This window comes from Salvia hispanica, chromosome 6 (genome assembly GCF_029641045.1).
Source record: "Salvia hispanica isolate PSC_SH4W2 chromosome 6, Shi_PSC_v1, whole genome shotgun sequence".
Classification (NCBI taxonomy): Eukaryota; Viridiplantae; Streptophyta; class Magnoliopsida; order Lamiales; family Lamiaceae; genus Salvia; species Salvia hispanica.
Genome location: NC_142697.1, coordinates 30,571,282 through 30,715,460, shown reverse-complemented (window position 1 = coordinate 30,715,460; position 144,179 = coordinate 30,571,282). Strand labels below are relative to the sequence as shown.

The window sequence follows — 144,179 nt, the reverse complement described above, 5'->3', positions numbered from 1 at the left end:
ACACAATAATAAAGGAACAAAACATCAATACAAAATAGAGGAAATCAATGGAGTGATTAAGTCCTCAAAATCTTACAGTTCTTTGTCCAGGGATAATTCTTGAAACTGTAGCTAACTTCAAACTCCTATCACCACTACTAGAAATCCAATTTAAAGTTGTTTCGTCCTGCAAAAAATTTAACAACCATTAGAATGGAAGTAAATAGCACAAGGATAATCGACCTTGTAAAAGGTAGTAATGTTGAAAAGCATTGATGATATCGACAACTAATACAACAGTTAAATATGAAGTCTTCTCTACTATACGACTGATAATTTGAAATATTATGAATCCTGATGGGCTTCAACAGTTAAACAACCACACTACTTACACTGGATGAACTTTGCACAAATATTCTATAAGAAAGAGGATGACAGTAATGTGGAGACTCCATACTTGAGATTTTGTTTCATATTACAGGCCACGACAGAGTCCATTAGGAGTTCAACCAACCATCGATGATATAAGCAAACTTAACAGAAAGTTCTTTCACTCTCTGAGGGAAACAATTTTTAACTCGCTTGATACATTTCTGATAATTTTTTTATAGAAGGTCTCACTTAAAGTAGAGTTTTAATAGCTGCAACTATTATATGATGTCTCAGTTTAGACCCTTTCCTTTTAGTTTTATTATCAGTTTGTTTTAAATTGTGAATTCCCTTTAATATTTATAATCTGATAGTAGTTACTAACTTACTATCTCACTAACTAGTAGTAACTAATAGTCAATCCATAAAAACATGTCACTAAGGAGTGTTCGCTTTGTAAAGTGTTTTTATCATATGGTATCTGAAACATAAATAGTTTGGTAATGTGATTGTGGACATTCTTAGAAAATGGGGATTATCCTAAAATCGTGACCATTTGTCTAAATTTACTTGTAGGGAAGGAATCAGGGCTCTAAAACAACAGCAAGGTTTCTGGCCCTCTACTAATGCATTCCTGAATTTCAATATGGTCTATTTGAATTGCCTCGTGACAGAAGTATATGATGTTAAGATAATTTTACAAGTTGGACTCGTTAGTTGTTATTAATAAACTCAATCAACCTGAGCTAGATACACACAAGTCACAAAAAGTATATTATAATTCTCATATATGGTTGATTGCATACCACTTTGATTTAGTACCTAAGGGGCAAATAATTTATTATTGTACAACACCATCATTCAAATATACAACTATACAACTAGCTCTTGAATCCAGGATGTTGCATCTAATATCTATCCACACCAATTGCTTTCTAACCCATGTAACGATACTAGGTCAATTTTACCAGACTACACTGTTGCCATATGTTTGAGAGAATTTTAACAGATCATTGTGGTATTTGATTCCTATTTCAATATGAGTTATTCACAGTTATTGTATTTCCTCGCTACAGATAAGCTCGCCTCCAATATCTTTTTCTTTATATGCCTCTACCAAACTCCTCTTGAATCTAGGAGCTAAAGTGTGTATTCAAGTGAACAAGATAGGCCCACACTCCATTCCAAGCATTAAGGCGGTTCTACTTCTTTAGATGTGCAAGAAGGTAAAGCTAGATCCAAAGGTGTAGATTAGATCAACATATTGCGCTAAGCTTCCAACTTATATCCAATTTGCTCAATGTAATTTTGTAATGTTCCAGAGAAATGTTATTTTGGAAAATTAAGCTTGAAAACTATACAAAGAATGGAGAAGAGTTCAAGAATTTTCAATGTCCCTAAAAAAAATAGGATAGCACTATAGCAGCAAACCTCAAACAACAAGTCAAAAATAAAACAAAAAATAATAGTCAAACATGCGCGTACAATGTCGATCTTCAAAAATATTACTTGAACAAAATGATAATTGTATCGATATGTGATAACAAATGCTACGGTTTACATACCTAAACATATCAGTCCTGAATATCAGAACTGCAAACTATTAAAAGGAAGATTGGAAGAGGCAAGACATATGTGAGCTTAGAATAATTAATAGAGGAAATTACACAAGAGCTAGTTCTTTGCACTCAAATCCATATTAAAGAGCAAATAAGAGCAATAGCAGTAAGAATAATACATCACTTGCAACTGCAGAATGAAATAAGTAAAGCATAACTAGCAATATGATAGTAAAAAGTAGCATAAGGTATGTTAGTCTTACACTAGAGAGTCTAAACGGATAACATTTAGGCTTTCCCTTACGACCATATTTAAGTAGTTGAGCTCCCTTCTTTAGAGCAACCAACGCCTACAAAAGTGAAAATAATTGTCAAAAGAAATATTGGCATTTAAACATGTTATAGTACTTGACTATACAAATACTCTAAATTAAAATCAACCAGTCAAAGTAAGTGTGAATTGAGAAGTGTGGATGTTAAGAAATTGACGGTGAAGTTTTGAGTGAGGAAATACTGTGATGAGCCTACCGCAGATTTCCCTAACTCCCCAACCAGGCAACCACTATGTCTAGCATTTCCAAGTTTATATCCAGAGACTGATCACATTTTTCTCCAACATGAATCAAATAATAATAGAGGAAAGAGTGACAGGAAATGAGAGATAATATGAAAAGCAAATACGCATTCAAGTTATGCTCAGTTAGCCACACAGTAAATGGTTTGTTAGATTTTCATGATTTGAGAATGGCCAGACATTCAGCAACCACAGAACCAAACACAAGAATATAGATAAGACTCAAAATCCCTACTGGAATATGAGATCGACTGCAAATAAAAGCAAGATTAAACCTCCAAATGCTCTGAGTTAAACATATCCATGTATCTTGTTAAGAGACACAATCATGAAGAAAAGCCATGCTCAGAACTACACACTCGCATAAGGACAAATCATAGTTACAACTTTGGGGCCACGTGCTTTTAAATGATCAACAATGCTAAAGACAGGATGTACGCAAGCACAATTGGAAGCAAGAAGAAGATGCATCTCTTCTAAATTCCACAACAACAGTACGAACTCGTGAAAAATTACACTCATACATATGCACGTGAATTATCAATCAGCTGGCAATCAAACAGCATTTTCCTCAAACGAATTAACGAAAATTCCAACTCCGATCACCAAAATACAAAGTAAAACATGAATTAGAATCACACCTCCTAAAACAAAAGCATAAATACAGAGATAGATAGACAAATCAAAGAGCAAGTATACCTGCTCGATGTCACGGTCGGCATTACTGTAGCTAACAAGATCTGCCATTCCATGTGAAGCACTCACCTCCACACCAGCACCACCGCCACCACCATCCGACTCCACTCATTATCATGCCACCACTCCGCCACCTCTTCCTCCGCCGCGCACTACCATCCACACCGCCAACTGACTCCCCTACCTTCCCCTTCGAATTAACAAACAAAGATCCAACCACGAAACCCTCGCCTTCTCTCTCCTGCAGATCTGGAGGACTTTTCCCCTAAAAAAACGCTCCTCGGTTTTTCCGCTCTTCTCCTCAGCGCCGAAGCTCTGAAGTCAAAATAAGTCTTCTCTCCAATTGACTAATTCCGGCACTCGGAAAACTAACTCCGCCGAGCGGTGGCGCCGGCGACGTGGATGTGCGGAGGCGAGAAAACAATCAACGGAAATGAGAAATAAATGTTGAGGTGGAGAGAGTCAGAGAGAGAATGCAATGGCGGAAAGAGAAGGTGGTGTGAGCGTAGAAGAGAGAGAGAGAGAAGCGAGTCAAAGAAGAGGAAAAAGGAGAAGGAGAAGATGCAGCAATTCCGAAACTTTGCCTGAGAAGTGAGAACCGAGAAATATTGAGCTGCGCTAATATGTGGGGAGTTGTACCTCTGCTTCCCTGCAACTCGCTAAATCCATTTTTCTCTTTTATTCCATACTTTTATTTCATTAGATAATAACCACTATTTTTATGAAATTATTGAGATTTTTGGGAATGAGTGTGATCCAGATTCAATCCACATCTTATATTATAAGGGAAACATATTCGTAAATGTAAATCATAATTCATAAACATATTGGTAAATGGAATTCATGAAAATTACTATATTCTCTACTATTCGAAACAATATTTTAAACTTTATTAATTTTTATTTTTTTCTTTTTCATCCGACTCATCTCACTTGTTGTTTGTATCCTACGATGTTGGAAATCGACAAAGTTCATTATATTTTTAAGTTTTAACCATAGTTTAAATTTGGAAAAAAAATAAAAATTCGCTTATAATTTGTGGTTTTATCTTTCAATGTCCTAAAAATTAATTAAACTTATTCTTGGTAAAGGACTTATTCATTTATTTAGATTAATAACGCACCGCAAATTTTTCTAAGAACGGATATCTTCTTGACTGAGATGTTATATCTTGATCAGTCTCCATAATCTATCAATATAACATGTAAACACTCATATTTAATTTACTCATTTTCTAGACAATGTGATGATGATTGTAGATAATGTTACATTGAAAATAATTATCAAACTTAATAGATGAACGTTCCCTCTTAATTTGGTACTCCTCTTTTAAAAATAAACCGCATTTGCTATTTCTAAATGTCACTTAAAATAGACCAATTAAGGTAGGTCTTATACAATACTTCAATCACTTTTTCTATTAATATCTCTCGTGAAGTAGTACTAAATTTTTTCAAAATTCTATATGCATTTTCTTTAATAGATACTCATCAGCTTTAAATTTATTAAAAGTAAAATTCACGTGCTAATCGTATTGAAATCCGTAAGCTATTTAATTATTAAACCAACAATTTAAAGATTGATTCAAAAATGTATTACTGTAATATATTGATGGATCAATCAATTCACAAGGCTGAAGATCAGTTTCGCCTAATCGCATTAGCTTATATTTTCAAAGTAAGATTAGTCAGAAATTTGACATTAATAATCAAGCTTTGTCGTAATTAAAAAATGATCTAGAAGGGTGCATCTATATTCGTAAAAAATTAAAATAAATGGATATACATAGTCCGATTCAAATAAATTGACTAGACCGTGCAATATGCATTCTTGGCTCAAAGTGGACCAAATGCTGGCTGAAATTCCAAAACGCCCTCGCTTTTTTTTTCCATTGAGTGAGACAATACCGTAACTTTGTCGTGAGTTGGTTTAGTGGTAGAGTTATTAATATCTAATAGCAAAAATTTCATGTTTGAGTTCACTGTGGGTACATGGCTTTTAAATTTATATTCCTTTGCTTATAAAATTTTTTTAAGTCATCAAATTTATTTGGTTCCATGAAAAAGGTCATTATTGGAATCAGAAGACAGCATGGTGTGATAGCTATCGTTCACAATAAATGACAAACAAAGAACAATAGTGAATCCCGTCTACGAAGGTTGGGCGAAGCTATCGATCGCATCAAGGGAATTGCATTGTTTCAAATGCCAAATTTACTAATGCTTTTCGACCATCATTGGCCGCTGATAGGGTCGGTAGATCCCGACCCCACGTATATCCGCCGATAACGATGGAATTACAGAAGAAATAAATTTTGGTATTCGAACTGATTGAGTTGGATTTGACGGCAATTTTTGTGTCCATGCTAAATCTTACATTGAACATAAAATGTAGAAGACAGAGAAAAATTAATTAAAAACATTATTTGACGTAACATATTCGAGTGAAATTCAAAACTACTACAGTCGTATATAAAACTATTTAATGGTCTAAGAAAAAAAATTAATTGGAAAATTCAAGAAAAAGTTAATCCATTAATAAGCATGACTGCATAAGAGTAAAAGCAGACAAGTGATTAAGTCATCGGTAGGAAATTAAAGTCTAAATTATTTCTTAGCACAATATTAGTAGGGATTGTATATTCAGAGTAATTTGTTTATTTAAAACTGAATTGACATTCTTAATAGTAGTGATAGTAAAAATTCGATCAAGCACATCCTATATATGGTAGTTCTAGCTTGTTAACATAGACATAGAATGGAACCTTTGAAACAAAAATGTGGCAAAATTCGATATTTTCTAGTATATCATAATTAAGGAATATCCTTTTATTTCTTGTGTCTATGAAAGCAACATGATTATAGTATTGTCATAGGCAAATTCTAAGTGTGAGTTTCATTCTTATATATGTCTATAAGTATCTATTCGGTCCTTCAACTCAATCAAGTTTTTGTTTTTGTTTTGAGTGATTCTTGGTGGTCTTAATTGATCTAATTTTCAAATCTGTGTGCTTTCATTTACTTTCTTGGAATACTCGTTCGATATGGATATGAAATGCTTTGGTATGATAGGCTCCTACTAATATGTAGAAACTTTTAAAAAAATAAGCATCCTTAGAATAATGGACTAAGCAGGTCTCTAGTATGCACTCCCTCCGTTCTAATAAAAATGAAATATTTGATTTTCAGCATGAGATTTTATATAGTGTTATCTTGTGAGTTAATGAAAAAGAGTAAAGTAAAATAGATGAAAAAGTAGATAGAGTGTTGTTTTCATTTTAGAAAACATTTTATTTTTAATGGGACAATCCAAAAAAAAAAATATTTTTATTCTTAATGGAACAAAGAGAGTATATCAAGAATTTAGTATGTAGAACAAGCCCAAAAGTGACTTTTCGTCAAAGTTTCAAAAACTAATCTAGAACTAAAAATGTTTAGACCCGTAATACGAAACATGCCATGACGTTTATAATTAAGGATAAAAACTAAAAATGTAAGCGAGGACGGACATATTGTGGACCAGGGACCACCTTCGTATCTACCAAACAGAAGAAAAAAAAAAAAAAAAAAAAAAAAAAAGGGAGGACAGGCTTATTGTGTGCCTCCCTCGGACCTAAGCAAACATATACATGGATGATACAAAAGTGATCAGGCTTAAGGAAGAAAAGAAACAGCAAGAATTAAATTTGAGATGACAAAACAAATCGGAAAAGGTAGCGATGACCAATCCCTACTCTCAATCACCAAATCTAAAGTTGGGAATTTAGATAGCCCAACTCGTCCATCCTAGTTCGGAAAGAGATGGACCGTATGTAAATCACTAGAATTTTGCTAAAGAACTTTGACAAGCCGTAGTAGTCCCGTTTTGCCATTTTAGTCCGTCTGTGAATAAAAATTTCGGTTCACTTTTCACATGAATGGTAATAGGGCCTCACTTTCCACTAACTCATTCTACTCACACTTCATTTAAAAGTTAAAACTAATATATACAAATGAGACTCTTATTCCACTAACTTTTTTCCACCCACTTTTCTTAACATTTCTTAAAACCCGTGACACCAAGAAATGAGACTTCTAATGGCGGACGGAGGGAGGGAGTACATGATTATTTTATGTATGACCAGAATTTAAAATATGTCCATTTTTTTAGATCTAGTTTGCGAAAGTTCTTTCAAACTAATCGTTTTTGTCGGTATCTTAATCCTGTCTTATAAATTTATTGGCCTCTCTTACGTTCTAGCTTCACTTTTATTAAACTCAGAATTAATTATTATTACCTCGGTCTCACAATAAGAATCCACTTTTGTTATTTTAGTCAATTTATTTTTACTTTTACTATAAATGATAAGTAGGTCTCACATTCTACTAACTCATTCCACTCACATTTATTATAAAAATAATAGTAAATAAAAGTGAGACTCTTAATTCCTTAATTTTTTCAACTCACTTTTCTTTACATTTTTTAAAATCCATGTCAAATCAAATATGGACTCCTATTGTGGAACGGAGTATTTTGAAGAGTATAATTAATTGTAGGATCAAGTAGTTGAACCTTTTCCAAGAAGTACAAAATTATTTTAATAATTTGTACTTTTAAAATATAAATTATTTTTCTGTCGAGTTTCGCCTCAACTATAAGGGGACGGAGGGATTACGACCATGGTTCTTAACTTATGTACTATTATTACTAATATTATACTCTATCTGTCCCATAGTAGAGTTTACACTTTCCTTTTTAGTTTTTCGCACAAAAGATGTCACATTTCTTTTTCTTTTTTTTAAAGTTTCCTCTCACATTAATATGAGTATATTATTTTCTCTTTCCACTTAACACACAAAACAACACCTCCTAAAATCTCGTGTCAATCCCCAAGCGTGACATCTACTTTGGGACGGAGGGAGTAATTTCAAATCTAGTATTCCCTCCGTCCCTTAAAATTTGGCACCATTTGACCCGACATGAATTTTAAGAAATGTAATAGAAAGTGAGTTGAAAAAGTTAGTGACATGTGGATCCTACTTTTATATATTAATTTTAAAATAAAATGTGAGTGGGAATGAGTTAGTGGAATGTAGGGCCCACTACCAAAAATTGTAAAAATGAAATGTGACAATTTTTTAGGTACGGGATGAAAAATGAAATAGGTGATAAATTTTCCGGGACGGACGGAGTACTGTTAATATTAATATCTTCATAATTGAGCACAATCAGCAATTTAACATATTTTATTGTTTTTCCTTATTTCTCGACACTCCAAAAAACTCATCTATCAAATTGGAATAGTAAATTATTAGCAGTGTGGCAAATTGAGATTTTAAACTTGTCCCAAGATATAGGAAAATGGAAGAATTAAGGGTCCGAAACCCAAGTGATTTCACAAAAACGAAAGAATTTTTAAATAGAATCCACAAAACAAAATGGAGTATAATAAAAACTCCTGGTTCCAAGGCATTTGGATTTGGTAGGTGAGCGAACAGCGTAAGCAAGGAAGCACCCACCACTGAGGTGGGGCCCACTGTGAAGAAAGGAAGATCACCAACCTTCTTTGAATGGAATGATATCTCAGCCGTACGTTTGGTTGACTATTGTTAAATCGAATTTTGCCACCTAGATTGATTTTTTATTTTTATTTTGGAAAAACTTTGGCCAAAATTTAGTATATTTTCACCAATTTTAAATTTGGTATGAAAATTATGAATTTAGTTTTTGTAGTGGGTTTCTTATATAAGCAGTATTTTCCTCAATTAATGGGAAATTCATTGCAAGAGAAGTTAATAATTTTTGCAACCAAATTTAAAGTTTGAGGGAAAATATCAAATTAGGCCAAATTAGTTTATGATTTTCCATACAATTAATTTATCGAGACTCCTATTTAAAATATTTACTACACACATTTTATAGTATCTATTTTTTGAAATAAAAAAATAATTTTATCTCTTCAATTAATACACACAACTACATTTTTTTTTAATTCAAATTTTCAACTTTTTTTCTATCATCATTTAATACGTACATTCATCTCTTCGTTTTCTCAATTAAAAACATTAATCAACCATTCCTAAAATTTTGTTCCAATTAGTATACTCCTAAAAATATGTTTCCTCTCAGCTGAAATGGGATGGAGAGATTAATACTAATCTCAACAAACTTAAGTACCACTAACTTAGGTTTAATTATCCAACCATATCCTCACATCGTCGATATTGTGCATACACTAAATACTAGTACTACTATAATTTACTAATTTGTTTAAAATGACGTGGACTATATTGTTTGAGTACTGAGTAGCTAAGAGTAGTAAAAAAGAATAGAGCAGTATAACTAGATGATCAAATATAATCACACCATCTATCCCACTAATAATCACTCAAAATTAGTGGGATGTGTGGAATATTTATTTATGTTGATATTAGTGATCGATCTGTGTATGAAGTACAACTATTAACAAAAATTAATTAGTGGAATATACTTAAAAAATTAACACAGTTGAGGCATTGTTTTAATTAATCAATTCAATGTACTTTGATGTTCCTTAAAAAACATCTCAAGTATTGCACCAGATAAAGCAACTTAGTAACTTTTTACGGAAATTATAAAATATAACTAGTACACAAAGTATAGTCATAAACAAAATGTTTAAGAAAAAGAATCATTAGCTTTAACATTTTTTTAAATAAAAATTGGTAGTAGTACTTTTTTTTTTTATAATGCGTGCCTTTGATACATGAAAATCCTACGTTAATTCTGGCATGTCTCTTGGTTTATGCTTTCAGCCACCAAAATATATTCACTACGAATTAAATTTTTTTTATTGCAAATATAAAGTGGAAATGAATTCTTCTAGTGTCGCAAAGAAAGAAAACATAATATTTTACCAACCATAATATTTTTTTTATAGAGAGAAAAGACTTAAACCGCTCTAGGATCGATGAGCAAAGGAACCAAAGTTCAGAACATATAAATTAGTTCAATAAAACAAGAAAACAAAACACTTCAAACCAAAACAAGCAAGTTAAACAAGGGGTAATCAAGAAAGGACTGAGAAGTGCATCCTCCAAGCAAAACAAGAAAAAAAACAAAACAAAACAAACATCAACCAAAGCCACCAAGCAAAAACTGACCAGGAAGTAGGGCGAACTACATTGCACCTTTATGTTCACCAGAGTTGCTTCTGCAATTATGCTTTGTCCATCTTCTAGCTTTAAGTAAGTCCTCACACATTTGATCTGGTGAAAAAGGAAATTTTGGGCACCATTAGGGGTGGCAAAATGGGTAGCGGGTAATGGGTAATTTCCATTTCGACCCGCTACCCGCCGGGTATCGGGTACCCGATACCCGACGATAACGGGAAATGGGGCGGGATCGGGTAGTGTGTTTTAGAGTTTTGCGGGTAGCGGGTATACCCACTATCCGTACGGGTATACCCGTTAGTCCCGTTATTATTAGTATTAGAGCCATATATCATTTTTAATACTCCCTTCATTCCATATTAATAGAGGCGTTTCAAATAGTTAAATTAGAGAAAAAAATAAATAGTTAAATAATAATAGCCATATACACATTCATTTTGAAAAATTAAAAATAAATAGTTAGAATGGAGAAAAAATAAAGTAAGAGAGATAATAATGTAGAGAAGAGTATTTATATTGCTATTTTTCCAAAATGAGTGAAGAAAATGAAATGTTTCTAAGAGTTCTTTTGAAACATTTTTATATTCCGACGAACATACAATTGAAAACTCATCGGAACTAGCTATAGAGTCCCCTCACTTTTATTCTTAATCTATTCAAAGTTTACCATCAATATTAATTAAGTAAATTAGGGAACATTGACGATTATTATGGTTTTCAAATTTTTTATTCGAATTTCGGGTCGGGTACGGTACCCGCAATGCCGGGTACGGGATACCCGACACGGGTATCGGGTAATCCCGGTATATCACGGGGCGGGTATTGGGACAACCAATTTAGCTAAAATCGGGTACGGGTACCCGACTTGTCGGGTGCGTGTACTCGTGGGTAACCCGTTTCGCCACCCCTAGGCACCATCCTTTATAATTAGTCCATGCTCCAAGACTCCAAAGAATGAGTTTCTTTTTAGTTTCCCAGTTCGAATCCATTTTTCGAAAGATTACTTTATTTCTGAGTCACCAAATAGACCATGATATCACATAAATTAAGGAACTCCAAATTTTCAAGTCAAATCTCGTGAATAGTGCATTCATCCAGTAAGGAAGCAATACATCAAATCTTTATGGAGACAAAAAACAAGGTTCCAGCAGTTGAATCCGAAATACCTTGCTACTCAGGGGCGTAACCACCTTACGGGGATATGGGCATTTGCCCCTCCTCATCCACTCATTTCTTTATATATTTATACATGAATTTTAGATTATATATTTCAACCACACTAAATGCCCCTTCTCAAATCCATAAATTTTTCCAATGTATTATATTTTTGCCCCTTCTCCAATAAAATCCTAGCTCCGCCCCTGATGATACTAGAAACCAAAGATCATGTGATACACTGTTTCAGATTTCTCCCCACATAATGCACAAAGCTCATCCTCAACTCCGAGGAATCGGAATATGAAAAGTCTCTCCTTTGTATTTAGTCTGCCATGTAGGACAAACCAAACGAGGAGTTGTGCACGTGGTGGAGCCACATTCTTCCATGCGAGCTTCCCATGTCAAAGTGGTTGCTTCCCGTCACACCATGCGAAAGACCTCCTGGTAAACATTAAAAACAGAGAAAAAACTAGAATTGTTAAAAGCCCATAGTTTCATATCCCTTGTAATCCCACTCATGAAGTCAATATCCATGGCTAGGTAAAGATCTTTCACCAAATCCTCCTCCCAACCTTGATGTTAGTTTGGTAGTTATATAAAAGTAAGTCGACTTAACATTATTAATTTCAACTTTTCAAGTGAATGTGTAATGCATGAAAATTAGAATTAATTAATATGAGATATCCAACACAAAAGATACTATTAGTTACAACTGCGTAATTAAACCTAAACTTTGACCCGATTTTACACATCCCAAGTGACTATGATAGAAATGAGTTACACATTCGACTATGTATATGATTATATAGAAAATAATGAAAAGTGACATTTCTAATAATGTAAAAGGGATTTAGTTGTAATGATAGCATAAGGCAATCATAGTTGTCATTATATAATTATCCATCGTTTGAAAGCCGCCTTATATTTCTGTAATCATTGTGAGGAATGAAAGAAAGCTAAATAAACAGTGAAAAAAATTATCGAAATGATTAAAAAACAGAAAGCCAGACAAAATAATATATGATGAAAAAGGAAAAATAATAGGAGTAATTTAGAAGACAAAGAAGACCCCAATACATAACTATAGAGAAATTGTACAAGAACTAACTTTGTAGGAGAAGAAGCCAAATTTTAAAGTTCGAAGGGAATTTTGAAATGACACTTCCATCTAACTATATTAGTCTGACCCCATGCAGTTTGATATTTTGCATAATTGTTTTAATGTTAAAATTGTTATTTTATTTATATTGTGGCTATTTTCCTAAATTTTTAATACGTAGTTTAAATGTCACTACGTATCAACGAGACTTAAAAGGTTCACTTTGATTAAACTGAGTGATTCATATATCCTTGAATTGCAGCTTTAATGTCTTAATTATTGACTCCATTAAACACATTTTTTAAGGATGGCTAGTAAAAAAAAAGCAACAACAAAAGAACGCTTGAGAAATTGGTTTATTCTAGAATAATGGGAGATGAAGGTTAAATGAGTTAGTTGTTAGGTGTAATTAATTAACTCAAACAGTCCCTTTGAGTGCAAGAGAATCAAAATATATTAGGTTCTGGCCGAAAAGCAAGACAAAGTTAGGGAAATCTACCTCAAAAACTGGTTCGTGTTAAACTTTTGCTCCCAAAAGTTCATGTTAAATCATGATTAGTGTTTCTTGCTTTTCAGAGTTTTTATACATTCATAAAATAAATAATTACCAATTCATTGATAAAAAAAATGTACATGTGTAATTCAAAGAGTGTGGTTAAGTGGCATAGGACTCGTTCATGACCATGTCTATAAATCAGTATTTGGAATAGCTAATGGATACCCGTTGGTCTAATAACCAAAGAAAATACGGCCCAATTGCAATTAAAATGATGTCATTTGAGTGAGATAGTAAAACATATTTTAACTATTAATGTTCTATCATAATTCTTAAATCAGATACTATCTTTTAGTACTACGACTCAATTAAAATTAAAACTTCGAAAAATAAAAATTTCAAGATTTAAATTTTAATCGAGCATCAAGGTCTCAAATGTTTCGGCCCAAGATTCATTTTGTTCGCACAGATTGGGCTATGTATTAACAATAAAAAGTAGGGAAAGCCATTTAACATACAAATCCAAATAAATTGAGCTAAAAGTACTTGATTAATCAACATTCATAATTAACCTTGTTTTTTGTTTTACAGACAAGACATTTTAGAAAAATAATGATTGATATGCTCTTGTCAATCAATCCTATACAAAACTATTACTCCGCCCCCCCTTTATAGTAGATGCGTTTCTTTTCGGCACAAGATTTAAGAATAATTTTTTTGAGTGAGTTAAGTACAAGGAGAATAAAATAGAAAGGAAAAAAGGTAAAGAGATGAAAAGAGAATAAAGTAATAAAGAAGAAATGAATTGTTTCTTGGCAAAAAATAAAATGACTCGGCTACAGTGGAAGAATAAAAGAAATACGACTTAACTGCAAAGAGACCGAGGGAGTATTATGATGTAATCAAGAATACCAAATCTACAACTATGTCTAAGATATATTTTGGGCAAAATTCAATTTAAAGACCATTATCACCCAAATCCAAATTTATTGGGCTAAGAGAAAGGGTTAGTCCTATAAAGCACTTAATTACCTCAAATCGATAATACTAGTAAGTATTAAATCTAATTCCAACATCTTTTGAGAACAACTCATAATAATGAATTTCCCAAATGGGCTTCGGTTTGCACTGTTCTTTTCGGAGAAAAGGCAATTTGTTTTTTTAAAAAAAGAACATAGATGTGAGTTGTGACATTTTATGTACTAGAGACTATTGATTACACTTTCGGTAGAATGGATCCGATATGGCCGTCAAACTTAGTCATTTTATTGCGATAAATTTAGTCGAGACAATGTCGTTTTATTAGCCCCAAGTTGACGTTTTAAATTATACTAAAATTTATAGGTTAAAATAGGCACGAAATATACATATAAATTTTGAACGTGGCTAGAAGAAGTCTCCTCTCAATTGTGACACGTATTTGAAGAATTTGACTAAAGTCTCACACAAACACAACTGGAGCCCATTTAAAAACCACACCTTACGTGATTGTCACATTCTAGATTCGAAATTCTCCTTTTATTTGAACAAAAATATTGCCGTAAGAAATAAGTACACACAAAATTAAAATTTCCACTTCGTTCCTAAAAATAAATAATTTCAGAGTTTGTAGTTCAATAGTGACTCATTCCATTAACTCTTATCAGACATACTACTGTTACTAACCACATCACAATACTCAAAATAAAATACTATATATAACTGATATAATTATTAGCATTAAATTGATGAGAAGCTAAATTAACTTGATAAGATGTTTTCGTACAAATTAATAAGTTGGAGGGTTAAATGACATAAAAGAATTGGTATAATATAATGTGTGTTTTTAGGAAAAGTCATAAAAGAATTGGTATAATATAATGTGTGTTTTTAGGAAAAGTGAACAATGATTAATGACCCAAGCTCGAGCATAATTTTCAAATCTCAATAATAGTTGAGTCTGCAATATTTAATAAGGAGTATAATTCAAGGGTGTGGTCGAGTGATATGAGACTCGTCCATCCTTAACTAAATGGTCAGGAGATCGATCCCTGCCTTTGGGTATGGAGCAGCTTTAAATCATTGGGCCAGCTGTCTCACCCATTGAAGTGCCTACAAATCAGCACGGAGAATAGTCACTGGGCCGCCGGTGGATACCCTTGGTAATTGCCAAATTTTTTAATATAATATAGTACTTCGATAATTATATAATCCACAAAAAGAAAAATATAAGTTACTACTATATATATATTTTATAAGAGTGAACTAAAAAAATGGTCCCTGGACTATGGAGTTATCTCATAAGAGCATCCACAATGGAGGCTAGCGGATAGGCTAGCCGACCGCTGGCCGATTCGCTAGCCTCCATTGCGGCAATTTAGGCTAGCCGATCGGCGAGCTCTAGCCGATTTGCGGGTGCTAGCCGACCGCTGGCCGATCCCACTAGCCGCCATTAGGCTCAATTTTGTCTAGCCGGTTGCATTTTTTTAATGTATTTATTTATGCATTTTTATTTATTTATTGCATTTTTTAATGTATTTTTTATGCATTTTTTTATTGCATTTTTAATGTAATTTTTTTATGATTTTTTTTTAATTATGTAATTTTTTTTAGGAGGTACCTTTTTTTAACTTATATAAAATTATTGCATTTTTATTGCATTTTTAATGTATTTTTTAAAAAAATTAGTGAGGAGTAGAGTGTGGCGGGGGCTCGTGTGTGGAAGCTCGATTTTTTTTAATTATGTAATTTTTTTAAATTAATGTACTTTAAAAAAAAATGAAATTAATGAATTTTCCGTATATGTGTCGTAAATTTAATTCCGTATTTTGTGTTTAATTCCGTAAATTTAGTTATTTCAACGGTAGTCAATGATTGATGTTGTGTTGATATTGTATTGATACTGTGTTGACATTAAAATCCTGAAATATTACATTGTGTCGATATTTTATTAAAACTGTGTTGAAGCTATGTTGAGGAGTTTTAAATTTGTGCAATATATAAGTTTACATTTTATCTCTATCCTAATTAGTAACTGTGTGTCCTAAAATACAAAGACAAAGTGTCATAAAAATGTGTATCACCAACCACGTCGTCTGATATTTCTTGGTCGTGGGCCTCGTTGCTTCTCACATGAAATATTCGTGTGATTAATCATTTACTTTGAAAGGAATCAAATGAGACTAAATTAATTTAATTAGGGGATGAATATCTATTTTGTAATATTATTTTAGCTTTTTCACAAAAATATTTTAACTTTATTGCAATAATTACAGACCACATTTTGGTCCACAATTTATTTTGGCGACATATTTTTGAGTCAAAATTATAACGTTGAGTGTTCTTTTGCAAAATATTGGACAAATTAGAATATTTTCCCAAAATTAATAGTATACGTACGGTTGTATGAAAAATGAGAATTTAGACTGGATCAATCAAATATAATAGTAGTTGTACTAAACTTTGGATCCTAATCGATTTATAAACCAGTTAATTTGTAGATCATGTTTGCAATTGCCGACTAAAAGTTAGGACTTTTGGGTGAAACAATAATTTAGTAGTTGTATTATTAGCTACTACTCCATAAGTTTATGCATAAATAGAAAAAACGCGGCTTTGTAAGGAGATTTATTGACTTTAGAAGATATTTTTTATTATTATAATTAATAGTTTTGTTTGATTCCAAAACAGATAATTTTTTAATAATTAAGAAGATATTTCCAGATTTTAATTAATAAAGATGAAATCGAATATATATTTGTGATGTTTTTTCTTATATCAACAAGATTAGACTTTTCTGATCCGTTTTTCCTAGTATTGTGCAAACATATATATTTTTTAAGAAATTTAAACTAGTAGCTTTCTTAGGAGTATTAAATTAGTGGATATTTAGCTTAGTTCACATAAAATTTCACTTTTATTCAAGTAGTTACATATTTTATCTATGATTTTTTTTTTAAGAGTTAGATGGTGAGACGATATTAGTGCTCGTAAAACTGTGAAAGTAAATTATAATTAAAATAAAAATGTGATTAATTGAAAAGACATAATTAGATACCGAGGGTGTAGCAACTCAATCAATTAAAGAAATTTGAAAGTTCAGGGAGATTTCTTTCTTTTTTTCTTTTTCCTTCAAAAATCATTAAGATAGGTAAATATTATTATGTTCTACTTGGGTTTTAAAAATGGGGGATAAGTAAATCAAATAAGAAATAATATATACATTCTATTTTGTTCGTCCAATTGAGGTAGACAACTTTGTACATAGGATTTTGTACATAGGAGTAGGGGAGCGATCGATTGCTAACTCATCATTTAATTGCTAACTACAATTAATTTAAGGTCATAGGATTTTAGAAAACGTGTGGTCTATAATTTGCCACGTGTAATTTTCGTTTTTATTAATAAAATAAAAAAGATAAAAAAAAACGCCAAATTAAGGTTTTAGATGAAAATGTCAATATAGTGTTTCGGAAATATCAACACAATGCTTTGAGAATGTCAACACGATGCTTTAAGAATGTTAACCCATTGCTTATATTGACATTCTACATGTATTATATTGACATATTTTATATAGTATGTTGACATTTCTGCTTTACGAAAAAATTGAAAAATTTTCGATTTTTTTTTTCAAATTTTGACGTCGGAACATATGCATATATGATATCGTTGGAATCCTTATAAAATTATCTTTAATTTGATATATGTTATATGAATTTAAAGTTTTGGGATTTCTTTTAAAAGTTAGTTATAACTAAACATGTAGTTAATTGACATTAATACCCCTATTGATATTTTATGGAATTAATCCTATGGCTTTATTGACGTTTTTTGTTGATCGTATTGACATTTATTGGTTGATCCTTAATTTGAATATCTAATGACTATTATTTAGTTGTAGTTAGCAATTAGGTATTGAGTTAACAATATAACACTCCCCGCTATAGGAGTAAATTATAATTATAATTATAATTCTTAATTCTCTATATGCTAACATGCATAGGTGACATGATTGAAAATGTTTGTAAATCATAATCTTTGTATTTTCATAATATTTGATATGTAGATAATTAAAGTAGCTAACCTTTGAATATTACATAATCAAAATGAGTGAAATGTTGAAAATTATCATATGTAGTTAGTAATCAATCAGAAATAGTTTAAGTAGTGGTGATCAACATCAAGTTGATAGTGTATAAATAATTTTTCTAATCTGCATGCAGAAAAGTAAAAGTGTGCTTTATATATAAAAGTAAAATTACAGAAAATATTAATATTTTAAAAAAAATTACTGGAGTTCGATGAACCCAAGCTGTCGCTATTTTTTAAATCAGTAAATAGGAAAAATTAAAATTACGAGTAGCTAGTTTAGATGAAACCACTGCCATAAAGTTTCTCGCAAAATCTAGAGATTTCTTCTTCCATTGTTTTGACCATCAAAAGGTTAATTGTATATATGCATATAACTAATCATTATAATTTTTTTTGGATCATTGAATGGATGCTTCTGAAATTTCAATAAATCTCAAATGAAAAATATGAAATTATTTGTGTATTGGATATTTTTTATCCCGAAGTATAAGTATGTTATTTATAATGCTACAAATATAGTACTACTACTACTACTAATTTCCCACAACAAAATTATATGTAAAATAGGGAGTAATTATATGTTTAGTACTCTACAAAAGTCGAAGAAAAATAGTATGAAAAGAATAAAAATTGACGCGGTTGCTCGAATAATAAATGAAAAGTCTCGTCAATTAATAAGTCCCCACATGATATTAAATATTTATCAATCATATTCAAAAAAATTCATGGCATCTTATTAGACTTTGACGCATATGCCAACAATAATTACACCTTATCGTTCTTTAAATTCAGTATACCACTTTCTCTGACACAAAATTTCAATCTGTCTATTTCTCTCTGATAAGTATATTAAATAAAAAAGAATATATATTTACCTCTACTTTATTTTTTTGTTTCACCGAAACAAAGAAATGTGACAAAATTGGTTAAACCTTAAGGTCAATGAATTTTGGGAGGCTGCAAAACGAGACGAAATTACTTAATACTACGAGATTGAAAATGATGGTACATACGTACATTAATTTAAAACTCAAATAAGTTATTAGTTTGTTTGAATTAGGGATTGGTTCTTTTATTATGTAAAAGATATTAGTTGAAAAGAAGTGTAGTTGAACCCAAGTCCTAGTTTTAATATGCTAAGGCTCGTTTGATATGAAATTACAGATGAGATATAAGAAGATTTGAAAAGTAAGATAAGAAATGCGAGTTTCATGTCAATATAAGTTCTGATGAGGGTTCTTTCGCTATTGTTTGGTAGACAAGAAATGAGGCAGAAATACTATCCGGCCAAATTTGTGTGGTACATATCCTTGTATTTTGTGGAAAAAACTACAGGCTTGGATGGCCATAGAGAATAACGCATGCTTACATGATAGGTTAACTATGATACCTAACATTTGGAAATAGTTATATAAGTATCTATATCTAGGCATTACCAACTTACGAAACAGAAACAGGTTAGTTGAAGTAATAGTATTTTGGTGTAACACTTATATTTGGAAAAATAGTTTCACGGCAAACATATATCTATCATTGATGATAGCTCTTTATTAGCACCTAACAAACCTTGACTTTGGTCACTATCAATATCGACCAATTTTCCGTAAATTTATATTTTAAATTATCCTTGAACATTAGTTTCTTTATTTTTAATTAGGTCTTCGACGATATAAGTTTATCATTCACCAATTGTGCCTAAACAACTCGATCATGTGCAATTATTTATTAATGATCGGCTACTATGGTTGTCAGAGCCTGATTAATTTTTTAACTTGTTAAATTTTGAGAACTTAATTGATTAATTAGCGGTGGATTAATAACTAATTTAAACTTTATTTAAGAAGAACTGTTGACTAAGATAGAAGATACGTACACACATAAATTTGAAAAAAGATGGGAACAACTAGCTAGGATAATAATCTTTATATTTTATATATACTAAATTTTATGTTAATAAAAAAGATTAACATCTAAATTGATATGTAGTTCCTAAGGGGGAAATCTCTGTATGATATTTAATGCTACATATACACAAAACTATGATCGTCGACTGCATATTAGTTTGAGTCACTTTTAAAAGGACTAAAATTAATTAGGATTGGACAACAACTTTCAACTTTCTTCGCTTATCCCATATGAGATGGTTTGTAATCCAACACAACGCATGCAATATAAGCTAAAAAGATAATAGTATAGTTAAAAATCAATAGTGTATCTCTATTTATTATGGGAGGAAATTTCTAAGTAATTCTTCTAAGTTCACTTGGTCTGTAATTACTGTTTGAAACTTTTCGCCTTGAAGTAGCTACGAGACCAATTATCTATGGTGGATGAGGTTGACGAATAACGTCATGGCCACACCTTTGCTCCTGTTTTGTCGTGCTCGATCGTCTGCTTTTTTTGTTTTGTAGTAGTAATTTCAGATAGATTATTTGTCGCGATTATGATTAGAGAAAAATTGACAAAAGGAAGTAATTTATCTACCTAACTCAAGGTAGATGCTAGAAGCAGTATGTGTATATTACTTGGATGAGATGTTGTTTACCGTTGAGCTTCATGCTCAACGACTTATAATTGCTCATCAGTCTTCATAATAAAAATTGAGCAAAAACATTGGTTTGAGAGATCTAATATAGCTTGGTTTATTTTATTATCAAAGAAGTTAAGCGGTTTTGTAAAACTGATCAGGGAGAATATAAACGAGAAATTACAGATTTTTGATTTCAACAAAATAACTTTGTACTAAAAAAAGGTGCATCAAAAGTTCAAAACCTTTCATTTGATGGACCGAAAAGCAATTATAAAATTATAATATCTAAATTAAAGTAATAGCCTAACTGACCAAGGTGTGAAAAATAATTAACACATAAGTAGGTATGTTAGTATTTCTTCTGCGTATTTATTATGACAAAAGCAAGTTGTCCTAAGCAAAGGATAGAAAAATCAAAGACAGCTACTGATTTATTAACTATAGAAAGAGATTAATTACAAGTTGAAAGTTAGAAATTCAATTTTCTTTTTTATTACTCCCTCCGTCCCTAAAAATTTGTCACATCTTTCCATTTCCTGTTCCACAAATTTTGTCGCATTTCACTTTTTACTATTTTTGATAATGTACTCCGCATTCCACTAACTCATTTCCACTCATATTTTATTATAAAATTAATATTACATAAATAGGATCCACTACCTATTAACTATTTCAACCCACCTTTCTTTATACTATATCTTAAAACTCATGTCCGATCAAATTGGGACAAAGTTTAAAAAACGGAGGAAGTGCTAAGCTACAAAGTAGATAAGCCGCCATATGTTTATGTTGAACATAAATTTTAATAGTGAACTAATTTTTTAATTGAAATTAAACTGTATCTTTATTTTATCTTTTTCTTAAAACGGAAAAAATCCATGACATTTCACCATATCATCTCATACTGATGTAACTACCGACCATGTCAATATCATGTTTATGGGAGTAATTAAAGGGATTATTTAATTATTTATTATAATTATTAAGAAAAATAAACTTTACCCTCCTACTCTCTTATTTTGGTGAGCGTTTCAAACTTTCAATATAAGACTTAAAGGCGTCTAGGTTCATCTGAAACCAGTTAACAGCTAGGTTCGATCATACAATAAAATTAATACTGCTAGTATGCAAGAAAATAGATAGATATTTTCAAGTAACTAGATATCAAAAAATCAATTTGTAAAGTTGTGTGAACTTAAGTAAAAATCAATAACTCAACTTTTTTGAGGAGTAAATAATAACCAATTTATAAAAAGAATTAATTGTTTTGATTAAATACATATAATTATATATACAACCGATCGAGTTTAAATGAGAATTATTTTTATCATGAAAAATGTGAGAATCATTTTTAGTCATTGAATTGCAAAAATGTACTCCAAAAATGTTCTGGATTCAAATAATTGAGGTAGCCAAAATTTTATAATATTTTTTAAACACAATCAAATTAATGACGAATTTAGTAACTTTATAAGTTTAGTATCCTCAAATTCGTACAATAGTGTTTTATTTTAAATTAAAATTTTAACCTATTCCCATGTGACAAAATATTACCCCAATAATGGAAGGAAACTTGACTTGAATTATGGAGTAATTATTAATGACAAAGTTAGTCTAACATCCGGCAAACATGCATGACATATTTTCGCAAGACAACCTATATTAAATAAACGAAATCATATATGCGAGATCTCATATATATGTAAAATAATTACTACTAATTAGAGCTGACAATATGCAATAAACTTTTGAAATCATCTATCTCAGTTTTTAGTAGGTTGATCATATAATTCCAATAATGCTCAACACCTGCTCCTTCAATCAACCGCCTAATTTTGGGGGTAATAGTTTTATTTTAATTAATGAAAGTGTCACATTCCCAACTGGTTGTTTATCAAAATTCCACGTCTTTGCAAATTTCATTTAAACAGCCAAATATGTATTATAGCCAATTGCTCATATACAAATTTATTATTAGTCACACACTTGTACAATAGCTTCTACAGCAAACTAAAATTAGGTGAGATAAGTCAAAATAAAGATTATCTAAGAATTAAATTAATATCATGAGATACATTATAATTTTTGTAATGTGAAGACGGGCCAAGAGAACCATCTTATCATTCATATTATAAGTATTAGGTTGATATAGGAGTAGTAAATAAATAATATATTTGGACAAATTTTAATTAAATGACACTCCATATGTATCAAACAAAAAATGACTATATTTGATCAAGATCTTTTAAATACATTGTTCATATTACAATAAACTTATCTTATAAAGATATAAAATCAAAGATGTTATTACTTGCGTTGAATAATCTTTTAAATGTCCATTGAGAGCGCAAAGAAGAATGTCTTTAAGTTGAGGAGACAATTATTCATTACATCTTAATCTTTTATTTTTTTTATAATACTTTTATTTACATAATTTAATTTTAATTAAAATATCAATATTGAAGAATAAATGTTATATTTAGAAACAACAGCTAACATCCTTAATTAACTAAAACAAAAAGTGTGATTAGACAAGCCTTTAGAGCATCTCCAGTGGCGGCTAGTCCACCGGTTAGCCGATTCGCGTCGCTAGCCGGTCGGCTAGCCGAACTATTGTAATCGGCCAACGCTAAATCGGCGAGAAAATAAGCGAGCGCTAGCCGCCATTTTGGCGTGCCGATCGGCGAGCGATCGGCCAACACTATTTTTTAATTTTTTTTAATAATTTTTGAAAAACTATATAAACGCGATTCTAGACGACGGGCTAGGCCCAATACAAAATTAAGACCTAAAACAGAAACATGTCATAGCGTCGGGCCGGGGGCGCGGAGAGGCCCCGGACCCCCATGGCAAGGGGACGTCGCCCCCCTTGACCCCCTGACTCGCTGACCGGGCAGCGAGACCCCCGTTCGGCTAGCGGCAACCTATAACGGATTCAAGACATACTAACATTTTTTAATGTATTTTTTTAATAAATTAGTGAGTAGAGTGGGGCGGTGGCTCGTGTGTGGAAGCCCAGATTTTTTTTTATTATGTATTTTTTTTTATTTTTAGTTATTGTATTTTTTTTATTTAAATAAAATTAACAAATTTTTTCCTTATATGTGTCGTAAATTTAATTTCGCATTTTGTATTTAATTATGTAAATGTAGTTGTTTTTTAATTATTTTTATTGCAGCTAGTCTATTTGAGTAAAATGGTGATGTGGCAGGTGGAATTTTAATGCTGAAGACGTGACAGAGAAAGAGAATGACTAACCTGGAGCTGGCTAATGGCTGGCCCATTGCCAATGCCCTTATATTGCAAGAACCTAAAGTTATACCGTAAAAGCAATCATTTTTCATCCGACATGAAATCATTACTCGATAGAGTACATCATCATCTTCCATATTTTTTTTCATTATTTTTTAAATTACTTAAAGATTCCCACGTGTGAGGCACCCTTTAAACCGTTTCACATTAGAAATAGACAATACTCCCTCCGTTCCGGATAATTCGGGTTATTTTGATCGGGCACGGATTTTAAGAATTGTAATGAAAAGTGGGTTCAAAAAGTTAGTGGAATGTGGGTCCTACCTTTATATACTCCCTCCGTTTCACCATAGTTGAGGCAAAACTTTTTGGCACGGAGTTTAAGAAATAGATGTTGAGTGCGTTGAATAAATATGTAAAATAAGTAAGAGAGAGAAAAAGTTGGAGAGAATAAAGTAGAAAGTGAATAAAGTAGAGAGAAAAAAGTAAGAGAGAGTAAAGTAAGAAAGAGAAAATAATTACTATATTTGGAAACGATTCAACTATGAAGAAACTTCCCGAAATGGTAAAATGACTCAACTATGGCGAAACGGAGGGAGTATTAGTAATAAAATGTGAGTATGAATGAGTTAGTGGAATATGGGGTCCACTACCAAAAATGGTAAAAGTGAAATGAGACAAATTATGTGGGACGACTCGAAATGAAAAACTGAGACGAATTATCTGGGACGGATGGAGTATTATGCGAACAATTTATAAGCGCTTTGGATCACTTACACTAAATCCTACAACATTTTCTACTCCACGCTCAGAAACATGATATATATGATAGGATCCATTACTCATGTTTCATGTTTGTGAGTGTGGAGTAGGAAATGTTATAGTGTAGGTGATCCTTACTGATTTATAAGGGCAATCTCTGCTCTATTATTATGCGACTTTTTAAAGTGTGATGAATATAAAATCGTGATAGAACTTTATCCAAAATGAATAATATTATATACTAATACAGGTTCAAGTGTATACCATCGAACCCTCTCATTTATTAATATCTGAACATGGGTATGCTCATAACTTCTACGAAATATTTGGCATTAACATGAGATTTTTTAATATATTATTAATATCTGAACATATATAGTCACTTGTACCATATTATGGCATTATTAAAATATACCTAAGACATTAAAGAGAGATCTATCAAATTTTAATAAAATTTAATTTCAAAACTAATTATTAATAGAAAGAAGGAGAGAGTACCTATTCAAATTAATTTACTTTTACTTCACAAATTCAACATTTCATAAATCACATATGCATATGAAACTAAAGGGGACCAATTATTTACGTGGTTAGCATGTGGCACTACGTGTAATATCAATTACTAAATTCGTGAAAAAAGTTGATTGGGTGGAGGATCCATCATTTTCTTTCTCTTTCAACTTTTGGGATATCAATTTAATGCATCACACAAAGATATGATTTCTTTAACTAAACATTTGCCTAACTTACCCTAAATAGTCAATTACGGTTTTTGGGCTTCCATATTTTTCTATTTGCTTCTAGAAAATCAAATGATGCACTACTACTACTATTCAAGACAATTCAATTGATTTTAAATATTTCGTTTACGTTGATTTCGGATTCGATCCAAAATTCGATATTAATTTAGTAGTAGATATATTAGATAAAGTTTCAAGTGGATTGAAAATACAAACACAATAAGTCAAGATCAAATTAAAATATTTACATTATATGACATCCTCTTTGAATTAATTTCTAGAAAATTCTAATGACAATATTTTAGAAATTTTATAAATTGCAATGCATATTTCCTTTCTGAATTTTCTGAGGTGCTGTCGGTAGTTGTTGCTTTATTTTACTAACACAAGAATCAATGTTTTGATTATTTAATTTGTTGGATTGTTGATTTGGTCAAACTGATCAAAGTAATGATTTTCGTGTTATTCGGAAAGTGAACATGTTTGGTGTTTAGACTTAAATTTTGTATTAATAACAGCTATAGATGCACATAAATGGCTATAAAACCGACATTTGGATCTTTCACTTTCCTATAATTTACTAATCAATTACTACTACAATCTTGAGCCGTACTCGGCTAATTACATTTTATTAAATAATAATTGGCAATAATTAATTGCATGATTAGCTCTCACTTGATTTGTTTTATTACATCATACAGCATGATTAATGCTCTAATGGAGCATGCCACTTTTTTGTGTTGTTATATATGTATTTAGAAACAATTACCATGGACTTATATTTGAATCGTTTTGCTAAAGATGATAGTATTGCACTTTGTCGTTAGCTAGTGAATCTCATTTTAGTTTCCCTTTTTAGAATAATAATCTAGAGTCTAGCTAGTGAATTTAGTTTCCATTTTTAGAATAATAATCTAGACTCTAGCATATAAATCTACTAGTCAAGTAGCACATATGTAGATATAGACGTAGCTAATAGCTATCTCATATACTCCCTCCATCTCAAGGTAGTATAATTGTATTTTTTTTTAGATTGTTTCAAGATAGTTGAGTCATTTCTTTTTTTTTTTTGCCAAAAACTTTATCTTCTCTCTTATTTTACTCTCTCCACTTTAACTTTTAACACATCAATTTCTTAAATCTCGTGCCCAAAAGAAATGCCTCAACTATATTGAAACAGAAGGAGTACAAGATAATGCGATTGCTTGCCCGTGATGCAAGGGTGAATCCACGGGGTGGGGCAGGGCATGGGAGGATGCTCTCAGTAGGGTTAGCAAAAAACACCATGATCGTCCTCGCTTTGTAAAAATATAATTTTACCTCTTATTAAAATAAAAAACTTCTCTTGACATTTTTTCACTTCATGCAGCAAACATAATACTCTCTTTCTTTCTAAAATTATGTTCTAGATCCGCTACTGGAATAATATAAAGACGCGCTACATTGATAGTGCACTAATTAAAAAAGAATATAAGTTAATAAAATTTAACAATTTATTCACCTTAATATTAAAAATAGATACTACTACTAGCTTACGATTGGTAAAAACGATAGATGGCCCGATTGATGTGTATGTGTATACACATACTGAAGCTTAAATCATGTATATACACACTCAAGTATAAATCATACCCCCATAAAATTTTATATTAAACGTGCATACATGATCTACTAGCGTTGACTATTGATGTATCCATCTAAAAATAATAATGAACGAACGTGAAATTGTTCCAATGTGAAAAACAACAGTTGCACATTTTCTTTCGTTAATTAGAACCAAACACATGATCATGTATAGTGTTCCTTTGTCCTTTCCTTTTTAGCTATTCACTCATATAAATTTCTTACTGTTAAATAAATGACTTATAGTCTTAATCTCTCCATTTTTTATTCCTAATTAATAAGATATTTTAGTGACTCCTCTTAACAAGCAATCTTGGATCGATTAACATATAATAGAAGTTTCCTCGTCATTACATTTACATCACCTTGTTTATTAATTATTATATCCACAATTAATTAGGTAGCCAATTACGTCCACATATACAATTAGTTTTGTCATCCGTGAAAATTTTAGTACATAAAATTCCAAATTTGCGTCGCAGTCAAAATCCTTTCATATTGGAATATATTTGTTGGAAAATGGTAGTTTAAAATTTTAAGATTTATTACATAAAGAAAGATAGTAATCCATAGGGACAAAATGGTAATGTATAAGTGATTTTTGAATTTTTTTTAATTTGCTATTAGGTACAAGGTATTTGTATATTATGATTAGTCAAGCATAGTATGTACGGTGATTATTATAAGCATTATTAAATTAATTAAGCTTAATATTATTGCTATTGTGGAAGTGAGAAGCTCTGATTTGGTCTACACCTAATCTGCGTAGTTGGGAATCTTGAATTACATTAATGAGATGAGATTTAAATATGTAGTTGTTATCTTAGTTAAATCGAATGCCACGTGAAAATGTCATAATAGAATATTAACCGTCATTTCAAGAGTCTTAGCAGCCAATTGATCCATTGGAACTAAATTATTAGCTAACTAATTAGTGATTACTATTAAATTTACTACATCTCAAGAAATGAGAGATGGACACATTCAACTTTATGACGATTATTTTGACTGTAAAGTTTTTAATTATATACTATTTGATTATGTTCCTTTAGTGATTTAGTAGTTTTACCGACTAGATTGTTGGATTCATCCATACTTAAATTGCCTAAAACCCATTTATAAATGTAATAAAAACTGAATCATTTAAAAAATCTAGTTGCTAAATTCACCTATTTTGAGAATTTTGATCAATCGTAATATGCACAAAACTAAAATGAAAGGGTAAAACTCATGTCATATAATCATGGACGAATCTACATGCATCAAAAGAGGGACAATTGCTCCACCTCATAATTTCATATTCATGTATATATTGTATATTTTGCAATTTATTTCTTTCAATTTCTCACTAAATGTCCCTCCTCAAATTCTTAAAATTTCCACGTATGTAAATTTGCCCCTCTTCCTACAAATTCCTGGCTTCGGCCCTGCATATAATCTAACTTCATTAGTGATTTCTATGTCCAAATTCATAAAAGACGGCTAGGAATATAGATGTAATTTACATATAGACTCTTTAATGCTATAATTTAATTAATAACCTCAAGTTAATTATTACTTTATTTTCCTGAGAATATTATTTATAAAATTATTACTCTTCATATATATGATCTTGAGCTCAAACTTTCACTTACGATTGTAGTTTGTACACCATCTGAATCACTAGCTATTTAATCGGACACTATACAAATTTTCTTCTTAATATCAGCCTCATAGTTAAAAATGAGACCATTCAACTAAATACACAAAAGTTGACAAATTTTGATTTTGTGCATGAGCTAAAAAATCCAACTTCAAATACACAATCTTTCAATTGGTTAAAGCTCGTGTATTTAGACATAGTCAATCATTTAAAATTCACCGCAACATATATTATATAATAATGCATAATTCACTAAACATACTTTTTTTTAAAACAAAAAATTCGTACATACACTTTCTCAATTTCAACTCAGAAAGAAACAAGATTGCAAGAAATATTAATAAAAGAAAGAACATACAATATAAACTAAAATTTAGAGAGTAAAATGTCCCACAAAATTACCCAATAAAATTACAAAAATATGGAATCAAAGGATACATGAAAAGAATAAAGCAAACAAGCAATAACTAAAGGAAAACGAGCAAAGGAGATGGTGATACACCTACAAAATGTTTTTCTATCAAAAGAAAAACACTCTACTTTCACTTTTTCTAATATTAATGAAGTATAAATTAGTGCCATATAAAGAAGCTAAAAGACATTATATAATTAATCATAGAAAAAAGCCACCAGTAAAAGAATTTTTCTAGAAAAAAACCAGTTTTGCTGACTTTGCATTACTTCCAATCTTGGTTAATTCATTATACATATAGAATGTCTTAATTGTTTTATATGCAACACAATACTACCATTATATGTATAAATTGCAATAAACATCTCAATGATGATTCGATTTCCCTGATGAAAGAATCTCATGTAGCCATTGAAATAGTTGGCAGAGTAATAAAGTGTGATATTTGATGCAACTTACTAATAAAACAAGAACAAAAGAACAAAGAATCATACGTATAAAAAGTTTACTTAATATCTACTATGATATCAACATTTTCACTCATTATTCCATGGAGAAAGCTCTTGCAAATATGAATAGAACATGGGACAAGCCGTTTGGTCCCCCTCCCAATATATTTACTTAAATACCACATGTAATTTTCAAAGTGTTTTCTTTTTCTTCTAATAATATATACTACTCAATCTGTCCCACAAAATAGAGACTTTAGAAATGGCAAGAATTTTAATACAAAATTAGTAAAATAAAACCACCTTATTAATACAGTAATATGTGGTGAAAGTATTTTCGAAAATAGAGTGTGGACTAATTTTGTTGGACTAACTATTTTATGGAGACGGAGAGAGTATTTCATTTAATGTTATATGTATATAAATAGATAACGAATAAGATATAATGTACTATATTTCATTGTTTTCTTCTACGTTGATCGTCAACCACATAAAGTGCTCATAGTACTTGAATGTAAAAGACGTTTGTGAATCCAACTCCAATACAAAACACAAAATAAGTTCCAAAATAGAAATGAAATGCAAATAGGATAAAATAGAATATTTAAAAAAGAATAGGAAGAGCAAGAATGGGAAGACTTTTCCGTGTGAATTATTGAGAAGGCCAAATCGATCGTTGGCAGTCACTAACAAACAATTGCCATAAAACTATTGCTAGTCAATTCATAAAATAATATACAGACAGCCAATCAACAAAGTTTAAAATATGGAGTACGTAACTTTCATGATTCACCTAATAAAAATAGAATTAACCGGGATTAATATGGGATTTGAAAATGGTAAAACCTAAGCTATAAAAAGAGGTGGGATTGGAGAAGTATTAACAACAACAAACTCCCAAAACCCAAAGATGGGAAGAAGAGCAAAAATGGCTTCTTCTCTCACCGCCGCTTTGGTGGTGGCAGTGCTTTCCATCTGCCTGCCGGCGATAGCCAATGCTGATAACTACTACTACTCTTCTCCTCCACCGCCATACCACTACTCGTCTCCACCACCGCCGGTGCACTCCCCACCACCTCCTTACCACTACTCTTCACCGCCTCCACCAGTGCACTCCCCACCTCCTCCTTACCACTACTCGTCTCCACCGCCACCAGTGCACTCTCCACCACCTCCCTACCACTACTCATCCCCACCTCCACCGGTGCACTCCCCACCACCCCCATACCACTACTCATCTCCACCTCCACCGGTGCACTCTCCACCACCTCCATACCATTACTCGTCTCCACCTCCTCCAGTGCACTCTCCACCACCTCCATACCACTATTCATCTCCGCCTCCACCACCACCAGTGTACAAATACAAATCCCCACCACCACCAAAGCACCCGTATGTTTACAAGTCCCCTCCTCCACCACCACCCGTGTACAAATACAAGTCACCACCCCCACCACCTAAGCACCCATATGTGTATAAGTCACCACCACCGCCAACTCCTGTGTACAAATACAAATCACCACCACCGCCAACACCAGTGTACAAGTACAAGTCCCCACCGCCACCAAAGCACCCATACGTATACAAGTCTCCTCCTCCACCAACTCCAGTCTACAAGTACAAGTCGCCACCACCACCAAAACACCCATACGTCTACAAGTCACCACCACCACCGGTTTACAAGTACAAGTCACCACCCCCACCACCTAAGCACCCATATGTCTACAAGTCACCACCACCACCACCACCAGTGTACAAGTACAAGTCACCACCGCCACCAAAGCACCCATACGTGTACAAGTCACCCCCACCCCCACCTCCGGTTTACAAGTACAAGTCCCCTCCCCCACCTCCTAAGCACCCATACGTCTACAAATCTCCTCCACCACCACCCAAGCATCACTACGTCTACAAGTCTCCACCACCACCCACTCCAGTGTACAAATACAAGTCTCCACCACCACCACCCAAGCACCACTACGTCTACAAGTCTCCTCCTCCCCCAACCCCAGTCTACAAATACAAATCTCCTCCACCACCACCTAAGCATCACTACGTCTACAAGTCTCCACCACCACCAACTCCAGTCTACAAATACAAGTCTCCACCACCACCACCCAAGCACCACTACGTCTACAAGTCTCCTCCTCCCCCAACCCCAGTCTACAAATACAAATCTCCTCCACCACCACCCAAGCATCACTACATATACAAATCACCACCACCACCCACTCCAGTCTACAAATACAAGTCTCCACCACCACCACCCAAGCACCACTACGTCTACAAGTCTCCCCCTCCCCCAACTCCAGTCTACAAGTACAAATCACCACCACCACCACCCAAGCACCACTACGTGTACAAGTCTCCTCCTCCCCCAACTCCAGTGTACAAGTACAAATCACCACCACCACCGCCTAAGCACCACTATGTGTACAAGTCTCCTCCTCCCCCAACCCCAGTGTACAAATACAAGTCTCCACCACCACCCACTCCAGTCTACAAATACAAGTCTCCACCTCCGCCACCGGTGCACAAGCCATACTACTACTCTTCCCCACCTCCCCCTCACCACTACTGATCAACGAATTTTCCACGTAAGCTTTTATCATCTTATTTAGTCTCAAATTATTATGTTAGGAATTATTTAACTTACATAAATGTGTTTATGGATGCAGTTAATGAGAATGTCTGAAATAAGAAAAACGTGGCTGTGGGCTGAAAGAGCTGGATCCATGCAAGAAGAGAGGAAAAATGAGGATTATATTATTAGAATAAGCCAAATCCAGACGCTCTTCTCATAATTTGTTTTAGTGTGTTTTGTTTAATATTCTGTTTACTTTTCCCATCTTTCTGTAATTTCAAATATTCTATATTATATTCTCCTGGCACAATGCAAAGCTTTGTTCAATCCAATAAAAAGTGTTCCTTTTCAACCTTTTCAGTTCTCTCTTTCTCTCTGTTGTAGTATCAGATGAAAACTATACTAATAAGTTAGTGGAAAATGAAAATATATAAATTATATTTAAGCACAAGCCATGGATTTATGAATTAAAATTATGATGATAATATTAGAAAATAGAATATCAATATTTTTAAAAGTAGGACCCACGTTGTACTAGCTTTTCTACCATTTTTTTTATTAAAGTCAAACAATTTTTCAAAATTCAAACCGATCAAAAATAGGATATTTATTTGCGAATGGATGGAATAATTAATATTTAAATGATTATGTTTAAAATTCTCAATCTGACCTTACTAAAATTATTGAGCTGACTGCCATCTGAAGGATAATTTCAGATTTATCGTGAAAATTGATTGTAAAGTTATTTCACAATGTTCTATAAATGTAATGCAGCTTTTTTCGTTTCATCTCAGCACTTTACAGTTTATATAGAGATAAAATTCTAAAAGTTATGGCTAATAATAGTCAAGATAAAAATTTCTATAGCTGCGTAAATATTAATTCCAGCCGAGATGAATTGATAGTTCAAAATTGTGTTTCCAATTCCAATTTAATTTATTAAAGAAATTAATTGAGTTTCAGTTTTACAGAATATTTTGAAATTTACAAAGTTATTTTTAATTGAATTTATTTTATCATTTTATTTAAAATGACATACTACTGTATAACATACTCCTATTTGTTAAAATTCTCAATTTATTATAATCCTAAAAAATACGTTGTGTCTCAATATGTTTTAAAACTAAATCAACTAAGTACCTTTATTAAAAAAAACGATTTATTAATTTTAGATTGAAATAAGTAATAAGCACTAATTAATTGGATTGATTTGAGCGCGGAGCTTGGCTGGTGAAGCCGGCTTGATAATATGGCTTCATGGCTCATAATAACCAATTATCCACGTGCTTTATCTATTTTTGTCCTTTTCCTGTTTTTCCAGCATTTATCCACCGTTCGATCATTGGTGGGCCCGCTGTTTGGTCTATATTTTAATTTACTGACACACATATAGTCCCCACTCATCATGTCCGAAATTTGTAAATCATTGAAAATAAAAAAGTAAATTTCCTCTAATTTGAGAACTTTCATTTTAAATATCTCTGAAATTTTATTTTTAAGGTTACACCCATTTCCTATTAACAACACTTCAATCAAATTTTTTTATTTTTTTTCAATCTATTTTACTATGTCAATTATGGTTAAATTTCGCATCCCTTCATAAATTCATATTTTTAAAGGACTATAGGAGTATTCCATTATTCCATAAATATAATATGTATATAGACGGTATAATCACACAAATTTTAATATAATATAGTAATTGATAAAATAAAAAAAATAAAATGAGAAAATGCGGATAATTAGGAAATAAAAAAGATAAAAAGTAGAAATAAAGTGATACAGTAGATTTTTGTTTGATGGATAAAAATGACCCTATTTTAATTAAAGAAAGAAGTAATGTTTATTAAACCGATTTTTCATTTTTTATGTGTTATATTCGATCGGCTCTTTTCATTTCTCGTGTGCATATTTTCTGCAATAAGGAAAGGAATTGATTTCTTGTACCGTTGTACGTATGTATGTATGTTGGTTAATTGCTCTGATTTCTAGAATTGGATATTGTAAACAAATTAAAATTTCCTTTTTTTCGCATCCATGGGACAAATTGAACAAAGTACATCCATTCAATCTCCAATTATTATATAAAAAATTCAAAATTAGAAGAGAATCTACCATAAATAGTGGCAATACAAATACTTGAAAAATAAATAAAACGTAAAAGTAATACTATCAAATCTTGCAATAATAAATATAGTGTTAATTGTCTTAATATCTCTGGCTCAACAAATTAGTACTCCGTACTATACTATTAGCTTGAAAAATTGATTAACAACTAAAGATTGTGAGTCAGCTAAGACTATTAATCTCAATTTTGGAATAAAGAAGAATATGCCCCAAAAATGCGACAATAATGAAGTATCAATTGGATAAGTAAAAAACAAAAGGAAATAATAAAATAAATGGGGGATTGATAAAGGGAAAATGGTGGGAAATTATTAAGTGACGAGACAAATTAAATAGCATAAAATTATGGCTAAAGACATGATTTTATGGTGGGGACGGAATGCGGAAGCCAGAAATTAAAAAAATATTGGAATTAAAGGAACATCCGAGACATAAAATTACATATCTTAGTATTATTAGAATTTCAAAATCTTTCTATAGGAGGGACAGGGAGCAGTTCACCTACCCAGTTTTGAAAATGAAAATGAAAATAAAAATAAATAAAATGATTTCTTCAAGATATACTCCACTTAACTTTACTTATTCATTGAAAACATAAAAGATTATTATTATTATTATTATTATTATTATTATCTGAAATATGATTAAATTTAGTACTAGCTTCATTTTTAGTTTTTACAACACACATAGTATTTATTTTATGTCACGATTGTATATAATAACATTTATAAATGTTATAATCCATCAAAAATTATGTTAGTGTTAGAAATATATTTTGATCGCAGTGATATGGAGGATAATTCTTACTACAGTTGTGACCGATAAAAACATTCAGAAAATTCAACGTGGGGTGTATCTAGATAGATGAGCAAAGAATTAAAGTGGCATATGAGATAATGAAAAAGTTAGACCAAAGTGAAATAGTAAAGCATTCAATTGCATGTCAGAAAATAAGGGTACGTGAATAGACTGCCAAAATTAAATTAATCTAATGGAAATAGGTGTACATAGTTGACTGCATAGGGAGTAAATGAACAAAGAGCTCCAAATTTCCTTAGTCAAATATCCTCAGCAACGTTTCCATCCATATAGTGAAACAAGATATTTGATCCCCGGACAAGTAAAAGGTGAGATTCCAACATTACATCCAAATAAAAGAAAAATCGCTTATATATCAACTTAGTCGTATTTCATCGTTATCTTAAGGACTTTACTTAATCCAAATTTTCTTTAGTGGGTTTATTTTTAACCCAAAAGTAGAACAGAGTTCAAGCAATCAACTTGAATAACCGCGCTACAACAAATAATCCCACCAATATGCTTCTAAAAGAAAGAGTAAAACAACAGCCCTTTTGTAGATTGAGATCATATATGGAGTGCAAGACTTTTCAACCATGATTTTGCTATAAAATATTGCAAAATAGTACTAGGATTAATTACCCACAAATTGTACTGATGTTATTATCCCTTCATCACAATAATTCATGTAATTTAATTTGTACTCTTATTAAACAAGTTTTTTTTAGGTGGCGAAGAATACCTTCACATTGTACTCTCATTGAGTCAATTCTCGAAAGCAGGGACAAGTTTTATCACACAATAAAAAAGAAGAAATATTCATTTAGCTATCAATAAATTCTTATCCACTCGACCACCGTTAAGGACCACCTAGATGGTAGAATTTTCAAAATTCAATATAATAAATTCGACTGATAATATATTTATTTTTTTTGGATCAGTTCTGTATCATGGTAACGTTATGAATCACGTCGCTAACTCGCAAGCTATTCGGAATACAAATCATATACTCCTCCGTCCGCCATTAGTTATCACACATTGACCTGACTCAGATTTTAAAAAATTGTAAATGAAAGTGAAAAGTAGGGAGTACTATAAACTAAATATAACAAGTATTGACGAAGCGACCGAATTAAAGGAACTAGTGATAAATAATAGCGGACAAATGGAGTATGTGATACTAGATATCTCCATATCTCTATTATTTATCCATCAATTATTTTCCATATCTTTCCATATATGCTTAGGATTATTTTCTTGATCACTAGGTTAGGGTATTAGTTTTATAAATATGAGTCTTTGTTATCTTTTGAATATTCAATCAAGAAATATCAATTATCCTTCTATTTTATGTTCACGCTTTTATTTCAATTCGGTATTGTTCTTGGTTTGATCGACAGGTAAAGCTCCCGCGACTACCTTTCATCTCTATGCCAATTGCAATCGCAACGCCGTAATCTTAGGGAATTTATCTCTTAACGATTGGTGCTTTCATTGAAACTCTCAATGAAAACACCAATTGTTAAGGGATAAATTCCCTTAACAAGATTCTGGCATGGCGATTGCGAGGATAAATTCCCTTAACAAGATTCTGGCGTGGCAATTGCGATCGACATAGGGGCGAGGATAAATTCCCTTAACAAGATTCTGGCGTGGCAATTGCGATCGACATAGGGATAAAAGGCAGTCGCAGGAGCTTTGTCCATCGACCAAACCAAGAACAATACAAAATTGCGTGAAAATAAAATAAGATAATTGTATTTCTTCAATGATTGATTCAAAAGATAACAAATACTTCTATTTATAATACTAATTCCCTAATACCCAAGAAAATAATAATAAGCATATATGGAAAGATATGGAAAATAATTGAGTCACAAATTAATAGAGATATGGATCAGTACGCCCGTATGATATATGGAAGTTTTGAAAACTATGCTTATACAAGATTTCCGGTAAGCGACGAGACATTAAAATGTAGGTAAAAAACTTGTTGTATCTAAAGGAAAAGAAGAGAACAATATGAGTCATCATCAATCATTTATTTGACGTTGAATAATTTGTTTGCTTAAACATTCGTTAGAGGATGCATGGACTTCACCTACTTAGACGTGGACCTATTGCATGACAAATATTCATGAAAAGAAGATTCAATAACATTTATTTATAAATATACATATAGCTTTGTGTTAAAATAACAATCTATTTTAAATTGACACCGTGGCACCACTTATACAACAATATTATAAACCTACACATCAATAATACAAACACTACACAGCAATCTATAGATTGATGTATAGTGTGTCGGATATTGCTGGACAAGAAATATTGTTGTATAAAGACCAGCAAATTGCTAACCGTCTTTTTCAGTTTTTATTTTTGCCACGTGGCAGTGTATTATTCGTCCACATGTACAAATGATTGACTAAGAATGGTGATATGGTCTTATTTTAAGGGGCGGTGGCACCCTAACAATTTACATAACTTTTGTATTGTCAATTTTATTGAATAACGGTTTCGAGACAAAGTCCGTGGTAATTTAGCACCGTGTGGCTTCATTTATATATTGTTAATACCTTTCATTTATATAAATTTTTACACTTTTTAGAATATAATATTCATCAATATTTCAGTAATAAAATGACATGCTTTAGGGTACGCACCTAACAAATTTATCTTTAAAAATTTCCAAAACATAAAAAAATGAAAAAAAATATTGTTTTCAACGAGTAGTTATTAAAGAATAAATGAAGTAGGAGAGATTAAAAATATTGATTTTAGATTAAAAAAAATTACTCCTTATCGTGGGACACTGGAAAAAGAATGCTCCACAATTTAATTACCGCAAAACGAAGAGTAACATCTATGGAATTTTTACCTTTAGGAAGTTTTTACTTTTGAACAATTACTCCCTTACCTTTTTTATTATCAGAAAGACTATTCTTTGTGTGGTTTGCTTGTAATCGCAAACAAACTTTTGGCCCACAATATTTCTAATTTCTACAATTTATAATTTAATGGAAACTATTTCTTTTTACATTATCAATTTAACTTTTTCCCCGAAATTATATTTTATGTTGTGTTTAATGTATCATTTTTCTATTTTAATATATTAACAAAAACAACCTTACATATTTTCTAGAAACAACTGTAGTGGAGTAATATTTTTCGTAGTTTCTATCTTCCCAAGAGGTTTATAATGCTTTTGAATGTCTCAAATCAGAAATTTTCTACTTTTGAAGAAGTACTCTTTAACTTTTCTATAATCACGCAATTCTAATAGAGACAATTATTTATATGTTATTGTTTATGTAATAAACCAGCGAAGACCCTTCAAATCAATCATAAGAAAGATTTTAATTTTCCTAACTACTTTAATTGTTTTGTTGTTAAGAAAAAGCCTCCATAGACATATGGTTAAATTGTTTCCATCTTAAGACAGCCCATAGATTTTGAAATTTCTATTTGACTCAAATTCATTGTGGGCCTTAATTATTTCTTTTTCCCATACAAGAACTATGAGGCGTTAATTTCGTGTTTTTTTTAAATATTTGTCATAAACCTTTTATTGCTGCCGAAGGAAAAGTAAGTAGGCAATAAAAATGATTAAAGGGAACATAGATCTTAAAATTGTGATCCCTAAAACTTTATTTTATTATGTTTGAAAAATAATCAAGATACTAATAAAATATAAATACTAAAATAATTAGTTCAGTATTGAATATAATCCATGATTCATAACTTTAAATTATAGTATTAAAATATAAATTCTTACTAATTTATAAAATAATAATAATAATAATAATAATAATAATAATAATAATAGTTGTCTAAAGTAATAAAAATTACTCCCTTCGTCTTGTCACAAGTGATGTATTTCTTTTAAATTTTTCACAAGATTTAAGAAAATGATATACTTCATCCATCGCAAAATAAATCATAATCCTTTTTGGGATGTGCCACTATAAGTGAGTTATTTCTCTTTTTAGCAAAACTTCTCTCTCTTACTTTACTATTCACCTACTTTATTCTCTCTTTACTTCTCTACTTTCTCTCTCTCTCTCATACTATACTCTCTACTTTAACTTTATAAACATCAATTTCTTAAATCTCGTGCCCAAAAGAAGTGATTCGCTTATCTTGGGACTAAGAGAGTATATTGAGTTTAGTGGAGATAATTTATGAGAAGGGAAAAAGTAAGAGAGATAAAGAGAATAAAGTAAGAGAAAGTTAAAGTTTTGTTTTTTATTGAAAAAGAAAATTGATCACTTGTAATGTACAATCTAAAATTACAAAAAGTTTGATATTTTTTTAGAATGGAAGGAGTATACTCCAATAAATCAGGGTCCTAGAATATTAATCAGAAATCGAAACAAACACTAATTTCTAAAAAGTTAAGAAATCAAATTAGTTTCTCCAATAAAATTCCGCCGAACAAACATAACCTTAAAATATAATTTTCAAAGTTGCGTAATGGAAAATAATCTAATGAATTTTTTCTAGAATTCGCTAATGATAAAATAGTGACATTATTGTAAGTTAGTAGTATTAAAGATTGGTAGCTTAGTAAACTATAATCTCACCACTAATTTACATCTTAGACGCTTTGGCCGAGTGGTTAAGGCGTGTGCCTGCTAAGTACATGGGGTTTCCCCGCGAGAGTTCGAATCTCTCAGGCGTCGTCTCTTTTTTTGTTTTTTGTTTAATTAAAAAAACAGATCAATTCATTTTTCAGTTGCTAAATAAAACTCTTATTTGCAGATCCATTTCTTAATCAAATGAACAAAGTTTTGGACATAAATTTTTGTGAAATCTCAATTTGGATATATTTGCATTCCTGAAACCGTGGAAACCACTCACTTTTGTTCATTCACAACTCAACAACGTTTACAGGTACAGAAATTGGTGTTAGCTGCTTCCTACAACAAAACTGCATCATACCAACTATGATCTATATTACAAATATACTTATGTTCCTCCATTTACCTCTATAATTGTATCATAAAAAGATGAGGAGAATTAACAAAGCACTCACTCGTTAGTATCGAATCACGTCGATTGCATGTTGATTGTTAGCAGCCATTAGGTGCATCCTGCAAAATTGGCAATATACTATCATTCATCAATGAGTTTGTGGTGTTCAAGAGTTTTAGCATGAATTTCTATGCACACACATTTACTTCCTGCTGGAGTGCCTCCAGCTCGATTCTGATGTCGCTGAATGAAGGCCGTTCGCTAGGAACGGCTTCCCAACATCTCTGCATCAGGCTTATTATTTTTGGATGTGCATCCATTGGGAGTTCCGGTCGAAGTCCCTAGTTCGTTCATGAAATAAGTCAAAACAGAAATGTGCAAATATTATAATCAAAGCCGAAGTAGTTGACGAACCTGTCTCACTCCTAAGGCAGCTTGTAGAGGAGTCATGTTATCATAAGGTATCTGTAATGGAAAAAAGGAGGCAAAGGTGAATAGAGCCTTTGGTTTTTCATATTTTAGCATTGTCATTCAACTTGATGAAAATTCTTCAAAATAGTAAGAAATTTTTGGGCCTTTTGCAACAAAACTATTTGTGTTAAGCCATGAAGATCACTAACTTAAATAAAAATTTATCACCTTGGCTGTCACAAGCTCCCAAAGAACAATGGCAAAACTGAAAACATCTGCTTTTTGGTCATACGGTTGATGGTTTATCACCTGTATAATGAAAAATGGGTAAGAAACCGCTCACCAGATAGGGCGAGCCTAGGTTGCAGAATTAAGACATAAAAGACACAATTTGTAGTATTATGATAAGCAATGGATTCACAAAATTAACCAACGAAAAATTTAGAAAACAAACCTCATGTCATATATCCGCTGCAGAATATGTAAATCGTCTCTAAGGAAAATAACTTATAGGAATTGGAAAGGGATCTACCTCAGGTGCCATCCATCGGTATGTTCCAGTTTCTGCAGTCATAACCCCACCATTGTTCTGGAACCGAGCAACTCCAAAATCTGCCACTTTAACAACCTTGAAACAAATTACCGCACAGATCAACAAATCATAACTTTCAATATAGCAAAAGGACTGCATAGTGTACCAAGGATGCCAAAATCTCATTATATCCAAGAAGAAGATAAAGGAGCATCAGACATGAACAGTAAGGTGCAGAAAATTTAAATTCTTATGAATAACTCACACTGGAAGAATCCATAAGCAAATTTGCAGTTTTCAGATCCCTGTGAATAACATCCTTCTGATGTAGGTACTCCATTCCTTTGCAGACATCAATTGCGAACTTCAACAACTGTGGGAGCTTCAACGAGGGATGATTCTTATGCAAATATTCATAGAGGCTTCCTCTGGGCATGTACTCTAGAAATGATATTAGCACAAATAAATCATCGGGAAATTACACACTACAGTAGTTGAAAAAGAAATCAGTAACTAATCATGTTTATTTTGATGCAACAAGCCATCAATACAAGAATGCCAACAAAGCGTGTACAATATTGGCATGGTATAGAAACGAAAATATCTAACGAAGCTAGCTAGTACTCTTCTTCAAAGCACATTACCTGTCACTATGCATAAATGTGGCAACTTTGTGCAAGCACCAACGAAACGTACAACATTGTTGTGCTGTACCTGTCTGCTCCAAATAAAAGGGATTTCAACATATTATTCTAATTTCAAGAGACCTTCTTGACTCTACTACATTTACCATACTATTCATGGTATGAATTGATTCTAGAATCTAGAATATATATTACACTAGTCTGCAATAATAATTACCTCAGAATAGCAACTTCCTGTGCAAACTCTGCCTCCAGAGAGTTATTCAAATGCTCGGATCTCAGTACCTTGACAGCAACATTTTCACAAAGATATACTCCCCGATACCTTCTCATTGAGAATATTAGAGATATAAGCACAAGCAAAAAATGGCTCAATCAGTCAACAAATTCGAATGAGTAGAGCATTGAACTAACAGATCTCCACATGATCCAGATGCAATTTTTTCCCCTATCTTCAACAATCGCCAATCAATTTCCCAATCTTCGGAATTTCTTTGTGCAGCAATAGCTTTCTCCAAAATTGATTGAGATCGTAAAGAACCAGACCATGATCCCTTGATAATTGAAGGCAGATTATTTGTGAGGTGACCATAAACATATAGATGCTAATAATAAGTTATTCTTGGAAGAAAAAATGGAGTTAATGGTGACGAATGCACACATAAGAAAACATGACAGGATGAATAAATGTAAAGCCAAACCTGCATCACAAAAGAATTGAACAAAAATGATATTCCCTCCTACAACTACAATAACTTTAGATGTATCCAGTTGATCTGAAAGAGTGAAGGACCTGTACAAACTATATCAATCCTCTTACTACACATCATTAAGAGTCCGAACATTTCGCACCAAGTTTACTTTCTTCTTGGAGACTTTAGATTGACTTATTCATCTACACCACACCTAATATCAACTTTATCTAAGTTACTTATTAAGCAACAATGGGCCAGACTCTCGATTACCACATCCTTCAACAAACAGATGCATACTTGATTACTCTCTCCATTAAACAAGATCCAAAAATATTCATCTACAATAGTAAATTAGCTATAGAAATGCACTACTTCCTTATAGCATTTACAGAATCTTCTACATTAATCCAATGACCATATGAAAGTAAGCAGTAAGAGGTAATGCATGATAATAGTCTCGATCATCTTAGGAAGAGGAAAAGAAAAGCTTTTATGCCAATTTTGGTGGCTCAAACTGAGAGCACAGAAGCAACTAGCGAGATATTGGGTTTAGAGAATGGAGGATGGCAGTGGAACTAAGCAATATTTAGAGTAACATAACATACAGAGAAGGACACTGGAACTGAACATATCAGATTTGAAAAGAAAAAACAAACATATTAAGGTGAATAAATGCATTGTTATGGGCAAACAATATGGAGTATTAATTACCTCACTCTCAGCAATTGCTTTCCTAATCACTTTGTATAATCCTTCTGTATCCTAATCATTGTATTGCAGAAGTCAGCAATTTCAACATAAGGAAGCTTGGCACTACTTAGCAGTAACAAGTACGGAATATTTGGGCAAAATCCTTGAAAAATGATAATGTAAAATTACATCTTCCAAGTGCACTTTTAAGCAAAAACATAGGAACATTATGCATATTGCCACTCAAGCCTGTGAACATCATACATTACTTCAATTGCATAATTTTGTGAACACACAATTATTATAATAGACTAGCACGAAGTTCATATTTATTAGGCTAAATTACACAACAACTGAAGTTTAACAAAAATATCAAACTGTTCCTAATTATAATTAAATGCACAAACTATCACAAAATTGAAAAAATGCGATGAATGTCAGTTACTGGCTTGCCTCCATTTGTCGTTGTGTGGATCAAAACAACACATTTATGCTTTCACCCCATTAGAATATAGGTATATAATTTGTGATAGGATAGTTTCTAGGCTTGCAGTTTTTTAAAGAAAAGGGGGCAGGGATACTGAATATTCTAAATATTTGTAGAGCTGTCTGAACTAAACTAAGTAAAAAATATGGGATCTGAAAACCACTTCCATCCTACATTATAAATGTGACATATCTCACACGCTTGATAGGCTTAAGAAGGATACCTCAGAATGCCATCCATCAACAACAAATACGTCCAGGGAGTAGCCATCTGTTGTGGAAAAAACATGAGCTTCACGGATATTTAGTCCAGCATCAGAGAGCAAAGCAGATAGCTGAGCACAAGATAATAGTTATTGGGGTAAAAAACAAATGCATTTTGCTGTTAAAATAACAAACAAACAGTAATGAATATGAGTGCCGATATGAAAAACAAAGAGAAAAGAGAAGGAAATAGAAGTACACAAATAAATTATACTCCCTCCGTCCCATAAAAATATGGGCACATGATATGGAACAGGAATCAAGACAAAATTGGTAAAGTAAGAGAGAGCAGAAGAAGGGTAGTTAAAGTAGTGTTAGTGAATAGTGAGACCCACATTATTATTAGTGTTTTAATGGTGGTATAAGTTGTAAATAACTTGATGTATAGGGGTACTAAAATTGGGATCTCTTTCCACAAAAGGAAATGCCCATATTTTTATGGGACGGACGAAAATGGAAAGTGAACATATTTTCATTTGCAAAACAGTTAAGACCACCATATCAGAAATTTAGCATGAAAATAAGTGAATATACCACTGACATAACATAAAAATATAAAGTGCTTCCCAAATCATTGAAAATAATCCGTCTTACCTCAACAGAGATAGCTAACACAACAAGTGGCACTAGTGCATATTATAAGGCCTAAAAACTAATAACTAAAGTAGCAATAACCCTCTTCTTTTACCTGACTGAGAAGTTTTGGTTTGTCAAGTGTTGAAAATATTATCTCATGAATTGGTAAGCATGATGCTTCCTCCCTGCAATACACATGGATTTTCTGTCATCCTATTATAGTTAGTAGACTAGTAGGGAATGTTCATCAAAGTGATCCAAAGAAAGAATCTATATTACACATCTTCCTGGTTTGTCAATGATAACAAGTAAATTGTGAATGCTTGGTCCTGAGCTATCACATACGGAGTATGTCATAAAATTCATCTTAACTTGGGATACATATCATGGTTTTAAAGCAAATTCCAGATTCAGCTAAACAAAAACTCGCCCATTTTATGTTTGACAACTCGTGATTCTTAAAATCCGGGATCCAAGCATTTGAATTAAGTTTCCAATCTATATCAATTTGTCCCTCTATTATCTACAGGTAAAGAGCTGAACAATGGGTGGAACTCTACCTACATTAGCTCCTATGATGTCCCAAATGCTAACGCAAGTTTCATCATTGAGAGTCTAAAAGTGAAAAATCATGAAAGAATGCAAAACTACCTTTGCACAAAACCTTCAGGATAAATTTCCTTGTTTACGTCATTAGAATCCTTCCTAACATCCAGATTAAGATCCTCAAGCTTAGAACAAGTCTCACAGTCACCCCCAGAATTCCTGTTCCCAAGCAAAGTAATAGTGCAAAGGCTTACAACGACATATAAATTCATGTGCAATTATACCAAAAGAACATGCCTTTATAGGAAAAAGAGGAATCTAGAATCTATTCATTACAATTAACCTAATATCTCAAGTACCTTCCATTTGACGAGTGGACACCATTATTCGTATAATGTGGAATTGAGGCAGGAAGAGCACTTGAAATTTGTTCCTCCTCAAAATCATCATCTCTAGTGCAGGCATGCTAAGCAGTACAAAAAAATTAAATAAAATGAGCATACATCGGAAACATATCAACGAAATGAGATGCTCACTGATAACTAAATTAATGCAGATAGGCGGCTCAAATTTGAGAGATCTGAACCAATGTCCTCATGAATGATGCAGATGTTGGCAATAAAGCAGTAGTCCAGCAGAAAAGCAGTTATCATCCTAGAATAGTACTTAGCTAATTGGTGAAGGATCAGGAAGTCTTTTCGTAAGAATTCTGAGGAACAACAGTTATGAAAATTTCTGGTGTGGTCTGACTACTAAGGCAACAAAAGCAAGTGACCTGAATGAGACCTCAATGTATCAACACATATTGATAATTGATAATATGTTTGCTACGGTTTTTTGTGACACTAGCACCGTGCAGTTACTATCTACTGTAATAATAACTTTGTCCCCATGAAATCTCTTCTATTCGTCCTTTTAACTAGAAAGAAATTGATCAACTTTTTGTTAGGAAAACTTTTCTCTCCATATTCATGTATCCTATACGGACCAATTTTGTGGCTCTTCACCAGATATAGAAAGCATATCTCCTTGCATGCCAAAGAAAGGTTGAGTCCTACTAATAGGCCACTCCTAGTATTTAAACACAAGCCGTTAGTTCTCAAGATGTGATTTATATAGGAGCGATCAAGACGTGTTTACTCCAGAACATTCTAAGGAATGACGGTGCTATTGTTTTTAGGCATCACTAGATTGAATTTTCATGTTTTCATGCTTAGTTCTTATACCAAACCAGGGACAGCAAGTTATCATTACTGTTTTTAATTTTAAACTCAATGAGTCAGTGGAAGAACATAAAATATCAAGAACGCAAAAGCTAAATTTGCTAATTCGTTCCCTGTCAATTTGTTCATAAAAATCACACAAGCATAAAGTTTTTGGCTTATGAGTTCTGACTGCATCCTAATAATACCAAACCATGAGCCACTAATGTTACACTCGTGAGGATGCAAAAACAGACAAAAATAATGCCACTTTCCATTCAATTTTCGATTCTTCTTTGTCAAGCTAACCCAATACGTAGGAAATGAAGATTGGAATTGAGTAACAAAGAACGCCAAATGTACCTCTAGTAAACGGATGTGGAAAACAGGTCGATTGATAGGATCCTTTGCACTAGCAAGAAGCTTTTGATGTAACAACACATCTTCCACTTTTTCCATATTGATATCCAGTCCATAACTGAAAAGCAAAAAAATACCATAAATCAATTAAGTCACAGCACCAGATTAACAATAACATAATCAAGTATCTAAAAACTGGAACAGAACATCAAACACCTCCTTATACAACTGAAATTCCTATCTCCCTTCCGAGCTCAATGTCAAAGCATGCGTTTAAATAATATTTTACAAGTATGCTTACATATTATACACACATACATATATTGAAAACATAAAGAGAAGATCATTTTCCAAAATCTCTGCATTGACAAAAATGCAAAGCAAGTAAATAACTATCACAAATAATCGAAACAAATAGTAGAACGATTGAGCTAAGAAACCTTGTAGGCAAACTATTAAAGTGAGCTACCAACTGCTCGAGGAAATGAGGATTACTAATCGCCTCCTCATTTCCATTCTCAATCAGGCGATTGTAAACATCATTCCTGATCACATCGTTGTTTCCTCCAAAGCTGCCGTAGCTCCGAGGCGGCGAGGAGCTCTCGCCTACTTCCTCAGCGAATTCCATGACCGTACAGAAATAGCTAGCACGTGCTTAAAAAAACGGAAAAAAAGGAGAGTTGAGTGAATTTCATGGCAACGGTTGATAGAATCTAGCGGATTCGGTGGCTTGGGGAGGAGGTAGGGGTAAATTGGTCCGCCATTACTGTAGAAAGCAGAGGATTTGTCGGAGGAGACTGTGGTGTGATAAGAGAGAGAAATTTTTCCAAAGTTTTGGGTTTGAAGAATGACAGTTTTGTTTTTTAGATAGTGGAGACTCACTAAATTATACATGCTCATTATTTTAATATATGTGTGTGTTTGAGAGAGAGATAGAGAGGAGTAGTGTGTGAGAGAGAGAGAGGTGGGGCTAGGAAGGAAAAGGTTGAATGCCAGTGGATAATGGATAGGGCTATGGATAGGTAATAAATACAAAGTTGAGGGGTTTATATGATAAAAACCCGGAATTATTAATTAACTTGTGGGAATTACAGGTAGGGGCAACGGATCTCTGATGAATTACGGGATACCGATGCCACGTGTGCAAGGTCGCGTTTGTTTGCGTTTTCATTAAATTTAGAATTTTTGCATTAAATACTTTTGCTTTTTTCTTTTGCAAAATTCATTTTTGTTACAAGAGTACAAATTCATCCTCTTAATTATCAAGGGTGCGAAGTCCTCGTAAAAAATTTGTATATATCATCTCATACCCGAAAGAGTGAGGCATAGATTTTATTGTTTCTTAAATCGGAACCAAATCTGTGTGTACTGGCATCATCGTGAGATTCCACTTATACATAAATAGTTCATTTGAAAGTTATTGTCAGCGTTTCATGGGTGAAGCTTTGGTTACAACTACAAAGAGAAAGAGAAATGCACATAGATATTTGATCATTAGCTCGTCAAAGAAGTATTTACGGTACAATAGAAAATACCACTCATATTCACTGAGTTCCACTTTTATTAAATAAAAAAGCAGCTACATTTAAGTTATTTTATATTCATAGCGTCATTTTGGTTTTTCATTTCTAAATAGACCAATCTAACAGTTTCGTCTCTTATTATATTCACAACTTCATAAAATTAAGGTTCTCATAGTTACCAACCGCGGAATATTCTAACTACGCATGACACAGTATATATGTCTGTGCATTAATTTGTTTAACAATCTTAGGTATAAGTCACATCACTATAATTGATTTACTTGCATGAATGTGACCAATAAACGATTTTCAAATCATCGAACATATAAAAAGAATACTAAAGTAGACAAATATTTTTTGTCTTTGTGGTTGTGGTAATAATCTGAATAATGAGAAACGCATTAGCTTTTCTTGTTGGGCTTACTATATTACTTAAAAAAATTTATTCTTATCCATTCGAAAGCAAGGATGCTCAGTCACGTATAACAAAATTCTACTCTACTTAATTATATTGAGTCTCATTTCAGCCCTTTGGTCCATAAATTTTTATGGACTAAATTAATTAATTATATAAGCTAATTAAAGCACAAGAAAATGGTTATAATTAATTCGATCTTTAAATGCCAAATGTCCATGTAATGGAGTGGCCGGCTCTTGCACTATAATTCTTCCAACTTTCTTTGATACTTATGAAATTACAGAAAAAACAGACAAGTACAAAATAGAATTTGATTTGAAGTAATAAAAGCTTAGATTCTTCCAACACTAATGCCAATTTCGAAGCATAAAACAAGCATATTTCCATTTAGGTAATGCTACTTTCAAACAGTAAATTAAATTCTTATCTCATATTAATAAAGTCAAGTATCGTAATACACTAATACTGATTCTGGACATAATCAAGATATTATTCTCATTAATCTTTTTTTCCTTTTAAAGATACCTCTTTTCAGTGCCAAACTAGTTATGCTTTTAGTTCGTTTGAGAGTAATTAAATATATTATGATTGGACACCAGGCCAATACCTTCCCCAATTATACTATTGTAATTTCATTGAAGAGACCATCTTCATGTTACAATAATGTACTAGTACTCCATAAAATACAAGTCTCGTGCATATAATAAATTTCCAGTTAGAAGTTAGAACACATGTTTGCATGCAATTAATTAAAAAACAAACCGTAAGTATGCTTAATAAAGGATAAAATAATAGTAGTACATTAATTATTTCATCGTTGGTGATGAAGGCTTGCAACTCCCACAATTTCTCCACATATTCCACCTCAAAATCTTAACATATGGCCAATTCAAGTTTGACCATTGATAAAATCTTCTAGCATATGGTTCAATTCGAATTTTAATATTGGTGTGACCAATATTCTATCAAACCTATAGAACTCGTATGTAGACTGGCTTGCCGATTTAAATAAATCGAACCCTATATGACTATATATCATAGGGGCATGTTAGGGTGCCACCACCCCTTAAAATAACACCATACCACCATTTCTAGCCAATCATTTGTACACGTGGACGAATAATAAGCTGCCACGTGGCAAAAAAAAAATTCTGGAAAAAGACGGGCAGCAATCTGCTGTTCTTTAAACAGCAATTTTTCTTGAACAGCAATATCCGACACACTATACAGCAATCTATAGATTGCTGTCTACCGTATTGAATATTGCTGTGTAGCGTTAATAATATTGTTGTATAAGCGTTGTCACGTTGTCATTTTAAGAGGAGTTGTCATTTTAACACAAACCATATATCATATATATATATATAGGGGAGTGTTATATTGCTAACTCAATACCTAATTGCTAACTACAACTAAATAATAGCCATTAGATATTCAAATTAAGGGCCTAGATCATCAACCAAGAAATATCAATACGATCAACAAAAAACGTCAATAAAGCCATAGGATTAATTCCATAAAATATCAATAGGGGCATTAATGTCAATTAACTACATGTTTAGTTATAACTAACTTTTAAAAGAAATCCCAAAACTTTAAATTCATATAACATATATCAAGTTAAAGATAATTTTATAAGGATTCCAACGATATCATATATGCATATGTTCCGACGTCAAAATTTGAAAAAAAATTCGAAAATTTTTCAATTTTTTCGTAAAGCAGAAATGTCAACATACTATATAAAATACGTCAATATAATACATGTAAAATGTCAATATAAGCAATGGGTTAACATTCTTAAAGCATCGTGTTGACATTCTCAAAACATTGTGTTGATATTTCCGAAACACTATATTGAAATTTTCATCTAAAACCCTAATTTTGCGTTTTTTTAATCTTTTTTTATTTTATTAATAAAAATGAAAATTACACGTGGCAAATTGTAGACCACACATTTTCTAAAATCCTATGGCCTTAAATTAGTTGTAGTTAGCAATTAAATGATGAGTTACAATTGATCACTCCCATATAGGGAGATGATCAAAATAAGTATGTGTTTAAATCCAAAATTGCAGCCCAAATCTTAGCCCTGGGATTAGATGATCTAATGGTCAATAATTAACCAAAAATACAGAAGGTCATAATTAAGCAGTTTTAGGTCATATTATAAGATTTGGGTTTATGTCATGTTAAGATCATTTTAGGTCATGCTTTGTTAGCATGACCTGAAAATAAACTAACTATGACCTAAAAATGTCCTACGTATGACCGCGTTCTGTGTTTCTGTATTTAAATCTGGTCTTCATAGATCAAAACCATATATATATATATATATATATATATATATATAGTTTGAAATGCTTAATCTAGTTTGAAACTTCATTTATTAATTTATGTTACAATAAATTCGATTTAGGTAGATTTCGTATAATAAACTGATATTCAAACACCTTTTGTACGTCATATTTCCAACTCGACTATCTTGCTATACTAGTTCTTCTCAATTATTAAATACTACTCCCTTCGTCCCACTTTAGGAGTTCCGGTTGAGTTCGGCACGAGTTTTAAGAAATACAAAGGAAAGTTGGTGAAAAAAGATAGTGGAATGTGGGTCCTACTTTTATATACTCCTGATTCACTTAGATTTTACATGGTTTTAGAGGGTAGTTTTACTTGGTTTTGATCATATATTGTGAACTTTGAGACATGGTTATAGCTACTTCTCTATTATGTTGGTATTTTGACCATTTTGTGAAGAATGTGTAGAAAAATGTACAAAATATGTGGATGTGCAGCTACTCAATGTTCGAGACAGCTTTTTCTGGAGATTTTGAAGTCCGATTCGCATGTAATGCATACCATTCTCTTCGTCTTCGAAAGAGCTTCGCGTGGATATCTTAAACGTCTCAATCGGAGTTCGGTAGAAGAAGTTATGACCGTTTTACCAAGACTGCGTAGAGCAGTGACATAGCTGGCGACCCGCCAGGTTCGCATGCAAACGAACCTGGCGACCCGCCAGCAAAACATGAAAAAAACGCCGTAAGCAGCTGGAGACTCCCCAGCTTCGACGCACACCCAACCTGGCGACCCGCCAGCTTCGTCGGACAGCTTATTTCGGGCCCAAAGTCAACCCTAGGTATATATATGCCTAGGAACGCCTCCAAACACAACTTACACGCCTTCAACTCCAAAAATACTACTTTTTCACCTAGGAAGAAGAGAAGAACGAGAGGACGAGTATTCATCACAAGATTGAAGACGAGACCTCCAATCCGCTCAATCCAATTCTAGGAGTTTCTACTTTTAGTTTTATTCTTGTTCAAACCATGTTTTTGAATATTTCTTTGAATATGTCTTTGACTTTTGCGATGAACATGAGTAGCTAAATCCTTCGTATAGTTCTACGGGGGAGATACAATGATTCTTATGTTTAATTGATTTCCTTTTTCTATGCCTTGGCTCATGTGGTTATTTTGATTTCTTCTGTGCTTATACATTTATTTGACTGATCACCTTATAAATGCATGTGTATTTTACTACAAGAACTGAGAAGTGAGTAGTTTAATTTGAAAGAGAAGAAATTGACGTCTTTGCCAATATAATCGAGAGATTTGAGCCTTTGAATGAAGCTAAGTATCTTAGGAGCTATTAGGAGTTGTTGCCTTAGTTCTAGGAAGGAGACTTCGGTTCTAGGTAGCAATCTACAAATTATATGCTTTGAGAAAAGATATAGTTTTACCTTAGTGATAGCTTAATTACCCTTGGGACCCTTTGTTGGCATAGTTAGGAAGTTAGTTGAGCATAGGATAATTGTTATCGATCCCGTAGGATTCTACCCTTCTCATCCTTGATCTACATCCGTTTTCATATTTGCTTTTAGTTCTCTAGTTGTTTTTAATTGTTTTTACCTTGCTTTTAAATAGATTTAGAAAAACCAAAATTCCGATTCATCTAGATAGTAGTTGAGGTTGGTTCGTGGTAATTAGGTTGACACTCATTGTCTCTGTGGATACGATACTCTTTGCTACATTAGCCCCGTACACTTGCGGGTATACTTGTGTTAAAAATAAGTTGAGTCAACTCCCTCCGTCCCATTAAAAATGCAACATTTGCTTTTCGGCACGAGATTTTATGTAGTGTTGTTTTGTGAGTTAATGGAGAAAGAGTAAAGTAAGATAGAAGAAAAAGTAGAGAGAGTATTGTTTCTATTTTCAGAAATGTTTCATTTTTAATGGGACAGACCAAAAAGGAAAATGTTTCATTTGTAATGGGACAGGAGGAGTATTAGTTTTATAATAAAATGTGGGTGGAAAAAGGTGAGTGGAATGTGAGGCCTATTACCAATTATGGAGTATATTCCAACCAGGACTCCTAAAGTGGGACACCCAAAAATAGTAAACCGGGACTCCTAGAGTGGGACGGAGAGAGTACTACCCAAATTTCAAGATATAGGGCTATATTAAACTTGCATCTTTTAATATATAAAAGTATTGCATAATTAATATAGTATGTTGAAGATTACTTCTATATATTAATAAAAAAAAATAAAGTTTGATTCCTCGTACATGTTTTAACAAACAAGGAAATATTTACCTCACTACGAATCTCATTTACTATTAAACCACACTAGTGTCATCAATGAGCTAATATTGTTCAAAGAAAATTCTATGCATTTAGTAATTATTTTCTCCCCATGGATAGGATACCATACAACTCTAGGTCGTCTACAATGGGCACTTACATTTAGAGAATCGTATCTTTCGTAAAAAGATATGCTTTAATTTAAAAATTCATTTATTATAGCTAAGTAATGACCACAAAGTCAATAAATATTAATTAACTCGCTTTCAGGAATCATAAATTTAATTAAAATATTGAATTACCAATGGGCCAGTGATATATCAGTCATTGCCCACACAACCGGCAGTCCAGGTATAAAATCGCCATTACATGGTATGGATTGTCAAAAATTAAACAGATTTTTGAAAGTTCAAGCTATTAAGATTTAAGAAGAATGGTAAATTACCCAAAAACCATGAAACTTTAGCAAACTATGGTATGTCCCGCAACTTTAAAAATTAAATTTGGATTTTTTCTCAATTATCTCGTAAAAAAAATGTGGTTGCCTACGTACAATGTATTGATTATGTTTTTCAACAAAACAACATCATTTTATTTATTAATAGACAACATCGTTATATTTTTCAACCAAGAAATTTATCAACTTCCATATCGAATACAATCTCATCTAAAATTTTCACCATAGGTTAATTTAAAATAAATACAAATTTTATAGTTTTTCATATTGGTTTTTAAAATTGCAAGAAGGAAAAGAATCTGATCAAATTTCATAGTTTTTTCAACAATTTATCCTAAAAAAATTAGACCAAATTAAGTTAGTATCATAAATGAAAACATCAAAGTTTAGATCATAAACTATAAAAAAAAAAATCCTTTAAGTTAGTACATAAAGACTAGTCTCCTGAATAAGAAAATGCTTCAACTAGCCACCAAAAGGAGAACCTAATAATTATTAGCAAGAGATGAGCTATGACATGGATCCAATTACATATAAAGATATAGTAACATGAAAATGTTCAGTGAAAAAACTGCAGCATCACCATTTTTGTCAAGGATTTGATACATTTGACAAGATTCATCTCACCAAATATTCATCTAAGCATCATGGCACCACTATGTTCAACAAATGCGTATTTTTATCATGATTCATAATATGAACTACTCCCTGCGTCCCATGAAAATAGATATTTTTTGGGATGACATGGATTTTAACACATGGGAATGAATGCTTCACAACGGTTGGGAAGATTTGGGAAAGCCGCCATGCTTTGATTCTAAACTATTAGACCGACACACAGACTCAAACTTAATTGAAATGGAAACTGAAGGATTAACCGATTTTTGCAGCTCAAATTGGCCAGATGGCCAAACTTGATACACTGACAGACTACGACACATTTAAAATTTGGAATGTTAAAGAACTTATGACTCAACAAAATATTTACGAAACAAACAAGTAAACTAACTCTAACTTCATTCGGCAATCAAACTTAAAGAGGGATGCAAAAGCAAAAACCAAACTTGGACCACTTTCCCTAGACTAACTAGACTCCTATTTTATCCCTTCTTCTTCTCCAAGTTAACGGGATTTAAAACGTTTCTCACTCAAATATGCAATAATCGAAATAGCAACCAAACACCAAAACTCAAAAACCCAAGATGATTATGAACTTTCAAAACATTGTAATTTTACATAATTTGTTATTTGAAAATTTGAATGTATAAACTCAAGTTGATTTTCCAACTGTAAAACCGTTGGCAAGTTAGTAAAATGTAATGGGCCAATGAGTTGGGCTGGGTTGATGGGCCCACTCTCACCATAAATGTGGTGTTTATTTAATTGAATAAATTGACATTGAGTCGTATCGGCTGGTGATTCTTGGGGCCCATTTGAAGCTTAAAGAATATGAGCCACGTGGACCTCCTTGAATATTCTAGCCCAACCACGTGATCCGCCCAATGATTGTCCCTTCAAATTTAAAAAATATCCACGTTAAATTGTTGTTGGAATCTCAAAACATAACCACACATATAAATCAAATAATAATCTCTTCCATCGTTGAATTTTAGGAGTATTTTGTTTTTAAGATATTCCAATTAAATTGAGTCATTTTCTTTAATAATTAAAAATAAAATATTCAATCACTTATTTTATTCAATCGTCTATTTTATATATTTTTTTATTATTTTCTTTTTTTAATATAATTTCTTAGCTTTCGTGCTTAAAAGTTTTGATTTAAAGGTATATCTTTTTGTTTTATTTCCAGCTCTCATAAATTTTGAACTCATTTGGTATAAAATATTTTCACGTTGTATGACAAGTTGCAATGGCCGTCCAAAGCCTCAAGGGTCAGTCAATAAAGCAGAGAATTATCTTTAGTAAAATGCAATCCATCGCCTATAAGTAAATGCCTATGCGTCCATGACTATCACGTTCGCCTTATAATTTATGTATTCATATGTATATTCCTCTCTCTACCCTCCCCGAAGAACCCGTGAATACTTAATTCGCCATGCATAACTAGAAGAAGTACTCCCTCCGTTCTATATAAAATATCACATTTTTCTTTTTAATTTATCCCACAAAAGATGCCACATTTTCTTTTTTGAAAAAAGTTCTCTCTCACATGAATATAAAAATTATATTTTCTCTTTCCATTTTACACACAAAACAAAACCTCCTAAAATCTCGTGTCATCCCACAAGTATGCATCTTTTATGGGATCCCACAAGTATGCCATTTTTTATGGGATGGAGGGAGTAAAAGTTAGGTAGAACAGAAAAAGTTTCAAAATATTATTAGAGAAAAATGGATCTTATCTCGAAAGAAAGAAGTGTTCGAAATTAGAATGTTCATATGGATCCCATTGCCATTAGGAATCTCATATGAATTCGGCATAAATTTTAAGAAATACTCCCTCCGTCCCCAAAGAATATACACTTTGGATTTAACACATGTTTTAATGCAAAATTGGTAAAATAAGAGAGAGGTAGAGAAAAAAAATACTGCTACTAATTAAAGTATTATTAGTGGTAGAGAATAATATCATGAACTTTACCCCGAGTTTGTTTTTTTCCACCAATGAAAAATTCCGGCAAATAATATCATTTTTTTCGTAATTTCTCGATAACAACTTCGATAGTTTTAAGATTTTCAATCTTTGAGAAATTTTTTTAAGCACACCCTCCAAATTTGTTCTTCAATCAATAATATAGCCAAAAAAATTTTATTAGTGGAAAATAAAAAAACTCGGGATTAAGTTCTAAATATTATTTGTCAATTTCAAATTTCACGTGAAAAATTCAACTTTTTGAATGTTACGTGATACTACGAATATCCCTAAAATTAATTATTGTGAGATCTATATTTCATTAATTTTTTCCGCACTTTTCTTCACAGTAAAATTGACAATATTTGATGAACGAGGGAGTAATCTGTTAACTGTATGTCTGTCTATATATACTACTCCTATTCTACGACTAGGCAGCGTAGTTGCTCTTCTTCACCTCTCATCTCTGCTATCCTACGCCGCCTCTTTTTCCCGCATTTCGCGTTTCTCCAAGTATTTCCTCGCGTTTTTTGGTATTCAATTGTTTCCGCATTTACTCTAATTTGAATTTTTTATTTTTACTATTTCTTCGGAGCATTTTACTAAGCATGAGCAGCTCAGGTGATGGTAGGGAGCAGCACTGGATTTGAGAACGGAAACGGAAAGGATTTGGATCGGACGATGGCGGCGGGAGCGCTGGCCTTTGATCCGACTGCGGTGGTAGCGGAGGCGGCGCCGAACGGAGCAGATGTAGAGATCATGAGAGAGATCGTTTTGGGGAGGAACGTGCGCACCACGTGCTTCGAGGTCACGGAGCCCGATCCCGACGACGAGGCTACCGGAGATAAGGATGCGTCCATTGCCAGTGTGCTGGCGAGGTACCGGAAAACGCTCGTGGAAAGGACCAAGCACCATTTAGGTATGATTGTGATGCGATGTTTGTTTTAAGTCAATTCAGTATTTAATTGAATGGAGACGCATTGGAATTTGGAATCAATGTTTCCGCTGTGGTCTAATCTGTATGATGTTCCACTTGATTTTTTTGAAATGGACGTTTCACCTTCATCGCTTTAACTGTACATTCACTTTTGCTAGAAAATGTCGATAGTTTCTGATTCTGAGTTGATATCCTTTTGGTAACCTTTTATGTTTCGGTATTTGTAAACTGAGTTTTATGTTCATTTGAACTTTCTGAGAAAGTTCAATGGAACAGGGGCAGTGAATTGACGAATTAGAGTTTTGTTAAGTGACTTGTTGAAGTTTCTAAATGCAGATTTTGGGTAAATCTCATAATTCCACTGTTCTGAATGTTTTTCCTCAATTTTGTTTTGCACAGGTTATCCATATAATCTGGACTTTGATTATGGTGCTCTTGGTCAGTTGCAGCATTTCTCTATTAACAATCTCGGAGATCCATTTATCGAGAGCAACTATGGTGTGCACTCTAGACAGTTTGAAGTGGGTGTTTTGGATTGGTTTGCCCGCCTTTGGGAAATTGAGAAGGATGACTACTGGGGATACATAACAAACTGTGGTACTGAGGGCAATCTTCACGGGATCCTTGTTGGGTAAGTACTTTGCCATTCTCTTCGAGTCTGTCATTTTATTCATAGTGGTTTCTTTTGTACGTAGGAACGTATTGATATAAGTTGATTGATACATTATACAGAAGAGAAGTTTTTCCTGATGGAATTTTATATGGATCAAAGGAGTCCCACTATTCCGTGTTTAAAGCAGCAAGAATGTACAGAATGGAGTGTGTAAAAGTTGGGACTCTGATCACCGGAGAGATTGACTGCGTAGATTTTAAAGCAAAGCTGCTTCAGAACAAGAACAAACCAGCGATCATTAATGTGAATATAGGTAATTCTTTCTTTTAAATTCTTCAAACTGTAAGAGTGCAATAGAAATGGAAGTCCGCATGTGCTTATGTACTGTATGCTATTGACATACTCAGCAGCATATCCTGATATTTTCCGATTTATAATCTAAATTGCAGGAACCACTGTTAAAGGGGCTGTTGATGACCTTGATCTTGTTATACAGACCCTTGAAGAATGTGGATTTTCACATGATAGATTCTATATCCATTGTGATGGCGCTTTGTTTGGTCTTATGATGCCATTTGTTAAAAAGGTTCGCAAACTCTATTGTTCCATTCATTCTGTATATTTTTCCTACCTGTAACCTTCTTTGACTTTATTAACCATTACTGATGGTCTCCTCATAATTAAACCTTAGCAGTTTAGTACTTATGCTTTGATTGATGTAGCATAGAATATGTGGAAAATAAATAGTTGTGAAAAAAATGATACAGCCGAAATATGAGTGGTGGGTGTAATTTTACTTGTATGGGTAGCATTGCTTAATGTTTGTAGATAAATAAATTATCAAACTAAATGGAAAGATTCAAAAGAAGGGAAATATTGAATACAATCAATTTCAAGTATGAACTGACTCTAGTTCCATGCTTCTATTTTTTTGCCGCTGAATCTTTTATCTCATGCTATAGTTTTGTACCTAGGCTGATATCAAATCCAGGCATTTTATCTACAATGCTCTTGCTAAGTAATCTGTGTTCTTGTTCAGGCACCAAAAGTTTCATTCAAGAAGCCTATTGGAAGTGTTAGCGTTTCAGGCCACAAGTTTGTGGGATGCCCAATGCCTTGTGGAGTGCAAATAACGAGGCTGAAACACATAAATGCTCTTTCAAGTAATGTAGAATATCTTGCCTCAAGAGATGCAACAATCATGGGAAGCCGGAATGGTCATGCTCCAATCTTCTTGTGGTACACGCTAAACAGAAAAGGGTACAAAGGATTCCAAAAAGAAGTCCAAAAGTGCGTCAGAAATGCTCATTATTTGAACGACCGTCTCAGGGATGCAGGGATTAGTGTGATGCTCAATGAGTTGAGCAGTACAGTAGTGTTTGAGCGGCCTCGGGATGAAGAATTTGTTCGTCATTGGCAACTTGCCTGTGAGAGGAACATGGCACATATTGTTGTTATGCCCAATGTGACCATTGAGAAGCTGGATTACTTCTTGAATGAATTAATTCAAGGGCGATCAATTTGGTATAAAGACGAAAAAGTATGCCCCCCTTGTCTAGCAACGGATATTGGGACCCACAATTGTTCTTGTGCTCTTCACAAGTGATGTGTTGTGACTTAAGAGGATATTTAGTTGATTTCTGTATTGAAACTCTTCTCTTTAGAAATATGCCTCATGTCGTGTCCTTTTATTGAATTGAGGAAGATTGTGTTTTTGGCAGAAGTATCTGTTGTGGTTGTTGTAGAATTATTATCGTACGGTAGTCATGATACATTAGTTTTTCCTTGAAAATGTACGAAAATATATGCAGGCTAATGTTGCTTCAAAGCACGAGTAAGAAGCTGATGTTATTGAGAACAGTTCCCGCATAATAGGCTTAATTATCCGGTGAATCCCTTGTCTAAATCTGCTTCATAAAAATGCTGCAATTTTCTTAATGTTGAAGAACAATGTATTTAGTTTCCATTGTGTTTCCTAAGTAATCTTGCATGCTTTAGACTTCCAACCATGCCTAACTAAATCAAGTAGCAGCAGATGACAATTGACGTTTATTGATGGAAACCGAGCTGTAGCATGTTGTGGTCTTGTCTAAAGAGGCTCTACCATGACTGGATACTTGTTTTTAGGCATCCGCACAAGCGTTGGCTGGACTGAATCATCCCTGTCTAAGGCCTTCCACCTGCATTTAGGAGTCACAGCATCTATTACTTGGAAATGGTACTACTGAATACTTGCAGGATAGTTAGAATATCTTCATGGTTTTTGTTTTTCTAATCTTGGTATTTCTGATTCTTGTTTTTGCAATTATGTTTTTCGTACCTGTATCTGCAGACCAGATGATGGATGAAAACACAAATTTCCAATTTGGCGAGGTTGATTCCAGGGCACATACGCGGTCCATTTCCGAATCCAAGAAAACTATAAGGTCTCAGTGGCTCCTGAAATACACACAAGAAGTTATACTTAATTTGAAAATTGAATTGGTTAATGTCTTTTTGCTTAGTTTGTCGTTTCTAATGCTTACATCGAATCTGGAAGGATTGAACTTCTCTGGTTCGGGAAAGATCTCAGGATCATGGTGGATGGATACAACGTCCAAGTTGACAGACCAACCCTTTTCGATTTTGTATCCTGAGAGTTTGGAGAAATTTCAAGTGGTATATGTTATAACCTATTCGTTACGCTCATCACAAATTACTGATAGGGAGTTTACCATCAATATCGAAGTCTTGTGCAGCTTTTCTTGAATACCATGGCAAAATTGTTGCTCTTCTAAGAGTTTCACTGATGACCTGTGATTTTAAGATGAGAAATTTTTTAGTTTGTCATAAACTAACTCATTATTATTGTGAAGGACTGGATAAGTGCAACTGACTTTTGCAGTGTATGGCATATTGTTCACTTCTGACCAGGTAAGGCTTGATCCATCTTCCCTGGTACTTTCAATTTGCTTATGTTCTTCCTGCAAAGCCCCAATTCTGAGTATCTGTAACGTTTCAAATAGATTATTATGAAATGATTACATAGTGTACAAAGATATTACTCTGAGACGTTCTAATACTGCAGGATTCTCTGCAAGAAACTTGATAAGCCATGTCAGAGCAGCTGTAGTGGTGTCATGGCCTGCAACCAGCAGTGTCAATATGTTATCCTTCAATTGTTTGTCTGTAAGCTTGTTATCATCATCGTTGTTGTCGTCTGCCTCTGAGCTGTCTTTGCTATGCTTCTTCAACAGGGACTGCAAGAAATCCTGCTGGAAGACTTCTCCCTTTCTACGTTGGGAAATGGTAGCATCTAACATCGCATACATCCTATCGCGTGCCTAATCAAGAAGGGAGGATTGTGTCAGCAGAATTTCTCAACTTTTCCCTCAAAGGAGAAAATGAGGTGAGTCGTTGTACCTTGATGCCTCGATAAAAAGCAGTTCCTGGGATCTTAAACGGCAAAGAGGCGAAACAAGATGATATGATTTTGAAGTTGGATCTGAACTTTTCTTGTTCCTCACCTGTAGGCTCCAAGCTCATGATCATGTGACCTATCACCTTCAGTGTGAACTGCAGAAAGATTACACTTATTCAGAAAGCAAGGTGCACCACAAATCAGAAGCACATATATGTATAGCACGAAGTCTCAACCGTGGACATCTCTTCAAGAACTAGAATTTTTCGGTTGGACCAATGATCTAAGGTCTCAATGGCCAATGCATTGATGAATGGGAAATACTTTCTGAGAGCATCCATAGAGAGGGGCTCCCCTATGAGTCTTCGTAGCCTCTTGTGCGCTTCTCCACTCTGTGTAAGCAAGCTCGTCGGACCAAGAACTTGCTTCCCCGTGTAGAAGAGGTTCAGGCTCACTAGCCCATCTTTCCCTGTCAGTAGAATCTTGCTCGCTTCTCTCCCTGTCATGAACACCGTATATCTCCCCAACACATAACTCTTGAACACCTTGCCATACCTATTACAAAACAGTGACCAACATTAAATTTTCACAATTCTTGTAAAGTTGTGTTCCAGCTAGTTTTCAATACCTATGCTGCCTCTCTTGCATGAAGCTGAAGATGCCGGCCGGGCTTGAGAAGGTGGAGAGGAACGAGAAGCTCTCCCCAACAACGGGCCAGCCCAACGTCCCTGGGATGCTGTCCATTGCCTTGGGAGCACTGCTTCTTTTCAGCAAGAAAACTGAGAGAAGGAAAATTAAGACGAGCGCTACTATCGTCAACATCTCTCTCTTTCCTTGGGAGCACTACTATGGGGATTATCTTGCCTTGTTATGGATCAGGTTAAGTTATATACTGTCAAGCATCTTATGTGTCAAAATCATTTGGTGAATTACTATGGTAATATCTGCATTGTTTCCATCTTCGTTAGTTTCAGTCTACAATGGCATTGGAAGGAATCAAATGTGGGCCAAATATGTTTGAAATGATTATTCTAACACCGAATCACCAATTATCTTTTCTTGTTGGATGAAAAATCCAAAGACAGGCTTTGCCAACAATGACATCTTTTTGGATTGAATAGTATGGCTTTTGTTCCATTCTCTTCGTTTTATCGAATTGTATGTTTTGGTCGAATGTCATTAAACAACAATTTAGTTTTGGATGTAGTAACAGTTTATTATTAGAAAGTTATTTCAGAAATCCACATGGCAATAATCTGATGAAGTAACATAGGTTTAGGTTTAATTCAACACTAACCATGTAACATAGTTATACGCCTAATTATATAATGTCGATGATGAAATGTGTATACGACAAGAGCTTATGTAAGGACGAATTGCGAGCTACATGATCAGAATCCGGTAGAAGATGTATGTAAATACTACATTTACAGAGGTTTCTAGCATCGTTCTCTAGTCGCAATAGCACGCGTTCATGTATATATACAACTGGATAATATACTTCTCTTTTACAAATGGCTACGCCTCAGACATCATCAACCCCTCCTGTTAGGTTGCAGTTATGGGCTGCTTCTCGCGTTGTTGGGGCTCGTATGCTGCTGCTGTTGCTGCGAATAGTAATTTGTTGTTGGAGGCCGGGGTGGTGGTGAAAATGGGGAGGAAGAACCCCTGCTGCTTCCGTTGGAGCCATGGCCGGCTGTAATCTTGAGCCACTGCAGTTCACTCCTCAACGCTTCGTTCAGAGCTAGGACCGTTGTACACAAAAAGACATGCTTACATCAGCCATAAGAGCGGAGAGACGAGATAACAAATGATAAAAGTGCTTACCATCTCTTAGGTGTGTTTGCTGTTCCATGGCCTGCAGCTTCAGTTTGAGTTCCTTGTTCTCAGCAGTCAACCCGCTTGTGTCTCTCTGCATCGTGCAAATATATTCTTAGTACGGTTTATTCATTTCATGGTTATAAGGTATTAAAGACACGAGAGTGTATACTTGCATCGACACAAGTAAGGGACATTGCCAGTTTCCTCTTGTATTTTTATTGACGAGAATATGTAGAAAATTAGCATCATATCACAAAACAAACACTTGCAATATTCAAAATTTTGAATTTCACAAATGCATATCCTAGAACACTTCGTTGCACACAAATTTTGAATTTCACAAGTGTATCAAAAAGATAATCTCAATATGCTGCACTTCATTGGAAACAAATTTCAATCCTCTTAAAATTGCAAATAAAATTGTCTCGATAAATCCTAAATTCACAGTTATCTCCCTATAATCCTCTAGTACGTTTTCCCATCTCACATCTCCTATCATGACAAAGGCATCATTTTTAAAATAACGCCACAATGCTAAGACACTCGGAGAATTGCCACAAAGCACAAACCCTGTTTAGTAAATTCAACCACCTCAACACTTCATATTTCAGCTAGCAATCAACAAATTATCACACAAAACTGAACACGCACCAAAACCTTTTAAAGTTCAAGAATGCACCCCTACATTTCTTCAGCAAAATGCCATTTTCAGTCAATTCATGCTCTCCGTATCAACCACCCCGATTCACATTTCACACTACTTCATATGCCCACAAAGCTCGCGAGTCGAACAGTCACCAAGTTCGAAAATACACGAGTCCACATACCTGCAACAATGTGATCTTTGCTGAGAGCGTAGTCGCTTCACTTTGCAGAGTCTGGACTTTCCTCTCCAGCTCACTCGTGTATCGCGATTTCCTCTCTTTAGATCGCGCAGCAGATTGTCGATTCGCCAGTATCCTACAGAGCCTCTAAATCAACACAACATATCTCCAACAAGTAATTGCATATACACAATTCACACAAACCACAAAACCTAACAACATCAACACACCACAAGGCAAAGCAGAAACATAAACCCTAAATTAAAAGAGGGGAAAAACAGTAGCACAAAAAATCAATCAATCTAACAAGACAATTCAATAATTCATCACCGAAATCATGTCAACGCTCAGTCAAAAGCAAACCTCTTCGCTCTCTTAGGATCAATCAGGGCGAGCTCCGCCAACCGATCAGCAGCAACAGCCTTCTTCGCGTTCGAATCCACCTCGCACGACGTCGTCGTGCTCGAGTACCCATCCATGGAGTTGCTATGCCTGTGGCGCGGCGGAGGCGGAGGCGGCTCGTCCAGTACCAGGCCGTCGAAGAAATCGGCGTCTACCGAGAGGCTCCGGAGATGAGACAGGCCGTCGTTCCTCTTCGACTGCTTCTGCGGCGGCGGAGCGTCGAGGTTGAGGTCGGCGAGGACGCCGTCGACAAGGATGTCGTCGAGGTCGGGGAAACGGAAGGACTCGGAGTGGGCCCGGCGGTGGAAAGCCAGGCGGGCCGGGGCGTTGGGAATCTGGTCTGGGTCGACCCGACCCGGATTATAGGCGAATTTGGGATCCACGTCCATCATTTTGGCTGGATTAGAGTGAGATGAGCAAGAATTATATCTAGGGTTGAAGATTTTGGGTGAATTTGGGGGTTTTCTTTCTCAGTGGAAATGAAGAAGAGTATAGTTGAATGTAGATACGAGTTAGATTTTTTTTTCTACTAACCTCAATAATAGTGCACATTATTTATATTTGTACGAACATGTTACTAATAATTCGAGTCTTGTCAATTTTAATTTTTAGGTGAAATGTTTTACACTTATTAAACACTAGTCTCCTAACGTAAAATTATATAAACATAAGATCTATATCTATACTTTACTAATTTGTTCATAATATTTTTCTTCCCAAAGTAAATAGTATTCATCTATATCTATACTTTACTAATTTGTTCATAATATTTTTCTTCCCAAAGTAAATAGTATTCTCTTTGTACCACTTCAGGAGTCCTGATCACTTTTGCACACCCATTTTATAAAAATTATACTAATAAATAGTTAAAGTAGAGAAATAATAAAGTAAGAAAGAATATTGTTATTAAGACTATTTTTAATATTATTTTCTCTTATTTTATCATTTTTTTTATTTTAATTATTTATTATAATTTTTAAAAGTGATCGCGAATCCTGCAAAAGTGATCGCGAGTCCTAAAATGAGACGGAGTAGTAATTTGGTCAAATTCATACCGAGGGAATACTTTTTTTACTGATAAAATTGAGAATTTTACTAAGATGGCGGGCCACGTTAGCGGTTAAAGGCGGAGACATGTGGCAGTTGGCGGATTAGAAATGGGAGATATTGAGCCCGGCCCGCTTTATGGGGATAGGATATTTAAAACGGGCCCTTCTTCACTCGACATGTGGCGACCTTCTTTATTGTAAAGAAATCTTTTGTCATAGTAGACCTAAATAAATTGAACAACTTTTGTCCTTTTTCTATTCACTCAAGATTGGCAAAGTTGTAATATTTTGAAATTTTAAATATGATTAGATATTAAATGAATTGTGATTGCATTATTGAGTATACGTGTCTGTAATGTGATTCTGATCTTTATATTACTATTCCATCCCAACATTTAATTTTACGAAAAAGTAAAGGTCAAAATTGGTCCTGAGCATATGTCTATTTTACAATTTTGATCCTAAACTTTATTTTTTAAATTTTTGCATCCTGAACATTTAAAATCGGATCACAATTGGTCATGGACTAACTGTTCTGTTAAAAACTAATGGTCAACGGATTTAATCCCGATTTTAACCAAATTAGACTGATTTTTTTACTCCCTAATTATTTCCTTAATTATTTTAACAAAATATTCATTTAAAATATGAAATAAATAATAGATTAGGGTTCCCCATTTAAAATATGAAAGATGAGAGGAAGGAAGAAGATTAGAGAAAAGTGGAAACGCGATGGGAGGAAGGAAGGAAGACGTGGACTTTGAGTCTTGAACGTGACGGGTTCAAGTACCTAAGCAATTACGGGTTCAAGTGCCCGATTTCCCTCACCATGAGCCACATGACGGCGTGTGCGCTACTCAGCTACATCGCCATTGCGTGGATGAAGGTTGTGCCAATGTAGACCATAAGATCTAGGGTTCAGTTCATGGAGATCTCTGGCCTCAGCTTGATTTTCTGCACCTCTGTTGTCAGCGGCAACATATCGCTCAAGTACTTGCCGGTCAGCTTCTATCGGTGGAATGAGAAATTTATTAGCGGACGGACATAAAAGGAAAAATGAGACATTTAACGGCGGACGGATGGAGTATTACTATTCCACAACATCTAATTTTAAGAAATTCAGTTCTATTATTGAAATTTAATTTCAAGAAAATTAATTGTATTATGTACTTATGTAAATTAATACACACTCGTTTATTAGATTTTTTCACTTGGCCTCGGTAACACTTTCTTTTTAAAATTAAATATTTAGTGAAAAAGACAACTCACAAGTCTTGAACAAATTTTCTAACGTTTGAATATCACCATTCTCTTCTCAATTTAGTTTGGTTTGAAATCTCTAGGTTGGGATCTTGAGAATATTAACTTGACGTGTGCAATGATGTCAAAACCATAAGCTATAATTTAATTTCATTTTGTCATAAATTCCTTCAACCTTCCAATGGTTGTAATTATCGATGATTTTATAGCTTTCCTTTTAGTAATTATAATTATCGATGATTTTATAGTTTTCCATGATTTATCAAACTTTTCAAGTTGCTTGTAGCCTATCAATAATGTGTAGACCGAGTTAGGCACGATGCAATTCCAAAGCAAGTCATCTTCCACGCTCATTATTTTCCTCGTGCATATATCGAATTGCATTTATATAGAAGTTTGTTTGCTCAGTTCTCGGAACTCCATTAGAACTCCATTAGGTTATCCGTGATCACAATTTTATCTCCCAAGCTCATTATTGTTAATATGCTTCTACATGCTAAGGAAAACGTCATTTTTACATCAATTTGTGATTAATAGCTTATTTTATATCTAAAAGTCATTTTTTAAAACACCACTAGGGTGGAGGGTTTCGGCGGACCCACACTTGTTCATTCCCAATTACCATTTGACAAACACCGAGACGCCCAAAAGTGACGACTCGCCAACCATCATGAAGAGTACATTGAGGGCCTTTCTAACAACTTGTAGAAGGTCACCTATCTACTCTAAACAACGAAAATACTATTGATTTGAAACAATTACCATCTCATATACTGAAAGCATCGAAACTCCTCAGCTTATGAGGACCGTGAAGCTCCCTTCTGGATCAATCACCCCCACATCAGATTCCCCAAAGGAAACCGTAGCCACATTTCCACCCATGAGGAGCTTCTCGAGGTATGGGCCCTTGTGTGGACCCTCTTGGGAATGGTGGAGGGGGAAGTTCATCTTGCCCTTCTTTCGCCTTGAAACCAGCTAGAAACCATTTGGAAACCATCTTCATCTACACGCACATGCGTCACCTTTGTCGCCATCAAACTTATTGACGTGTTTGTGTCCTTACTCTCCTCAGTATGGGTTGGGTTGTCGGGGTTGAACCCCTTCGGCCCCCATTCGCGGCGGTTGTTGCATCGGTCTTGAGTTGGTTCGTCGAGGTTTTGTGGCAAGGTTGTGATCTTTCATGGATGGCTTCTTCTTCCCTAGAGCAAGGCACTCTTCGTGAACATGCCCAATATGTTTGCATTCAATGCAATACGTCGGGATCCGGTCCCACACCACTTTGTGTTTTGTATCCTTGCCAAGTATGTTGATGTTAGGACCATCGACTGCAACATTAGTTTGATATTGTCCGCTTTGGGTCAAGCCCGCACGGATTTGTTTTTGGGTCACTCCCAAAAGGCCTCAAACTAATTGGGGTTGGACATGAATTATATACACCTTCCAACTTCCCTCCCTCGTCTGATGTGGGATGGGTTTGTACCCAACAAACTTCCCCTCAAACCGAGACCACATCGGGACCGCAGTCGACACGAACATGGGCCGTTCCAGCCCTGGCCCCTGGATCATCCAGGGCCCGACTCCAACCCGAGTCTTTCAGGGCCCGACCCATAGCCAACCTTGGCTCTGATACCAGTTGTTGGAAAATAAATACAGTCAATCACGAATATAAAGGAGAATGAACACAACAGTTGATAATAATCTCTTCCGGCGGTGGATTTGAGATATCGATCTCCATGCATATCCGAGCGAAGGTTAGCCGTGTTTGGTTGATCGTTGCATGATCGGCTAGGGTTGGCTTTCCCAAAAGTTTACCTCTAGCGAGAAGGGCGAGTGTTCGTTGAGGTGGATAGGGAGACCTATCACCTTGCACCAAACGGCGGCAATAGGTGACTCGAAGAATGTGTCGAAATCTGGGGCCCACTTGAACACCCTCATTGGGTGGTTGTCAACATACCACACCGGAGCTCCGTTGGGGCCATTGAGCATCCGAGCATAGTCCCCCGCGTCTCGAAATTGGATAAGAATGTGTTTGGCATTCATAGACTTCCATTTGAAGCCACCGACAAATTGGATATTCAATAGCATCTTTTTGGGTTTGTTTTGGCGATGGGATCGAGTGGGAGAACTTCCCAAAAGTTAAGGGCCCAAAAAATAGTTAAGTCCAATTACTATATTATTTGAAATAGTATTCTCTTTTGCTGCTTTAAATTGTCTAATAGTAAAGTAAGTGGTTTTAGTGTGGTATTGCATTGTGGTGGATTCAACTACATTTTGCAACAATTTTCAACACAGACTTAATTATTTAAAGACTCCTTATATATCGTTCGTGGGCTCAATTCTCATCTTAACATTTTGCGAAATTTAACAGTCTTAAGGGCCCAATCCATCGACTTAATGGCTGCTCATATTAGTATTGTTGGGCTGGGCCCAACCAGTCATCTTGCAAGATTTCCTTAATTTAAAATAGTAGTACTCCTATTAATTTATTTAATATATGCAAATATGTAAATATGTTTATGATATTATTCTATACTACTATTAGTTATTGTGTGTAAGTTGTTTTCAATAAAATTTAAGATAAATTCAAGTCACATGAAATCTAATACCACGTCTAAAGAGGTCAATAATTGATGTGTAAAATGTGATGGCTTTGCTATGAGAACATTTATTTAGTCGATTATGACTTAGTTACAACTGGTTGTGTTGTGTGACACATTTAAATGTATCTAGTGTGCAATTTGTGAAGATACTTTGACAACACATAATATTGAAAAAAAATAGATATAAAAGACAACACAATTTGCAGAACATTTTGTCTTGAAAAGAAAGAGTTTTTGATCTTGCCTCGGCTCTAGTTGAATTCTTGTTTATTCACATTTTCTATACACTCAAATAACTACTTTGGACTACTTTGGTGGTAGTAGTAGTAGTAGTATAAATTGTTATTGTTTTTATATGAAAAATGTAATAGTATAGTGCTTATTGTTCAACATACAAATTTATATAAAAAGAGGTAATACATATATCACTTCCAAATTTGAAGTGAGTAATATAGTATGCATGATTACTCACATGCTTATCCAACATAAAGTAAAATTGGAAATTTGGAAGCCAATAAAACAATATATCTCCAACATGGTTATTCAGGACTTGTCAATTGTAATATTAATATACATATTTTTGCATGAATTATATCATTTAGGTGTAGCAATAAGATTGGATGCATTGACTATATTTCCTTTCAATCTCGTAACATGATGGGGCTTAAAAAGTAGGAGACCATATCCATGAATTATACTTTGAAGAAGAAAATGAAATATCCAAGAAAAATAATAATTAAAAATTTGCAACTTATAGCTATAAAATGGATGGAATAAGATAAACAAAATGAGTGTTGGTGGCAGTCGTGTGGAAAGCACACTCAATAGAGAAATAATATCTCATCATCAACTTATTTGTGTCTGCTCTTTTCTCCCTCTTACTGATTAGTGCTTTCCTCCTCACCAATCCATTTTCCATTTTTGATTATGATATACTTCTTGATAAATTCTTATGCCATATATTAAATTCTCCCTCATCCTATTTGTTGAGAAACAGATACATAATTTGAAGATCCGATGAAAATAATATTTTTAAAAAATTTGGCTTGTGGGAGCTCAAGCCCTCCTTACACCAAGATATGTGCATGTGTCCATCGATCGAAACACAATAGGAATCGAGCTGAGCCTAAATATAAACAGTACGAAATCGAGTTGGATCGTCGTGGTCGTGATCTATTTAGAAGTCATAATATACTCCTTCCGTCCACAAAAAATAGAGCACATTCATTTATAGAAAGTTATCAACAAATAATAACCCTACACATCATTCCACTAACACTACTTCTCACTTACTTTTTCTCCTTCCCGTGTCATACACCAATTGCTCTATTTTTGTGGACGGAGAGAGTATATAACAAGGGGAGGCGATACACAATAATGATATTGCTACATGATGTGTGATCCGTTGCTAACTTTCTTAAGTTGTTAACTTTGTTAACTCGTCAATGTAGTGTATTAGAAATGTCAACACGATGATGTTGAAATGTCAACATACACTTAGTTGATATTTTAATACATTGTGTTGACATTGATATTTAAAATGTCAACACAAAATTGTGTTGACATTTTAATGTGACCGTATTAACATTTTAAATACATTGCGTTGATGAGTTAACAATTTAATAAAAGTTAGCATTATAACACACCTCTTTGTTACATTTCATTGCTAATAGTATATTAATTATTATTTGAATATGTATACTAATTAGAATAAATTGATATGACTGAAATGGGAGACATGTGTTAAGTATATTTCTCGAATGGAATTTGATCTTTAGAGAATTCATCATGTTACTTCTCACACATGTAATTGTCAGCAAAAAAACGGATTGCTATGGCTGATAAACTTTAATATTTCCTTTAATCTATTTTAGCTTTTTCATCTTTTATTAAAGCTAAAATAAATGACTGTTATTGTTCTTCACTCTTTCAACTAAAGCACTGATCAATTTTGTGAGGTTCCCATGTTTCATGGGAAAGTGGAAAGACTATTGTATTTTAGTGCAAAAATAATGCATGGAAAAGCTAAATTAAGGGAATGAACACAGATGATGATGATGGATAATTGATCCCCACCAATAAATATTTTAATTTTTTGTTAATAGAAATAAATTATTATAATTAAATACTAGTAAGAAGATATTTGTGGAATAAGTTGTGTTTTTAATCCAAATATTGTCCTAGCTCGATGGAAATTGACATGTAAATCATCATTAAGAAAAAAAAACTAAAATATAATTATGATAAAAGCGTGTGTTTTCATAATTTCATTCATGCAGAAGAGATATGTCGTCTCAAGTTATTTAGGCAAGTCGTGATTGAATTGATATTAAGTGTCACATCTAATGCAAGCTGGTCCAGTATTTAATTAAATGAGATAATACACAAACTTTTTGTTACTAGTATAAAGTTATCAACTAATTTGTTTGCGTATTTTTTGAATTAATTGCCTACAAATATACGAAGTACGCCCAAATTTTGGTTTTTAATTGACTCTGTTTTTATAGTAAAAATAATGCATGGTCAAAGAATTAACTAAACTTATTTTTGTTACATAAATTTTCAAAATTTCAAATATAGCTAATTTCTTAATAATAATTTTCAAAATTAGAACTATGTGTATACTCGTGAAAATGATCAAAATTTTTGAGGGACCAAGGATATCTCCGGGGTACGTCAATATGTACTTTCGTCCTTGATCAGGACAATAAACTACCATCTTGATAAAAATTAATCTAAAATTAATTGAATGAGTACAAATAATACTGAAATAAAGTAATTTTGATGAGCTCAATTTCATACAAACAGCAAATATATAAACATTTTTACGTTGAAAGAATTTTAAACTAAAGTCCAATCAAGTTACAATATGCTCTTGTGATCCGTCCCACAAAACTAAAGACATTTGGGACGACACAGAAATTAATGTATAATTGGTAAAGTAAGAGAAAAGAGGAGAAATGTAGTTAAAATAATATTAGTAGACATTGAGATCTACATTATTTATTAATGATTAATGGTGGATCGTTATAAATAAATTGATGTATATGTGTAATGAATTTAGGAGAACTATCCATAAATGAAAATGAACCATTTTTATGGGATGGACGGAAAAGGAAAGTCTCCCTATTTTGATGGGACGGATGAAGTATAAGTAAAATAAATAATGCGTAAGAATACCAAACTATATATTGATCATTCAACTCAGTATAAAGGGAGTTCAAATTCTATTAATTCTATTGGGAGATATATACATGAATACTTCAACATATGTTTTAAAACTAAGTAACAATCCAAATTTTATTTTTGAATAATAGTAACATATTCCCATAACAATGTCGTGTTAGTATATTACTATTATCTAATTGACCAGATGATCTTTTCGAAGGTACTTACATTAATTAGAATCACATATTCAACTTTATGTCTTAATTAATTAAGCTTTATGCTTTAAACTAGATCTCAATATTAAATTGTACATGATGAAAACGAGCCCCATCAACGCTTATCTATAAATGGATAGAATTTATAGGTACGTAATAATTTTTTTCTGAATTTGCATGGTGATTCATTTCCACAACTATAAATGAATGGATTCTGATGCGTCTAGAAAATTGCTTGCTCCAAGATATAAAGCAGAATTATATGCTGATATAAAGGTCTTGTCTCCACGATAGTGTGAAAAATCTTCTTTTTTCACCATAAAAATATTAATATGGGTAATTCGATATTTATTAAAAGAATAAAAAGAATATTTAATCTTTGGGGAATCTTCATGCCAAAATTTTATTAGGCATATGTCACTTATGTACATGTGTGGAATATAAGTAATTATTAAATGAGAAGTTGTGTTTATCTCAAATCGACTTTATTCATGGATTTCCATTCCTAGATGAGGTATCACTCCTACCAAACATACTAATAAGTTGGCTAACATTCTCTTCTTATAAAGCTGCAATTTCATTATGATATTAGACAGAGGGAGTATCTTGGAAAAGTTCAATCATGGTTTATATATTCAACTACATTTCATGTTTCTTTCCCCTATGGCTATACCTTTTTTTCCTTAGCAATGTATTTACTCTTTAGATGGTTGATTAATATAATTTGTCGTTTCTTAAATTGAGAGGGAGAGATAACTAGAAATTTATGTCAAAATTTCATATACATATTCCATCAACTTTGATTGGTATCAAAAACCACTTTGGTGACAATACTTAACGAATAATTAATATTGAAAATTTAAATAGGAATAATAAATTATATAAATAATATTAATATTGGATATGTGGGACACAAATAGGGACAGCCCTAGCTAGGGTCGGGCAAGGCCGGCCGACCTCACCGCGGTTAACTTGGAAAACTCCATAAATGGGCCACGTTCATGGCAACTCACCTCACCCTAACCCTTACCCTTATATTTTTGTTGTGTGATTTTGAGGGTTTCGCTACGTTTTAATTAAAAGTAAAACATATCTTAGGGTAGGGACGAGTTGTCATGGGATTGGAAACTGCAAATTCATAATCAAATATCTACGAAAAGAAAAAAAAATGCTTACTCAACCCAAATATATATGGATGACATCGCCAATTTCTATCCTAATGAGTTTCATTTCCTGAATCAGTCATTTGCCACAAAAATCTCACCTCAAATCGCCATTTCGCAAGAACCCCTAAGTGCTAAATCCAATTATATACTCATAAAGAGTTAGTATGCATGCAATAATTGTACCTTGAAAAGGTAGACTTTGGTACCTAATGGCCACACGCCTCATTTAGTGTTACAATATTTAAATGTGTATAATGTTGTCATTTTATACACACATCCATTTAAAAAAAATACAAATATAGAAACATGACTTTTCCCCATCTATAAATACCATAAGCTAAGGCGTGTGTCAACCATACTCACAACAAATTAAAACCACACTCCTCCTCCAAAACAAAAATGGCTTCCAACCCAATACAAAACCCTAATTCCTCCATCCTCGAGCAAGGCGACATCGAGCAAGAATTCGACTACTCGAAACGCTCCCAATGGCTGCGCGCAGCCGTCCTTGGCGCCAACGACGGCCTCGTCTCCACGGCCTCCCTCATGATGGGCGTGGGGGCCGTCAAGCACGCCATCAAGGCCATGGTCCTCGCCGGCTTCGCGGGCCTCGTGGCCGGCGCCTGCTCCATGGCCATCGGCGAGTTCGTCTCCGTCTACTCCCAGCTCGACATCGAGCTCGCCCAGCTCAAGAGGGACGAGAAGCGCGCCGGCGTCGCCACCTCTGAGGAGGAAAAGAGAGAGGGCGGGAATTTGCCGAACCCGATTCAGGCGGCGGCGGCGTCGGCGCTGGCGTTCTCGGTGGGGGCGATGGTGCCGTTGCTGGCGGCGTCGTTCATAGAGGAGTATAGGGTGAGGGTGGGGGTGGTGGTGGCGGCGGTGAGCGTGGCGCTGGTGGGGTTCGGGTGGCTGGGGGCGGCGCTGGGGAGGGCGCCGGCGGGGAGGGCGACGGCCAGGGTTTTGGTCGGAGGGTGGCTGGCGATGGCGTTGACGTTTGGTTTGACCAAGTTGATTGGATCCAAAGGGTTGTGAATTCATCAAGATTATGATTTGTATATGTAAAATTTGAGATGTGTGTTAATTATATAGGAATAAAATGTGGAATCGTTATTCCACTTAGGTTTAATTACCTATATATTCTCATGCAATTAGGCTAAATTAGTAATTAATTGCTACTATTATTATTCTCACTACGGCACTCTCATAGTACTACTTGTATTTTAAGGAAAAAAAAACTAGTTAATTTTGAGCTAATGTTGGAATGAAAATCAGAATCATTATTACTTTATAAATTTCAAAACATAAAGTCATACACTATGCTACTTTGTGTACATTAATTTGTAACTATAATTCAATGAAATATAAATTGAACAACAATTTCTAGGTTAATCAAGTGAAGAAATAACATTGGAGTGTTGTTAAATATAATTATTATTTTTTTCTTCTTTCTGACAACAGCTTGGTAGTCATTCTATTTAATTAAGTGATGAACATGCATGCATGTATGATGTAGTGAAGATAAACCATGTTCTATTGTGCGTATGATTTTTTTTAATGATAATTATTAATTATTATAGCTAATAATAGTGAATATTTGGATTAGAATTGCTTCATTTTTTTTGTGATTAATGATGGTATTATTTTCTACTACTATAACATATTTAAATAAACAGATGAAGGTTAAAACTTAGAATAAAATAACATTTGATAATCAATTTCATGGATATGCAACCATTGGAACTCATGTTTGATTAATTTCTTTTCCATTTTCATTTCGGTGTTACCCTAAATCTACTTCGGTCTACCAAATCCAAAATATCCTTGATTCGACATGAATAGATTTCCATAATTAATGTTAGTGTACAAGCATATAAAATTTGTCAACTTAAAAAACATGTACCTAGCAGTTGTGGTCTAAGGTGAATAATTGGCTGCACCGAGTGACTGACCCCAGTGCACCATTACTGGGGGACCAAATGTTGTGAGGTTGACTTTCTATCTATAAGAGCATCCACGATAGAAATAGGCTAGCCATAGGCCAACCACTCTCTCTCCCTGTCACGTGAGCAGCACTAAAAATCCATCTGCCACATCAGATTTAGGTCAGCCATAGGTTAGCCATAGGCCAGCCGCAATAAAAATAATTCAAAAACAACTACATTTACGGAATTAGATTTACGATTAAATTGCGGAATTAAATTTACGAGACATATACGGGAAAATTCATTAATTGCATTAAAAAAAATTATATTCATTTAAAAAAATAAATTACATAATAAAGAAAAAAAACTATCGTCGTGCAGTCTTTCGTGCCCACAACTCTTCAATTATATCCCTTTGGAGTTGAATATGAGCATCCACTTGGCGCATGTCGGCATATTCCTGGAGGCGGCCGACTTCATCGAGAGGTACCCCATGTCGTACGCTAGGGGTGGCCGTTCCGTGGCTTGGACAGGCTTCATCGTCATTGGCCCAACTAGTCAGTTGTACGCCTTCGTCTTCGACGATCATGTTGTGCATGATAATGCAGGCGTACATTATTTGGGAAACACATTTGACATCCCACAAACGCGTTGGACCCTTAATTGCCGCCCATCGAGACTGGAGCACGCCAAATGCGCGCTCCACGTCCTTGCGCGCCGACTTCTGTCGTTCCGCAAAGTAGGCTTTCTTGTCATCCATCGCGTGGCTGATCGTCTTCACAAAGACGGCCCACCTAGGGTATATCCCATCCGCCAAGTAGTAGCCCACCGGTTGCCGTTGGCCACAAATGAGACGGCTGGACCGATGCCCTGACACTTCTCGTTGAAGAGGGGCGACGAGTTGAGGACGTTGAGGTCGTTGTTCGACCCGGCTACCCCAAAATACGCATGTTAGATCCACAGCCGGTAATCAGCTACGGCCTCCAGGATCATCGTGGGATTCTTTCCCTTGTAGCCGGTCGTGTAGGCCCCTTTCCAGACAGTCGGACAGTTCTTCCACTCCGCATACAATCTATGCTGCCTAACATCCCGGAGAACCCATGTTGCTCCCCGTGCATCTGCATCAAATTCTGACAATCTTGGGGAGTAGGGCTTCGAAGGTACTGCTCACCGAAAATGTTTATCACGCCCTGACAGAAATACTTCAGACATTGCAGAGAAGTCGTCTCACCGATGTGGAGGTACTCATCCCACATGTCTGCCACGCCTCCGTAGGCCAACTGTCTGATTGCCGCCGTGCACTTTTGGATAGGGGTGTGGCCGGGTTTGCCAGCCGCATCGTGCCCGAAGCGGAAATAAAGATATCGACGCTCCAAAGCGTCAACGATACGCATAAACAACTCCCTGCGCATTCTAAAACGCTGCCTGAACATGGTTGCTGGAAACCGCGGGTCCGGAGCGAAGTAGTCGTCATATAGCCGCTGATGTGCAGCTACGTGATCCCGATCAATCACTGCTTGGCGGTGGACAACCGGTGGAGGGCGAGGTACTGCCTGCTGTTCCACCCTTCGCATGTACCGCTCCATCTCGCGGTTCATGTAGGCATCCATAGCCTCGTTCATCTGCCGTTCGTACTCCTCAGCATCCCCACCACTACCACCACCGCTACCACCCGCGTTACTCATCCCTCAATGTTGTTCTTGTACAGAAATTTAGAGAGAGAGAAAACTCGTTAAAACAAGTGGTGCAAATGAAAATGAAACTAAAATCGTGTATATATAGGTTTTCAAAAAAAAAATTTAAAAAAAAAACGAAAATTGGCGTTGGCCGATCGGCACGCCACAATGGCGGCCAGCGCATAGGCCAGCCCACACCGATTTTTACGCCGATTCGCTGCTGGCCTACTGCAATGGTTCGGCTAGCCGATCGACTAGCGACGTGAATCGGCTAGCCGGCACTGTGGATGCTCTAAAAGAGAAAGAGGTTTAGAATTCATGCCTCATCTTCTCCACATCAAAGCAAAATAATGATTAAAATTACTAATAAATTCTACTCCACTTCGGATTAATAAATGTTAAACATAATTAATACTAGTACTATAATATAATTGAGATTAATATATTTTCATTAACTCTATTTTACTCTATTTGTTATGATAAAACTGAAACGTTTTTTTTTTATATTTGTCGAATTAAAAATAAAACATTTTCTAAAATAAAAATAACATTTTCTCTACATTTTCACTCTCTTTCTTTATTCTCTCTTTTTTAACTAACTATATAAAATCTCGTGTTGAAAAATAAATGTTTTACATTTAATGGGACGAAGGTATAGATATCAGCCGAGAATTTTAAAAGTGATAATACACATTTTCAAATAACAACTACTACTATTTCTAAAGCTCGTCGACTAGTCATGTTTCGATTAAACAAGATAATAATCACAATAAGATTCATGGTTTTGACTAGTTATGTATTCTATTGGTGTGTTTGGTAATTAAAAGTAACACTATCTATCCAGATTACATAGTGGTATTTGGTATGCAAGTTAGTATTCTAAAGTAAATTTCTCATGAACCAAAAATCATCAGTGTAAAATGACTATATATGCTGGGAAGAAAATGAGGTAGATGAATAACATAGGAATAATTCCCCAGTTACAATAATCCATCTTCCATTGGAGTTAGTTTTACCATATCTTTGATAAATATTAGTATCAGATTTTATCTACTTGAAACATGTAATCTAATTTTACAATTTTGTGATGTGGTTATTCATAAACGTGAGGTACAAATATTCAATAAAGCATTATATATAGAGGAGCCAACTGAAACTATATTCTAAAGAATATTATGTATCACTACAGATATGAGTTATCTGCAAACTTGGTAATTGAAAAGTAGAATTACAACTTCTTTATTTTTTCCCTTCAGCAGCGTACAAGGCTTTGATCTCCTCGACATCGTCATAGCTACCAAGGAATATCGGTGAACGCTCATGTATCTTTGTAGGAATCAAGTCGAGTGCCTGCAATAAAAATCTTGTATCAGAGCATCTATCATCTGCCACTGCCTAGACCCCGGATCCAAACACAACCAAAACCAACGAAATTACAAATATGGCACCATATATGAGATTGATCTACACGACTACACCCATCAGACTGCCTGATAACATTTTGTGATTGTTCAAAAATGCAAGCACTTACCCTTTGTTTCCCCGTAAATGCTTGTCCACCGGCTTGTTCCATCAGATACGACATAGGGAAGACTTCATAGAGTACCCTGTTTCACATAAATTTTCATAATAAGTTTATGCGTTTTGATTAGTGACTACATTTTAAATAAGTATCGGAGCTTTGTACCGTAGTTTGCCATTTGGGCTTTTCTTATCAGCTGGGTACAAAAAGATGCCTCCATAGAGCAAAGTGCGGTGGACATCAGCTACCATACTGAAAGCAAGAGCACGAGAATATGAATGTTCAAAACACGAACATAAGTTGGTTTAATCACAGCATCAAGATCAGTGATGATAAAAAAGCATGTGTAGAGAGGTTTCAGCAGATTTAAGTTTTCGTTTACCTTCCAATGTATCTCAGAGATTTTGCTGGCGATCCATCTTGGGGAAACTTGCATTTTTCCACATACCTGGGGTTTGCAAATAGTAAGATACATAAATTTAATTCTACTAACATAAAGGTAATATCTACAATGGCACATACTTTGCGGTTGGTGCATCCCAATTCTTGGCATTTCCTTCATTGACAGAATAAATTTTTCCTTTCTTGGGAATCTGCATCAAGGAATAAAAGTCGAAACCTTGTTAATTGCCAAAGAAATGAAAGTGGTAAAACGTCAAAGAAAACAGAGGCATTGCTTTGGATATGTAAACTTCATGGTTTAGTGGAGACGAGAACTTCAAAATGCGAATTCTGATTTCCTAACCATTTTCATCTTACGCAAAATCGTGTATAAATTAAGTTGAAAGGCTCCTAAACTGTAAGTTGCACTGCATATGCCCACCAAAAGTGTGTGCCAATATCCTTTCTCAGCCATCCACCCAAAATGTATCACTTAAACTTATGGCCGACGGAGGGAGTACTAGAAAACTTTTATCAACGGATTATGTCGATGGTGCACATGCGAGAAGATAATCATATCTGAGGTGCAAAATTGCTCAAACTGGTAATAGGAGGGAGGAGATTTGACCTTAATATCTGGGTGAGTCAATATGAATTCACCAAGAGATGGATCGAGTGTGAACCCATTAACTCCTTTTCCAGTACTAAGAACAAGCTGTATATTAAGAGCAAGGGTGTGACTAAGAATTCATCATGCAAAACCATAGTATTTATCTTCAATTTTATCAAAAATATAATGTACATACCGTGCAAGAGCTTCCATACATACAGTAGCCTGCAGCTACCATATTCTTCCCAGGCTGCAAGACGTCTTCTATCTTTGGGTCAACTCCGTCATTGATTGCATAAATCCCAAAGATCTGAACGTAAGAGAATCACCAAATTAATTAACAAAATATCATGTTTACAACAAATTGTTCTCTGACACTAATTGCTGGGAGATCATACAGTTCCAATAGAAACACCACAGTCGATGTTGGATGATCCATCCAACGGGTCAAACACAACACAATACCTGCATATTCAGAGTGAAGTGAACACCACCACCATATATGTTAACAGACAAGGAATTCAACATAGTATCTTTTAGTTAAGAGTGCTGGCACATACTTTCCACGCAGGGCTGGATCAACAAATGTGGCCTCTTCATCCTCTTCGGAGACAAGGATGCACTGCCAGTGATTCACACATTTATAAGCACAAAGAATTACGTATATATTTCAAGAGTGAAAAGCATTCAAAAGAAATATACAGTCCGGCCACTGCTGACTAAGGCCTTGACAAAGACTTCATTTGAGAGCACATCCAGTTTTTTCTGCTCTTCCCCCTTCATAAACAACAGCAACAAGCTCAAACCCATCATCATAAAACAAGATCTACCACGGATAAAGTATACGCATCCAAATGAATGCTGCCGGAATTTACCTGCACATTGGTCTCTCCGGCAAGTCCTATGAGCTTGGCCAAACCAGCCTGTAAAGCGTAAACAACAATATCAATGGTTTAGATGTAATAATGCAAAAAAAACCAGAGCCCATAATGAGGAATTAGATTCTATCCTGGTCCCCAATCCAACAGGGGATATTTTTCCAAATTACAATCAATAAGGCATCTATACTGTGGTCCAATAGAATCTTTTTTGTTCACTTTTATGAAGCACAGTAAATGCCTAAAAGTGGAATTTGGTGAAACTTGAGAACGGTTTTATCTGGATAAAAAGTTTTTTATCAGCCAAGAACATCATCGTGAAAACACAGATTTCATAAATGGCATTTCACAGCACCCTGTGAATTCATGTTCGTCCATGTAATAATAACTCTAGTCAAAATCCGATTCACTATCAGTAAATTCCATGATCACAAATTGCTATAATACTAGGAAGCTACAATTCTGATGATTTTCAATTATAAACTCAATATGAAATCAAAGATCACCAATCAAAAGGAACACAAATCTGCAACGAGAATCAATCTCATCCTCAGCAAAATCACCTGAATTCACCATCCCAATTTTCAGTGAATATCCCAAAATCCCCAAATCACATCCCCAAAACCTCAAAACCAAAATCCAATAAACCTAATCTCAATATCAATCGACAAAACGAAACAACACAATCGAATTCCAAACCTTGTTAACCGCAGTGCAAACGAATTTGCAGCCGAGAACAATATGACTAAGCAAGATGGTGAAGTCTCCGCGCGATTCCGGGTGCTTGGACTGCTCGTTCAACACATAGCGCGTTATGGTCATCAAATCCGTACGGTGAGCATCCGCCGCGTGATCCATGGCAACACTATACGTACAAAAAAAGTGTATGTATATCTGAATCTGTGAAATTAAGTCCACTCTCTAGTCTATATAAAAATATCCGCCACTCCAACACACATATCTATAGTCACATAGCACATACAAATGGAATGTATCTATAGCCTACAATATTATCTGGTATAGTTGGACCGCGATTCGAGGAAACGAAACGTGACACAGAAAATACGCAGGGGTGTGTGTGTGTGTGGATAGGGATGGGATGAGGCAGTAGTGGAGGGAAAATTGAGGGCTATCTGGATGAATTTAGCGAGCATCAACGGTGACACGTGGTGGCATTTGATCGTCACCGGATAATTACATCAACATAGAATCTGTAATCGATTATTGTGAAAAAGAATTAAATGTTTTGTTTGTTTGTATTCTCCATCTCCATCTCCATCGATAGAATGTCAGTTTGTAGTTTTGTTTGGGTGAGAAGCGGTTATGGCTTTTTTGTGTGGTTTCGTTGGTGGATGACGGCAGCCGTGTAAGCAATCTAGTGTGGGAGGGAACATGGTATGTGCTGTATACATCATAAAAGTACCTTTTTTTTTTCCAAGTCCCCTCCACGTTATTATTCCCTCAAATTAGGAGTTCCAGGCCACAACTTCATTAACACCGCAGGCCACAACTCGGGCCACAATTATTCATTTCAAAACATATTTTAATCGTAAAATAGAATACGTTGAACAATTAAAATCGGGAAAATTCATTGTTCAGTCAAAAAATAGGAAAAGAAAATTACAAATCCTAGAAATTTTTTTTACCGATACTAGAGAAAGAAAATTACCAAACCTAGAAAAAAGAAAATTACAAATCCTAGAAAAAAGAACTATTTTTTCTTCATTTGTGCGCGAAGGTATTCGATCATCTCACGGTGCAATTCGAGCTCGTACTCCGACATTCTCGAGGTATCCCTCGATGTCAACTCCGTCAGCTGGCCCATCCGCAACGTAATACTCATATCCGACATAGAGTCTGATATCTTGTCCAAGGAAGGATTGGGTGGCGGTGGCGGCATAGCGGAGTAGCTCGCAGTTGTCTTTCCCTTTGCTTTCCTCTTTGCTGCCTTTGTGCCCATCGGACGGCTTTCAGTACCAGGAGATGAGAGGAAGAAGTCATCGTTTGTCACGTTAAGGTCGATTGGCGGACCTCCTTCGCTCGAAGTGTAGTGTCCGGCGGCGACTTTGGTTCTCTTCGTCGCCGCTTCAGCCCCACCAGTGTACTTCGGGCTCTTCTTGACAAGCTTCCAAACGTCGAAGTACTTGAAGTGCTTCTTCCCGTCAGCGAAGTAATCTGCCTTGGCCTTGTCCATAAGGTCCATCTCGCTGTGCCCGCTCGGCCACATCCGGACTACGTTAGTCCACTTGCCATTCCACTTGTTAATCTCCTTCTACACCCGACCCCAATGCTTGCGTAGCTTCACGTAGGTACGCTCGAACGAGCCTTCGGATCGACCAGCGTTGTACTTATCCGCAATCCGCTGCCAGAACGCTTTGCTGCTTTGCTGGTTGTCGATCACAGCGTCCTCGGAGACGTCGACATAGTTCTTGGCCAGCCACATTGTCTCCTGCGGACTGTACTTCTTCGGCCCATCCTCATCGGCAGCCTTGCCCTTGCCCTCCGTGGAGCTGGCTCCATATCGCTGATATCGTACTCATCAGTGCTAACTGGCGATTCCATGTCCACATTGATAGGCAGCCCGGGACTAGGCGTTGCATTTGGATCGGGTGTCGGCGGCACTTGCCAGTTCTGGGAGTTCACGAAATCGTCCATCTGGCATTGGTCGCTGTTAAACCAATCCATAGAACTCAAAAAGTCTTGAAATGCTAGAGGATTGAGAGTGAGAGTTTGTGTGGAAGAGTTACAAAAAATGAGCAAATATAGTGTATAAACAGAATTAATGCCGGGACGGGCTGCATCCGCTGCGGCACGGGCATGCATAACGCCGGCCGGGACGTGACTCGGGAGCGGCCCCGGGACGCAACTGCGTCCTCGGGACCATCCCGGGCCGGGACGCACGGTGCTCCAACACTGTTCTCGGGCCGGGACTCGCGATTTGCGGCCCGGCCTGCCTGCGTTATTGATGCTCTAATAAGCATGTTAATTCAATCACGATTTTGACCAACTTTTCAGAAAACATAACTCGTGGGATTCAACACAGACCAAACAACATTGCCACCAACGTCGATAGATAGAGTGGATGCAGCGTATGTTGACGAAAAATGAATCAGGAGAATGGAGGTGAGCAACGGTTATTAATATTATTGGATGACCAACAAAAAAATAAAAGTGAACAACAATTCCAAATTGAAGCAGAGCTATCACATAATAGAATTAAATGTAATTTTTCGATATTCGTGGACTGATAATAGGCTCAATCGACCCTTGATCACGTATATGTATGGATAAATAATAAATTATTTTCTGATACATTTGCATCAATTTTCAATCTAATGGGGATTGTAGGCTAGCAATTTGGACATGGTCAAGATTTTGGTATTAGGTTTTATACTTTTATTCATGGTCCAATCTAATTATTTTCTTTTGCAGCATCCTACAATTTTAATTGAATGGGTGTGAACTACACGTATTATGATATGTGTTATAAGGAATAAATTTTACTACAAGATAGACTCAACCGAAAAGTTGTGTAGGCAATGAGCTGTAAAATGCAAATAATCAGATTTTATTGCACCGATTAATACAAGTTTAATAGATATGCCCCCCAAGTTGACTTGGTTCGGTGCAATTTATTAATAGTAGAATTCTATCGGTGCAATTTTACAAGATATATAGACTCAACCGAAAAGTTGTGTACGCAATGAGCCGTAAAAATGTCGTTTTATTTATAGAATTCTATCTTAGATTGGATGAGTTATTTATCATATTAAACATGTGTTTATTAGTTAGTAGTATTCACTTATTAAATCTGCGTTCTAGAGTGAAAAATGTTGAGTTATAAACTGATATCATATCGTAGAATAGAGAGAAGATGGAAATAGTATACAAATGTTGTCCAATCCCAATTAATGGAATAAAAGGATCATTGAATTTTTTCCATTAGAGTGTGAAATTATCCACCTTATATATTGTGCGAAAGAGTAAAAAGTGGTTAAATGATGAAAAATGTTGGCAAGTTTATTACTCCCTATTATAAATAAGAAAAATGAAATAATGGGAAATTTCTATTACTATATTTTAGTGGTCTCCATAATTTTGTCTCTCATGACTCATTAATATCTAGAGCAAAAAGTATGAAAAATAAGAAACACTCATATGCGCACACCATAACATATGCACAAATTTATCTACAACTTGCATGGCTTCGGCAAACATGGCTTCATACGATGCACGCCATCCAACAAATATCTTGTACTGTTGTTAAAAAGTATTCCCTCCATTTCGTGACAGTGAAGACGTTTTCTTTTGGCACACAATTTAAAAAGTATTCTATTAAAAAGTACTCCCTTTATTTCCTTCTTTTATGGTTTTTTTTTTTTTTTTTCCTCTGGTGTCATTGCTTTTCTGCTGTTGGTATCTTGTTCTTAGTAGGGCTGATGGTGAGACACTTTGTTGAGGGATGGCTTGGGGTTGAACTGTTGTTGGCTTGTAGTATTTCTTTGCTTAGTTTGATGTTTTTTTGGATAAGTGGCAAGTAGTAGGGGGATTTTGCTTAGTCTTTTTGGTGTGTCTTTTGTTGTTACTTGTTCCTTGGTTTGTTAACGACTCTTTTGCTCGCTGCACCTTCAGCTTGAGCATTTTTTTTGTATAAAAAAAGTAAAGGAAGAATAAAGCGCGAAATGAAAAAGATAGTTGACGAAGAGAGAACACAGTAAGAGAAGAAATATGTTGACTTTTGCTAGAAAATGAAATGAGTGTTAAGTTGTTTACTTTTTATAGAAAAAGGAAATGACTTCACCATTTTGGAATGTACTAAAAATGACAAAATGACTTAACTCTTACGGAACATAGGGGTATAATTACTACTACTATTATCCAATTTTATGAAAATAATCATACGAAGTGTTATTTGCATTTAAGAAAATCATTTGCTGTTGAGAAAAGCATAGTTTCATATCATGATTTATGTGCTTAATTCAGTGTGCTACATAGATCACAAAAATTAATCACCACTTTTATTTCAAAATGTACACATCTTAATATAATGACTCATGTGTTCGATTATGATACGTACATATCTATATAGTACAATGACTTCAAAATATTAATATTAGTGATTATCTCATGCATTGACTTAAAAAATATAGTGAGCCATTGCTATGTAACTTCAAATCTCAATCAAATACACTGTTAATAATTAATCTGTCAAACACTATGCATTGACTTCAAAATATATAGTGACTCATTGTTATGTAACTTCAAATTTCAACTAAATAAACTGTTAATAATTAATCTGCTATATTATACATGATCCTTTCCAACTTAATAAACTTGTAGTATTTCATTTTGGAACTTCTTACTATTAAAGTCCTTTCCCCAATTAACTTTGATTAATTGGATCCTAAGTTTTTTTTATTGTTAGCAGCCCAAATTAAGATTGATCCTAACAAGTTGACCTTGGCCGATGCAATTATTAGCCTAATTTGTTTACTTTTTTGGCCGACTAACATGTGGCTCTTCTGATGTATTTACTCTTTTGTTTATTTGGATATTTTTTGTTGTCTTAACATAATAATAAGCACTAATAAAGCTACAAGTACAACATAACAATATTTTGAAATCTTCTGCCTTTACTTTTCGCTTTCGTTTATACTCTCATCGTTCCTGAAAATTTATCACCTTTCACTTTTATTATTTTTGATAGTAGAATCACATCACCATCTATTACATTTCTTGAAATCCATATTGGATCAAATAATAACAAATTATTAGGAACGAAGGGAGTATATATTTTCTCTGTTTCCTTCAAGTTTTTAACGACTTTGTTAACTTTGGACTACAAAATATTATTTGTAATAAAAAAGTAACAACTAAATATAGAGGATTACAAAAAAATTTTAGGACAAATGGAAACACCAATTTTGGACTTTAGTCATTTATTTAAAATGTTATCACTTAAATGTGGTAAGAGAAAACTTTTGCACTTGAAAATAGGAAGTACGTGGGCCACCAACTATTCAGGCCCAATCATTGAATTTGGGCCAGCAAAGCCCAACTCAGATACATGTTTGCCACTTGCAACCAATCTCTACTGAGTTGCATAGAGAAATAGAATGATGGTAAATATATTGATTTATCGTTGAACTGGCTGTTCTAATCGATCGACATATAAGCTCTGTTTGTCCGATATCATTTTCAATTTTTCAAAACCACTTATTTTGATCTAAAATCAAGAATCATAGGGGAAATAGCTTGAAACTGTCCCAAAACTGATAGTTTTGAATCAGAACCATCATTTATTTTTCTGGGTAAATTACAATTCCACTCTTTTGGGAACAAAAAAAGTCAATTCTAAATCGAATTCGTCAATTCTTGAACGGACACGGGAGAACTTCGGTAGATATACCAACTTGCAATATTTGCTAACTTGCATTTGATTTTAGTATCAGAGCATCCCCTCCGTTAGCTAAGAGCACGGAAGTGGGCCCAAACCCACTTTTACTCCTTATCCTTAGCTAAGAACACAACACCCACATCTGTGCTCTTAGCTAAGGACAAGCTCAAGGGTCCCACCATTCTATTATTCAATTTAAATACTTCAATTACTAAAAATATTTCTACATTAAAAAATAAAAAATTACATAATTAAAATCCTAAAAAATAAAAATTACATAATTAAAATCTTAAAAAATAAAAATACATAATTAAAATCTTAGAAAATAAAAAAATACATAATTAAAATCCTACAAATTAAAAATTACACACGTGGAAGACTAGTCCTCTATCCCCAATTGCCTCTTGAGACCCCGGTCATTTGCTCATGTGTTGCATGTTGCTCCGGAGTCATTTAGACGTATCGTTCAAATAGAGTTGACCCAAGAGGGTCCACAACGTGTTGTTCGGAGGTGGAGGAGGCACAAAAGGAGCGGGAGCGGGGGCGGATGGAGTCGAGGACTACCCAGTACCCAAGTTAGTTCCGGCAAGCTGGGTAGCCACATCATCGGAGGCGCCGTCGGATAGGGCTACCGACCTCGACCGTTTGCTGGAGGAGCTGGAGGAGGATGCTACTACGCCGCCCCTATACTTCGGATGTTGGCGCCCCTCCTGCCAACAATCGAGGTACTTGAACGCTTTGAACTCCATGCATTGGTAGGTCGCCAAGGCGGCAGTGATGATGTCGAGCTCGCTCGTGCCGCTCCCCGCCGACCGCTCTTCTTGGAGGTAATACCCCTGGAACTTACCGATTGCGTCGTTGCATCTGAAGATGCAATTGCGCACCATACTATCATTGCGATAGATGGTTCCCCCTGACCGAGTTTCATTATAAAGACGAGTGATGCGCCACCAATACGTTTTTCCAGTTTGGTTCGTGTCAACTTCCGGATTATCGGAGACTGCCAAGTAGGCTTTGAACATCGCCATCATCTCACCCGGAGTATACGGGGTGCGGGTGCCACGAGTAGGAGGAGTAGGAGTAGGAATAGAGTTGCTGCTCCCTCCCGATCCGGGTTCGGGTGCCCACCCGAACCCGGAGGCATTTTGGTCGTGCACCGGGTAAGGATGGTAGCCACCCAGAACTTGCAAACCTTGGGTTTGAAGAGGGGCCGTAAATTGCGTTTCCAGACTAGGGAATGAATCGGAGTCGAACCAATCGTGGTTCCAACCGCGATTGCCGGAGGGGTGATCGCCGGAGCCGGACATTGTGTAGTTTGGTGGGAATTTAGATGAGAGAATATGAGAAAAAAGATGAGAGAATGTAGATGATAGAATAGATGAGAATGTTTTTTTTTTTTTTGTTGAAGTGGGGGTATTTATAGATGAAAATGTGAATTTTGGGGAAAAAAATTGAAAAATAAATTAAAAGTGGGTAGAAAACGGATATAATTTTTTGGGAAGTGGGAAAATATTTTTTTTTAAAAATTAATTTCGAATTTTAAAAAATAAAAATAAAAAATTGAATATGCCAATGGCTATGCCGTTGGCCAATCAGAAACGCCACGTAAGGGTGCTCAGCGGCACAGACGTGCTCTTAGCTAAGAGCAGCGCCATGCCGCTGGCACGGACGGACAGCTCGCAGCAGCGGACAAGCTCGTTCTTGCCGCTGGCGCGAACGGACGAACGTCGTTTTAAGCACCGCTGCGGATGCTCTTAAGTTAAATAAGAGATAAAAAAGTATTTTCTCCTCGTAAATATATCCATCCAGCCCTTTCTAATCTTATCTATAATAAAGGATTTATTGATTGTTAATTGTTATTCTCTTTCCTCTACCGCAAAGATTAATGTTTTCATGATTAATTGGTACTATGATAATTGTATTATCTTTTAAAATACTCCTAAGTAATAATAAATGGTTGCATCTTTTACTATATAGTAGTAGAAAGAAAGAATAAGGTAGATTTGGATGGAGAAAATTCTCTGATCTCTCATTTCCCCATTGAGAATTAGTTGCCTGATTCGTAAATATATACAATTTTAATAAATTTATAAATAGTAACATAATATATTCGTTTATATATCTCCACAAAATTCACATTAATAATGTGCCAAACCCACGTTTTCAGTTGCATTTTGCACTGACTTTCTGAATAAAGTTGTTTAAATAAGGCATTTAAGTGTAGTAGTAGTTTAATAGTATCAAAAGGATAGAGCTGTAATTTCGGAAAAAGCTCACGCACGCAAAACGTCGCCGCATTTAACCGGAAAATATTCTTAGATTCAAAACCCCACACAGTGTCTTTGTCTTGTCTTCTCGTTGAATTCGTTGCAATTGAAACCAGATTTTTACGCACAAACTGCAATTCAGTTTCTCATTTTTCCACTTGTATTCGTTTACGGTTACATATAATTATTGCAATCAGAGCCCTTTTTTTTCGATCGGGGGTCGGAAATTTGTAAAACCCTTGATTTCCCAAATTTACGAATTGCGCTGGTTTCCGGCTTGATCAATGTCGATTGCGGATCAGGAAGATGAGGATTTGCAGATGGCGCTGCGGCTGAGCATGCAGCAGCACGAGTCGCCGGAGCCGAAGCGGAGCAAGTCCAAGGAGGAGTCCGGCGCGGCCGATTCGGCGGAGGAGTCTCCGGAGGCGAAGACTAGGCGGAGGCAACGGGAATTAATGGCTGCTGCTGCTGAGAAGCGGATGGCTGCCTCCTCGAGCGTGGAAGTTGTGGAGGATGTGGATATTGTGGGTCCGGATGAGGAGGATAAAGGGAAAGGCGTGAGCCTGGATGAAGGTGAGGCCAAAGATGGAGATTCAGCGGTGGAGCTGCAGGAGGCGGAGGCGAACCAGCTTTTCTCGATGATTTTTGGGGAAGGGGTTAGTAAAGACGTGCTTACGCAATGGTGCAATCAGGGAATTAGGTAAGAGTTGGTTATGTTTTGAAGTTTCACTGTTAATATGTTTTACTGAATTCATAGATGAGCTATTGATATAATGTCTAGTTCTAATAATCTAATTAAGAGTGTGATAAGCTTAAAGGAAAGGGCTGTGAATAGGCTCACTGAGTTTGCTATTGAATACATGTTATTTGTAAATTGATTGGAGTTATCTGTGGAGTGTGCTTTCTCCACATTGTTATCTGTGAATGTGTTTTTTTATTGTTCTATGAGTGACCAGTTATGAATTTACATGGGTCATTTTACTTAGGTTAAGTCGAATTCTTCAATCGAGGAAGAAATATTTTACAAAATAAAAATTTCTTTTCTCGTTGTCCATGATTCAACAAATAATCTGCATTGCAAAATGAACTTGTGCTGGTGTTCTTTTCTGACATGGTGGAAATTGACTCCTTGCAGGTTTAGTTCGGATCCTGAAACATCTATGGGGCTAGTACAGCATGAAGGTGGGCCCTGTGGCGTCTTGGCAGCTATACAAGTAATAATTTAACTGCTCGTCTCACCTCTCATGGTGATCACATTTACAAATATCATTTACATGCATTCCTAATTTCCTAGGAAAATATCTAGGGGTAGATTCCTCATTGGATGCATAGGTATAGAGGAGGATAAAAAGGAATATCTCTAATGTTAAGAGGAATGATGTATAGCCAAGGAATTTGATGGAGGGTTTCTGATTGAATTATAGACATAGGTGGTTGAAATAGAAGGTGGAAGGATAGTAGTACAGAGGTGTCATTTCCAAGTGTTCTCTAGATCTGGTTATATTTAGTGTACCTGTTTTGGTTGAAATCATGCAGCAAAGTTTGATCTTTTTGGGTTGAGATTATGGTTTCTGATTAGTTAGCTTTGATTCTCTCATCTTCTACTTCTGTGTTATTTGCACTAGAGAATTGAAAAAAAACCATTTTCCACCTTAACATTTAGTGCATAACTTTTATTCCTTGTCATGATTTTCTGCTCAAAACTTGAACTCTTGGCGATGCAGGGTTTTGTGCTCAAATATCTTTTATTTTCTCCAGAGGAAACCAGTAATGGTGTGCCAAATAATTTCTCGAATTTGGCTATTAGAAGGGAGTCGAAGAATGAGCCTGTTTCAGCTGATATTTTCTCATCACTTTCAGAGGAAAGAAAGTCAAGGTCTCAAATTGCTCATTCTTTTCTTTTAAGCTGTTGTTTGGCCTTTTCTGAAAACTCATAAATGTCTATAGGGACTGTTCATCTTTTATTTTATTTTTCTGCTTTAGAACTTAAAACTATGCATAAAAAGAATAAGAATAATTGTTCTCTAGTTTCTTCATGTGTTACTCAGTGAATTCTGCTTCTTCTAACAGAGCCTTGGTGAAGGGTATGAGCGAAATACTCTTTCTATGTGGAAGCAATAAAGCAGCAGTGATAGCATCTTTGAATGTTCTTCCTGATGAAACTGCAGAGGCTGCACAGGGCTCAGAGGATGAGGTGAGTCTTGTTCAATATTCCTTAGTTCATGCAGCATTCCAATGGAGTCTTCTGTTTGGGTAATTGGGTTCTTCTGATTAGATTGTTTATAGTTCTTGATTCTCTTATTAATATGTACGGCCTCTGTTACTTAGGTCATTGCAAAGTTACTTGGAGGTCTTTCTGTTGAATCGGGGTCTCACTTACAGAAAGTTCTGCGGATTGATACCTGTACTTCCCGATCAAGAGCAATTCAAGTGCTTGAAGCTCTGCTTCCTGTTTTTCGAAGTCGCTTTGGAGCGTTGCTCTTCTTAATATCTGCATTATTATCTCGAGGACTGGTATATTCCTTTGCCAGATGATCAATTTTTTTCCTGATTTTCATTCTTCCTAATATATTAAGTAGAAAGAAGCATAGCTTGGCTCATTAAACATCTAGTGAAAAATTTGAATATCAAGTCTTAACTTAGGAACTGAAATTGCACATATCTTGTTAGTATTGATTGTAATTATATTGCCAAAAGACAAATCCCTTGACATTTTTTCATAAAATAATTTGTGAGGTAGTTTTGATACTTTGTTTGTCATGCTAGTGTTTGTTGTGACTCTTGGTGCTTTTACTGTTTATCTTACCTGCAAAACTAACTACTCCAATTGATTACTTCTGGTGAAATAATCCAGACAGATTTTGTAGTCGTCCCAATACGCTAACCCAGGCTATGTCTATCCATCTCAAGAATGCAGATAACTAACCAAAAGCATTTTATTTTGATAAATTAGGTTGATATTGTATGCATTTCGCCAATCCAGCTTATGACCTTTTTATTTTAAGCGCTGGTAGGAATTTTGATAAATTAGGTAGCCATCTAATGCAAATGAATGTCATGTGGCTATACGAAAGAAAATTATACCTTCAGGATCTTTTATGCTAAATTGCTAACCTAAGACAAGAATTTGAAATGAATATCATGTATCCTTGCAGTATCAGTTCAATATCCATTTTTTATTTATTTACATTTTAATTAATGCACTTCTTGCTATTCTTCATTAGCACACTGTTCAAGAGGACAGGGATGACCCGTCTCAACCATTAGTGACTGCTCCTTTTGGGCATGCATCACAGGTATTAATGGATCAATACAATTTCCCTTGGTGCTTAAAGATTGTGGTTTTTGCAATTTCTGCAGTCTTTGTACCATCTGACCTCTTAACATGGGAATAGGAAATTGTGAACTTATTGCTCTCTGGGAATGCTGTTGCTAATGTGTTCGATGGGAAGATTGACTTGGGGGATGGCATGTCCGTGAAAGGCATCTCAACGACAGTACAAGTTGGATTCCTCACTCTGTTGGAGTCCCTCAACTATTGTAAGGTTGGCCAGTATCTTAAATGCCCAAACTGGCCGATATGGGTAGTCGGAAGTGAATCTCACTACACAGTCTTATTTGCTCTCGACACCAAAGTCCAAGAGGAGAATGAACTTGAGAATAGAGAATCACAGATTCGGAAAGCATTTGATGCTCATGACCAAAGTGGTGGTGGCGGCTTCATAAGTGTTGAAGCATTCCATCAAATTATCAAGGAATTGAGGATTAACCTTGCCCGTGAGAAGGTCGATCAGCTTTGCAGTACAGATTTCATCGTATGGAATGAGTTTTGGCAGGCTCTACTTGATTTGGACCAGAGTTTAGGTGGCCTGAAGGACCCAACTGGACCAATGGGAAAGGAGGGTTTTCATCTTTACCATTTTAATGGGATCGCCAAACTGAGTGTGAGTGGCAGTCAGGCATCGTCTGGGAACGAAATCCCGATACAAAGACCTAGATTAACGATGGTGCGAGTAACTGTTCCACCAAGATGGACTTCTGAGGAAATGACAGTTAGTCTGCCCGTGGAATCTACCCCAGGTACAAATGAATCCAATGCGACTCAAGTATCTTGTCCTCAACCTGCTCAGCACGCACCTCTGGTCGATTGCATTAGGACGCGGTGGCCTAGTGCTATATGCAACTGGGACGGGGATGCACCGAGCATTGTCTGATTTCTCAATCGATTTTTCTTTTCTTGCAAAATGGGATGACATATGGCTCTATTGATCTGGGTTTGAATCCAAGCGCGGTAAAGGATGGTTTCGATTCATCTTTTCGTGTGAGGTATGAAGTAAATGGTCTCAACAGTGACATGACAATGGGATCTGAATTGAGGTTTAGAGGAAGATGAGAGATTTATCTGGATTTTATTTGTTATTGTGTTGAATTTCTACACCAATATAACAATTGTAAGTAAACCTTTGTTCTTCATGGGTATATCTACAACAATGTTCTTGTAATACCTAGGGAAGAAATGGGTATACGATTTTAATGTGATGGATTTTGCTAACTGGGCCGAATAAATGTTGTTGGGCTTTAGGAAAATCACTTTGGTTAATAATGTTTTTATTTTCTACAAATCACTATATTTGTATAATAGTATCAATGTATTCATGAAGCCAAAGCATGTATTTACAATACCTTCATTTTTACAGTTATGTTGATCTTAATATTATTTATAAAATATTTAAATTATTTAATAATCCCTAAAAAATAAAATTATAACCATAAGGCTTTAAATATCACATCCGTGATTTGGACCAGAAATTGCAAATTTATTGATCATTGAAAAGTCGACGTTACAAATTGGGTTGGGACCTCCACCATTATATATTTTATATACGGATCATATTCCATACTTTTATCTCTTCTTTGATATTTTTTCTTTTACAAGTTGGCCTTACAAGTGTTATTATATTTTTTCCTAGTAATATTTATAGGATAACAAAAAAAGAAATTAATAAAAATGAAAGGCTGCATCTTGTCCGCATATGAGACTGTGACCTTCTAAATTCAATCGTGCACATATATATGAATATATCACAACAGAAGATATCATATTGTATTTTTGTGTTTGTAGCTATTGCTAAATTTTTTCTTTTCTTTTTATCCTCCATTTTTTTTAAAAAAATTACGTAATTCAGGTTCTTATGCTCATTTATTTTTGGATCAAATACTCAATTTGGTTGGTCTAAACTCTAAACTAATTTAATTTTCCGGATGATAAGAATGTGGGTGAAATTGGTCATCTTTTTGTGAATAGAATGGTGTGTAGAAAAAATAGAAGATAATTATAAAGTAGAACCTTATCCATATATGTAAGTCAGATCATGGAATGTGACATTCGTAACGGCATTTAAATATAATGATATGGACAAGAGCTTCACTGCTGTTAAATAGCAACTCTCTTTCTCTTTCACACACTCATACACACACAGAGAGTGAAATGGTGGGCTGTAAAATAGGTGGTGGATGTTGATTTTGGGCCTTTTAAGTGGTGTGCGTTTCTCTATGGGCCCATCAACAGTAATGTACTTATCTTACTATACGTTACTATTTTCTTAACTTTTTCTGTATTTTCTAAATTTTGGCTTCTCCAATTTCACTCTCTTCTTCTATTTTTTTTTATATATAAGAAATAAGAAATATTTGTGATGATTATCGTCAAAATCTACAATAAATATCTCTTTTACATCCATACGTGTATACACACATCTAATTTTATTTATTGCAGCAAAAAAGGCGATTCCGTCGCCTTGACGGCCCCCATATTCCAGCCCGACATCATGTAAGGGGGTTCAATCAGAGTACATAGTAGCCCATTAAAGAGAGGCTTTAACTCACTGACTGACAGGAGCCCACATCTAATGTTATTTATATTTTAGTATACTATATTGTTAGACATTATTTGAAAGTAGAATGCTTTTGATGGTGATTTGAGATAACTAATTTCAAATTAGGACCCCTGACCTAACATATATGTATAATAATACATTCGCAATTTAATAAGGATGTTACTGTAGCAATGATATAGCTTTTGTACCTTGATTGAGGAAATGACTTTAATCTAGGTGTTTATCTTATCTCCTTCCTATTATGAAATTCAAGAAAACAATAATTATAGTTTGCATAATCATAATTAATCACTCGACGTTTCTAGATTTAGTAACATAAATTCAACGCAGCTTGATATCCTGGGTCCAATTTACCCATTTGCTTCTATTTTGGGTTCACATGTTATTGCGACATAATGTAGCTGGCCCTACACTATTGTTTTTCTTCATTCATTATTTATCACAATATTTACAATCATATCTTCGTAGTCATCCATCACTTTTAATTTACTACTACTATTATTTATTAATATCGTATTTTATTTATTTAATTGTTTTTTATTTTATTATGTACAATTATATATCATAATTAGACTTATATGCGAATTAAAATTTTCATTTTACTTAATTAAGTTCATATACTAATTAAATTTATATGTAACTTAGTAGTAGTATTAATTAATAATTTAAATTAAATTCCTATTAAAATTGATATGCTAATTAAATCACTAACATATAATCACAATTGATTCCCATTCGAATTGTACTAGGTATCTTCATCAATTCATACGTGTCATGCTTGTTTCGAATTTCGAGATGTAATATTTTCTTGACAGAAGAAAACCACAATGTTATCATTAATTTTCTCCATGCAATAATGTCACTTAATAAAATGTATGGACATAACTATTGATGTCCGAGTCAATATACAGGCTCAACCTAAAAAAAAAGTTTGAATCGTTTGATGTGTGTTTTGGTTTGAACTACACTATTTTTAGTAAAAAAAAATTATTATGTAAAAATATAAACTACAAATTAAATGGAGTATTAATGAATTCATTGTAAAATTATGTCATTAGAAAACAATGGATTCATGGAATTTTCGTTTTCCATGAAATTCTAATAATGACTACAAATTGATTAAGCAATTTAACGAATCCATCATATATAGATCTTCATAATCTGAGAATCGAAATAAGTTCAAAATTTTTTAAAAATTAATTTTAATTTTGCCAAATATCCGTATGTATTGTACTCTTACGTGTAACGTTACACATACATGTCAATTTGTAGTTGAACCGGTCGATCTGGTCCGATTTTTAAAATATTGGTAAAAGTAATTAAATCTTAAACAAAAACTGATCTATACATATAGCTAAATGGTGTTGAGTAATGAATGGATGAACATGTAGCTTTGGCTGTCTTAATTATCCCATCACACACCGTTTGCAAAACCTACACTTGCTTGTGCTTTACATCATTATTTTGGCTGCGCCTTCACATGCTGTAATATAATTGAGAAAATTGTTCAAATTTTGTGTAATTAACAAACCCTAGGAATAGGATAAAAAGAAGAGAGAGAAGAAATTAAGAAACCCTAGCTAGGAGAAGGAATCCTTTATAATTTCGGTTATAACTAACTGTGTCTTAAACCAACATCATTATTACCGCAATTAACTCACTCCCACATGGTTTTTCCTTAGCTTACTGATCACACAAACGTTGTTTATTACTACCACTTTTTTGCTGTTAATTCTTGTTTCCGAACTATCTTGATTATTAATCATCATTGGGTTATATGTATGATTGTGGCAATACAAATGTCTCATAATATATTGTTTGGTATGTTTTGTAATTATTACTGCACTAAATAATACTACTCCTTAGTTAAGATTTCACCATGAATAGAGGATGGTAAAAACTTTTGTTGCTACCTATTTTAACATAAAATTATAAAAATATCCTAAATTTTATAAATTTATTTGGTGCTCATTTGTCCCCCACCTCAACATGCAGTTCCGGCTTTATTAAAAATATAGTAATAGGAGTATATAATTTTTTAAAAATTCCAATTTAAAATAAACTTACGAGGTACTATATTAAGATATATGGAGTACTTATTTACAATAAGTTTTATTAAGATAGTTAATTTAGAGATTGGACATAATGAATGAGACATAAAAATAGGACACTGAATTTTATTCGAAACCATACCCACCCTATATCCTTAATTAGAGACTAAGGATTCCACCTTAGGAATCTTTACTGCATAATGTGTATAATTAGAGAAAACAAGAAAATACTATATTTCGTATATTAATAATCAGTATGTTGATTAATTAAATATATAAAATTCTCCACTACAGGCTTCAATAAAAAGGGGGATGGGAATAAATTAAGATTGTAACAAATTAAAGACTTTAACTAATTAACTCCATACCTATGTTTGCTTATCCTACTCAACTCTTGAATAATAATAAAAAATACTACAATCTTTAAACATAAATGCAAGAATCCCAGTTTGGTGGGCTGCTAATTAGCTAATGACAGATAAAAAAATATAGAAAAGGGTTAAAATCCACATGGATGACACATGATTTATGTCTATATTCACATGCTAGGCATGTTCAATTAATCCTTTGTGTACATGTAACTTTTTAACGTGCCCCACCTTCATATTTTGTTATCAGACAACTCATATTGGTCCCTGTCACAATCCCTAAATCCTCAACTTAGTTGTTGGAGATTTGATTAATTTTATAAAAAATAACCATAATAAAAACTTGTAAAATTGTAGTAGGATGAAAATAAAGAGAATTGAAATTGATCTGAAATCTGTACACGTGTAAGTATATATAGCTATGTTTTCTGTGCTGGATGTAACAGTTAATCATTATGCTACTCCATAATTGATAATTTGCATGTGGTATGTTAGATGCTTTCTGCCTATTTTTATTGGGAATAATATTTGAAGAGAATTTTAAAAAGACAAACCCCCTTTTGGAAAATTGGGGAGAACCTCTATTTCTAAAGCATTTCTTTGCTGTAAAGATTTTTACTTGCGTGTTTTTTATTTATAGATTTGGAAAAATTATTGAAATATTGAGGTTCCATTCACTCAACCAAACTAATTTTCTAAAATAAGGATACCAATTGTTTTTAGTATTTCGTTTTTAGTTACTTATATTTTTGAATACGTATGTGGGGTGGAATCTAATAATTAAAATTAGATTTTACATAACAAACAAGTTGCCTCAAAACAAATTATACATGCATAGACACATGAAATTCATGAACATGAGATGCACAAATAACTATATTCTACTAATGTGGTTATTCATAGTATGTTATATTGATATCTCCGCCTTATTCTTAATCTTATTTAAAAATAACTATATTTTAAATCATAGTTAAGAACCAATAATATCTATTGAATTATTGATCTTTGAATAGAAAAATTAAGATAGCGGTGACATATCTTTGAATTACTCCACATTCCCTTCTAAATGTTTTTATAATTCTTACTAGAGTTAATTTACATTTAATTAAAATGTTTTTATAATTCTTATTAAATTACATTTAATTTGATGTATATTTGTGAATGAACAAAATAACTTATAAAATTGTACCACGGTAAAAAAATTAAAGAAAATGGGGACCAGCTCTTAATAAACATGTTACTCATAACTGAAAAAATATGAAAGGCATTTTTATCGGTAAAGAGAAAGTAGTGTACCTGAAGTTTTACTATATTTGGCTTTGATGCGTTTTCATACAATTTTTATTTTATAAAGTCACAATTAATAAATATTAAATGGTTATAAAGTGGATAAATAAAAGAATGCAACTGTATCTCTATTATTAACTATAAGCAATCATTATTGAAAATATAAATAAAAACTCAAATGTTCTTGCCTACCTAGGCCTAGGGCTTCTTGGGGTCGGATTCACATAATAATTCATAAAGAGAAAAGTACAAATTCAAACTATAAATTACACATTATTGCAACTAAGCTTTTCAACCTACATAATTTATTGTTGTTGGTAGGTAACTGCCGCATTAAACTACAGATCCAAGAGCATAATTAAATATAAAGCCACGAGATTATTACTACTCCAGGCCGAAGAAAAAGGGATTATTTTATTTATCCTCGATATGAAATGATATTCTATTCCAATAGATTAGCTAGGGTGAAAATAATATTGTTTTAAAAAAATTTATGATGATATTCCACCGTATTCCAACTCATACTAATTATTTTATTCCAACTCTTGTCAATAAGATAAATTGAATGAATCACGTCGTGGTAATAATTGTTTTTTATAATAATTTATTTATGAGGAGGAAGAGGAGGGCATCATTGTTTTGTTTAGGGTTGATAATTTGTATATATGGCGACACGATGAGATTAAAAAACATGATACTATGAGTTACTAAATTGTTTAAATTTGTAAATTTGGTTAAACTGTAGTATATTATTTTAGTTACAATATACAATGTAAATTATAAGAAATAAGATTGGTAACGGACATTAATTCCGTTACTGATCCGCTAGTAATATCATCGGATTTTATCCGCTGCTAAATTCCGCTACTATTCCGCAAGATTTTTGTAGTATGCGTTGCAAGAAACATATAGTACTCTCGTAAAAATACAAAATTAAAGATACAATTACTTGCATTAGAAAATTTTTGAAAATAATAAAAAAAAAATTGAGGGTGCAATATTTTTAAGTTGACGAAACAATTGTCTACTACTACAATTTAATTTCTTTTTTCCTTTCTGGGGCACTTTCATTTGTATCGCTCGATTTTACTTAGGGTATCAAGGTTGATGACAATCTTTAAAGATGGTATATTTAACACACAAATTAACGTCCTTTATTAACTAAAATATATGCTTAGACATTTTTTAGTGATGTTTCTTATATAATTATATTATGTTTATGTTATATAGCGGAATAAATATTAAAAAAAAAAAAGTGATAGTCACATTTCTGGATTGATCACGGATCCAATCACACTTGCGACTTGCCTATTTTTATATTCTCAATATATAATATACATATGCATACCACTGGAAGAATCTATCTGATCTCAATTAAATACAACAATAGGTTATACTCAAATTAAATAATTTGTTTATTGGGATCAGAAATCTTGATTTTACTGTTTAGCGTATTAGTACGACATAATCATGGTCAGAACTACCCTCTTTTTTTTATTAATTATTATAAAATAAAAACAAATGTGTATTCGGTCTGTGTAAAAGTTTTTTATTTGTTCCATAAGGTTTATAGTGTTATAACTTTACTTTTAGTGTTGTAAAAAAAACTTTTACTTATAGTAATTTAATTTATTTTTATTTTTTCCCGCCACTTCTATTTTACACTTCCCTTTATCATAGGTATTTTCATTGTTGAGCCATGTGATATGAATTATGATCCATTGTTATAGGCATGTAAATATTAGTACTAATTACCAACTATGCACTCAAATTCTTCTTAAAAATATATGCATACAGTTATAATTGAAATAGGTTAAATATAATTAATTACGAATGTAAATAGTTTATATATAATTAATTACGAATTTAAATAGTTTATATATAATTAATTTAATCTCTAACACTTACACAATATATTAGTATGATCCCTTTTATATTTTGTGCTACTTTGATAGGGTCGGTGATGGAGTTATAATTTTAACGCAACTCGGGTATTTCTTATTCATTCTTGTTAAAATTAGCAATAGAAAACTCATAATTTTTTTTGCAAATCAAACTATTTATATTCTCTAATATATTGCTATATTTGTTTAAACTAATCCCAAGTCAAAATGAAACACTTATTCATAGATGAATTGGGTTCATCTGAGGATGGGGGTAAATAATTAATTAGTTGTGAATATTGTATACTATTCCACACTATTGAGAAAAATAAATGTGACAAGTCTTGTTCTCATCATCAATTAAGTAGCATTCACCTCAATGTTTATAGCCAAATATTAGCGGTGGCCATTTCTCCTTTATTGTTACTTCTCCACCCCTAAATCTACCCTTCTTTTTCTATTTTGACCCATTGCATTTACACCCCTATTCAAATATTTCGTTTTCTAATTCAGTTGTAAAACTCAAAAAATTAAATGGTAGTAATAAATATGGTTTTCTTTCATATTTCCGCATTTAATGGCATATTTATTGATGGGTCCGCCATTTTTCATTTATTTGCGCAATGGTCCAATTTTCTCTATATTTAAATACAAAAGGAAAAACATGGCTTGTCTCTATGGACCGTTTATTGATATTTTTGACTGAAACGTTTATACATCAAAATACTAATATTCATTAATTAGAAGTTGATTAATGGAAGTGACGTTTAGTGATTTTTTTGGATATTTTTAATGTCAAATTGGTAGAGGCTTATTTATACATGATTTTCTTGAAATTTTTAGAGAATTGGTAACCATGCAAGAAGATACACCAGACCTGTCAAACAAAATATAGGTGCTAATTAAATTTGGGGTTAGTTGGATTAACCAAAGAATTAGGATTTAGGGATGATACATATAAACATGGTAGCCACTATCAATGATGAGAAAGTAAACTGCAGTTGAAATTTAATAGTATTAAAACTTGCTGTAATTAATTAAGTCTAACACTGGCAGCATTACTGTACCCAAACTGGCACCTAATTAAAATCAATATTATAAAATTTAATGAACTATTATTAATACGAATTGCTTTAAGAATATGCATGGCTGGCTGGACTGATACTATTACTGTAATATATTTAATTTTTTTTTAAATATGTGAGTATACATATAATATTGCAAATTTTTCTATAAATAGTTTTTGGAATATACATGACAAATTTTGAAACTGTTTACAAATGTAAAATGTACAGTAGCTCTGAATTCTCGAATTACTTGTAGAGAAAATTATAAATTCAGATTCTTTAACTGCCCCGGTAATTTTATTTAAAATACTATAGAGATTGAATTGTTGAATTATTACTAACGAATTGAGATTGAGACGTATTGACAGATAGTATCTCAGAAGCTTATCGTACGTGCATACAGGCGTGACATTTTGCTTTCAGAAGAAGTACGAGAATTTTACTACATTCACAAAGGTATTACCACTTGAGATATTAATACAGTGTTGTCTTTTTTTTTTATTATAATCATAAAAATTAGTAAACCGTTATCTTTATTATGCACGGAGTAAGGATTTACGTTTCTACTCCGGTTCTTGTTTTGATTGCTTCTGTTTGGCTACGAACCGGACCGATCCGAAATGAGGGTAAATTGTTGAAAAAATAAAGTTTTTTTTTTTATCAAATTTTAATTTGGATCATCCCTTAATTTTAATAATAAATCGTAACACCGTGAATTTTAGTACTCCTTCCGTCCACGAATAAGAGTCTCATTCCGTTTCTTGCACTTGTTTTGTAAAAATGATAATAAATAGTTAAAGTGGAGAAATGATAAAATAAGATAGAGAATAATGTATACAAGACTCTTATTTACATTATTCTCTATCTTACTTTATCATTTCTTCACTTTAACTATTTATAATCATTTTCACAAAACAAATGCATAAAAGTGAACGGGACTCTTATTCGTGGACGGAAGGAGTACCATTTTTCTCAATTTGCCGATAACCAAATATTTTAATTTTTATTTGTAGAATATTGTTGATTTGATGCACATATGTTTTAAATTAATGATGTGATTGAGTTATTTGTGAGAAAAATGATAATATTCACATATGATCTTGTTCTCAAAGACCTTTTTCAGATGACACATTAGGAGTACAATCTAACTCAAATTAGACCTATCACAAATTCATAATCAATTTTCAAAGTTGCGGGGAACCAAAATTTGATCAAAATTTATGATATATTTTGAATTTTTTTCCTAAAGATTATAGTACAGTACTAATATTTAGTGCAAGGGTAGTGATAAAATGCAAACTTATATATTGTACAAACTCAAATCTCCTCAACACAACTTCAACACAATATCAACACAGTGTAAATTTTCAAGATTTTAATGTCAACACAGTATCAACACAACATCAATCATTGACTACTGTTGAAATTCTGTTGACATTTTCCTATTGATGTTTTTTTGTGATCTGTTGACATTTTTCAATGGTCCCGATCATAGTTTTGAGTTGTAAAATATTTAGAGTTTTCATTTTATCACATTCCTTTAGTGCAATGTAAGATTATGTACTCCTACATTCTAACCAGCTGAAATATACTCCATCTATCTCATTAAAAATGAAACTTTTTTCTTTTTTAAGTTGTCCTATTAAAAATGAAATATTTCCTAAAATAGAAATAACATCATTTTTACTTTTTTATCTCTGTTACTTTATTCTCTTCTCATTAAAACTTACAAAACAACACTATATAAAATCTCGTTCCAGAAAACAAATGTTTAATTTCTAATGGGACGGAGGAAGTACAACATTAGTGTTCTTTAAAAAAAAGAATCAATAATAATTCTCGTTTTATATTAATGGTCGTGGTTACTTAAACATCTTAATTTGGAGTTATTTAAAGATAAAAATTTTGTCTGATTAATTACCATGCATGTACAAATACAATATTGAATTGACCGTATTTATCCCAGCGTCAAATTTCATCCAAATTTCTACTTCACTCTAATTTACTAAAATTAAGTTAGATGAGCTATCTTAAATTTTTTCTTCATAAAATAGTTACAAAAAAACTAAATTGTTTTCGCATATCGATATTTCATATGTGTGGGTATTAATCAATGTATGATTAGTGGGGTATTACAGCTAGATTTTATTGAGATATATAAATGTATGATATTTTTTTTTCTTCTAATGATCAATCATACATACGATGAAAATTCCAATCCATTTATTACGGTAGGTTGCAACCTAACAGAAACTGGCCACTATTAACTTCTACTCATAAATGACTTCGCCTAATAATATGACCTACACCTAATTAGTTTAATTCAACCCCATGGATCCCACCCTTAAAATGACCTTTTTTTTTCTACCAAAATTTAAACACAAAAAAAAATAATATTTTATCTACACATAAATATTTATCAAACTGCGTCCACAGATAAATTTCTCAATAATTGTAACATCACCCTCGAGGTGGGCCCCTTGTACAACGTGGCAACACAAGTACCTGCAATAGTAACAATTATTTTTCAAAGTTTTTAAACCTCATAATTATTATATTTATCAATTATCAACTAGTTGGAGAGAAAGGGCAATCTAGTCATTATAAATAATGGGAGAATCCCGTTTATGAAGCAAATCCCTGATTAATGATATATTGAGTAATAAAAAAATAAAAACAAGAATTGATTTAAAAAGGTGAATTGATTTAAAAAGGTCAATGGTATACATGTGAGGGGCAATTTGGACATTCCCCAAAGATGCCCATATGTTTAAGCCAAAATAGCCACTGAAATCCAAAGACCGAACGCCTCAAAAAGTAAAGGTGACCTACATGGCCTGTTATTTAGCTATATTTATTTATCACCGGTGTCTGATCTCGAGTTTAAAACAGAACGTAGAATCTATCACTAAATTACCTATGCACATACGTCATATTACTGTATACGAAATTCAATTTATTTATCACCGACGTTGTGATCTCGACTTTAAACCGAACGTAGAATCTACAACTAAATTACGTATGCACATACGCAATATTACTATATGCTAAAATCAATTTGTTTATCACCGCCATTGCAATCTCCTCAATTTTGAGATTACCATCGAACGCAAAATTCATCACTAAATTACTATGTGCGTCATATCATTATCACTACACGTATCGAACGACTTCTGCACACATAATAAATACGATAGGTGAAGTGCCAATTTATCTACTAACGTCATCGCCATCTCGCAAATTTTAAGATTACTATTGACTAAATTATGTACATACATGCGTGATATCATTTCACATATCGATTGACTTCTGTACGCAATTAATTTACATGCGATTAATGTGAGCGCAAATAAATGTTGTAACTGTATGGTTGGCGAGACCGAAGAATTTATTAATCGTTTTTACCCCGAAAATCATGTCAAAAATTGAGAATTTTGATTTCACCACCTCCTAAATCAAATTTCAAACTCTAGCAATGGTAGGGAATAATAATAAGTGGCCCTAATTTCAGGTGATCCATCCATAAAAATATTTAGGTTGCTAAATAGAGAGGCCAAGCTAGCCAAAGAAAAAAAAAAAGATTCCTCAGCTCAAAAGGGAAAAAGAAGTAAATTAACTCTTTTTTTCCATTTTTTTTTCCTTCTAATTTTCTAACCTCTCTCTAGTTTAAAATGCAAATTGAGGAGGAGTGTGACAGGCAGATCCCACCGAAATAAATTAAATAAATTCACCACGCTCCCTATCTTCATAAAAACCCACAGAATTCACCCATCATTTGTGATATACTATAATTTTTTAAATTTTTATTTATTTTTATATTTCAGCTGGTAATTAGAGAGCAGCTGAGCTTGAAGAAACTCTTGAAGATTCCTTTTACATGATGCTTGGGGTTTCAGGCCTCATCAGCCCCTCCGCCGCGGTGGCGGAGAATCACGAGAGCGGCGGAGCCAGCGGCGGCAGCAGCGAGGTTGGCGCCGCGGCCAGCTCCGTCCTCGCGAGCGGCGCGGATGAAAATGAAAAAATTGGCGGCGGCGGCGGCGGAAACCGGTGGCCGAGGCAGGAGACGCTGGCGCTGCTGAAAATTCGATCTGATATGGATGTTACCTTTCGAGATGCGAGCCTTAAAGGCCCATTATGGGAAGAAGTTTCCAGGTAAACTATTTATTCAATTCATTCATTTTTTTCCCATTTTCATTTAATGTTTTGTTTCACTCAATTCTTGAAATTTCCGTATATGGAATCTTTCAGATCATGATTTTCAGTGAAGCTGCTGCCTTTTTTTTAATCATAAAAAGTGATTTTTCACAGCTTCCTTTTCAAGGAAGCTTATATTCCTAGGAGCTCTGGGTTGGTTTTTCGCTAATTTTAGCAAAACAATGAATGCTGATTTTATGGGGTGTTTGGTGTGCAGGAAAATGGCGGAGCTTGGGTTTCAACGGAGCGCTAAAAAATGCAAAGAGAAATTCGAGAACGTCTTCAAATATCACAAAAGGACTAAAGATGGCCGCGCATCCAAACAAGACGCTAAGGCGTATCGATTTTTCGATCAATTGGAAGCTCTCGAGAATACCTCTCCGAACAACCACCATTTCAGCCCTCCGCCGCCGCCGGCAATGCCGACGCCTGTTGCGTCGGCGAGCCCGACGCCGCTCAGCGTAGTGCCTCCGAAAAATATATCCGTTGGGAATCCGAATCCGAATCCGAATCCGATAATTACTTCTTCTTCTTCTTCTCCGTTTCAATTGCAATCTCACCAACAGCAGCAGCAGCAGCAGCAATTGCAGCAGATTCCGCCGTATTTTTCGAATTCGACGTCGTCGTCGACTTCCTCCGACGAGGATATACAGCGGAGGAGCGGGAGGAAGAGGAAGTGGAAGGAGTATTTGGAGAAGCTGATGACGGATGTGGTGCAGAAGCAGGAGGATCTGCAGAAGAAGTTTCTAGAAGCTCTGGAGCGGAGAGAGCGCGACCGCATCGCCCGGGAGGAGGCGTGGCGCGTGCAGGAAATGGCGAGGATGAATCGCGAGCACGAACTCCTCCTCCAGGAGAGATCCGTCGCCGCCGCCAAAGACGCCGCCGTCATCTCCTTCCTCCAAAAAGTCACCGGCCAATCCAATCTCCAGATCCCTAATTTCTCCCCAATGCCGCCTCCGCATTCAAATCCTAATCCAATTCCAAATCCGAATTCAAATCCGAATTCGAATCCAGCTCCGGCAGCGGAGCTGAATCAGATCCAGATCCAGCAAAAAGCAGCGTCGTCCACGCCATTAGAGATCACGCCGCACAGAGATAACAACGGCGGCGGAGATGATCATATTTCGCCGAGCTCGTCGTCGCGGTGGCCGAAGGCGGAGGTGGAGGCGCTGATCAAGCTGAGGAAGGATCTGGAAGTGAAGTACCAGGAGAACGGGCCGAAGGGCCCGCTGTGGGAGGAGATATCGAAGGCGATGAGCGGGATAGGTTACTGCAGAAGCTCAAAGAGATGTAAAGAGAAATGGGAGAACATCAACAAGTACTTCAAAAAGGTGAAGGAGAGCAACAAGAAACGGCCCGAAGACTCTAAAACATGCCCTTACTTCCACCAGCTCGACGCCATGTACAAGGAGCGGGCTAAGAGCAACGTCCCCTCGTTCAACCTCGGGCCCATCATGGCCCGGCCCGAACAGCAATGGCCTCAGCAGATGCACGACCAAAATCATGACAATGAGAGTGAGAATCACGACGAAGGCGATGAGAATGAGGACGAGGACGAGGAAGTGGGGGATTACGAGATGATCGCGACGAAGCAGCCGGCTAGTTCGGTGACGAACGCCGTGGAGGGAGGTTAAAGAGAAGGGGTTCAGATCAATGGCGGTGAAAAAGATATACGGTGATGGAGAAGAGAGGGGTGTTTTTTTTTTAATGTTTGTTGCTATAAATTATTGATTACTTTCAGAGGAAATAAGTCAAGTTAGATTAAGTTAATCAGAAGAGGTAATAAGGGGGGATAAAAAAGTATTTGTTGTTTTTTTTTTTTTTGGTTCGATTCATTTTTATATTTGATCATGGAGTGTAAATTTCAAAGACTATTGGATTGAATGTTTCATTTTCTTTTTTTTGGGGGGACGAGTAAATATAATGTTTATTTATGAGTGATACATGCCTTCGCGGCAAATTTAGTTTTTCAAATCAAGAATAGAAATTAATTAGCTGTTTATTTTGAAGGGTTTCGTAAATTTTGAAATAAAATATTTTTAAGAGCAGATAATCTTGTAGTATTAATTTTAATGAGCTTACATAGTTTTGATGAAAAGTGATATAGACGTGTACAAAACGATGTTGTTTTGATTTATGAATTTGAAATGAAAGAAAGAGGAGTAGCTGCTCAAATAATGGAAATGTGGGGGACCAATGAAAATGGTATAGATCTACAAAATGTACTAATTATGGACACCGTTCCTTCGATGGTGCTGGTGGTGCTGGTGGAGGTGCACGACCGAGGAAGCTGGGGATGATTTTGAAAAGAAAAAGGAAATTTATTAGTTTTATTGAAATGATATTGTTTTGAGCATTATTAAACGATATTGTTTAATTAACTGGACATTTTGTCTATGTTGGAAATTCTGGCTATTATATCACCATATATTTCATTCAAAATTCTATGATGATTGAAAAATACTAAGTAAAATTTAATGATCTAATATTTTGTATTAAAATTAATAAGCCTAACTAAAATTTGGTTATTTAAATAACTATTTAACCTAATTTAATTTATTTATATGCCCCATATTTATAATACTCTAATAAATAAATCTAGAGCACTTCTAGTTAAATGATACTGTTAATTTGTTATTGTCTACATGTTAGTGATAAAGTTATATTTTTCTTAATTGTACGCATGATAATCTAATACTCAGGGGATTATTGTCTACATGTTAGTGATAAAGTTATATTTTTCTTAATTGTACGCATGATAATCTAATACTCAGGGGATGTTCGGTTTGCAAGATTGTATCCCGAATTAAATATGTATTGTGCTTGGTTCATGAGATTCAATCTCATAACTCAATCCTAAATGTATAATTATGGGATAATTAATCATAGCTAACCCCATATGACTAAAATAATCTCACAACTCAATCCTAAATTATATTTTAGTATTATTTTATCTAGGAAACCGAACACCTCCTCCGTGTATAATTATTACCAAGTCCAATAGTATAAGACAAACTTGGCTATGAACTCTTGACAAAATTTGAACTTTGAGAACTCTTTTCCCTTTCCACAAATCAACTTTACTAGTATTACCGTTGCAGCTAGCTACTTTACAATTACAACCCATGCAATTCACTAATACATGTGTTAATTACATTCCAAATTGTGAAGATTAGATATACTATGTAAATGTAAATTACACGAAATTTATTGAAAAATACCAAACGTGAGAAAGTGGCTTAATTTGACATTGGAGTCAACTATTTACGAAATATGTATGCATATAGAACAATGCTAGACATATTGTTTTTAATGAGGTAAAATACGAAATAAGTCCATACATATAGATAGAAAGATAAAATCAAAAGTTGACCCTAATTTTGTTTTAGTTGATTTTATTGTTTTAGATAAGAGCGTCCATTTTCTTTTAGCAGCATTGACAAAGAGTTATTTAACTCATTTTCCCTCATTTTTTGTATTAGAATTTTCACTCACTACTCACATTCATACACCAATGAATCAAATATATAGCACACTTCAGCATTACCTTTATTCTTTATTGTGTAGAAAAATAGAGATATATAACTTCTTGTAGTATAAGATTACTAGAGATATCATGTTAACATCCATGTATATAGGAAAATGAAAAAGAAAAATTGGTTTCAAAATTTTGTTTTTTTGTTCAAAATTGATACAGGGCAAAACCAATTGCTCATCTCTCTTATTCCTGATTACCTTGCATTCAGCAGCATCTCTGCATCACACTCTTCATCTTCGGCCTCGTTTCTGGTTGGAGACGAACACAAGCCATTGGCCACCTTTAGCACATCCAGCATCTGTTTTTTTCCTTAATATTGAAATCAATAATTTAGTGAGCTACACAACCAATTAGCATAAGTCTTAATAAAAGAATGTAAACAGTTGCTTAAATTTCAAACAAATTCAGCAAATGGATATACACAAGTCACACTACAATTTCAAAAAATTTCAAACAAATTCAGTATACATGCAGTTAATCACACTATCATTTTCTCAACCAAAATTGATAGACCAACAGTGTCAGAATAAAATACAAGCATGACACAAGAGATGCTTCATTCTGCAAGGCCAAGATACTAGAGAATTCTGAGACGACAGCAAAATCATGGAAACAAAATCAAAGGAAGTAGGACTTAACAACATGCCTATCCACAGAACATAAATGAAATTTCATTCAGAAACTGAAACTAAAGTTAAAAAACGGAAAAACAATCAATCACGAAACAACTTTATCGTGCACCAAATAATTGACACAACAAATTAAATTTTTGTATATAAACTGAACCATGAAAACCTATTAAATACGATTGCATGCAGGAGGGACATTGATAGAAATACCTCTATGTAGATGCTTCTCCGTGAGCGGATGCGGATGGGACCCGTCCTCTTCGTTGTAACTTTGTTAAACTGAACATTAGCCACCATACAGCTACTTTTCTGCCTTTTAGATCCCATCGGGACGTGTTCAAGACCACTTTGAAACATATTAAGTATATCACATAGATGTGCACAAAATAAACAGAAGCTAATTAGAAGTGTTACAATGTGAGTGGAAATAGACATTCTTAATCTTCACTATACCATATTTCATCCAAATTTTCTCCAATCTACCATGTTTACAGCAACCAAAATCTAAAACAAAAGTCACATAAAACTCATTATCATTAAGTAAAGGGCTAATAAACCATTAAATGAAATACAAGTGATGATTGAAACAAAAGTTGATGCTGCTCAAGCAAAGAACATGGGGAGGAAGCCATGTCGTACATCATCCCAAATAAGCCTTCCCAATCCTTCTGGAACTACATATTTATAAGGGCCTCCCTTACCTCGACCAAAGCCCTCAGCATAGCAAACACCTTTTTCATTTTTTAGAATCTAAGGTCCAAAGCAAAAAACAGGTTGAAGAAGCACAGTTGAACTATAAAGGCTTTTCGGTATAGCATTAGAATGATAATATCTACATCCAGAATACCGCAACACCAAACTTAAGCAGATGAATAGCATATGAAACAATAATTATTATAAACAAGAACATGTCGAGAGAAAACATATTCATTCATCGCAAGGCTAAAAGCAAACAAGTGAAACAATTTAAACTCTTATATAATTCCATTCCGAAAACGGGCAGATCAGAGCAGAACTAGTGGAGGCAGATTCAACAATAAACTGTTTCCAATGTTGAAGGAAGACTGACACACACTGAAGACATGATAATTGACATGCTTAAGCTTCCAGGAACCGGAAAAAATATCATAAACGGAAGTACAATAAGCCAGAATCTTTATTTATTCCATAATACATCTATCCTTGTCGTCCTCAAAGCTTTCATCATTTGAGCTCAATAAGCCGGATTCTTTACTTATTTCATTCTCACTACTTAGTATATAAGGAACATGATTTACTGAAATGGCATTCCTTTTGTAATTCCACACAAGCATTGAAATATAATCCTGAGGTGAAACCAGGCCACATTCCTTTAGGCATTCTCGTTGCTCCTCCAGAGTTCTCGAGTCCTCAAGCTTTATATATTCAAGCAATGCTTTCTCATGATCTGGTCTCCAACCTAATGGCAATGGAGAATAGTCTGTTTCAGGTACTAGAGACATTCGGGTATACTGAAGCCCATCTATTGATTCTACAAGACCCATTCTCAATAAATTATGGAACTCCGGTGATTGCCCTTTCTTTTCTTTTAGGGGACGACTCAAATTCCGAGCACCAATCTTGTAAACCTTGGCTCTTGACCTCAGTTTGTATTTGGCAGCATAGAGTTTTGCTAGTGAGCCTCTAAGGATGTATGAACAAAAGTTGACTATTTTCTTCCTGTTATCGGCATATCTGTACCACTCCACCATTGTTGACAAAAACTTATTCATCTGAGCATTTGTGTGAGCCTGTGTAGCATGAAACATTCTAAAACAAGGTTGTGGATCTGGGTCTCTATCTCCCTTGAGAAAACTCAACTTTCTAAATTGTTTAATGCACTGTTTCAAACTAGCTGTAACTGACAACAAAGTTCCCACGCCTTTTTCACTGATAATTTTTCCACCAGTAGCTGTATACCGAAGAGTAGGATAAACAACTCTACGGCATAATACATGGTCAAGAAACATAATGCCTTTAGTTATATGCTCAATGGGTAGGCACTCATTATCCAGTTTTAACATATACTTCTCATCACAGAACTCTATCAACTGTTTTCTTAGAGTTGCTGCATCTGCCCTTGGTCCTCTAACTCCAATCAAGATGTGACCACCATAACGTATGTAATCAATTTTCCGAGTCTTATCTGGACCACTGGTAGGAACAAATTCCGGCCAAGATGTATTTCCTTGTTCTGCCTCCCCATCAGGACTGTTCCATATGACATCACTAGTTGACGGCTTATAAAATTCCTTAACTTTGTCTTCCATCCAGCGGTCCAATTCATCAAGGCATATGTTAGCCAAAAGAGGACTCAGGATTCCACAATGACCCCAAGAAGGATGTATCTCAGCCTCCTCTGGTGCAAACCCGAAAAACGTTTCCAACCAATATGGATCAGGTTTCGGCTCATCCTCTGCCAAAACTCTTTTCTTCTGATACTTCCTCTTCTTTTTCTTTTTCTTTTCTCCATCATCAGGTCTACCGGTAATAACTGGTGTGGTCAATGCAGCCTTTATCAAATCAATCACTTTCTTATCCCTAACATCCCTCATCAGAGCATTGATCACCATTCCAACCTTCATACCATCGAGCACTGAACTCAAATCCCCCTTTATATACCACAAGTAACCAGCAAAACTTCTTCTGATCACCCTCAGAACTGTGTGGGCATTCCTTCCGGGCCTAAACGCATATGACTTCTGCGAAAACCTTGCCTCATACACCGGCTCCAAAACCATCAAAAGCACCTCCTGGACAATCTTATCCTGGAAAGGTGAAGGCTGCGTGGTAGTCAAGATTGCCTTAATCTTCCTCTTCGACAAAGATTCATAATCAGTCTTGTCATTGGGGGACCTAATAAAAAATTCCAGCCTAGCCCCCCACTTAAACCTGCAATCAAGGACTGCATTGCGCAGCGCCAACAAATCCTCCAGTGCAGAACGCGTGATGGAGCTACGGGGCATGTATGCCCCAGTCGCATCCGCACACACCTTCTGGTAAGCCAACACCCACAACTCAAACCTTCTCAAATAATTTGTCAAATTAGTAACAGTTTTATCAGGCTCCCTGAAATTCTCAATCCACATTTGGGAACAAACCGCCACACCATCCTCCTTCATCAAGGTGGCCGGGTCATTTGGATTAGGTGGCAGCCTTGTGAAAGAATAAGTGCTGTATGTAAATGCTCTGAATGAAAAAACATCATTATCATTTCTGGAACGCACATCATTATTCAATTGAGAGTTGATAAATGTTGAACTGCGTGAGAAAATCGTAGCTCTGTTTCTGATTCCTCTACGGCTCCATAATACCACAGTTCGATGCATCTAAATGTTGTACCACCGATAATCGACTAGGATATATATGTATATATATAAAGCAACAGAAAAACGGGCAGTGAAACAGGAGGCGGCAGAAGACCGGTGGGGTGCAGTTGTAGAGCTTGAGATGTGAAGGGGTTGAAGGTTGTAAGCTGTAGCCCTAATAAATCAAGAAGCCACATGTAAGCATAATTCAAATAAACTAAATCAAAATTAATAAAAAAATCTACAGTATCGATATCTATATCTATACTAGTATAAAAGCTGAATGTTAGGGAAATTTACAAGATTCGGGGTTGGTCCCTGTATCAGTTTTAAATAGGGATTTTATCACGATTTCAACCAAATAAGAAATTCAATTTCACAAATAGCATGAGCATACAAGGTTCCATTGGTACTAAACCTCTTCTTCTCTGTCTCCCTAATTTTACCATGTGAACCTCCCAACTGAGCTAACAAATTCTACAATCAAAATTGAACAAGAACACATACATTTAAAATGATTATTTTGAAGAGAACATATAACAAAGATAACATCTTTTTAACATCCATGCTTAACTCAACTCTCTTTTCCATTCAAGATTTAATTTTTTATTACACTAAAATCATATCCAAAGTTAACAGGGAGTGTGTATCACTCAAGAATCAAAAGCCCTAATTTTCGTCCCCTTTCAGTTACCTAACCCGAGGTTGAATTTCATTCCATTCTGCCCTCAAATTCACGTATATGAGATGAAATAAGCATGATAGATTGAATTCCTACCTTAATTTCGAAAATTGGAGCTATGGGTTTAAACTTGAAGCTTTCATTTCTTCTTCAATGGAGGTGGAAAGAGGGAAATGTAGTGTTAGTGTGTGTTGTGGGGAGGACGATGAAGGGTTTAGGGTTTGCAAGAATATTTTTTCACTATACAACCAGAGTTTTCTTTATACGGAGTATTTTATTTTCATTATACTGGATTTTGCTTTATTTTCCAGTATTCTTCTTTTATTTTCTTTGACTATACTAAGGGCGTGTTCAAGTTTCTAGAAATGATAAGAAATAGGGTGATTTCTAACTGTTAAATGATGTTCATGTTTCATTGAATATATTTGGAGAGCCCGATCAGAATTGGAAGACCCGCACTGTTGGGCTGTGTAATACCCTTAAATCAATTCTGCTCCACACCGTGGTTTTCAAATCTGCATTGAAGCTTGAGCCAAGAAATGGAGTTAAATTGACTAATGTACCCTTTGAATTCTCTGAAAACCTAGAAAAAGCGGTGGTATTATGGTCACACTACCCATGTGGGAATATATTAATAAATTCATGCAGACCATTTCTTGATCCATTTCAAAAAAAATGAACACCTTAAACCTTCATTAATTATCATAATTGAACAGTACCAAATCTGGATTAGATTTTGTTCTCATAAATCCATATCTAGTAAAATGAACAGGCCCTAAATTAAACACCAACACAGTTATTTAGTACTTCCTTCGTCCCATTAAATATACAACATTTGCTTTTTGGCACGAGATTTTATATAATATTATATTATTTCGTGAGTTAATGAAGAGAGAGTAAAGTAAGAAAGAAGAAAAAGTAGAGAGAGTATTGTTTCCATTTTTAAAAAAGTTTCATTTTTAATGGGACAAACTAAAAAGGAAAACGTTTCGTTTCTAATGGGATTGAGATTGGGATTGGGAGAGTAAAATTTCACTATATAGCTATTTTTGAATTAAAGGCTAACACGGTAACACCCACTTACCTATATATATATATATATATATATATATATAGGGACGTATTCAGGTTAGAACGCTAAGTATAAGTAAAACTCAAAACACTTGCAGTTCATTGGATCCTATGATCTAACGGTTAGATTAATGCCACGTGTCATCTAATAATGTAGAATTTTAGACTAATAATGTAGTTCAGATAATAATGTAGCATTTTAGTTTAATAATGTACAGTTTCAGTCTTACGATGTACATTTTTAGTCTAATAATGTACCTCTGCAAATAATGTAGATTTTTAGTATGATAATGTAACTAATCACAACCATCTAATCTAATGATCCAAGGGCTGTGATTTGTGCTGTGTTTTACACTAAGATGTTGTAAGGACCCTAACACACCCCTATATATATATATATATATATATATATATATATATATATATATATAGGGGTGCACTATGGTGCCACCATAGATAAAATAACATCATACCACCAATATACACCCTTAGATCCGGAAATCCAACGCTCAAGATTGAATTTCGCGAACAGAATTGAGATTGCAGTCTAGTGTATATGGAATTGCAGTCGGGGGCATTTTAGTCATTTCATATAGAATCAAATTGGGGATATCCCCAAAAATTGCATCACTCACCAAATTCGTCTCTCTCTCTCCTCGACTCTTCTCTCTCTCTCTCTCTCTCTCCCTGTCTCTCTCTCTCTCTCTCTCTCCCATACATCGATTACTCTCATTCCGCCGCCTCCATATTCACAAATCGATTTCCAGCCGCCTCCGCCTCTAAATCCCGCAGCCTCCGCGCCTCTACACCGTGAAACTTTGATTTCCAGCCACCACTACACCGTAAATCGCGCGATTTACGGCTAATTTCTGGAATTCCGAACGCCTACAACAACTAATCGGTGAAATCAGTTCACAAGGTATGCTAAATTGATTCCGTTTGGTGTTGATCGAAATAGGTTTCGAGAATGTTACTCTGTTTGTGTATGCAGATTTATGTATGTGTTTATTGATTTTTGTTCATGTTTCCTTGATGTTGCTATGAGATTTAAGTATTATTCGTTCAATTTATGCCTTGTTTAATGTTTGGATCTGAGGATTTTGCGGAATTTAGGATGATGTTTTGGAAACCCAGCGAAATCTTTAATTTGATGTTTTGAAATTTTGGTTGATATGAGCTACTGTAACCATCGATTTTGGTTGATGTGCCATAGATTTTTACTCAATTAATCACGATTTGTGAGGTGTTACTTGGTTAGGAAATCCTATATCAGTGAGCAACTGTAACCATCGATTTTGGTTGATGTACCATCGATTTTTACTCAATTAATCTCAATTTGTGGATGATTTGGTTTTTGATTAGTTGTTAAAATGTGGACACTGAATGTTTCTGGATATTAGTTGTATGATGGATGATATTTGATTGATGTTATTGGTTCAATGTTGTGATAGAAGAATTATAATGGCAAGAAAGAGAACAAGAACTGAACCGGCTGAGGACGAGGTTGAAACAAGTAATAGTGAATGGAATATGAATGAAGAAGAGATTGAAGAAAGCAGCAATACCATGAATGAAGATGAAACACAATCTGTACAAGAAGGTTTAGGTATTGTGATACATCTTGCAGATTTCCATATTATATATTGTCGTATTGATTGTTATATATTGCAGTATTGTTTTATAACAAGATGTTGCAGTACACCCGTTAGAATATTGCAGTGCATCATTTAGAATATTGCAGTATTCTACCAGCTGCTTCGTGGCAAATACTGTACAATACAACAATGTTGTACAACAACGACATTCTTGTAATTGACTCTATCATGAGTATTGCATCAAAGCACTTCGAGGAGGGGAAAAGAGAGGACCGATAGATGTTGAGAAGATGGTCATGAACTACAACAAATAGTGACCAATTATTGTCTTTTTTTTTTCTTCAAACATAGAGTTTGGTTTCTTTATTGGTTTTTTGTGTAGATGATGTGATTTGATATTTTGATTTGGTGATTACTTGTACTTAAAACAAGTCGGTTTTATTTTGGTGTAGCCAATGTTGATGATGTAATTTGAATGTTCTTTGTTACGTACTTGTTTGATCCCCTATAATTCTACAACTTTTGGATGCTTAATGTAGTCAAAGAATAAACATCAACATTTTGATCTCATGTACATCAAAATATAAACTGCAACTGGATAAAATGAAAAGACATCACATTAGGCAGATCATATATAAACTGCAATTAACCATATGGTGGACTGCAATATGTACCATATAATGCAGCAATCAGGTAAAAATAGAGTATGACCATAAGAACTGAATCAAAAATGAATCAGAGCGAACTTGGGTAGCAAAACTCCATGTAATTTCGACACAAATTGAAATACACAATTGAACAAGTGCATTTAACCATTAGGCAGATCATATATAAACTGCAATTAACCATATGGTGGACTGCAATATGTACCACATAATTCAGCAATCTGGTAAAAACAGAGTATGGCCATAAGAACTAAATAAAAAATATATCAGAGCGAATTTGAGCAGCAAAAGACCATGTAATTTAGACACAAATCGAAACACACAATTGAACAGGTGCTAATAAAAAAAAGATAGAACCGACGCAGATTTCAACAATAATCGTCGAACACACAAAATCAAACGTCTACAACATGAGCAAGAAGAGATTCACAGAAATCAAAGGGGGAGAATACAAAGTAAATTGCTACAAATTGGAGCAGATTAAATTCATTGAGTTCAATTATAGATCAAAATTCATGGAGTTCAATTACATCTCAACTTGCATAATGAAATTCACGAAATCCATGGATTCCAATCAACAATACACTCCAAAGCTATTCACACAATTACATACGAAATTCATGTAGTAAATTTATCGGCCAGAGTTCCTAGAGTCAGGTGACCCAATTCTCCACAATTTTTACATCGAAGTAATGGTTTGTTGTTCAACTTTATAGCCTTTTCTCTCATGGACACCAAATGGCTTGCAGAATCACTTGTTGAACCTTTGGTCGAATATCGTCGAGCCACGCCGGATCACATGATAAAACAGAATGTGAACTAGTTCAAATATAAATGAATGCAAATAACAATTAGGTGATCTGCAATATTTAATACATAAACCTGCAATATTGAATACATATCGAAGATCAGATACAGAAACAGAGTTTGCATAAAATCGAAGGATCACAGTTCAATGTACATCATAAATTCGATAAATACTCAATTTCTAAACACCATCAAAGTCAACATAACTAAGTTTCAAAATTAAAACTAATTTCAAATGAAAAAATCACTAAATTCATTTAAAAATAAAACTAAACTTATGGTTTGCAACATATAACTTAATTGTCTACAACATGTAATTGCTCACCTTATGGAAAAACATCCAAATCAAACTGAGAATCAAATTGCATCTCATATTGTCTTCAATTCGAACTACATTGCAGAATCGTCTTCAATATGTATGGGTTCACTAAAATTGCAGAAACTTAAGAAATTTGCTTGAATTGGAATAAGAATCGAAGAACAAATTGCTGACGAATTGATTTGGTGGAAGCAACATGAAAACTCGTCTCCAAATTTTCACCAGATTTGGAGGAAATCTGGAACCAGATTCACTGGAACTAAAAATGGGTGTAAAATTGAATAATTGAATGTTAATTAGAGAGAGATTGAATGTGATGAGTGAATTTGAAAATTTATCTTCAGCATCACAATGAATTTCATGCGAGATTTGATGGAAGAAAATAAGGAAAAAATCTTGAATGAAGGAAGGAAAAAACGCCAGAATTGAGACTTCCGTAAATACCCTTTTTGATTTTTGATTTTTTATTTTAATATAATTTCACCTGCCATGTGGCAGACTATGAACCATCTGATTTCTAGATCCTAGGGCTGATATTGGTGGTATGTTGTCATCTTAAAAGGAGTTGTCATATTAACACATCCCTATATATATATATATCTATAAATATATAAAAGGGGAGTTTTGGGGAAAATAACAAGATTGCCATTATAACTTTTTTAATAAAATTATAAATTTGAAAATGGTTTTATTTATTAATGTAGTAATTAGAGAGATGAAAAGGTTTCATTTACACAAATAAATTTAATACAAGCCGTTCACTATAATAAATATTCTATATTAAACAGTCACAAATATGATAGTTAACAAAGACAATCTATTTAACAATACTACTTTAAATTTAATTACAAAACTATAGCTTTGATTAATTTAATATTATGTGCGTGCACAATTTTCCTTTATAAATTTTCTTGAATATTGTTGGGTTTAATGTGTGATTGGAAATATTTTAGTACTTACAATCCATCACTAATATTATGTCACAATCATACAGATCATTTCCCACATCAAATTACCTCTAACAAAGTATGCAAAGAAATTAAGAAAATAATTAAATGTGGGAGTAATGTCGTGTGTAGTGGAAGGTGATCATGGCCATGGGAAGAATTTTGGCTTTTCATTTCATATAAGTAACATTCGTTATCTTAATTTTATGGTTTATAGTGTGTTAATTCCATGACTTTCCATATCCTTATTTATGGCTATAAAAGTCATAGAGTTGTGGATGGATTATATATATAAAAAAAATCACTTTCTATTATCTCTAAAGTTCTTTTTGTTTTTGTGTATCATTTTAGGAGTATTGTATTGCTGAATTCTCAGAGCTTAATCAATTTCATTTGTACCTAGCGGATTTAAGGTGCTTCTATATGCTAGGAGAGTCGTTTATCTTTGGAACAATACGTCAATTCAAGAGCCTAGCCGCAACATAATTTGTCTTGCTGAAAGTGGGATGTTCTCAACTCGACTAATCATAATTCTATTTGTTTTATTATTTTCATTGTAATTTCTATTCCACTTATTATTATTTTTTTCTTCAATTGTAATAGTTAGAATATAACATGTAAAATTTTATCTCAATATATAATATTTGATTATTTATGATGAATCAATAAATTTATATACAAATATGTCTATATGTATACGTATGTGTGATAATAAAGTAAAAAGTTTATATACTTGAATCTGATATTTTTATGACAAAAGAATTGTGCATGTATAATACTCCTAATAAATAAAATAATATGTACAATAGTATATGTACATATAGATAGTATTTAATTTAAAATTTAAACTAATACTATAAAATAAATTAATTCCCAAGTAGTACATGGGCGTTTGCTCAATTTTACTAATATTGTAGTCTTTATTTTCCTTTGAGAAGTCGGCCATATTTTGTTTTTAGATTCATCTCATTATTCGTTTCTAAAAAATATTTGGATTGTGCATCGATAATTTGTAAAGTAGAGCCCCAGCTTTTACTTTGTGAATTTGTTTAGGGTTAACGGCAGTTTTCATGGAAACTAATTAGACTTCCAATAAATGTAATGAATATTGCTAAATATAATTATTATTTAATTAAAACTGATTTTGGGTTGTTACTAAAACTTCCATTAAATGTAGTGGATATTGCAAAATAATTCAAGCAAACTTGAAGACAAATAGGGCGTACAATTTCCTTCCTTAATGTTTGTCAACACGTTTACACGTACATTTCATGCATAATTGTATATTAATTAACACAAAAAAATAACTTCCATAGTTATTGTGTATGAAATGACACATCTCATCCAAACGTTTACATGTCATGCATAAAATTATACTACCTCATTTTATTAGCCAAACATGACACTACATATTCCCTAATTATAAGGCAAATAACCGTTATTCACACTTATGTTTATCCGAAGCGGGGAATAGGAAAGGTTATATCCCTAATTATAAGGCAGTTAATGATTTCAACATATGATCAAATTAATTTTAAAAAGTAGAAACGGTTAATACGAAAAAAATGCCCACGGCTTGGCCACAACCGAAATTAAACCCTTTCTGGCAATGTCTTTGACTCCTCATTTCAACAAAACACTACTTCGGCTCCAATAAATAATACTATTGGATGAATAGATGCTTGGATGAATGCAAGCAAAATTTTTTTTTGTTTACCATTCACATAGCCCTATTGTAAAGTACTTTATTGATATGAGAATATAAACATATTTACAGTCAAGATTCAGGAAAAAAACGTCTACTATCAGTAAGATTTATCAATTAGCCTGACCCAGTGTAAGATATCGGATACAGATTTAAAAGCCCAAAATAGGATAAGTGATCAACAAAATAAAATTGAACTGGGACGGAAGGAGAATTTTATTGATATTTGGCTCATTTGTTGGACATGATGAATATATTTTAAAGTTAAGGGTTTAGGATTGTAAAGTACTTTCTTGATATGAGCATATAAACATATTTACAGTCAAGATCTACTATCAGTAACATTTATCAATTAGCCCGACCCGGTGTAAGATATCGAATACAGATTTAAAAGCCCCAAATAGGATAAGTGATCAACAAAGTAAAATTGAACTGAGACGGAGGGAGAATTTTGTTCATATTTGGCTCATTTGTTGGACATGATGAATATATTTTAAAGTTAAGGGTTTAGGATTTAGGTTTCAAGGTTTGGGTTTTTAGTGTATAGGGTCATTATATTGCGCAATGAAATGAAGCTCGACTAGGAAGTGTCTCACCGGTGCAATCTTAAATTATAGCTTTTGATAAACAATATCTTAAATTTCATTAGGAGAAGTGGTAATTATACATTCTTTAGTTTTTTTTGTTTTGTGTGATGTAAATTTACTTTATTTTTAGTCTCACAGTTATTATATGGAACGATTAGGCGGGCCAAAAAACAACATATGTTCCCTGACTGTGGTGGTTTTGCAGCATTCTTGGTTGTCCTAAAACAGGTTTTACAATTGATAAGGATTTTAGTTTTCAAGGATGAGGTTGAAAGTTCTATAATTTAATGTTTGAATATTATGTTCCAACATTGATTTGTAAATATTTTTACCTTCATATAACTTAAATTTTATTACTCATTTTGTTCATTGTTATGCTATGATCTTTTGTTTATAATTTTCGTATAATAATATTGTTTACAATTTTGTTTCAATCATATAGAAACTAACAAATTAATGTTTTGAAAATATCTTAGTCCGTGCATAGCACGGGTGTAATACTAGTATATATAAAATGCGAGCTTTGGCCTTAATATTGAATATTTATTAGTTTTTGGGCATGAATTTAATTATTTAAAACTTTTGGGTAATAGTAATGTAATAAATATAATGTGTAATAAATATCATGAAATTATTTAGACATAGCAGTTACAAATATTTAATTTTAAATATTAGGAGTATGAGTTTTGGGTCACTAATTGAATCATAATGATTATTTTTCTAGGCATTTCTTCTATAGGCTATTCACGCATTTCTAAAAATTATAGCCAATTTCACTAAATAATGATTAATAATGTGATTAATGATTTAGGCGTTTCCTAGGGTTACTAATTAAATTATAAATTATACTATTTGTATTAATTGTTATTATTAATTATATAAACGAGGCATTTTTTGTGATGCATGATTGAATTTGAAAGGTTTAAGAGATTGATATTGTCTATCTATAAATATATGTTCTTTAGTTGTGGAATTATCTTTTCTGCGTGGTTCTGTGATTTTTTATTTGCACTTCTCGACAGTAAATTGTATTAGAGAATGGGGTGGAGGGGTCGTACGCGACGGCCGATGATGTGGTGGGATTCATGTGTAGCATCGTTTTTCTGTTGGCATATGCATGCTCAATTTGCATTTTTTGGTTGAATTTTTTTCGGTATTTTAATTATTATTAGTTTGGTTAACTGTATATTAGTTTATTCTATGTTTGAGATTAAATATGCAATATGTAAATAGTTGTAAACTACAAATGTTAATCTTATATGCTAGAAGAATATTGATAAAGACAAAATCAACATGTATTGTTTACTCTGCAAGTGTTCAGTTGAAAATGATACCAACAACACCACATTGGCAGAAATCGTAATACTTTGCAAATTTTCCAAGCAATAGCACTGTTCCTGCTTTTCCAAGCAACATTTAAATTTTTATTTTTTTTTCTTTTTAATTATATTTTCGTTCCTTTTCATTTTATTAAGTTTATTTTTTGTTTTTTTTTTCCATTCATTTTTCTACAACTTTGATACAACATCGTATTTGTTTTTAATATTTTATGAACTTATTGGTATTTTTTTTCTTTTTAGTTATATTTTTTGGTTCTTTCCATCCATTTTTATTCATTACTATGTTTTTCTTTTTTTAGATTTATGTTACCACCATTTTCTTTCTTTATGTATTTTAATAATTATATATTTTTTCAATAGTAATGATTAGATTTTTAGTTTATCTATGTTACTTTAATATTGATCCATGTTAAAAAATTTATGTTGAATTTATAATTGCTAAAGTTTTTTATACATATATGTAAGAGGTTGAATCATATGAAAGTATTATTCCTATTGATAAGTTGAATGTATAATATAATTTGTGTATTGAAAACTATACAAATTGTTGGACGAAAGTAGCCATATATATTGATTATTGATTTGTACTGCAGATTGATTTTGTTCTTTTTTAAAGTTATGGTATTTTATTGTAGCTTTAGGTGAGGCGGATAGCTTTAAAGATGACAAATGAGTTATTTTATTGGAGAGCGACTATGGGTGGAAAATTATACCGAAATACTGGAATACCGGACTTATCGTACCGAAAAAATACCGAGAATACCGATTTTTCGATATACTGTAGTTGATACCGTACCGAAAGATTCGGTACGATAACGGTATTAGATTTCCTATACCGCGGTATACTTCGGTATAACGGTATATACCGGCATACCAAGGATTCGGTATATACCGACGCTTCGGTATATCGTGGTATACCGGTATACCGTTGATTATTAAATATATAATATAATATTTATGTTATATTTATAGGATTATTATTATATGAAGTATATAAAATCCTTATATTTATAGCAAGGATCCTCTATTCACCAACAGGATTCCAAGAAATGAAGATAATGTTGCTCATGATTTTATAATTTGTTTTTTATTTGGTTGTCAAAGATTTATAAATTTGAATATTAGAATGAATGTATGGAGTTTAATTGTTTTATACTTTTTAAAGTAGTGGAATAATAGAATTATTTTCTTTAATATTTTGAGTATAATATATTATTTTTCCGGTATAACAGGTATAACGGTATGCCGTACTGAAGTTCGGTATACAGCAAAAGTACGGTATACCGGAATGCGGTACGATATACCGAAAATACGGTATGGTAACGGTATAAAAACTACCATACCGAATTTCCGGTATACCGAACTCCGCTATATCGAAAAATTCGGTACGGTATATGGTATGACACTCAAAGTACGATATACCATACCGAACCACCCCTAAGAGTGACGAGTTGTGAGAAATTTAAGGTTTTAGTTTATACGGATGAGGTTGATTTTAATTTCAAAGTTAATGTGGTGTATAAAGCGAAGTTTTTTAAAAATGATGAGTATTTATCCATGGTGTTTAATTCTTTATTGTGATAGATTTTTATTACGTATTCCATGATTTAATGTTTAAACATTATATTCTGTGATTTGTTTCCAATTTATTATATTTCAATGTTGATTTATATAAATTTTTAATTCTCATATAACTAAAATTGTTACTCATGTTGTTCATTGTTAATATTAATTCTAATTTTGTTTAATTAATTTAAAAGTGAAAATAATATTTTAAAATATAGTATTAATCTGTGTGTAGCACAGGTGTGATACTAGTGAGTATAAAAGGACATAAACTATCTTTTAATTTACTAAGTTCATTTCAAAATTTTCTACAATTACTAATTTTAGGCTATAACGAGTCGCAATATCAAACTCTAATTTGTAAATAAGAATCAGATGGGATGAACTACCACATGACATTATTGAGAAATGTTGAAACGTTATGTAAAAATGAGAAAAAATCTGAAAAAACTGTTGCAAATTCGAAAAAAGATCAAAATTAATTAAAAATATGATATTAAATAAATTTGAAATTAAAACAACTCATATACTTATGTTTAGAACATTTTGAAATCGTTAATACAAAGAGAACAATCATACTTTAACATCTTAAATTGTTAAAAAAAATAGTACTACAAAATAATTATTCCATAGCTTATTATACTCCACATTATGAATTTTTAACATTTTTACCTTTAAAATAGGGTTACATATCTGTGTATGAACTCATTTTATACAATTATACGATCCATTCACATTACAAGATCTATGTTTCTCAATAACGTAGTAGAAAAACGCCGATGAAGGACATATGTCGAATATTTATTTATAGAATAAAAGTTTTTGAAACTTTTATTAAAAATCAACCATAATATTTTTTTTTATAATTATGTTCTACTTATACTTGAAAATCGACAATAATGATATTTTTGTGTATAGGTACTACAAGTATTATTATTACATATCTCTATCCATTGTCTCATTTTGTCATTTTCGTTCGATCTTCATGATTAATTGCCTTATTTCACTTTTACGGGGAATACTATTTTTAGTAAGTGGACTTTATATTCCACAAAGCCAATCTAATCACAATTATTATAAAACTAATTCTCTATTCGTTCCTTAAAAATATGAACTATTTCTATTTTAGTCTGTCTCGTAAAAATTATGAACTTTGTGTTTTAATGAAAAATCTCTAATTAGGTGGAATTCATTCTCATTTTAATAATGCTTCAATTATTTTCTTTTTTAATTTCTCTCTTACTTTATTTTTTTTCATAGTGAATAGAAAATGCTCCACTTAGAATAAAATGGAAGAAATACATTTTTTTCGTGTACGTAATAATATTAGTTCTTTTTCTTTTAAATTATTTAGAATTTGTATTCAATAAATGAAATTTTTTATGCAAGTTAAGTGAAATGAATAAAACAAATTAAAAACAATTTAAACAAGTTTTGATGCAAACTGTAAAAAGTACTTCCTCCGTCCGCGAATAGGAGTCGCATTTATCATTTAATCTGTCCGCGAATAGGAGTCCCGGTTCATTTTACCATAAATGGTAGTAATAGGGATCCACATTCCACTCACATTTCATTTAAAATTAATATATATAAGTGAGACTCATATTTCATTAACTTTTTTCCACCCACTTTTCTTAATATTTCTTAAAACTCGTACTGCCAAGAAATGAGACTCCTAATAACGAAAAAAATATTTAGTGGACCTTCTATACGAAAGTGACATTATGAGTTGTTAGTGCCCAACTAATTAACCTTTGACAAATGAAAAAATAAATAGCTCACATCCAACTAGACGTGCCAACTAATAAAGTTATTTTTAAAAGATATTCATTGAACAACTATAAAAGTTGTGCATTAAATCACTTTTATAAAATAATGCATAATTTTTAATATTGAAATTATCAGTATTATTTTGCCTCCTACATATACACTACATACTTATTATAAATAATATAATAATAATATTTTATATGTATTGATCATCCTTTGGCAACAACAAAAAATAAGTATAATCACAGAGTACATCATTTTAAGTGGAACGTGGGTCCCTATTCCTATCATTTACTAAGTACATATCACAGGTAATTTGATGATTGAATTGCTTGCTCCTGTAAAATTGAGTGGAATGTGTGTCACGCCCGCATTTTATAAGGATAGAAAACACGGTTGATCACGACTAGGAGAGAGTTAAAGTAGCGGGGAAGAAAAGAGGAAAGCATGCATATTTGACCAAAATATTTAAATAACTGAAATAACTTGGAAAACGACATAGTATCACCTCGACAAAGTACTAACTCTAAGGAAATAAAGACAAGAAAGTAAACAATTTTGAAAAGATTTAGACTCACAATGCTAAAACAATTCTAAAGAAAAGACACTTTGTGGAAGCGTTCAAGACACAGAATAATGTCGAGTATGAAGACACGGCATATCCAACAATACTAAGCCAGACATAAATAACCATGAAATCTTCTCAACATCCTCCACATCCGTCGCCGCTCAATCTGCACATTAAGAAAAACAATATGGGTTGAGTACTTGATGCACTCAGTGGACACATGCCAAAATTTAGTTAGTCAAGCCATAACGAGTGATCTTGGGGGTTTTAATTTAAAAGAACCCAAGTACATAAAAGCATTTCACATAAAATTCGGTTGCAACCATTTTCCATCCACATCCACCATCACCATATCTGAACATACATGACAAGCATGCTCATAACTCAAATAAATCATGCTTTAAATTAATTAAAACATAAAACATGCTTTTCTACGGTTTAACTATTTTACCTTGATGATCTCCAAAGAATCGAAGATAGCTAGCGTCTTCTCCACGTGAAGATCTTTAGTACTAAACCACAGATCTTCTGTCTGGTTCCTGGACTGTAAACTGATATCAGGGTGGGCTGATCTCACTAGTATACTAGGACTTAAATAAAGAAGACGGAAAACCAATCCCTCGAAGAAGAGGAAAAATCGTCCTCTACTAAAGAGAGAGAGGGACGAAAATTTTGATGGAAAATTAATTGTGTTTTCTGTCTCTTTTATTCTCCTATTTATAATAAGTCACATATTGGGCCCAGACAGGGATCTATGGAAGGTTTTGGATATGAGCTCCTCCAATTAGCTTTTTAATAATTAAATTAAACCCAATTTAATATAAGCTTATAATTGGAATATTACGAGCAGCCACTACAGAAGTAATATTGCACTCCCCATCCAAATATGAAATTATAAGTACTCCGGGTTTCCATTGCTTGATATTTATCTCCCGCGCTTAAGATAGAAACATCCATTAATTAATTATTGTCTGCTATGGACTTAATTAATTAATATCTTATCCATTCCAAGAGAGGACTCAACAAGAAAATCTTATTTATTATTCATAGAGTAATTAAACTCCAATTAGCTAGGTTTTGAATAATAAAACCTTATTTCAAGCTTCTCTTGAGGATGTTATCAAACGAGACTCACCTCGCGCACGATTCAACATAATAGCAATCCTAGCACCGCTAGATATTAATCACCACTACCCAATATACCAGGCTTATTGGGTTCCAAAAAACCTGCAACATTTGGTAAGTCAAAGTAGTGCATAATCAATACCGTATGCTCAATGCTAACGTACATTGATTGAGAAACAATAATTTACGAGACCTCGTCTTTCAGTAGATAGCATAAAGACATGTCTCGCTGTTAGATCCAATTCAGTGCTATACCACACCAACGTCATCTTATTTCAGTAAGGCTTTAGAAATAATCGGACTAACATTGCAACCTTTCACGATAGGTAGTCTAAGCCTATCTAGGTTGTGAAATTCTTCTTTTTTCTTTGTTCAGAACTGACCGTGTTACCTTAAAGTGAACAACGCCCACAACCGGTCTACTAAAATAATCTGTTTATTCCTTTGGAAAATAAAATAAGAGTTTTAACAGTATTAAATCACTCGAAAGGTGATTTCTAGTATACAAACTCTAACAATCTCCCACTTATAATCAAAACAGCTTTCGATTATACAAAAAAATATGCACTACGTCTAATTCTCTCACTTTTACTGAATGCTAGTAGAGGTCATGCGCGAGTCGAACTCCCATTCCTTCCACATGGGCGTTCGAACGGTTTGACCGCCAATGTCTTTGTAAAAGGATCTGCCAGGTTGTTCTCTGACGCATCTTGACCACTTGTATGTCTCCTATCTGCACTATATCTCTGATGATATGGTACTTCCTCTCTATGTGTTTGCTCGCTTTGTGAGTTCTTGGTTCCTTCGAATTTGCCACAGCACCAGAATTGTCACAATAAATGGTGATGCTCTTAGGCAGATTCGTAACCACACCTAAGTCCATAAGAAAGTTCTTGAGCCATACAACCTCCTTTGCAGCCTCCGAAGCGACCACATATTCGGCTTCCATGGTAGAGTCTGCAATGCATTTCTGCTTTACACTCTTCCAAATCACGGCTCTACCTCCTAAGGTAAACACATAACCAGAAGTAGATTTCCTCGAGTCTTGATCAGCTTGAAAGTCTGAATCAGTATATCCCAAAGGACAGAGCTCGCCTGCTTTGTAAACTAGAACATAGTCCTTAGTCCGTTTAAGGTACTTGAGTATGTTCTTTACTGCAGTCCAATGTCCTTGGCCCGGATTTGATTGATATCTTGCTACCATGCCAACAACAAAGCAAATATCAGGCATCGTACAAAGCATAGTATACATGAGACTACCAACTGCCGAAGCATATGGTATTCTTCTCATCTCAACTATCTCAGACGTTGTCTTAGGACATATCTCTTGAGATAAATGAATGCCATGTCTAAAAGGTAAGAAACCTTTCTTGGCATCTTGCATGCTAAAATGGCTAAGTACAGTGTCGAGTAGGGTTCTTGAGATAAGCACAACATCCTTTTCTCACGGTCCCTAAGGACCTTGATACCTAGAATGTGTCCCGCGTCTCCCATATCCTTCATCTCGAATTGGTTTGACAACCACGTTCGTACTGATGAAAACATCTTTTTATTGTTTCCAATTAGAAGAATGCCATCTACATATAAAACTAAGAACACCACATTCCCTTTCTCAACCTTCTTGTACACGCAGCTCTCGTTAGGGCATTTTTCGAATCCAAACTTGTGAATAGTTTGATCGAAGCATTGATTCCATGATCTAGCTGCTTGCTTGAGGCCATAAATGGCCTTCTTAAGCTTCCATACCATGTGCTCTTTGCCCTTCACGGCATAACCCTCGGGTTGTTCCATGTAGATGGTCTCCTCAAGACTACCGTTCAAGAACGCAGTCTTAATGTCCATCTGCCGTACATCCCAATCCATGTACGCTGCTATAGACAATAGAATCTGGATCGATTTGAGCATGGCCACCGGGGAGAAGGTCTCATCGTAATCGACACCTTCCTTTTGGGTATACCCCTTAGCCACTAGTCTTGCCTTAAAGACTTTAACTCGTCCATCGGGTCCACGTTTACGTTTGTATATCCACTTATTTCCAATGGCAGTACAGCCTTCGGGTAGGACAGATAAATCATAGACGTCTTTGTCTATCATTGATTGTAGTTCCGAATCCATTGCACTTAGCCATTGGCAATGATCGACATCCACCCACGCCTCTGCAAAATTCCAGAGATCTGGTACATTGCTGTCCGAGGAGTGATCCATAGATTCTCCCAAACCAATGTACCTATCGGGCTCATGAGAGACCCTTCCACTGCGGCGCGGCACTACAATGTTAGGTGTAGAAGTTGAAGGTTCGGGAATTGGTTGTACAATTGGTACTTGTTCTTGGTTAATGGAACTTGTGACTGAAGTGAGCTCTTCAAGAGCCACTTCACTGCTGGGTTTATGATTCATAACAAAGTCTTCCTCTAAGAATGTCGCGTGAGTGCTCACAATGACTTTCTTGTCTCGGAGACTATATAATTCATAAGCTTTCGAACCTTTGGGGTACCCTATAAACACACATACCTCTGTCCTTGAGTCCAGCTTAGTTGGATCCTTTTCCAAAACATGAGTTGGGCACCCCCATATCTTGAGATGTTCTAGATTGGGCTTGCGCCCATTCCACAACTCATATGGAGTGGCAGGAACAGATTTTGACGGTAAATTGTCTAATATATGGCTCGCGGAAAGCAAGGCATGTCCCCAAAACGAAATAGGCAGTCGTGCATAACTCATCATCGATCGGACCATGTTTAACAAGGTCCTATTCCTTCTTTCAGCTACGCCATTCTCCTGGGGTGTGCCCGGCGCAGTCAGTTGGGATTCATTTCCCTCTACCGATAAATAGTCCAAAAACTCGGCACTAAGGTATTCGCCTCCGCGATTAGATCGCTGGCTTTTGATACGTTTTCCATGACGCGTCTCAGCATAAGCCTTAAACTCTTTGAACTTGTCAAAAGATTCAGACTTAAAGCGCATCAAATAAACACATCCGATTTTCGAGTAATCATCAATAAAGGTGATGAAATAGCGAAAACCGCCTCTTGCCTCGGTTGACATTGGTCCACACACATCAGTATGAACGAGTTCTAATACTTCCTTGGCCCTATTTCCTTTCACCCTAAAAGGTCTTTTAGTCATCTTGCCTTCCAAGCAGGATTCACACGTGGAAAATGATTCAGTATCTAGTCCTTTAAGAAGGTCTTGATCCACGAGAGTTTGAATCCTCCTTTGGTTGGCATGACCAAGTCTAAGGTGCATAAGTACGTTTCGTTCATTGAACTTGGAGGTTCCTTTCTATTCTTTGAAATTTTCGATGCATTATTGAGTTCTAATTTGCGATTATTAAATTGTGTAGATATGATTGTGTACAAATTGTTTTCCATGATACCACGACAGATATAAGAACCATCTTTCTTAATAACACAACTGTCATTAAAAGAAATCGAATATCCATCAAAAACCAATTTAGAAACTGAAATTAAATTTCTTCTAAAAGAAGGTATCAACAAAACATTCTTCATAACCAAAAATCTATCACTACTAAAACGCAAATAAACGTCTCCCACTGCTACGTCCGCCACTTTAGTAGCGTCACCCAGCTGAACTTCGATCTCTCCATCATATAGCCGTCTTGTCACCTGCATTAAGTCAGGATCAAAACAAATATGATCAGTAGCTCCAGTGTCTATAACCCAAGTATGAGATGAAGTCGAGGCCAAACATGACTCGTGCATACTTGTAGCCTTACCCTTTTTAGGGCAGTTTGGCTTCCAATTCCCCTTCTCTCCACACCTGAAACACTTTCTTGTTTGCTTATTTCCCGACCTCCTCTTTTTCTTTCCCTTAGCTTCCTTAGGTGTGACCTGGTTTGTCACTTTCTTCTTTCCTGCGCTAGGCCTAGGGCCAGAGGAACGATGTGACGAACTAATCATCGCAGCCTTAGCTTGGTTCATGAGATCCTCTGCCGATTGAAGTTCAGTCAACAACTCAGCCAAGGTGTAATTTCTCTTGTTCATCTCAAAGTTGAGCTTGAACTACTGAAAGCTAGGGGGCAGACTCTGAAGGATGATAGTAACTTGGGACTCGGCATCAATGACGCCTCCAAAACCTCAATTTGATTGAGGTGGATCATCATCTCGAGGACATAGTCCCGCACAGACGAGCCTTCCTTCATAGTCTTGCACATGATACTATGAAAGGCTTGAGACTTAGCCGTTCGATTCTGAGTACCAAAGAGATTTGTGAGATTTTGCATAATATCGGCGGCAGTCACCATGGCGGCATGCTGATGTTTAAGCACTGTTGACATGGAGTCCAACATATAACACTTAGCCATCTCATTCGCCTCATGCCACCGTCTATGCGCATCTCGCACTGCCTGCGCAGCGTTAGCCGCCGGCACTGGGGGCCGTGGAGTAGTGAGCACAAACTTGTACTCATCAGCCATGAGAACGATGTCCAAATTTTGTTTCCATTCTATGTAATTTTGGCCCTCGAGTTTGTTTTCTTTAAGAATTGCAGAAAGAGGATTGAGTGACATGTTGACGATTTAGTTTGCACTGCAAAACAGAATATTTACTATTTGTCATAAACTTATATGATGAAGTTAAGGAGATTAACCATAAAACTTTTCAAATTCTCACAACTGTAAAATTAAAATTTTGTACCCTCAAGCAGAGGTCAATACGCATTAAATTTTTAACATTTTTACTGGTCACAACACCAACGAATAGTCTAGAGACTGCAACATGACATGGCCGCCAAATGTTGCCTAAGCACGACCATCAGATTTAGCATTACAGAATCTTGTTTCTACAACACACTCCCATAACAATGCTCATGCGTTGATAACAAGACCAAGCTATCTCGTAAATTCTGTTCGGACTTCTGAAACTTGTAATTTCTTAGGATTATTGTCCCCACAGCATGGATGGCGATAATACTGGAAACTACTTTCATACTATTTACTTATGAGAAGTCCACCTATACGAACTCGCTATTTCTTAGGATTATTGTCCCCACAGCATGGTTGACGATAAGATTCAGAAATTAGCTTCATAAGTTGTGGACCAATCGATGGAGACCATATACGAACTTAGTTCGTAATTATCGCTTAGATATTTGAGTTATGGTTTTTCATTAATTATCCTTAGCCCTAGGGCAGATTAAAGGCTTAATTAAATTCTGTTGGCATTTAATTGACTTGATAATTAAATCTTTTATAATCTTTTAAACATCTTATTAAAGGATAATATATTAATTACTAAAGTTTAATCCATATTTATGTCTTCTATAAGATTTATCTAAAATAATTAATTATTTATATCTTGGACTGACATGAATAAATAAACTTAAATTAATTTCTTATAAAGATTGGGAAGAGAATAATATCATATTATTTAATGAAGTCCTATATATCTATCCTTATTAGGATTCTAGATATATATAATATAATTAGGAAACTATTAAATTATTCTTGTCCATATAATCTAGGAATAAAATAAATATATTTATTTCCATTGATATAGTCAATAATCTAAATATTCCTAAAATCTAGGGAAATCTTCCCAAAATATTTTATTTCTATTAAATAATAATATTTTAACGATATCTTTTAATTTAGGAATCAAATAATCATTAAAATAATCTTTCATCGTTATCTCGTGATCGAGGTTGGCACGATCAACGACGGCGAAGATCCGCCGGAACGGCGATTTCGTCATCCAGCCACCACCGGCAACTCTCGCGACGGCGCGGCTGCTTCCATTCTCCCTTTCTCCGGCGTGAAGACGCCGATCTTTCCCTCCGTCGACGTTGCACAACTGCGTTGCCACCGCCACGCAGCTCCGGCGATGCTCCCTCCGCCGCGTTCGACCTTGCGAGAACGAGCAGCAACCATGCGAAGAGGTGCAGCTCCGGTCAAGCATCGCTAGGGCAGGGGTTGATTAGGGTTAGGGATCCGGTTAGGTTTAGGGTTTCCCGGTGGAGGAATCACCGCTGCTCTCGGACGAGCAGCGGATTCCGATCGTCTCCACTAACGTCGAAAGCCGCATGGACGAGGAAGATCGCCGCTGTGGTCTGGTCGGCGGCGTGGACGAGCCCTTGCTTGTTTTCACGTCGCCGCTTGATCGCTGCGATGCTCCCACTGTTTGGCGCGATTTCCAAGGCACTCAGGGACCGGTGGTCTCGCCGGGGTCGCGCATGATTCCACCCTCGTCTGCGCGTCACCGGCCGATCACTTCCCTTGCTCCTACTCGCTCGACAACCCTAATTGGATCGCATGTAGTGCAATTCGTCTCGGCGCAAGCGCCGACGAATCGCACGTCTCGTGCGTTCCAAATATTTGAGTTCTTTGTTTCGATTGTTCTTGAGTTCATCATGCATAATAAAATAACAACTAAAAACAAGAACATGCTTCGAAAACAAAAACACATGCATACATGAAATTCGCGAAATTTAAATCCAAATAATCAGAGCCAAAGACTGGCTCTGATACCAATTGAAGGGGTTGGCAGCGGAAGCGCTCACATAAATCAATTACATAATAATTCTGATCTATTTAGCAGATTATTTAGACAAATTCTATTCGTGCAATTATCACATGTATCATGCTCATAACTCAAATAAATCATGCTATAAATTAATTAAAACCTAAAACATGCTTTTCTACGGTTTAACTATTTTACCTTGATGATTCTCCAAAGAATCGAAGATAGCTAGCGCCTTCTCCACGTGAAGATCTTTAGTACTAAACCATAGATCTTCTGTCTGGTTCCCGGACTGTAAACTGATATCAGGGTGGGCTGATCTCACCAGTATACTAGGACTTAAATAAAGAAGACGGAAAAACAATCCCTCGAAGAAGAGGAAAAATCGTCCTCCTAGAGAGAGAGAGAGAGGGACGAAAATTTTGATGGAAAATTAAGTGTGTTTTCTGTCTCCTTTATTCTCCTATTTATAATAAGTCACATATTGGGCCCAGACAGGGATCTATGGAAGGTTTTGGATATGAGCTTCTCCAATTAGCTTTTTACAAATTAAATTAAACCCAATTTAATATAAGCTTATAATTGGAATATTACGAGCAGCCACTAGAGAAATAATATTGCACTCCCCATCCAAATCCAAAATTATAAGTACTCCGTGTTTTCATTGCTTGATATTTATTTCCCGCGCTTAAGATAGAAACATCCATTAATTAATTATTGTCTGCTATGGACTTAATTAACTAATATCTTATTCATTCCAAGAGAGGACTCATCAAGAAAATCTTATTTATTATTCATAGAGTAATTAAACTCCAACTAGCTAGGTTCCGAATAATAAAACCTTATTTCAAGCTTCTCTTGAGGATGTTATCAAACGAGACTCACTTCACGCACGATTCAACATAATAGCAATCCTAGCACCACTAGATATTAATCACCACTACCCAATATACCAGACTTATTGGGTTGCAAAAAACCCGCACCATTTGGTGAGTCAAAGTAGTGCATAATCAATACCGTATGCTCAATGCTAACGTATATTGATTAAGAAACAATAATTTACGAGACCTCGTCTTTAAGTAGATAGCATGAAAACATGTCTAGCTGTTAGATCCAATTCAGTGCTATACCACACCAACGTCATCTTATTTCAGTAAGGCTTAGAAATAATCGGACTGACATTGCAACCTTTCACGATAGGTAGTCTAAGCCTATCTAGGTTGTGAAATTCTTCTTTTTCTTTGTTCAGAACTAACCGTGTTACCTTAAAGTGAATGACGCCCACAATCGGTGTACTAAAACAAAGACTTAGACTTTGTTAAGTTACTTATACATTTAAACATATAATAAACATCCATTAAATGTAAAACATAACAACATTATGACAAAAATAATCTGTTTATTCATTTGGAAAATAAAATAAGAGTTTTAATAGTATTAAATCACTCGAAAGGTGATTTCTAGTATACAAACTCTAACAGTATTCTAGTGTTAGAGTGAAGTGTTTGTGATTCATGCTTATAGTGCACTATTTTATCATTTCAGTGAAGTAAAATGTGCTCAGAGTGAAGTATTTGTGATGCGTGCTTATAGTGCACTATTTTATCATTTCAGTGAAGTAAAACGTGATTAGAGTGAAGTATTTCGTGATTAGAGTGAAGTATTTGTGGGACAAACTAAAAAGGAAAGTGTGACATCTATTATGAGACGAAGGGAGTATTATGGTATGAAGTCAGGGCCACCTGGAATAGGAACGGCAACCGAGAGGGTACCGATGCGTAAGGCACTATGAGATGAAGAGGGGGAAGCGATATTTTGCATTAATACGAAAACATGTGTTTACACAGAGAGGAGGCAGCTAATATACACGCTGCCACCAACTTAAAACCAACTTACAACCAACTTACAACTGACTCCTAACCGTCTAACTAACTCACGCTTGAGCTCGTTTGATCCTCTGTTTCTCGACGTTGCATGCGGCCATGCACCGCTTATTTACTTTATCCTTTAGCGTTTATTCTTCTTTCTCTTATTCTTCTCGACTTCCATGTATCAAATTTCTCCCCCTAACATCAACCTTGTCCTCAAGGTTTGAAGGCTGGGTACTTCTCTTGCAAATCATGGAGAAATTCCCATGTCACGTCTTCAGGAAATGAGTTGGCCGTTTCCGCGCTTAACCAAACGCCTTTCCAGAATTTGAACTGGTTCCAAGAAGGTGGAGTTGCCCACAACCGGTAGAGAGCCGTGTAGTTGAGTGAGAGGGCCCATACGTTTCTTCATTTGAGACACATGGAAAACCGGGTGAATCTTGCTTTCAGGAGGGAGCTGGAGCTTGTATGCAACCTCCCTGAACTTGTCAAGGACCTTAAAAGGATCGAAGTATCTAGGACTCAGCTTCTGGAATTGGCGATCACGTAGTGTGTTTTGTATATAAGGTTGGAGCTTCAGATAGACCTAATCTCCGAGCTCAAACTTTCTCTATGATATGTGTTTATCATGCTGGTTCTTCATTCTTTTCTGAGCACATCCTAAATGATGTTTCAAGACCTCCAACACAGCCTCCCTAGCCACCAATCTTTCATTCACATCATGAACCGGGGAGTCACCTCTAAAGTAGGAAATGTGGATCGGGGGAGGGTAGCCGTATAGAGCCTCAAAAGGTGTGGTCTCAATAGCCGAATGGAAGGATGTGTTGTACCAAAACTCAGCAAGGCTCAACCATTTACTCCACTCAGTTGGTTGATCCCCACACATGCACCAAAGATATGATTCTAAGCAGTGGTTAACAACCTCAGTTTACCCATCCGACTGAGGCTGATAGGTGCAGTTCCACCCCTTGTAGCTTGAAGATATCTGACCAAAAATTACTCAAGAAAACCTTGTCTTTGTCACTGATCAAGATAGTAGGTAAACCGTGGAGTTTAAACACATAATCAAGAAAGGTTTGAGCCACAGTCAGAGCAGTGTATGGGTGTGTCAAACTCATAAAGTGGGCATATTTGGTGAGCCTATCAACCACCACCCCATATGGTTGATTTACCAGCAGATAAGGGCAGTCCCTCAATGAAGTCTAAATTGACTTGGGACCACGCTTCTTCAGGAATGGGTAGAGGTTGATGTAGCCCGCGCAAGGCATTATTATCATACTTAAAACTCTGGTACACATCACACTCTCGGATATAATTCCCGATCTGCTCGTCTATGTTGGCCCAGTAAAACAAGGATGAGAGTCTCTTATATGTAGCATGGACTCCTGAGTGTCCTCCTAAGCTAGAATTATGGAAGAGCTTGATGATTTTCAGTTTCAAATCTTCATCAGCACCAACCACCAATCTACCTTTCCTTCTTGTATGTAATCTCAAAATCAAATGCCATCAGTTTAGATAACCAATTCAGTTGACCCGGTGTGGTGAGCTTTTGTTTCATTAGATGAGCCAGGGTCTTATGATCAGTTCTGACTTCAAAAAGATGGCTTCCCATGTAGTGACTCCAATAGGTGACAACAAATATAATTGCAAGTAGCTCTTTATCATACACAGACAACTGTTTATGTTTGGGAGATAGAGTTTTACTGATAAAGGCCAATGGGTGGCCATCTTGCATCAAGACAGCTCCTATACCATAGCTAGATGCATCTGTTTCAACAACAAAAGGTATGAAGAAATTTGGCAGAGCCAATACTGGTGGGCTCATCATCACCTCTTTCAGCTTCAAGAAGGTAGTGTCAGCCTCATCACTCCATTGAAAGACATCTTTCTTTAGTAGATCAGTAAGAGGCCTACAAAAAATACCATAATTCCGAATGAATCTTCTATAGTATCCAGTAAGACCCAGAAACCCCCTAAGCTTGGTGACATGACATCAGTGGGTACAGGCCACTCTTGCATAGCTTGAAGCTTCTTAGGATCAATAGCTACTCCGGCTTTTGAGATAATGTGGCCCAGGTATTCAACTTGTTCCTTTGCAAAATCACATTTGTCTCTCTTTTCAAATAAAGAGTGTTCACAGAGTTTATCAAAGACCAGCTTTAAATGGTCTAAGTGAGCAGCAACATCAACACTGTAGATTAGTATGTCATCAAAGAAGACTAGCACAAACTTCCTTAGGTAAGGTCTAAAGATGTCATTCATCAAGCTCTAGAAGGTAGCAGGAGCATTGGTGAGATCAAAAGGCATAACTGTGAATTCATAATGGCCATCATGAGTCTTGAAGGCTGTCTTGTGAATATCATTAGTTTCCATTTTGATTTGGTGGTAGCCAACCCTCAAATATATCTTTAAGAAGATTGCAGCTCCATGAAGCTCTTCCAGTAGCTCCTCTATCAAGGGAATTGGGTATTTGTCCTTGACAATAATCTTATTTAACCTTCTATAATCGATGCACATTCTCTATGTGCCATCCTTTTTCTTCACAAGAACCACAGGAGAAGAGAATGGACTACAGCTTGGTTGTATAAATCCTTGTTTCAGCAAGTTAGATACCATTTGCTCAATAACATTCTTCTGTAAAGCAGTATGGTGGTATGGCCTAGCATTCACAGGTGAGGTACCATTAGCTAGCACAATCTGGTGGTTGTGAGTTCTCATGGGAGGTAGAGAAGTAGGTTCTGCAAATACCTTCTCTTGAGACTCCAGAAACTCTTTGATATCCCCAGCAATCTCTTGAACTGTCTCATTGTGTTCCAAGGTTAGAAGTTCAGGGGCAACATCCTCAGTGACTCGAATGCAGCACATCTAAGCTCCTGGACAGTTGGTGATAATTTTATTCATCTCTTTGTCACTGATGGATTGGATCTTTGAGTGAGACTGACCACCTCTGAGGACAATCCTCTTTCCCATCAGCTTGAATTCCATAATAAGGTTCTTGAAATCCCAATGAATAGTGCCCAAGGTCTCTAACCATTGAACTCCCAGAACCATGTCACAGTTGCCTAATGGTAAGAGTAACACATCTGCAGTGAAGATAGTGTTCCTCAACACCCATTTCAAACTTTTACACATAGAATCACATTCAAGTCTATTTCCATCAGCTGCATCAACCATCCCTGGTCTAACTGAAGTCAATTGTAATCCCAGTTTCTTAGCCAAATGCAAATCCAAGAAATTGTGGGTGCTACCAAAATCAATCAAGATATTCACCGCTCTCTTTCCCACCCTTCCAGTGACTCTCATAGTTCTGAATCCATTAGGGGTAGTACCATTGATAGCATGAATGGATATTAGAGGATTATCCTCCTCCTCAACTTCATCAGAATTCTCAACCATATCATCAGTAGGTTCCTCTCTAGTATAGTCATCATCTATCTCAAGCAAGTATAAGATTTTCTTCACACATCTATGTCCTTTGTCAAACTTTTCATCACAACCATAACACAACCCTTTAGCACGTTTTTCAGCCATTTGTTCATCAGTCAACTTTAAAATTTGGCACAATAGGAGTAGGTAACAGAGGAGAAGTATTGGAGTTATTAGTTGCCATTCTAGATTCATTACAACCAAACTTCCTGGGTTCTGCGAATATCCCTCCCTCACATTAGACATATCTTGTAAACGAGCAAGAGCATAGGCATGCGCAAGTGTTTGAGGCATATAGAGTCTCACAACTTTTTGAACATATGGACGCAAACCATTAACAAAGTGACTAATGGCATACGATTCAGGAATTGAGACACGACATAGGAGCAATTCAAATTTGTCGTGGTAATCAGAAAACGAACCGTTTTGTTTCAAGGAAAGCAACTCAGTCATCAGATCTCCAAGTAGGTTATCGCCAAAACGCCCTTCCAACGCTTGTAGAAATAGCGTCCATGGAGTTGTTAGAGCTTGATCCTGATATTTAGACCAGCTCTGGAACCTTTGAAGAGCGCGGCCTTCAAAATTGATCAAAGCTAATCGCACCTTCGATTCCTCCGGTGTTAGATCCACCGTGAAGAAGTGATCGCAGAACATTATCCAGCCAGTCAGATCCTCCCCTGAGAAGATCGAGAATCCAACCTTGGATTGGCGAGTAGAGAAGTAAGGCATCTGTGGAGGTACACCACCACCAGCCACCGGTGCGCCACCGCCACCGCTCGTAGCTAGCAATCGATTCATCAACTCGTTTTGTTGCACTTGCAGCGTGAGAAATTCCTCTCTCAGCTCCTTAAAGTGTAGATCGCGTGTGTTATCATCTTGATCTGTTAGTTTATCGAGATCTTCTCGCCGACGATCGTGATCAGAGAGTTTAGCCGTTAGATCGGCCATTGCAGTAGTGAACATTTCTTCCAATCGGCGAGCATCGCCGGAACGTGTATCCACCATGGCGGAAGCCTGATCGTGTGGACTGATAACACTTGGTACGAAGTCAGGGCCACCGGGAATAGGAACGGCGACCGAGAGGGTACCGATGCGTAAGGCGCTATGAGATGAAGAGGGGGAAGAGATATTTTGCATTAATACGAAAACATGAGTTTACACAGAGAGGAGACAACTTATATACACGTTGCCACCAGCTTAAAACCGACTTACAACCAACTTAGAACTGAATCCTAACCGTCTAACTAACTCTACATCTCACGCTTGAGCTCGTTTGATCCTCTATTTCTCGGCGTTGCATGCGCCATGCACCGCTTATTTACTTTCTGCTTTAGCGTTTATTCTTTTTTCTCTTATTCTTCTCGACTTCCACGTATCATATTATATACTATGTTAAAAAAAAAATTATTGTACTACTTTATATCTTCACACACAACACAAGTTTTAGAGAAATTAATAAAAATGTCAATATATATTACTCCATCCATTCCACAAAAATTGTCTCACTTTGACCGTGCACGGGTTTTAAGAAATGTAATGAAAAGTGAGTTGAAAAAGTTAGTGGAATGCGAGTCCTACTTTTATATATTAGTTAGTTTTATAATAAAATGTGAATAGGAATGAGTTAGTGGAATATGAGTCCACTACCAAAAACGGTAAAAAGTGAAATGAGACAAATTTTGTGGGACGGACGGAAATGGAAAAATGGGACAATTTTTGTAGGACAAAGGGAGTATATAATCCAATTAAAAAAAATAAAAGATTTTATTTATTTATAACAATGAGGAAAATTGGAAGTACAAATTAAGTTTTTTTATAATAATAAGAGCGTCATTTATGAACTTTTTAATAAAACTAGAATAGTGAAAAAAAATTACATAAGAAATATTATTAATATCATTTTAATGGGGTAAAAAAATGTTAACCTAACCCAAAATATTGTAATTTAAAATTAAATCGTAGTGACCGGTGATAAAAATATTGAGATTTTGATAATCAAATTTAAATACTAAATTTGGCTCATTAAAACATACACATATATATATATATATGGGTGCGTTAAAATGACAACACTCTTAAAATGACACTGTGACACCACGCTAGACTGCAATATTATAAACACTAGACTGCAATATCCAATACACTAGACTGCAATATCCAATACACTAGACTGCAATCTATAGATTGCAGTCTAGCGTATTGGATATTGCAGGCGGGAAAAATTGCAGTCTAGAGTATTGGATATTACAGTCCGCAAAAATTTATCCTTGAGCAATTTTTATAATTGCCACATGGCAGCTGATTATTCGTCCATGTGTACAAATGGATGGCTAGGATTGGTGGTATGGTGTTAGCTTAAGAGGTGTTGTCATTTTAACACACACCTATATATATATATATATAGGGGTGCGTTAAAATGACAACACTCTTAAAATGACACTGTGACACCACGCTAGACTGCAATATCTAATACACTAGACTGCAATCTATAGATTGCAGTCCAGCGTATTGGATATTGCAGGCGGGAAAAATTGCAGTATAGCGTATTGGATATTGCAGTCCGCGAAAATTTACCCTTGAATAATTTTTATGATTGCCACATGGCAGCTAATTATTCGTCCATGTGTACAAATGATTGGCTAGGATTGGTGGTATGGTGTTACTTTAAGAGGTGTTGTCATTTTAACACAAACCTATATATATATATATATATATATATATAGGATTGTGATCAATTGAGATTATTTAAGCTAATTGAGAAATGAGATGCAATATCAGCCACTCATTTTTATTAAATAACTGGTCCAGATTTTGCCACACAATAAATAATTTTTGATTAATTTAATATGAAAGGGTATAATGGTCATTTTGTGTTTTAATTAGGGTTCTTCAGCTTGTGTCCTTCAACCACTCATTCTTCAGCCACTCATCCTCCCAAAACTCGCCTCCTAACTCAGACGAGTCCGACTTGACTGTCACCAGCTCCTTCCTCACCGGAGTCGCCACCGGAGGTGGAATCTTTAGCTCGTCGTCCGACGCCTCGAGTAGATAGCCTAGATCCGGCCGCGATTCGCCGGAATCCGACGCCAATTCGATGATTCCTTCCTCTAACCCCTCTGGATTCGCCGCTCAGCTGGTTCTTCTGGCTGCTCACGCTCAATCCGGCGGCGGAGGAGAAGATCCTAATCGAGCTTTGCACTGTCCTCAAGGAGTCTCGCGCCGGCGAAATCGCCAAGTGACTCGCCGAGGCCGTGCACCTCGTCATGGAGCTTTGCGAGCGCAGGGAGCTGTTCGACCGGATCAGATCTCTCCAGATCGATTTCCTAACTTTGTATTCACAATTTAGCGTAGGTGTATTTTCAGTTTCTCTCTCAACAATTGCTAATTTGATGCTTTTCTGCTGCTGCATTTGGATTTTGATCGATTGTGATGTTGTAATTTTAATGGAGATGTAGCTAAATGCATTTAGATTTGATTGGATAATGGAAAATTGGGTAATTAATTGCGCATATGTGATCCGATCCTTAATTTTGGAAATCATATTCTGGTTTTGTTGGATTATCACATTAATTAGTTTTGGAACTCATATTCTGGTTTGTGTTATTTTCCCCAAAATTCGATCGTTTCAGTAATTTTGAATTCTCTTTATGATCGGTTGCTTTTGATCCGTGATTTGGAGATGGTAGTCGGAGGAATTGGATTATCAATTATGTTGTTGGATGTGAGCTGGATTGGGGAATTATAATGCACTCTAGGTGTTTGGGAATAATAATGCACTCTAGGTGTTTGCTAATATTCCTCAGTTGGGAATTAGTTGCTAAGAATTAGATCCAAGATTTAGCTATCTCCCTTTTTTAATGTCTACTACGCATATATAATGTCAACTACATATATAATCTATGTCAACTACATTTACAATTCATGTCAACTACACACATATAATGTCAACTAAATATACAATTTATGTCAACTACACATAGGGGTGGCAAATCGTGCGTGTCGGGTCGTTATCGTGTCGACACGATAACGACACGAACACGATAACAACAAACACGAACACGACCCGTTAAGAAAACCTCAAACACGAACACGAACACGACCCGCTACCCTCAGACACGAACACGACACGAACCCATTAACGACACGAACCGGTTCGGGTCAACACGACACGAACACGACACGAACCCATCAATGACACAAAAATAAGTATTAAAAAATGAAAATAATAAGAATAATAATATTAAAATATTATGTGTTAATAAGAATAATAATATTAAAATATTATGTGTTAACGGATAACACGA

The 144,179-nt window shown here is 34.6% G+C and overlaps 10 protein-coding genes, 3 long non-coding RNA genes, 1 other non-coding gene and 2 pseudogenes across 21 annotated transcripts in view; 8 read left to right on the top strand and 8 right to left on the bottom strand.

Moving 5' to 3' along the window:
- Nucleotides 1-3,823, bottom strand: part of LOC125205407 (PH, RCC1 and FYVE domains-containing protein 1-like) — an 8,456-nt gene extending 4,633 nt beyond the window's left edge. Inside the window, exons 1-3 of the mRNA XM_048104315.2 lie at nt 3,181-3,823; nt 2,171-2,257; nt 77-166 (exon numbers count right to left, since the gene is read on the bottom strand). Coding sequence (XP_047960272.1) covers nt 77-166; nt 2,171-2,257; nt 3,181-3,228 — 225 coding nt within the window. The 5' untranslated portion in view covers nt 3,229-3,823. The remainder of the gene's footprint in view (nt 1-76; nt 167-2,170; nt 2,258-3,180) is intronic.
- Nucleotides 3,824-30,418: 26,595 nt separating this feature from the next.
- LOC125205691 (uncharacterized) lies at nt 30,419-32,481 on the top strand. Its single transcript, XM_048104760.2, has 2 exons — nt 30,419-32,140; nt 32,222-32,481. Exon 1 carries the CDS (start codon nt 30,454-30,456, stop codon nt 32,122-32,124), a length of 1,671 nt encoding a protein of 556 aa, XP_047960717.1. The 5' UTR covers nt 30,419-30,453; the 3' UTR covers nt 32,125-32,140; nt 32,222-32,481.
- Nucleotides 32,482-39,655: 7,174 nt separating this feature from the next.
- TRNAS-GCU (transfer RNA serine (anticodon GCU)) lies at nt 39,656-39,737 on the top strand. Its single transcript has one exon. It is a non-coding gene; the product is annotated as a tRNA-Ser (tRNA).
- Nucleotides 39,738-39,893: 156 nt separating this feature from the next.
- On the bottom strand, nt 39,894-47,312 carry LOC125208289 (serine/threonine-protein kinase STY8-like). 4 transcript variants are annotated; one of them, XM_048107869.2, is made up of 16 exons: nt 46,876-47,311; nt 46,439-46,553; nt 45,233-45,339; nt 44,979-45,092; nt 44,440-44,512; nt 43,712-43,822; nt 43,023-43,073; nt 42,031-42,170; nt 41,834-41,941; nt 41,617-41,690; nt 41,238-41,413; nt 40,973-41,068; nt 40,669-40,749; nt 40,444-40,494; nt 40,230-40,370; nt 39,894-40,167 (listed from the first exon to the last, which is right to left on the bottom strand). In XM_048107869.2, exons 1-16 carry the CDS (start codon nt 47,061-47,063, stop codon nt 40,138-40,140), a joined length of 1,656 nt encoding a protein of 551 aa, XP_047963826.1. In that variant the 5' UTR covers nt 47,064-47,311; the 3' UTR covers nt 39,894-40,137. The 4 variants fall into 4 exon arrangements, with proteins under 4 accessions (XP_047963826.1, XP_047963827.1, XP_088917532.1 ...); XM_048107870.2 differs by having other exon boundaries at nt 39,894-40,148; nt 46,876-47,310; XM_089061406.1 differs by lacking the exon at nt 43,023-43,073 and having other exon boundaries at nt 46,876-47,312.
- A 9,314-nt stretch (nt 47,313-56,626) lies between these two features.
- LOC125204866 (serine decarboxylase-like) lies at nt 56,627-59,283 on the top strand. The gene is made up of 5 exons (XM_048103622.2): nt 56,627-56,929; nt 57,347-57,578; nt 57,680-57,873; nt 58,010-58,146; nt 58,600-59,283. The coding sequence occupies exons 1-5, from the start codon at nt 56,635-56,637 to the stop codon at nt 59,164-59,166; spliced, it is 1,425 nt and encodes a 474-aa protein (XP_047959579.2). The 5' UTR covers nt 56,627-56,634; the 3' UTR covers nt 59,167-59,283.
- A 164-nt stretch (nt 59,284-59,447) lies between these two features.
- Nucleotides 59,448-61,782, bottom strand: LOC125204865 (abscisic acid 8'-hydroxylase 3-like). Its single transcript, XM_048103621.2, has 9 exons — nt 61,589-61,782; nt 61,197-61,515; nt 60,963-61,115; nt 60,605-60,883; nt 60,437-60,523; nt 60,275-60,353; nt 60,086-60,192; nt 59,881-59,999; nt 59,448-59,740 (listed from the first exon to the last, which is right to left on the bottom strand). Exons 1-9 carry the CDS (start codon nt 61,780-61,782, stop codon nt 59,650-59,652), a joined length of 1,428 nt encoding a protein of 475 aa, XP_047959578.2. The 3' UTR covers nt 59,448-59,649.
- On the top strand, nt 60,106-62,097 carry LOC148923561 (uncharacterized). The gene is made up of 4 exons (XR_016132575.1): nt 60,106-60,218; nt 60,416-60,473; nt 60,628-60,948; nt 61,073-62,097. It is a non-coding gene; the product is annotated as an uncharacterized LOC148923561 (long non-coding RNA).
- Nucleotides 62,098-62,348: 251 nt separating this feature from the next.
- LOC125204867 (transcription factor VIP1-like) lies at nt 62,349-64,536 on the bottom strand. The gene is made up of 4 exons (XM_048103623.2): nt 63,969-64,536; nt 63,609-63,741; nt 62,788-62,872; nt 62,349-62,704 (listed from the first exon to the last, which is right to left on the bottom strand). Exons 1-4 carry the CDS (start codon nt 64,397-64,399, stop codon nt 62,520-62,522), a joined length of 834 nt encoding a protein of 277 aa, XP_047959580.2. The 5' UTR covers nt 64,400-64,536; the 3' UTR covers nt 62,349-62,519.
- A 9,278-nt stretch (nt 64,537-73,814) lies between these two features.
- On the top strand, nt 73,815-74,591 carry LOC125207867 (vacuolar iron transporter homolog 2 pseudogene; annotated as a pseudogene).
- Nucleotides 74,592-78,132: 3,541 nt separating this feature from the next.
- Nucleotides 78,133-81,696, bottom strand: LOC125206034 (fructose-1,6-bisphosphatase, cytosolic). The gene is made up of 12 exons (XM_089061716.1): nt 81,154-81,696; nt 80,452-80,499; nt 80,279-80,353; nt 80,137-80,198; nt 79,975-80,041; nt 79,773-79,886; nt 79,595-79,681; nt 79,108-79,178; nt 78,968-79,033; nt 78,751-78,837; nt 78,595-78,670; nt 78,133-78,413 (listed from the first exon to the last, which is right to left on the bottom strand). The coding sequence occupies exons 1-12, from the start codon at nt 81,310-81,312 to the stop codon at nt 78,303-78,305; spliced, it is 1,023 nt and encodes a 340-aa protein (XP_088917842.1). The 5' UTR covers nt 81,313-81,696; the 3' UTR covers nt 78,133-78,302.
- A 7,401-nt stretch (nt 81,697-89,097) lies between these two features.
- Nucleotides 89,098-93,705, top strand: LOC125207397 (uncharacterized). The gene is made up of 7 exons (XM_048106720.2): nt 89,098-89,818; nt 90,254-90,332; nt 90,843-90,994; nt 91,189-91,312; nt 91,447-91,632; nt 92,343-92,414; nt 92,514-93,705. The coding sequence occupies exons 1-7, from the start codon at nt 89,403-89,405 to the stop codon at nt 93,330-93,332; spliced, it is 1,848 nt and encodes a 615-aa protein (XP_047962677.1). The 5' UTR covers nt 89,098-89,402; the 3' UTR covers nt 93,333-93,705.
- An 11,683-nt stretch (nt 93,706-105,388) lies between these two features.
- LOC125205582 (trihelix transcription factor DF1-like) lies at nt 105,389-107,867 on the top strand. The gene is made up of 2 exons (XM_048104615.2): nt 105,389-105,823; nt 106,083-107,867. Exons 1-2 carry the CDS (start codon nt 105,549-105,551, stop codon nt 107,497-107,499), a joined length of 1,692 nt encoding a protein of 563 aa, XP_047960572.2. The 5' UTR covers nt 105,389-105,548; the 3' UTR covers nt 107,500-107,867.
- Nucleotides 107,868-109,508: 1,641 nt separating this feature from the next.
- LOC125204775 (Intron maturase, type II family protein) lies at nt 109,509-114,274 on the bottom strand. 4 transcript variants are annotated; one of them, XR_007173633.1, is made up of 4 exons: nt 114,137-114,274; nt 110,486-113,533; nt 110,243-110,378; nt 109,509-109,712 (listed from the first exon to the last, which is right to left on the bottom strand). XR_007173633.1 is itself a non-coding variant. In XM_048103504.1 (2 exons), exon 2 carries the CDS (start codon nt 113,377-113,379, stop codon nt 111,193-111,195), a length of 2,187 nt encoding a protein of 728 aa, XP_047959461.1. In that variant the 5' UTR covers nt 113,380-113,533; nt 114,137-114,274; the 3' UTR covers nt 110,242-111,192. The 4 variants fall into 4 exon arrangements, 1 of the variants encoding a protein (XP_047959461.1); XR_007173631.1 differs by having other exon boundaries at nt 110,243-113,533; XR_007173637.1 differs by having other exon boundaries at nt 109,509-109,701; nt 110,243-113,533.
- Nucleotides 114,275-115,777: 1,503 nt separating this feature from the next.
- LOC125203241 (uncharacterized) lies at nt 115,778-117,194 on the top strand. The gene is made up of 3 exons (XR_007173320.2): nt 115,778-116,030; nt 116,563-116,717; nt 116,783-117,194. It is a non-coding gene; the product is annotated as an uncharacterized LOC125203241 (long non-coding RNA).
- Nucleotides 117,195-117,831: 637 nt separating this feature from the next.
- LOC125203376 (uncharacterized) lies at nt 117,832-118,870 on the bottom strand. 2 transcript variants are annotated; one of them, XR_007173350.2, is made up of 2 exons: nt 118,504-118,870; nt 117,832-118,253 (listed from the first exon to the last, which is right to left on the bottom strand). It is a non-coding gene; the product is annotated as an uncharacterized LOC125203376 (long non-coding RNA). The 2 variants fall into 2 exon arrangements; XR_016132290.1 differs by having other exon boundaries at nt 117,832-118,135.
- A 20,099-nt stretch (nt 118,871-138,969) lies between these two features.
- Nucleotides 138,970-140,880, bottom strand: LOC148923560 (uncharacterized; annotated as a pseudogene).
- Between the last annotated feature and the right edge of the window lie 3,299 nt (nt 140,881-144,179).

What these genes read in the sequence shown, in the direction of transcription:
- LOC125205691 (XM_048104760.2), top strand. Translation starts at nt 30,454, where the DNA reads ATGGGAAGAAGAGCAAAAATGGCTTCTTCTCTCACCGCCGCTTTGGTG.
- LOC125208289 (XM_048107869.2), bottom strand. Translation starts at nt 47,063, where the DNA reads ATGGAATTCGCTGAGGAAGTAGGCGAGAGCTCCTCGCCGCCTCGGAGC. An exon ending in TCCACATCCGTTTACTAGAG is followed by an intron (nt 45,340 to 46,438) that starts GTACATTTGGCG and finishes TGTACTGCTTAG; the next exon opens with CATGCCTGCACTAGAGATGA. An exon ending in TGCTTATGGATTCTTCCAGT is followed by an intron (nt 41,069 to 41,237) that starts GTGAGTTATTCA and finishes ATTTGTTTCAAG; the next exon opens with GTTGTTAAAGTGGCAGATTT.
- LOC125204866 (XM_048103622.2), top strand. Translation starts at nt 56,635, where the DNA reads ATGGTAGGGAGCAGCACTGGATTTGAGAACGGAAACGGAAAGGATTTG. An exon ending in GATCATTAATGTGAATATAG is followed by an intron (nt 57,874 to 58,009) that starts GTAATTCTTTCT and finishes TCTAAATTGCAG; the next exon opens with GAACCACTGTTAAAGGGGCT. An exon ending in TGATGCCATTTGTTAAAAAG is followed by an intron (nt 58,147 to 58,599) that starts GTTCGCAAACTC and finishes GTTCTTGTTCAG; the next exon opens with GCACCAAAAGTTTCATTCAA.
- LOC125204865 (XM_048103621.2), bottom strand. Translation starts at nt 61,782, where the DNA reads ATGTTGACGATAGTAGCGCTCGTCTTAATTTTCCTTCTCTCAGTTTTC. An exon ending in ATGCAAGAGAGGCAGCATAG is followed by an intron (nt 61,516 to 61,588) that starts GTATTGAAAACT and finishes GTTTTGTAATAG; the next exon opens with GTATGGCAAGGTGTTCAAGA. An exon ending in TCAATCCTTCCAGATTCGAT is followed by an intron (nt 60,000 to 60,085) that starts GTAAGCATTAGA and finishes TGTGTATTTCAG; the next exon opens with GAGCCACTGAGACCTTATAG.
- LOC125204867 (XM_048103623.2), bottom strand. Translation starts at nt 64,399, where the DNA reads ATGATGGACGTGGATCCCAAATTCGCCTATAATCCGGGTCGGGTCGAC. An exon ending in GATCCTAAGAGAGCGAAGAG is followed by an intron (nt 63,742 to 63,968) that starts GTTTGCTTTTGA and finishes GAGGCTCTGTAG; the next exon opens with GATACTGGCGAATCGACAAT. An exon ending in GCAAACACACCTAAGAGATG is followed by an intron (nt 62,705 to 62,787) that starts GTAAGCACTTTT and finishes CAACGGTCCTAG; the next exon opens with CTCTGAACGAAGCGTTGAGG.
- LOC125206034 (XM_089061716.1), bottom strand. Translation starts at nt 81,312, where the DNA reads ATGGATCACGCGGCGGATGCTCACCGTACGGATTTGATGACCATAACG. An exon ending in TGACTCACCCAGATATTAAG is followed by an intron (nt 79,179 to 79,594) that starts GTCAAATCTCCT and finishes TCCTTGATGCAG; the next exon opens with ATTCCCAAGAAAGGAAAAAT. An exon ending in CATTTACGGGGAAACAAAGG is followed by an intron (nt 78,414 to 78,594) that starts GTAAGTGCTTGC and finishes TTTTTATTGCAG; the next exon opens with GCACTCGACTTGATTCCTAC.
- LOC125207397 (XM_048106720.2), top strand. Translation starts at nt 89,403, where the DNA reads ATGTCGATTGCGGATCAGGAAGATGAGGATTTGCAGATGGCGCTGCGG. An exon ending in CACAGGGCTCAGAGGATGAG is followed by an intron (nt 91,313 to 91,446) that starts GTGAGTCTTGTT and finishes TCTGTTACTTAG; the next exon opens with GTCATTGCAAAGTTACTTGG. An exon ending in CATTATTATCTCGAGGACTG is followed by an intron (nt 91,633 to 92,342) that starts GTATATTCCTTT and finishes ATTCTTCATTAG; the next exon opens with CACACTGTTCAAGAGGACAG.
- LOC125205582 (XM_048104615.2), top strand. Translation starts at nt 105,549, where the DNA reads ATGATGCTTGGGGTTTCAGGCCTCATCAGCCCCTCCGCCGCGGTGGCG. An exon ending in TTATGGGAAGAAGTTTCCAG is followed by an intron (nt 105,824 to 106,082) that starts GTAAACTATTTA and finishes TTTGGTGTGCAG; the next exon opens with GAAAATGGCGGAGCTTGGGT.
- LOC125204775 (XM_048103504.1), bottom strand. Translation starts at nt 113,379, where the DNA reads ATGCATCGAACTGTGGTATTATGGAGCCGTAGAGGAATCAGAAACAGA.